The 121,896-nt window shown below is 35.8% G+C and overlaps 9 protein-coding genes and 1 long non-coding RNA gene across 18 annotated transcripts; 5 read left to right on the forward strand and 5 right to left on the reverse strand.

Annotated features, from left to right (window-relative positions):
• Positions 1-24,296: 24,296 nt before the first annotated feature.
• nac (GDP-fucose transporter nac) lies at positions 24,297-27,087 on the reverse strand. Of its 2 annotated transcripts, none has more exons than XM_077440622.1 (5): positions 26,893-27,087; positions 26,574-26,775; positions 26,287-26,512; positions 25,922-26,214; positions 24,297-25,784 (listed from the first exon to the last, which is right to left on the reverse strand). In XM_077440622.1, the coding sequence occupies exons 1-5, from the start codon at positions 26,955-26,957 to the stop codon at positions 25,563-25,565; spliced, it is 1,008 nt and encodes a 335-aa protein (XP_077296748.1). In that variant the 5' UTR covers positions 26,958-27,087; the 3' UTR covers positions 24,297-25,562. The 2 variants fall into 2 exon arrangements, with proteins under 2 accessions (XP_077296748.1, XP_077296749.1); XM_077440623.1 differs by having other exon boundaries at positions 24,303-25,784; positions 26,027-26,214; positions 26,893-27,062.
• Positions 27,088-28,086: 999 nt separating this feature from the next.
• Positions 28,087-28,499, forward strand: LOC143919379 (uncharacterized). Its single transcript, XR_013261226.1, has 2 exons — positions 28,087-28,290; positions 28,370-28,499. It is a non-coding gene; the product is annotated as an uncharacterized LOC143919379 (long non-coding RNA).
• Positions 28,500-34,409: 5,910 nt separating this feature from the next.
• TTLL12 (Tubulin tyrosine ligase-like 12) lies at positions 34,410-37,510 on the forward strand. Its single transcript, XM_077440724.1, has one exon. It carries the CDS (start codon positions 35,541-35,543, stop codon positions 37,389-37,391), a length of 1,851 nt encoding a protein of 616 aa, XP_077296850.1. The 5' UTR covers positions 34,410-35,540; the 3' UTR covers positions 37,392-37,510.
• A 1,062-nt stretch (positions 37,511-38,572) lies between these two features.
• LOC143918697 (DDB1- and CUL4-associated factor 5) lies at positions 38,573-49,856 on the reverse strand. Its single transcript, XM_077440689.1, has 13 exons — positions 49,551-49,856; positions 49,282-49,462; positions 49,015-49,151; positions 43,270-43,399; positions 42,916-43,196; positions 42,725-42,843; positions 42,531-42,656; positions 42,177-42,459; positions 41,842-41,947; positions 41,487-41,712; positions 41,313-41,412; positions 40,407-40,493; positions 38,573-40,329 (listed from the first exon to the last, which is right to left on the reverse strand). The coding sequence occupies exons 1-13, from the start codon at positions 49,759-49,761 to the stop codon at positions 39,683-39,685; spliced, it is 2,634 nt and encodes an 877-aa protein (XP_077296815.1). The 5' UTR covers positions 49,762-49,856; the 3' UTR covers positions 38,573-39,682.
• Positions 49,857-51,300: 1,444 nt separating this feature from the next.
• Nup133 (nuclear pore complex protein Nup133) lies at positions 51,301-58,526 on the reverse strand. Its single transcript, XM_077441823.1, has 18 exons — positions 58,329-58,526; positions 57,630-57,757; positions 57,335-57,555; positions 57,064-57,259; positions 56,851-56,972; positions 56,529-56,706; positions 56,342-56,458; positions 56,090-56,269; positions 55,860-56,010; positions 55,470-55,778; positions 55,103-55,394; positions 53,308-53,514; positions 52,885-53,230; positions 52,675-52,808; positions 52,262-52,600; positions 51,989-52,192; positions 51,674-51,917; positions 51,301-51,591 (listed from the first exon to the last, which is right to left on the reverse strand). Exons 1-18 carry the CDS (start codon positions 58,394-58,396, stop codon positions 51,425-51,427), a joined length of 3,603 nt encoding a protein of 1,200 aa, XP_077297949.1. The 5' UTR covers positions 58,397-58,526; the 3' UTR covers positions 51,301-51,424.
• A 1,126-nt stretch (positions 58,527-59,652) lies between these two features.
• Positions 59,653-62,266, forward strand: LOC143918708 (JNK1/MAPK8-associated membrane protein). Of its 3 annotated transcripts, none has more exons than XM_077440717.1 (6): positions 59,653-59,823; positions 59,979-60,227; positions 60,301-60,513; positions 61,309-61,484; positions 61,564-61,866; positions 61,947-62,266. In XM_077440717.1, exons 2-5 carry the CDS (start codon positions 59,998-60,000, stop codon positions 61,854-61,856), a joined length of 912 nt encoding a protein of 303 aa, XP_077296843.1. In that variant the 5' UTR covers positions 59,653-59,823; positions 59,979-59,997; the 3' UTR covers positions 61,857-61,866; positions 61,947-62,266. The 3 variants fall into 3 exon arrangements, with proteins under 3 accessions (XP_077296843.1, XP_077296844.1, XP_077296845.1); XM_077440719.1 differs by having other exon boundaries at positions 59,690-59,823; positions 60,307-60,513; positions 61,947-62,148; XM_077440718.1 differs by having other exon boundaries at positions 59,683-59,823; positions 60,307-60,513; positions 61,564-62,148.
• A 284-nt stretch (positions 62,267-62,550) lies between these two features.
• Positions 62,551-66,056, reverse strand: LOC143918710 (uncharacterized). The gene is made up of 4 exons (XM_077440721.1): positions 65,790-66,056; positions 64,041-64,205; positions 63,841-63,972; positions 62,551-63,763 (listed from the first exon to the last, which is right to left on the reverse strand). The coding sequence occupies exons 1-4, from the start codon at positions 65,808-65,810 to the stop codon at positions 63,629-63,631; spliced, it is 453 nt and encodes a 150-aa protein (XP_077296847.1). The 5' UTR covers positions 65,811-66,056; the 3' UTR covers positions 62,551-63,628.
• A 7,297-nt stretch (positions 66,057-73,353) lies between these two features.
• kay (transcription factor kayak) lies at positions 73,354-114,886 on the reverse strand. 6 transcript variants are annotated; one of them, XM_077440696.1, is made up of 5 exons: positions 114,538-114,886; positions 75,377-75,548; positions 74,677-75,271; positions 74,294-74,585; positions 73,354-74,020 (listed from the first exon to the last, which is right to left on the reverse strand). In XM_077440696.1, the coding sequence occupies exons 1-5, from the start codon at positions 114,676-114,678 to the stop codon at positions 74,003-74,005; spliced, it is 1,218 nt and encodes a 405-aa protein (XP_077296822.1). In that variant the 5' UTR covers positions 114,679-114,886; the 3' UTR covers positions 73,354-74,002. The 6 variants fall into 6 exon arrangements, with proteins under 6 accessions (XP_077296822.1, XP_077296824.1, XP_077296826.1 ...); XM_077440698.1 differs by lacking the exon at positions 114,538-114,886 and adding an exon at positions 106,496-106,750; XM_077440700.1 differs by lacking the exon at positions 114,538-114,886 and adding an exon at positions 77,343-77,562.
• LOC143918723 (uncharacterized) lies at positions 79,639-84,455 on the forward strand. Its single transcript, XM_077440741.1, has 4 exons — positions 79,639-79,921; positions 81,768-82,009; positions 82,081-82,486; positions 82,598-84,455. The coding sequence occupies exons 2-3, from the start codon at positions 82,001-82,003 to the stop codon at positions 82,483-82,485; spliced, it is 414 nt and encodes a 137-aa protein (XP_077296867.1). The 5' UTR covers positions 79,639-79,921; positions 81,768-82,000; the 3' UTR covers position 82,486; positions 82,598-84,455.
• A 3,782-nt stretch (positions 114,887-118,668) lies between the features above and the next one.
• On the forward strand, positions 118,669-121,009 carry LOC143919012 (uncharacterized). Its single transcript, XM_077441168.1, has 3 exons — positions 118,669-118,834; positions 119,512-119,765; positions 119,840-121,009. Exons 2-3 carry the CDS (start codon positions 119,529-119,531, stop codon positions 120,800-120,802), a joined length of 1,200 nt encoding a protein of 399 aa, XP_077297294.1. The 5' UTR covers positions 118,669-118,834; positions 119,512-119,528; the 3' UTR covers positions 120,803-121,009.
• The last annotated feature ends 887 nt before the right edge of the window (positions 121,010-121,896 follow it).

Here is a 121,896-nt window from a genome sequence, read left to right on the forward strand (position 1 = left end):
ACCATCAGCGAAATCAAAGAATTTGACATTGCCAAAATATCCAAAAAGCGAGCTTACCTCACAAAACCTAACCCAACCTAACCTAAGCATCACCGAAATCAAAGAATTTGTCATTGCAAAAATATACACAAAACGTGCTAACTTCACGAAACCTAACCCAACCTAGCCTAACCATCACCGAAATCAATTAATTCGACATTGCAAAAATATACACAAAACGTGCAAACCTCACTCAACCTAACCCAACTTAACCTAAGCATCACCGAAATCAAAGAATTGGACATTGCAAAAATATACACAAAACGTGCTAACTTCACGAAACCTAACCCAACCTAGCCTAACCATCACCGAAATCAATTAATTCGACATTGCAAAAATATACACGAAACGTGCTAACTTCCTGAAACCTAACCGAACCTAGCCTATCCATCACCGAAATTAAAGAATTCGACATTGCCAAAATATCCACAAAACGTGCTAACCACACCAAACCTAACCGAACCTAACCTAACCATCATCGAAATCAAAGAATTTGACAATGCGAAAATATCCCCAAAACTTGCTTACCTCACCAAAACTAACCAAAACTAACCTAACCATCAACATAATCAAAGAATTCGACATTGCTAAAATATCCAAAAAACGTGCTAACTTTACAAAACCTAACCCAATCTAACCTTAGCATCACCGAAATCAAAGAATTAGACATTGCAGAAATTTACACAAAACGTGCAAACTTCACGAAACCTAACGCAACCTCACCTAACCATCACCGAAATCGAAGAATTCGACATTGCAAAAATATCCACAAAACTTGCTTACCTCACCAAACTCAACCTAACTTAACCTAACCATCACCGAAATCAAACAATTGGACATTGCAAAAATATACATAAATCGTGCTTACTTCACGAAACCTAACCGAACCTAACATAACCATCACCGAAATCAATGAATTCGACATTGCAAAAATATACACAAAACGTGCAAACCTCACTAAACCTAACCCAACTTAACATAATCATCACCGAAATTAAAGAATTCGACATTGCCAAAAAATACACAAAACGTGCTAACCTCACAAAATCTAACCCAACCTAACCTAAGCTTCGCCGAAATCAAAGAATTGGACATTGCAAAAATATACACAAAACGTGCAAACCTCACTAAACCTAACCCAACTTAACATAATCATCACCGAAATTAAAGAATTCGACATTGCCAAAATATACACAAAACGTGATAACCTCACAAAACCTAACCCAACCTAACCTAAGCTTCGCCGAAATCAATTATTTCGACATTGCAAAAATATACACAAAACGTGCTCACTTCACGAAACCTAACCCAACCTATTCTAACCATCACCGAAATTAATTAATTCGACATTGCAAAAATTTACACAAAACGTGCAAACCTCACTAAACCTAACCCAACTTAACCTAACCATCACTGAAATTAAAGAATTCGACATTGCAAAAATATACACAAATCGTGCTAACTTCACGAAACCTAACCGAACCTAACAAAACCATCACCGAAATCAATGAATTCGACATTGCAAAAATATACACAAAACGTGCAAACCTCACTAGACCTAACCCAACTCAACCTAACGATCACTGAAATTAAAGAATTCGACATTGCAAAAATTTCCACAAAACGTGTTTACCTCACCAAACCAAACCCAACCTAACCTAAGCATCACCGAAATCAAAGAATTTGACAATGCAAAATTATCCACAAAACTTGCTTACCTCACAAAAACTAACCCAAACTAACCTTACCATCAACGAAATCAAAAAATTCAACATTGGCAAAATATCCAAAAAACGTGCTTACCTCACAAAACCTAACCCAACCTAACCTAAGCATCACCGATATCAAAGAATTTGTCATTGCAAAAATATACACAAAACGTGCTAACTTCACGAAACCTAACCCAACCTTGCCTAACCATCACCGAAATCAAATAATTCGACATTGCAAAAATATACACGAAACGTGCAAACCTCACGAAATCTAACCCAACTTAACATAATCATTACCGAAATTAAAGAATTCGACATTGCCAAATTATCCACAAAACGTGCTAACCTCACAAAACCTTACCCAACCTAACCTAAGCATCACCGAAATCAAGGAATTGGACATTGCAAAAATATACACAAAACGTGCTAACTTCACGAAACCTAACCCAACCTAGCCTAACCATCACCGAAATCAATTAATTCGACATTAAACCTAACCCAACTTAACCTAATCATCACCGAAATTAAAGAATTCGACATTGCCAAAATATCCACAAAACGTGCTAACCTCACCAAACCTAACCCAACCTAACCTAACCATCACCGAAATCAAAGAATTTGACAATGCAAAATTATCCACAAAACTTGCTTACCTCACAAAAACTAACCCAAACTAACCTTACCATCAACGAAATCAAAAAATTCAACATTGGCAAAATATCCAAAAAACGTGCTTACCTCACAAAACCTAATCCAACCTAACCTAAGCATCACCGATATCAAAGAATTTGTCATTGCAAAAATATACACAAAACGTGCTAACTTCACGAAACCTAACCCAACCTTGCCTAACCATCACCGAAATCAAATAATTCGACATTGCAAAAATATACACGAAACGTGCAAACCTCACGAAATCTAACCCAACTTAACATAATCATTACCGAAATTAAAGAATTCGACATTGCCAAATTATCCACAAAACGTGCTAACCTCACAAAACCTTACCCAACCTAACCTAAGCATCACCGAAATCAAGGAATTGGACATTGCAAAAATATACACAAAACGTGCTAACTTCACGAAACCTAACCCAACCTAGCCTAACCATCACCGAAATCAATTAATTCGACATTGCAAAAATATACACAAAACGTGCAAACCTCACTCAACCTAAGCATCACCGAAATCAAAGAATTGGACATTGCAAAAATATACACAAAACGTGCTTACTTCACGAAACCTAACCGAACCTAACATAACCATCTTCGAAATCAATGAATTTGACATTGCAAAAATATACACAAAACGTGCAAACCTCACTAAACCTAACCAAACTTAACATCACCATCACCAAAATTAAAGAATTCGACATTGCCAAAATATCCGCAAAACGTGCTAGCCTCACAAAACCTAACCCAACCTAACCTAAGCTTCACTGAAATCAAAGAATTTGACATCGCAAAAATATACACAAAACGTGCTAACTTCACGAAACCTAACCAAACCTAGCCTAACCATCACCTAAATCAATTAATTCGACATTGCAAAAATATACACAAAATGTGCTAACTTCACGAAACCTAACCCAACCTAGCCTAACCATCACCGAAATCAATTAATTCGACATTGCAAAAATATACACAAAACGTGCAAACCTCACTCAACCTAAGCATCACCGAAATCAAAGAATTGGACATTGCAAAAATATACACAAAACGTGCTTACTTCACGAAACCTAACCGAACCTAACATAACCATCTTCGAAATCAATGAATTTGACATTGCAAAAATATACACAAAACGTGCAAACCTCACTAAACCTAACCAAACTTAACATCACCATCACCAAAATTAAAGAATTCGACATTGCCAAAATATCCACAAAACGTGCTAACCGCACAAAACCTAACCAAACCTAAACTAAGCATCACCGAAATCAAAGAATCGGACAATGCAAAAATATACACAAAACGTGCTTACTTTACGAAACCTAACCCAACTTAACTTAACCATCACCGAAATTAAAGAATTCGACATTGCCAAAAAATCTACAAAACGTGCTAACCTCACCAAACCTAACCCAACCTTACCTAACCATCACCGAAATCAAAGAATTTGACAATGCAAAAATATCCACAAAACTTGCTTACCTCACCAAAACTAACCCAACCTAGCAAAACCATTGCCGAAATCAATTAATTCGATATAGCAAAAATATACACAAAACGTGCTAACTTCACGAAACCTAACCCAACCTAGCCTAACCATCACCGAAATCAATTAATTCGAAATTGCAAAAATATACACGAAACGTGCTTACTTCCCGAAACCTAACCGAACCTAGCCTATCCATCACCGAAATTAAAGAATTCGACATTGCCAAAATATCCACAAAACGTGCTAACCACACCAAACCTAACCGAACCTAACCTAACCATCATCGAAATCAAAGAATTTGACAATGCGAAAATATCCCCAAAACTTGCTTACCTCACCAAAACTAACCCAAACTAACCTAACCATCAACAAAATCAAAGAATTCGACATTGCCAAAATATCCAAAAAACGTGCTAACTTCTCAAAACCTAACCCAATCTAACCTAAGCATCACCGAAATCAAAGAATTAGACATTGCAGAAATTTACACAAAACGTGCAAACTTCACGAAACCTAACGCAACCTCACCTATCCATCACCGAAATCGAAGAATTCGACATTGCAAAAATATCCACAAAACTTGCTTACCTCACCAAACTCAACCTAATTTAACCTAACCATCACCGAAATCAAAGAATTGGACATTGCAAAAATATACACAAAACGTGCTTACTTCCCGAAACCTAACCGAACCTAGCCTATCCATCACCGAAATTAAAGAATTCGACATTGCCAAAATATCCACAAAACGTGCTAACCACACCAAACCTAACCGAACCTAACCTAACCATCATCGAAATCAAAGAATTTGACAATGCGAAAATATCCCCAAAACTTGCTTACCTCACCAAACCTAACCCAACCTAGCCTAACCATCACCGAAATCAATTAATTAGACATTGCAAAAATATACACAAAACGTGCAAACCTCACTAAACCTAACCCAACTTAACCTAACCATCACCAAAATTAAAGAATTCGACATTGCCAAAATATCCACAAAACGTGCTAACTTCACGAAACCTAACCCAACCTAGCCTAACCATCACCGAAATCAATTATTTCGACATTGCCAAAATATCCACAAAACGTGCTAACCTCACCAAACCTAACCTAACCTAACCTAACCATCACCGAAATCAAAGAATTTGACAATGAAAAAATATCCACAAAACTTGCCTACCTCACAAAAACTAATCCAAACTAACCTTACCATCAGCGAAATCAAAGAATTTGACATTGCCAAAATATCCAAAAAACGAGCTTACCTCACAAAACCTAACCCAACCTAACCTAAGCATCACCGAAATCAAAGAATTTGTCATTGCAAAAATATACACAAAACGTGCTAACTTCACGAAACCTAACCCAACCTAGCCTAACCATCACCGAAATCAATTAATTCGACATTGCAAAAATATACACAAAACGTGCAAACCTCACTCAACCTAACCCAACTTAACCTAAGCATCACCGAAATCAAAGAATTGGACATTGCAAAAATATACACAAAACGTGCTAACTTCACGAAACCTAACCCAACCTAGCCTAACCATCACCGAAATCAATTAATTCGACATTGCAAAAATATACACGAAACGTGCTAACTTCCTGAAACCTAACCGAACCTAGCCTATCCATCACCGAAATTAAAGAATTCGACATTGCCAAAATATCCACAAAACGTGCTAACCACACCAAACCTAACCGAACCTAACCTAACCATCATCGAAATCAAAGAATTTGACAATGCGAAAATATCCCCAAAACTTGCTTACCTCACCAAAACTAACCAAAACTAACCTAACCATCAACATAATCAAAGAATTCGACATTGCTAAAATATCCAAAAAACGTGCTAACTTTACAAAACCTAACCCAATCTAACCTTAGCATCACCGAAATCAAAGAATTAGACATTGCAGAAATTTACACAAAACGTGCAAACTTCACGAAACCTAACGCAACCTCACCTAACCATCACCGAAATCGAAGAATTCGACATTGCAAAAATATCTTCAAAACTTGCTTACCTCACCAAACTCAACCTAACTTAACCTAACCATCACCGAAATCAAACAATTGGACATTGCAAAAATATACATAAATCGTGCTTACTTCACGAAACCTAACCGAACCTAACATAACCATCACCGAAATCAATGAATTCGACATTGCAAAAATATACACAAAACGTGCAAACCTCACTAAACCTAACCCAACTTAACATAATCATCACCGAAATTAAAGAATTCGACATTGCCAAAAAATACACAAAACGTGCTAACCTCACAAAATCTAACCCAACCTAACCTAAGCTTCGCCGAAATCAAAGAATTGGACATTGCAAAAATATACACAAAACGTGCAAACCTCACTAAACCTAACCCAACTTAACATAATCATCACCGAAATTAAAGAATTCGACATTGCCAAAATATACACAAAACGTGATAACCTCACAAAACCTAACCCAACCTAACCTAAGCTTCGCCGAAATCAATTATTTCGACATTGCAAAAATATACACAAAACGTGCTCACTTCACGAAACCTAACCCAACCTATTCTAACCATCACCGAAATTAATTAATTCGACATTGCAAAAATTTACACAAAACGTGCAAACCTCACTAAACCTAACCCAACTTAACCTAACCATCACTGAAATTAAAGAATTCGACATTGCAAAAATATACACAAATCGTGCTAACTTCACGAAACCTAACCGAACCTAACAAAACCATCACCGAAATCAATGAATTCGACATTGCAAAAATATACACAAAACGTGCAAACCTCACTAGACCTAACCCAACTCAACCTAACGATCACTGAAATTAAAGAATTCGACATTGCAAAAATTTCCACAAAACGTGTTTACCTCACCAAACCAAACCCAACCTAACCTAAGCATCACCGAAATCAAAGAATTTGACAATGCAAAATTATCCACAAAACTTGCTTACCTCACAAAAACTAACCCAAACTAACCTTACCATCAACGAAATCAAAAAATTCAACATTGGCAAAATATCCAAAAAACGTGCTTACCTCACAAAACCTAACCCAACCTAACCTAAGCATCACCGATATCAAAGAATTTGTCATTGCAAAAATATACACAAAACGTGCTAACTTCACGAAACCTAACCCAACCTTGCCTAACCATCACCGAAATCAAATAATTCGACATTGCAAAAATATACACGAAACGTGCAAACCTCACGAAATCTAACCCAACTTAACATAATCATTACCGAAATTAAAGAATTCGACATTGCCAAATTATCCACAAAACGTGCTAACCTCACAAAACCTTACCCAACCTAACCTAAGCATCACCGAAATCAAGGAATTGGACATTGCAAAAATATACACAAAACGTGCTAACTTCACGAAACCTAACCCAACCTAGCCTAACCATCACCGAAATCAATTAATTCGACATTAAACCTAACCCAACTTAACCTAATCATCACCGAAATTAAAGAATTCGACATTGCCAAAATATCCACAAAACGTGCTAACCTCACCAAACCTAACCCAACCTAACCTAACCATCACCGAAATCAAAGAATTTGACAATGCAAAATTATCCACAAAACTTGCTTACCTCACAAAAACTAACCCAAACTAACCTTACCATCAACGAAATCAAAAAATTCAACATTGGCAAAATATCCAAAAAACGTGCTTACCTCACAAAACCTAACCCAACCTAACCTAAGCATCACCGATATCAAAGAATTTGTCATTGCAAAAATATACACAAAACGTGCTAACTTCACGAAACCTAACCCAACCTTGCCTAACCATCACCGAAATCAAATAATTCGACATTGCAAAAATATACACGAAACGTGCAAACCTCACGAAATCTAACCCAACTTAACATAATCATTACCGAAATTAAAGAATTCGACATTGCCAAATTATCCACAAAACGTGCTAACCTCACAAAACCTTACCCAACCTAACCTAAGCATCACCGAAATCAAGGAATTGGACATTGCAAAAATATACACAAAACGTGCTAACTTCACGAAACCTAACCCAACCTAGCCTAACCATCACCGAAATCAATTAATTCGACATTGCAAAAATATACACAAAACGTGCAAACCTCACTCAACCTAAGCATCACCGAAATCAAAGAATTGGACATTGCAAAAATATACACAAAACGTGCTTACTTCACGAAACCTAACCGAACCTAACATAACCATCTTCGAAATCAATGAATTTGACATTGCAAAAATATACACAAAACGTGCAAACCTCACTAAACCTAACCAAACTTAACATCACCATCACCAAAATTAAAGAATTCGACATTGCCAAAATATCCGCAAAACGTGCTAGCCTCACAAAACCTAACCCAACCTAACCTAAGCTTCACTGAAATCAAAGAATTTGACATCGCAAAAATATACACAAAACGTGCTAACTTCACGAAACCTAACCAAACCTAGCCTAACCATCACCTAAATCAATTAATTCGACATTGCAAAAATATACACAAAACGTGCTAACTTCACGAAACCTAACCCAACCTAGCCTAACCATCACCGAAATCAATTAATTCGACATTGCAAAAATATACACAAAACGTGCAAACCTCACTCAACCTAAGCATCACCGAAATCAAAGAATTGGACATTGCAAAAATATACACAAAACGTGCTTACTTCACGAAACCTAACCGAACCTAACATAACCATCTTCGAAATCAATGAATTTGACATTGCAAAAATATACACAAAACGTGCAAACCTCACTAAACCTAACCAAACTTAACATCACCATCACCAAAATTAAAGAATTCGACATTGCCAAAATATCCACAAAACGTGCTAACCGCACAAAACCTAACCAAACCTAAACTAAGCATCACCGAAATCAAAGAATCGGACAATGCAAAAATATACACAAAACGTGCTTACTTTACGAAACCTAACCCAACTTAACTTAACCATCACCGAAATTAAAGAATTCGACATTGCCAAAAAATCTACAAAACGTGCTAACCTCACCAAACCTAACCCAACCTTACCTAACCATCACCGAAATCAAAGAATTTGACAATGCAAAAATATCCACAAAACTTGCTTACCTCACCAAAACTAACCCAACCTAGCAAAACCATTGCCGAAATCAATTAATTCGATATAGCAAAAATATACACAAAACGTGCTAACTTCACGAAACCTAACCCAACCTAGCCTAACCATCACCGATATCATTTAATTCGACATTGCAAAAATATACACAAAACGTGCAAACCTCACTAAACCTAACCTAACTTAACCTAACTATCACCGAAATTAAAGAATTCGACATTGCCAAAATATCCACAAAACGTGCTAACCTCACCAAACCTAACCCAACCTATCCTTACCATCACCGAAATCAAAGAATTTGACAATGCAAAAATATCCACAAAACTTGCTTGCCTCACAAAAACTAACCCAAACTAACCAAACCATCAACGAAATCAAAGAATTCGACATTGCCAAAATATCCAAATAACGTGCAACCCTCACAAAACCTAACCCAACCTAACCTAAGCATCACCGAAATCAAAGAATTTGTCATTGCAAAAATATACACAAAACGTGCTAACTTCACGAAACCTAACCCAACCTAGCCTAACCGTCACCTAAATCAATTAATTCGACATGGCAAAAATATAGACAAAGCGTGCAAACCTCACTCAACCTAACCCAACTTAACCTAAGCATCACCGAAATCAATTAATTCGACATTGTAAAAATATACACAAAACGTGCTTACCTCACCAAACCTAACCCAACCTAACCTAACCATCACTGAAATCAAAGAATTAGACATTGCAGAAATTTACACAAAACGTGCAAACTTAACGAAACCTAACGCAACCTCACCTAACCATCACCGAAATCGAAGAATTCGACATTGCAAAAATATCCACTTAGCTTGCTTACCTCACCAAAACTTACCCAACCTAGCTTAACCATCACCGAAATCAATTAATTCGACATTGCAAAAATATACACAAAACGTGCTTACTTCCCGAAACCTAACCGAACCTAGCCTATCCATCACCGAAATCAATGAATTCGACATTGCCAAAATATCCACAAAACGTGCTAACCGCACAAAACCTAACCCAATCTAACCTAAGCATCACCGAAATCAAAGAAATGGACATTGCAAAAATATACACAAAACGTGCTAACTTCACGAAACCTAACCCAACCTAGCCTAACCATCACAGAAATCAATTAATTTGACATTGTAAAAATATACACAAAACGTGCTTACCTCACCAAACCTAACCCAACCTAACCTAACCATCACCGAAATTAAAGAATTCGACATTGCCAAAATATCTACAAAACGTGCTAACCTCACCAAACCTAACCCAACCTAACCTAACCATCACCGAAATCAAAGAATTTGACAATGCAAAAATATCCACAAAACTTGCTTACCTCACCAAAACTAACCCAACCTAACAAAACCATTGCCGAAATCAATTAATTCGATATAGCAAAAATATACACAAAACGTACTTACCAGACCAAACCTAACCCAACGTAACCTAACCATCACCGAAATCAAAGAATTAGACATTGCAAAAATATACACAAAACGTGCTTACTTCACGAAACCTAAAGCAACCTCACCTAACCATCACCGAAATCAAAGAATTTGACAATGCAAAAATGTCCTCAAAACTTGCAAAAATATACACAAAACGAGCTAACTTCACGAAACCTAACCCAACCTAGCCTAACCATCACCTTAATCAATTAATTCGACATTGCAAAAATATACACAAAACGTGCTAACTTCCCGAAATCTAACCGAACCTAGCCTATCCATCACCGAAATCAATGAATTCGACATTGCCAAAATATCCACAAAACGTGCTAACCGCACAAAACCTAACCAAACCTAACCTAAGCATCACCGAAATCAAAGAATTGGACAATGCAAAAATATACACAAAACGTGCTAACTTTACGAAACCTTACCCAACTTAACCTAACCATCTCCGAAATTAAAGAATTCGACATTGCCAAAATATCCACAAAACGTGCTAACCTCACCAAACCTAACCCAACCTAACCTAACCATCATCGAAATCAAAGAATTTGACAATGCAAAAATATCCACAAAACTTGCTTTCCTCACCAAAACTAACCCAAGCTAGCCTAACCTTCACCGAAATCAATGAATTTTACATTGCCAAAATATCCACAAAACGTGCTTACCTCACAAAACCTAACCCAACCCAACGTAAGCATCACCGAAATCAAAGAATTGGACATTGCAAAAATATACACAAAACGTGCTAACTTCACGAAACCTAACCCAACCTAGCCTAACCATCACCGAAATCAATTAATTCGACATTGCAAAAATATACACGAAACGTGCTAACTTCCTGAAACCTAACCGAACCTAGCCTATCCATCACCGAAATTAAAGAATTCGACATTGCCAAAATATCCACAAAACGTGCTAACCACACCAAACCTAACCGAACCTAACCTAACCATCATCGAAATCAAAGAATTTGACAATGCGAAAATATCCCCAAAACTTGCTTACCTCACCAAAACTAACCAAAACTAACCTAACCATCAACATAATCAAAGAATTCGACATTGCCAAAATATCCAAAAAACGTGCTAACTTTACAAAACCTAACCCAATCTAACCTTAGCATCACCGAAATCAAAGAATTAGACATTGCAGAAATTTACACAAAACGTGCAAACTTCACGAAACCTAACGCAACCTCACCTAACCATCACCGAAATCGAAGAATTCGACATTGCAAAAATATCCACAAAACTTGCTTACCTCACCAAACTCAACCTAACTTAACCTAACCATCACCGAAATCAAACAATTGGACATTGCAAAAATATACATAAATCGTGCTTACTTCACGAAACCTAACCGAACCTAACATAACCATCACCGAAATCAATGAATTCGACATTGCAAAAATATACACAAAACGTGCAAACCTCACTAAACCTAACCCAACTTAACATAATCATCACCGAAATTAAAGAATTCGACATTGCCAAAAAATACACAAAACGTGCTAACCTCACAAAATCTAACCCAACCTAACCTAAGCTTCGCCGAAATCAAAGAATTGGACATTGCAAAAATATACACAAAACGTGCAAACCTCACTAAACCTAACCCAACTTAACATAATCATCACCGAAATTAAAGAATTCGACATTGCCAAAATATACACAAAACGTGATAACCTCACAAAACCTAACCCAACCTAACCTAAGCTTCGCCGAAATCAAAGAATTGGACATTGCAAAAATATACACAAAACGTGCTCACTTCACGAAACCTAACCCAACCTATTCTAACCATCACCGAAATTAATTAATTCGACATTGCAAAAATTTACACAAAACGTGCAAACCTCACTTAACCTAACCCAACTTAACCTAACCATCACTGAAATTAAAGAATTCGACATTGCAAAAATATACACAAATCGTGCTAACTTCACGAAACCTAACCGAACCTAACAAAACCATCACCGAAATCAATGAATTCGACATTGCAAAAATATACACAAAACGTGCAAACCTCACTAGACCTAACCCAACTCAACCTAACGATCACTGAAATTAAAGAATTCGACATTGCAAAAATTTCCACAAAACGTGTTTACCTCACCAAACCAAACCCAACCTAACCTAAGCATCACCGAAATCAAAGAATTGGACATTGCAAAAATATACACAAAACGTGCTAACTTCACGAAACCTAACCCAACCTAGCCTAACCATCACCGAAATCAATTAATTCGACATTAAACCTAACCCAACTTAACCTAACCATCACCGAAATTAAAGAATTCGACATTGATAAAATATCCACAAAACGTGCTAACCTCACCAAACCTAACCCAACCTAACCTAACCATCACCGAAATCAAAGAATTTGACAATGCAAAATTATCCACAAAACTTGCTTACCTCACAAAAACTAACCCAAACTAACCTAACCATCAACGAAATCAAAAAATTCAACATTGGCAAAATATCCAAAAAACGTGCTTACCTCACAAAACCTAACCCAACCTAACCTAAGCATCACCGATATCAAAGAATTTGTCATTGCAAAAATATACACAAAACGTGCTAACTTCACGAAACCTAACCCAACCTTGCCTAACCATCACCGAAATCAAATAATTCGACATTGCAAAAATATACACGAAACGTGCAAACCTCACGAAATCTAACCCAACTTAACATAATCATTACCGAAATTAAAGAATTCGACATTGCCAAATTATCCACAAAACGTGCTAACCTCACAAAACCTTACCCAACCTAACCTAAGCATCACCGAAATCAAGGAATTGGACATTGCAAAAATATACACAAAACGTGCTCACTTCACGAAACCTAACCCAACCTAGCCTAACCATCACCGAAATCAATTAATTCGACATTGCAAAAATATACACAAAACGTGCAAACCTCACTCAACCTAAGCATCACCGAAATCAAAGAATTGGACATTGCAAAAATATACACAAAACGTGCTTACTTCACGAAACCTAACCGAACCTAACATAACCATCTTCGAAATCAATGAATTTGACATTGCAAAAATATACACAAAACGTGCTAACTTCACGAAACCTAACCCAACCTAGCCTAACCATCACAGAAATCAATTAATTTGACATTGTAAAAATATACACAAAACGTGCTTACCTCACCAAACCTAACCCAACCTAACCTAACCATCACCGAAATTAAAGAATTCGACATTGCCAAAATATCTACAAAACGTGCTAACCTCACCAAACCTAACCCAACCTAACCTAACCATCACCGAAATCAAAGAATTTGACAATGCAAAAATATCCACAAAACTTGCTTACCTCACCAAAACTAACCCAACCTAGCAAAACCATTGCCGAAATCAATTAATTCGATATAGCAAAAATATACACAAAACGTACTTACCAGACCAAACCTAACCCAACGTAACCTAACCATCACCGAAATCAAAGAATTAGACATTGCAAAAATATACACAAAACGTGCTTACTTCACGAAACCTAAAGCAACCTCACCTAACCATCACCGAAATCAAAGAATTTGACAATGCAAAAATGTCCTCAAAACTTGCAAAAATATACACAAAACGAGCTAACTTCACGAAACCTAACCCAACCTAGCCTAACCATCACCTTAATCAATTAATTCGACATTGCAAAAATATACACAAAACGTGCTAACTTCCCGAAATCTAACCGAACCTAGCCTATCCATCACCGAAATCAATGAATTCGACATTGCCAAAATATCCACAAAACGTGCTTACCGCACAAAACCTAACCAAACCTAACCTAAGCATCACCGAAATCAAAGAATTGGACAATGCAAAAATATACACAAAACGTGCTAACTTTACGAAACCTTACCCAACTTAACCTAACCATCTCCGAAATTAAAGAATTCGACATTGCCAAAATATCCACAAAACGTGCTAACCTCACCAAACCTAACCCAACCTAACCTAACCATCATCGAAATCAAAGAATTTGACAATGCAAAAATATCCACAAAACTTGCTTTCCTCACCAAAACTAACCCAAGCTAGCCTAACCTTCACCGAAATCAATGAATTTTACATTGCCAAAATATCCACAAAACGTGCTTACCTCACAAAACCTAACCCAACCCAACGTTAGCATCACCGAAATCAAAGAATTGGACATTGCAAAAATATACACAAAACGTGCTAACTTCACGAAACCTAACCCAACCTAGCCTAACCAACACCGAAATCAATGAATTCGACATTGCAAAAATATACACAAAACGTGCAAACCTCACTAAACCTAACCCAACTTAACCTAACCATCATCGACATTAGAGAATTCGACATTGCCAAAATATCCACAAAACGTGCTTACCTCACCAAAACTAGCCCAACCTAGCCTAACCATAACCGAAATCAATTAATTCGACATTGCAAAAATATACACAAAACGTGCTTACCTCACCAAACCTAACCCAACTTAACCTAACCATCACCGAAATCAAAGAATTAGACATTGCAAAAATATACAAAAAACGTGCTTACTTCACAAAACCTAACCCAATCTAACCTAACCAACACCGAAATCAAATAATTCCAGATTGTATGACTTTCACAAAACTCGCTTACCTCACCAATCCTAACCCAACCTAACCTAACCATCACCGAAATCAAAGAATTAGACATTGCAAAAAAATACACAAAACGTGCTTACTTCACGAAACCTGACCCAACCTAACCTAACCATCACCGAAATCAAAGAATTTGACAATGCAAAAATATCCACAAAACTTGCTAACTTCACCAAACATAACCCAAACTAACCTAAACATCACCGAAATTGAAGAATTCGACATTTCAAAAATATCCACAAAACGTGCTTACCTCACCAAACCTAACCCAACCTAACCTAACCATCACCGAAATCAAAGAATTTGACAATGCAAAAATATACACAAAACGTGCTCACTTCACGAAACCTAACCCAACCTAGCCTAACCATCACCGAAATCAATTAATTCGACATTAAACCTAACCCAACTTAACCTAACCATCACCGAAATTAAAGAATTCGACATTGATAAAATATCCACAAAACGTGCTAACCTCACCAAACCTAACCCAACCTAACCTAACCATCACCGAAATCAAAGAATTTGACAATGCAAAATTATCCACAAAACTTGCTTACCTCACAAAAACTAACCCAAACTAACCTAACCATCAACGAAATCAAAAAATTCAACATTGGCAAAATATCCAAAAAACGTGCTTACCTCACAAAACCTAACCCAACCTAACCTAAGCATCACCGATATCAAAGAATTTGTCATTGCAAAAATATACACAAAACGTGCTAACTTCACGAAACCTAACCCAACCTTGCCTAACCATCACCGAAATCAAATAATTCGACATTGCAAAAATATACACGAAACGTGCAAACCTCACGAAATCTAACCCAACTTAACATAATCATTACCGAAATTAAAGAATTCGACATTGCCAAATTATCCACAAAACGTGCTAACCTCACAAAACCTTACCCAACCTAACCTAAGCATCACCGAAATCAAGGAATTGGACATTGCAAAAATATACACAAAACGTGCTAACTTCACGAAACCTAACCCAACCTAGCCTAACCATCACCGAAATCAATTAATTCGACATTGCAAAAATATACACAAAACGTGCAAACCTCACTCAACCTAAGCATCACCGAAATCAAAGAATTGGACATTGCAAAAATATACACAAAACGTGCTTACTTCACGAAACCTAACCGAACCTAACATAACCATCTTCGAAATCAATGAATTTGACATTGCAAAAATATACACAAAACGTGCTAACTTCACGAAACCTAACCCAACCTAGCCTAACCATCACAGAAATCAATTAATTTGACATTGTAAAAATATACACAAAACGTGCTTACCTCACCAAACCTAACCCAACCTAACCTAACCATCACCGAAATTAAAGAATTCGACATTGCCAAAATATCTACAAAACGTGCTAACCTCACCAAACCTAACCCAACCTAACCTAACCATCACCGAAATCAAAGAATTTGACAATGCAAAAATATCCACAAAACTTGCTTACCTCACCAAAACTAACCCAACCTAGCAAAACCATTGCCGAAATCAATTAATTCGATATAGCAAAAATATACACAAAACGTACTTACCAGACCAAACCTAACCCAACGTAACCTAACCATCACCGAAATCAAAGAATTAGACATTGCAAAAATATACACAAAACGTGCTTACTTCACGAAACCTAAAGCAACCTCACCTAACCATCACCGAAATCAAAGAATTTGACAATGCAAAAATGTCCTCAAAACTTGCAAAAATATACACAAAACGAGCTTACTTCACGAAACCTAACCCAACCTAGCCTAACCATCACCTTAATCAATTAATTCGACATTGCAAAAATATACACAAAACGTGCTAACTTCCCGAAATCTAACCGAACCTAGCCTATCCATCACCGAAATCAATGAATTCGACATTGCCAAAATATCCACAAAACGTGCTAACCGCACAAAACCTAACCAAACCTAACCTAAGCATCACCGAAATCAAAGAATTGGACAATGCAAAAATATACACAAAACGTGCTAACTTTACGAAACCTTACCCAACTTAACCTAACCATCTCCGAAATTAAAGAATTCGACATTGCCAAAATATCCACAAAACGTGCTAACCTCACCAAACCTAACCCAACCTAACCTAACCATCATCGAAATCAAAGAATTTGACAATGCAAAAATATCCACAAAACTTGCTTTCCTCACCAAAACTAACCCAAGCTAGCCTAACCTTCACCGAAATCAATGAATTTTACATTGCCAAAATATCCACAAAACGTGCTTACCTCACAAAACCTAACCCAACCCAACGTAAGCATCACCGAAATCAAAGAATTGGACATTGCAAAAATATACACAAAACGTGCTAACTTCACGAAACCTAACCCAACCTAGCCTAACCAACACCGAAATCAATGAATTCGACATTGCAAAAATATACACAAAACGTGCAAACCTCACTAAACCTAACCCAACTTAACCTAACCATCATCGACATTAGAGAATTCGACATTGCCAAAATATCCACAAAACGTGCTTACCTCACCAAAACTAGCCCAACCTAGCCTAACCATAACCGAAATCAATTAATTCGACATTGCAAAAATATACACAAAACGTGCTTACCTCACCAAACCAAACCCAACTTAACCTAACCATCACCGAAATCAAAGAATTAGACATTGCAAAAATATACAAAAAACGTGCTTACTTCACAAAACCTAACCCAATCTAACCTAACCAACACCGAAATCAAATAATTCCAGATTGTATGACTTTCACAAAACTCGCTTACCTCACCAATCCTAACCCAACCTAACCTAACCATCACCGAAATCAAAGAATTAGACATTGCAAAAAAATACACAAAACGTGCTTACTTCACGAAACCTGACCCAACCTAACCTAACCATCACCGAAATCAAAGAATTTGACAATGCAAAAATATCCACAAAACTTGCTAACTTCACCAAACATAACCCAAACTAACCTAAACATCACCGAAATTGAAGAATTCGACATTTCAAAAATATCCACAAAACGTGCTTACCTCACCAAACCTAACCCAACCTAACCTAACCATCACCGAAATCAAAGAATTTGACAATGCAAAAATATACACAAAACGTGCTAACTTCACGAAACCTAACCCAACCTAGCCTAACCATCACCGAAATCAATTAATTCGACATTAAACCTAACCCAACTTAACCTAACCATCACCGAAATTAAAGAATTCGACATTGATAAAATATCCACAAAACGTGCTAACCTCACCAAACCTAACCCAACCTAACCTAACCATCACCGAAATCAAAGAATTTGACAATGCAAAATTATCCACAAAACTTGCTTACCTCACAAAAACTAACCCAAACTAACCTAACCATCAACGAAATCAAAAAATTCAACATTGGCAAAATATCCAAAAAACGTGCTTACCTCACAAAACCTAACCCAACCTAACCTAAGCATCACCGATATCAAAGAATTTGTCATTGCAAAAATATACACAAAACGTGCTAACTTCACGAAACCTAACCCAACCTTGCCTAACCATCACCGAAATCAAATAATTCGACATTGCAAAAATATACACGAAACGTGCAAACCTCACGAAATCTAACCCAACTTAACATAATCATTACCGAAATTAAAGAATTCGACATTGCCAAATTATCCACAAAACGTGCTAACCTCACAAAACCTTACCCAACCTAACCTAAGCATCACCGAAATCAAGGAATTGGACATTGCAAAAATATACACAAAACGTGCTAACTTCACGAAACCTAACCCAACCTAGCCTAACCATCACCGAAATCAATTAATTCGACATTGCAAAAATATACACAAAACGTGCAAACCTCACTCAACCTAAGCATCACCGAAATCAAAGAATTGGACATTGCAAAAATATACACAAAACGTGCTTACTTCACGAAACCTAACCGAACCTAACATAACCATCTTCGAAATCAATGAATTTGACATTGCAAAAATATACACAAAACGTGCTAACTTCACGAAACCTAACCCAACCTAGCCTAACCATCACAGAAATCAATTAATTTGACATTGTAAAAATATACACAAAACGTGCTTACCTCACCAAACCTAACCCAACCTAACCTAACCATCACCGAAATTAAAGAATTCGACATTGCCAAAATATCTACAAAACGTGCTAACCTCACCAAACCTAACCCAACCTAACCTAACCATCACCGAAATCAAAGAATTTGACAATGCAAAAATATCCACAAAACTTGCTTACCTCACCAAAACTAACCCAACCTAGCAAAACCATTGCCGAAATCAATTAATTCGATATAGCAAAAATATACACAAAACGTACTTACCAGACCAAACCTAACCCAACGTAACCTAACCATCACCGAAATCAAAGAATTAGACATTGCAAAAATATACACAAAACGTGCTTACTTCACGAAACCTAAAGCAACCTCACCTAACCATCACCGAAATCAAAGAATTTGACAATGCAAAAATGTCCTCAAAACTTGCAAAAATATACACAAAACGAGCTAACTTCACGAAACCTAACCCAACCTAGCCTAACCATCACCTTAATCAATTAATTCGACATTGCAAAAATATACACAAAACGTGCTAACTTCCCGAAATCTAACCGAACCTAGCCTATCCATCACCGAAATCAATGAATTCGACATTGCCAAAATATCCACAAAACGTGCTAACCGCACAAAACCTAACCAAACCTAACCTAAGCATCACCGAAATCAAAGAATTGGACAATGCAAAAATATACACAAAACGTGCTAACTTTACGAAACCTTACCCAACTTAACCTAACCATCTCCGAAATTAAAGAATTCGACATTGCCAAAATATCCACAAAACGTGCTAACCTCACCAAACCTAACCCAACCTAACCTAACCATCATCGAAATCAAAGAATTTGACAATGCAAAAATATCCACAAAACTTGCTTTCCTCACCAAAACTAACCCAAGCTAGCCTAACCTTCACCGAAATCAATGAATTTTACATTGCCAAAATATCCACAAAACGTGCTTACCTCACAAAACCTAACCCAACCCAACGTAAGCATCACCGAAATCAAAGAATTGGACATTGCAAAAATATACACAAAACGTGCTAACTTCACGAAACCTAACCCAACCTAGCCTAACCAACACCGAAATCAATGAATTCGACATTGCAAAAATATACACAAAACGTGCAAACCTCACTAAACCTAACCCAACTTAACCTAACCATCATCGACATTAGAGAATTCGACATTGCCAAAATATCCACAAAACGTGCTTACCTCACCAAAACTAGCCCAACCTAGCCTAACCATAACCGAAATCAATTAATTCGACATTGCAAAAATATACACAAAACGTGCTTACCTCACCAAACCTAACCCAACTTAACCTAACCATCACCGAAATCAAAGAATTAGACATTGCAAAAATATACAAAAAACGTGCTTACTTCACAAAACCTAACCCAATCTAACCTAACCAACACCGAAATCAAATAATTCCAGATTGTATGACTTTCACAAAACTCGCTTACCTCACCAATCCTAACCCAACCTAACCTAACCATCACCGAAATCAAAGAATTAGACATTGCAAAAAAATACACAAAACGTGCTTACTTCACGAAACCTGACCCAACCTAACCTAACCATCACCGAAATCAAAGAATTTGACAATGCAAAAATATCCACAAAACTTGCTAACTTCACCAAACATAACCCAAACTAACCTAAACATCACCGAAATTGAAGAATTCGACATTTCAAAAATATCCACAAAACGTGCTTACCTCACCAAACCTAACCCAACCTAACCTAACCATCACCGAAATCAAAGAATTTGACAATGCAAAAATATCCACAAAATGTGCTTACCTCACCAAACCTAACTTAGACATTGCAAAAATAGAAAACCTAGAATTAGACATTGCAAAAATATACCCAAAACGTGCTAACTTTACGAAACCTAACCCAACCTAACCTTACCATCACCGAAATCAAAGAATTAGACATTGCAAAAATATACAAAAAACGTGCTTACCTCACCAAACCTAACCCAACCTTACCTTACCCAGCAGCGATTATTTTATTAGTTACCCAAAAGTTACATACATAAGAAATTAACGTAGCATTCATAGGTCCGTAGTATCTCATTAATCATTAAATTCATAATATTTTCTAAATTCACACTATTCCTTAGTTTCGAGGGGCTACTGTCCCCCTATGGCCCCTCCAAATTACGTCCCTGAAAAAAATGCATAATATTTTCAATTAATGTTAATCGAAAATCGGGATTTTGGGGAGGGGGCCCCTATCCTATATATCTATTTACATGGATGTGTCTAAATTAGGAATAGATTCACCAATCAATAGATTAACCATCACCGAAATCAAAGAATTTGACAATTCAAAAATATCCACAAAACGTGCTAACCTCACAAAACCTAACCCAATCTAACCTAACCAACACCGAAATCAAATAATTCCAGATTGTATGACTTTCCCAAAACTCGCTTACCTTACCAAACTTTACCCAACCTAAGCTAATGATCACCGAAATAAAAGAATTCGACATTGCCAAAATATCCACAAAACTTGCTAACCTCACAAAACCTAAACCAACCTAACCTAACCCTAACCGAAATCAATGAATTCGACATTGCAAAAATATACACAAAATGTGCTAACCTCACCAAACCTAACCTTTTCTAGCCTAACCATCACCGAAATCAAAGAATTTGACATTGCAAAAATATCCACAAAACGTGCTAACCTCACCAAACCTAACCCAACCTAACCTAACCATCACCGAAATCAAAGAATTCAACATTGCCAAAATATCCACAAAATGTGCTAACCTCACTAAAACCTAACCCAACCTAACCTAACCATCACCGAAATCAAAGAATTTGACAATGCAAAAATATCCACAAAACTCGCTTACCTTACCAAACCTTACCAACCTAAACTTACCATCACCGAAATAAAAGAATTCGACATTGCAAAAATATCCACAAAACGTGCTAACCTCACCAAACCTAACCCAACCTAAACTTACCATCACCGATATCAAAGAATTAGACAATGCAAACATATACACAAAACTTGCTCACCTCACCAAACCTTACCCAAACTAACCTTAACATCACCGAAATCGAAGAATTCGACATTGCAAAAATATCCACAAAACGTGCTTACCTCGCCAAACCTAACGCAACCTAACCTTACCCAGCAGCGATTATTTTATTAGTTACCCAAAAGTTACATACATAAGAAATAAACGTAGCATTCATAGATTCGTAGTATCTCATTTGTCATTAAATTCATAATATTTTCTAAATTCACACTATTCCTCAGTTTAGAGGGGCGAGTGCATCCCTATGGCCCCCCCAAATTACGTCCCTGAAAAAAATGCATAATATTTTCAATTAATGTTAATCGAAAATCGGGATTTTGGGGAGGGGGCCCCTATCCTATATATCTATTTACATGGATGTGTCTAAATTAGGAATAGATTTTATATTCGGAAACTGTTTAAAATTGTGTATTTTAATCTTACTATATCATCGAAGTATAATCAAATGTTATTTTGAAAGTATGAAGTAAATTTAAATCGCTGGTTGATGATGAATCGTCCTATCAAAATTGTTTTAAGCAATTATGTTTATATTTTTCATGAAAATTTGTTTATTCCCATTTTTATTTCAGTAGTTAGTTGTTACATAGGTATTGGTATATACATAATATTGACGTTGGAAATGGGCCCGGCAAAAGGGCCCACGCAAATGTTGAAACTTACATTTCGAGCCTAATAAAAAAATTTAACCGATCCTTGGGCTGTTAAAGCAGGTATTAGTTGTTTGTGTATATCGTAAGAAATTTGTTTTGTTGAAATACCCAAACTTTAAGTCCCAAAGTTGCAATATTCTATAAATAGTTAAAAAGTTATTTAATTTTACTGAGGGCCCATATTTTCTAACAGATAGTGGGGCCCACATGCCATCGGGCATGTTCGCTTGTATGGCCAGTCCGCCACTGGATACATACATACAATTATATGTATATCGTATAAAGTGCATCACATTATTAGAGTGCGATTTCACAAATTTAACGAAAGAATCAGAAAATAATTTTTAATGTTTATTTATTATCTTAATTCTCAACTATAATAATATATATTCTATCGCTATTCTGTCTGGGTTTGTATCTGCGATAACACTCGCCTTACTATGTATATTAGTCGTTTCGATTCGACATACATATGGATTTACGTCACTGCTAAAACACTGCCAACAAAATGTAAAACATAATAACGAAAAAAAAAATTCTATATTTTATTTTTATTGTTACAATCAATATACACTCGTCATTACAGATCGCTCCAATGCGACGGGTGTACGATAACGAAATACAGAATACATAAACAATCAGAAATAATAATCATAGATACATCTATGGATTATTTTTAGATTTTTGTGTACAATTTTTATACATATAATAAATACAAAATTATAGAGATGTCTATAGAGATATCTATAGATTTCAGATTACTGTGCATAATTTTTACAAATTATACACACAGATTTGGTGACAACAGGAAATGATCTAATACCAATTTTTCAGGAACCGTTTCAGCAATGATCACATAAAATTGGCAAACTCTGATATAGAAACGATCGATTTGGAGAAACCCCCAAACCTAACCAGCAGTTTGATGATTCGAAACTTCGGTCTCAGTGGTGCTAATTATATACGCTACCATTAAGCCAAACTGCTGGCCAAACTATTTGCTACCAATATTTCCTCTAGGCAAGTCTCTGAGCATTTAGCGCCATCTATTGAATATTAATTTAATTAATTATTTTTTCTATCGGTGTTTTATATTGTTTATATGTAGTTAGATAGGTAAGTTTTACAATATTTTTTTTCACTATCAAACAATTAAATATAAATATTAAATTAAGTATATTTAAAAGGTATTTGAAAAAAATTCGACACATTTTTTTAAATATAATAACTCCAGTATTAACAATACAACACTAGTATTATAATAAAATTCTTCAGATAGTTCTCATTCAATGTCGACGTTTTGTAATTACATAAATATAACTGTTGAAAATATAATAAAGAACACACCACATCGGCCAAATATTTTATTAGTATAATTTATTTACATTAACAACATGCTTATAATATATACGTTAAACAGAAATAAAAATACAACTAAAGCATAAGTATGTATTTATGTACATATATTTTTAAAAAATTGTGAACCTTTCTAAATTGATAATGTTCTTTGGTCGTACAAAGGGCAAATATTTATGCGATTTTTATTTCACAATCTTTGTTAACAAAATAAAAGTAGGTAAATTATAACATCAATTCAAAACAAATGATATTTTTTAAATCATACATAATTTTATGATTTAAATCAAAGATACATATCTCAATGAAAGTTAGGCAGGTCAGATTGTAGACAGAATATATGTATACATTGAGTCCACTGTTTCAATCCTAGACTGAAGACATTTTAAAAATTACCAGTACTCATTCAGTATCATTAATCCACCTTTAAATTAGTCCTGCCTAACTGTCGAAGCGACGGCCTTCCGAATCCATATATCAGTCAAAATATAACTACTATTTGTCATTGAGTAGTTAATAAATGCACTCAATTCAACATAAACCAATATATATTTTACACACTAAAACAACACTGTATGTAAGGTTTACTAAAAATCAGGACAACAGGGATGGGCCGAGATCGTTGATAGAATAACATCAACAGCTAAAGTAAGCCTCCCAGAGTTTTCAGTTTAGAAAACATTTAATAAATTGAATTCAAGCCTCAAATACAGCTGAAAATTGTGAATGTACTGCGATTATAGTGCACATTAAAGCAGTCGCAAGTCACGCACAGATAATCGCACGTGAATTTACGACACCAAACGTTGTTAATTCGAGTCAGAGCCAATCTTCTTCATCAGAAACAAACATATGACAAGGGCGAAATCCTCCAGCTGATTACATATTACACCTATTTACGTTGAGGATTATGTTAAGCGACTACTCACAGAATGTATGATCATTTGTAGCAAATCAGCTGTTAAATTTCTGCCCCGTTGTACAATTTTCTCTTGTTATGAACAATACAATCAATTTACCATATGTTTTCTTCAATGTAGAGTTGAGCCTGCTAGTGGATATGAACTTTTTAATAGGAATTATGTATAAAGAAAAATCTGTACATGTTTTAATTCATACAAATAGTAAACAAGTTTTTAGAAAATATTTAATAATAATTTATAATACTGTTTTCGGAACTTTGTGTTCGAATTTATATTCCGTTGAAGTTTTAGGCTTATACATAGTATGTAGGCGATATGGCGAATCCATTGTTATAGCTACACGAGATTTGCTTTCTCCTCTTTGTCGACATTGATCTGAGCGGCCTTCTCCATTTCGAGCTGTTTGAACCGAGCATATAGTGCACTTGCTCCGACCACAACGAAATTAGATAACCACCATAAGAACGTTTTACTGTCATTATACCAATGGGTAGCTATTACAGTCTGAGCGCAAGCTTTAGCTGTGCCAGAAATGTTATGCGTCAGAGGAGATGTAACCTGTTAATAAAGAATCAAAATAAATATATATATTTGCATAGTGAGTCACTTCCAATTTCATTTCATTTTAACCCAAATAAAGTACTTGTGTTAGTGGGAGATTAAATCAAAAAGCAACAAATATTATTAAAATTCACCTTAATTTGTAGTGAAGTAACATAGCCGATTGCAAATCCACAAACACCCCCACCAATCATTTGAATCCAAAAAACATAATTATGAATATTTTTAAAGTGCAACACCTCGTGCAATTCTCCGCTGATCAGTATCAACGGTAAGAAAAGTATCATTGAATAAGCGTTGTTGTAATATGACAGCAAGATTACTTCTTGATTGACATGGGGCAGTATTCTCTTCGTGTAAATTGAATATAAAGACAGCATCAATGATCCAAGCACGCCGAAAATCGTTCCGTAGAGTGAGAACGAATCTGAAAAACGATCCAATTAGATTAAAACCGAATTGCGCAATGACAAAATTTGCAAACCAAGAAAATATTAACCGATGACTCTCTCTTGATCGACGCCGAGCCAAAATCCTAACACGATAAACCCACAACACGCTATACATTGCTTGGATGTCGACTGACCGAGAAGAATCGTTCCTAAAGCAACGTTGAAAACCGTTGTCAATGAACGACTAATATAATAGAATGCAACACCGACGTATTGTAAACAGATGTTATTAGCTGCCACCATCCCCGTGAACATTATAGATAAAGGTATAACCTAAAAAAGACAAAATATATAGTAAAAAACTCTTGAATGTATTAAATAGTTAATGCTGTACCTTTTTCATTGTATCTATGTGCCATGGAGTACCTTCAGGAAATTTATACATTCCTGGAATGCCTTTGGTCGTACTGAAGGTCCAACATATCAAAAAAGATACTACACATTGAAACCAAGTAATAAATAGTGGAGCGCTCAGCCCTCCCGATTGACTGCTTAGTAATGTTTTGTTGACAAAGACTGTTGTCATCGACACAATCCTGAAAGTGCATTGATAAAAATGTGATGGTTAAATTTTCATACAAGTTTATGGGCGCGTTTTCAGTGTACGTGTCTTTTTTTTTTTGTTTATGATTAGTTTTGAAAGAAAAATATACCAATAAATAGCGACCACGAAAAATATGTTGATGTATCTTTTACACAAATCATTTTCAGACTTCATGATTACGTCAGTGTTGAAAAGCGGGTAAAAATTGGCAGTTTATTGCAAGGAGACACGTAGCCATCTGATAAGTGTCAACGGGCCGGCTTATCACTTTTGACACATACTTGTTTACGTGATCGAAACATCTATTTAGACAACCTATACCTTGAATACGTTTTTGAATTTTGATTATATTTTTGGGTTTAATTTCAGGTCCAAGGTCCAGACAGTGGAAAATAAATTTCTCAGGAGACTAAATTTTTCAATTTTGTCACACTGAAATTTGAAAGTCCATAAACATTGATTAATTAATTTCATAATATTGTAACGTGGGAACACGGGAGAGAGTATTCGCTGACTAAGTGCATTCGGGGTGAAAATTTCGGTACAGAAAACTGCCCAAATATTGCTCAACAAATACTTTTTTATACGAGATTTAGGCAGTTTTCTATACGGCAATTTTCCTGTGCGACAAATTTTGTGTGACAGGAGATCCGCGCGAGCGATTTTCATGGTAATTAGATTATTAGTCACATTGCGGTGGTGACAACGACAATTTTTGCCATTAAAATCGCGAATACGCAATATTTGGTACTCAAGTTCTCGTTAGTATGATAGTTATGGTTCGGTGATTATTAGTCAAATGTGAATTGGTCACAGGACAACCGGTCGCTCTAGATCTGTCACACGTGATCACCCGTTACGAGAAAACTGGTCACAACCTAAAACTGGTCACGATAAAACTGGTTGCACCCTAAAATCGATCAACCAGTTTTCTTGTGACCGATTTTAGGGTGTGGCCAGTTTTAGGATGTGACCAGTTTTAGTGTGACGGGTGATCACGTGTGACCGATCTAGAGCGACCGGTTGTCCTGTGACTGGTTCACATATGACTAGTAGTCCGTTTACCGATAGTTATCGTTAGTATGATGGACTTTTCGGCTGCCAGATGTTCCGCTATAGAGATTTTAGTGACTTTGTGACCAGTGCTTTGTGACCAGTAATCACTGAACCGATTTTCATAGCGGCGGTTATTTAGTATTCCTGGTAGGGATTCACATTTGGGATGTAATCACCGACTCATATTTATTTCTCGAAGTTGAGTATTTTTAGATGTGGCAGCACTATATGTCAAATGAGGGATTGAGGTTAGAGAAGCAGTTGTCAAAAGTTGAATTCGGTTTGATTGAAATGGGTGAGCCTGCCAGTGCGAGTGTTAGGTTGCAACTTGGCAATAAAACATTAGTTGAGATGAAGGTCGGGAGTGGACGTGAACAGTTACAGAACTTGCAAAAAGACATCAATCAATTCCTCACTGAACTCATCGTTCAGCAATCGGGTGACCAGCCTGGTATCATTTCAATCAGATACATAGTAGTAAAATACTAATAACCGTTAAACAACATTAAAACCATTTCTGTTGCTTTTAGGCGAACAAGGAAAAGATGAAATAATGGACGAAGATTCAGATTCTGAAACGGATGATAACAATCCTGATATAAAAAAAATGAAAATGGCCTGATAGTTTTTATGCAAATCACACAATATTCATTGGAATTTGTTCATTTTATGCATATAATATAAAATTTATACTATCCATGTTAACATATATGTAATTTATTTTTTTAAAAATACAGTATTTTTATTGAATATTTTAAGTTTTCATATTTGAATTCTACCTATACTATACTTAACTGTGACACTTATATAATATACAATCATTTTAAAATTTTTAGTATTGATTTAATTTACATATCTAATCTATAATTTGGAAAGAGACTTTGTATGTATGTAAATATCCTTGGTCTTCGTCGTTTTCGTCGTCGTCGTCGTCGTCGTCCGTAGATCGGTGACGTCATCGAACACGTGATTCGATTTGAATATTCATATTTGTCATATTTGAATATTCAGTGGGTCAAACTTAGTAAAAATTGATTTATCTCAGCTCCGGTAATTGTTTTGTTGCTCAGTATAATTTGAGTTGCATGATATATCTACAACATCTTTGTAATTTTCACTTAAACATTGACATCAATAAATCATTTTAGTTTGACTTGTTTTAGATCAATCTTTGACTAATCAACAAGCGAACGGAAACGTCTTCGATTCTTATAACGTTAAAAATTCTTGCGAAACCTCAACATATGTATTGTATTTCACACCATTTTTCTTAACTTGACTCCTTGTGCTTGATTTCAAGCACACTTACATTAAGGTGACCATTTGTACTGATTTTACCCGTACAGTACTGCCTGGTAAGTCGTGAGATAAAATCAGTACACTGTTTTACTAGCCTCTTCTTACTTCGCTTTCTTATGTAATAGAATTTTTAATCTAATAAATTGATAAATATACAAATTTTTCGGCGAAAGTGATGTCTCCTAACAAATGCACCAGCCGAAGGATTTTTTACTTTGATGAACAATATATATGTAGTCTAGTAATAAAACGAAATTGAATATTGAAATCTTAAAATGTTTGCTAATCCCTTTTTTTTAACCAGTCTTGTGTAGAATTATATAAGAGTAATCAAGAAAATGAATTCATTTTTTCATAAATGTGCGTCCATGATTCTTTAATCTTCGTTTTAAATAATCGAAGTATTTAGAAATATGTTTTTGGAAAAACCTTTCTTATTCATCTTAACCCTTTGACCGCTGACGTCTTTTCTGTTGAAAATCCGTCATGCTGAAAATTTCGCCAACATTTCCAATGTAGGCGGGGTACGATGTGTTGACCGTATCCCGGCCTAACGAAACACTGTTGTGTGGTTCAAAGATGGGGTCACCAATGTAGGCGGGGTAGCGATGTGTTGACAGCGCTGTTGGATGATCAGAAGGTTGCGTAGATCACGTCGGATTAGTACCAATGTAGGCGGGTTACATGTGTGTTCCGACCAAGTCTTCATGGTCAGCTTTCGTGGCGTTACGACCAAAGGAGCCGTTTTGGAGGGAGATCGGCGCCGAGCGCGCGTACCCGCCCCCTATTCGTTTTCCGCTTCGGTCGAGTGAACATCTCTGTTCGCTACCGAGTTTGTTCCCACCACCGAGTCCCGATCAGCTCAGCCTGGATCGGCAGACGATACTGTAAGTACAGCTTCAGTATACGTCCGGTGAGAAGTGAGGAAATCCTGGTCTTTCTTCGTCGAAGTCAGATCACGTAGTCACGTGAGGAGTGAGGTTATCATAACCTCTCGAACACGTGCGCGCTAATTTCACGACGGACTCCCCCCCCCCCCCCTCTGCTTGATCTCTGTATATACATATATATATATAAAATACAGTCACCATACAATCAGAATTATAACCTGTTTTCATTACTATTCAATTTCCCGCCTTTGTCCCGTATCACCCTCACTTACGCACACTGTACGAGAGAGAGAGAGATATACATCGAGCCGAGCCGACATCAGCAGAGACCAGACCACCGACGACGAAGGAAGGCACCTTGAGGAAACCAGCCCCGCCCACGCTTACCACGAGCTTCTACAAAACCGACTTCCGGGGTGCTCTCGAGTTGAACATCCCTGGAGTCTGTACATTTGGTCCTTCGATTCCGTATGTCTTCAGAGCTGGTCTTCCAACGTCGTCGAATCCAGGTTGGTCGTAATTAGCATTTTTCTGTTGTTGTTGCTATTTTTTTTGGTCGTCAACGTCCATTTTGTTTTTTCCCGCGTCCATTTTTTCCTTTGTTTGATTTCGTCGCATTTCAATAATGGCGTCTTTGAGTACGCTTAAAAATACGCGGAAAAGAATTCGCGCTCGGTTAACGAGAAACGCGAATCAATTGGGGGACGATCTGAGCATCCTCGAGCTCAGAATCAGGCTCGAAACAATCAGACCATTACTGTCTGAATTCGAAGCGATCCAAGCTCAGATAAACGAGCTGGACCAAGAAGAGGCGCAGGCCTCCGAATCCGTCGTGGACCTATTTGATAGGGAGCATATGGCCGCCTTCGTGCGATGCACCGAAGCAATCAATTTGCGTGAGCCGCAATTGAGCGCTTCACCGTTAGATGGCGCTAACCTCACAATGTCACCTGTACCGCAATCAAATTCGGCAATAAAATTGCCCCGTTTGGAGTTGCCCACCTTCGAAGGCAACGTCCAAAATTGGCCGCTTTTTTCACAACGCTTCTTGGCCGCTATGGCCGGCGAGAGTTCGCAAATCGCCCGGTTCCAATACTTACTAGGAAGCCTAAAAGGAGAGCCCCAACGTTTAGTTGACGGCTTGGAATTAGCTTCAGATTCATTTACGAGCGCGTGGTCCATTTTGGATCAACGCTATAACAACAAAAAAATTGTTGTTCAGTATCACCTTCAGGCATTGCTTGAAGCCGAGCCAGTCGTGAGCAACAATCACGTCAGTCTGCGTCGTCTCATAGATGATGCCAACATGCATGTACGTGCGCTCGTTAACTTGGGCGTCCGGGTCGAGACCTGGAACGAGATTCTGGTGATGTTTATCACCAGAAAACTCGACCGGAGTACACTTCTGCAATGGGAGCTTCAGACTCCCAAGTATGAAGACTGCACGTTTAGCAAAATAATGCATTTTCTAACGTGCCAGTGCCAATCGATGGCAAATGCCGACTTCGTCTTAAAAGGCGAGTCGAATCCTCGACCAAGAACCATTACGAATCCGAAGGCAGCAGTTCTGCATGTGAGGAGGGAACGCCCCTCCTGCATGAGTTGCAGCGGAAGTCATTCTCTGCTAGCCTGTCCATCATTCCGCCAAATGAGCGGTGATGAGCGTAGGTCGAACGCCATAAAACGTCGACTATGTCTCAACTGCTTGAGGCCAGGGCACATAGTTCACGCGTGCCAAACAAAGCAGAGATGCTTCAAATGCGGTCATGCCCATCACACCATGTTACATGACTCAACTCCATACCAAACTTCGCCTTCAAATAAGGCCAAACATTATCGGAGCCCCAAGAAATCAGACCACGCCAAACCCGTAAAATCATCGTTGGTTTTACACTCGGTGAGACGCGTATCGTCTTCTCACACCCGAACTGTCCTGTTATCCACCGTGGAAGTACAAGTTCGCGGCGGAGATGGGCGTTCGCACAAGGTTCGAGCATTGTTAGATAACGGCTCCGAACTCAACCTCATCTCTGAAGACTTAAGAAGGCGACTCGCCTTAAAGTCGAAAAGGATGGACGTCAACCTGGTAGGAATAGGTTCAAATAGGACGTCCATTACTAGTGGCGCGGTAATTCGAATTCTACCGCGCATCCCCAATCAGGGCTCCAGTGTTGATCTCGATTGCGCAATCATGCCCGAGATCGCGAATCAACTTCCATCGCGCAACGTGTCCGAGATTCGGAGCCATTTGCCGCTTCATCTCCCCCTTGCCGATCCGTCATTCGATATTCCCGGTACAGTGGATATGGTGATAGGCAGCGACGCCTATCATGCGATGTTACGCAATGGCAAACGTACCATTTTAGTTCCCTCCAAGTCACGCGGTGACAGAGGAGGACGCATCGCGATGATGAATACAGCTTTCGGCTGGATATTGGGCGGCTCTCTAGAAGCGCCCACAGTTTCAAGCGATTCTCGGAATTGCCATCACACAACGGGTCGTGATCCGTTATCTTGTTTTGGCGCGAGACGTCCAGTCAAGACAGTTACGCGTCCCCTGGACGAATCGCGTATTTCCGCGGTACGAAGATTCCGCTTGCCGAAGCGCAATGTACCCGCGCCCTTTAACCCTCACATCTTTCGACCTTCCCAACCCAGCTCCCATAACTCCTGGCCAGTTCCTAGTTGGCGCACCACTAGTTGCGCAACAGCAGGAGGATCTGGTCGATCAACCCGGAGCGAGGGTGCTACCGCACCAGCACATGCAGCAGCGGCCCCTGGCAGACAGGGGCACAGGAGTAGGTCCTACTACTCCTCCATCAGCAACACCAAGCGAGCAGTCCGGCGAGTAGCTCGACTGCCAGTCGAGCAGCACTCAGTGAATTTGTGCAACGGAGTGGCGAGCGTTCATAACGTCCCACATTAAAGTTGGCGCGTTATTTGTATCTGTGTTGTGGATTCAGTTTATGTGTTTTAACTTAAGTTTTTGAGTTGCTTTTCTTTTATGCTTCTCTTGTTGGTTTGATTGGTGCTTTGTAATGGAGCTATCAGGATAGATTGGGACATATAACGGTTGAACAATATTGTTACCTAGCATTGGTGTTGGTTATTTGTTGGTGTTTTGGTTGTTTGTTTGTCTATTTTTTGTTTGTTTCTTGCCGGCTTAGTCAGCTGCTTATGTAGGATGGGAAACTGACGGTGGACTAATGTTATTTTGTTTGCTGACTGGGTTATTTTGTTGTGTTGTTTTTTATTTTGTTGTTATTTTTTTGCTTACTTGCTTGGTTTTTGTGTATTTCATTAGTCGCTTGTGCACCATTAATTCTTGTTTGTTTTGGAATTCGATCCTCTGACTTCCAACGGGGGGAGTATGTTCCGACCAAGTCTTCATGGTCAGCTTTCGTGGCGTTACGACCAAAGGAGCCGTTTTGGAGGGAGATCGGCGCCGAGCGCGCGTACCCGCCCCCTATTCGTTTTCCGCTTCGGTCGAGTGAACATCTCTGTTCGCTACCGAGTTTGTTCCCACCACCGAGTCCCGATCAGCTCAGCCTGGATCGGCAGACGATACTGTAAGTACAGCTTCAGTATACGTCCGGTGAGAAGTGAGGAAATCCTGGTCTTTCTTCGTCGAAGTCAGATCACGTAGTCACGTGAGGAGTGAGGTTATCATAACCTCTCGAACACGTGCGCGCTAATTTCACGACGGACTCCCCCCCCCCCCCCTCTGCTTGATCTCTGTATATACATATATATATATAAAATACAGTCACCATACAATCAGAATTATAACCTGTTTTCATTACTATTCAATTTCCCGCCTTTGTCCCGTATCACCCTCACTTACGCACACTGTACGAGAGAGAGAGAGATATACATCGAGCCGAGCCGACATCAGCAGAGACCAGACCACCGACGACGAAGGAAGGCACCTTGAGGAAACCAGCCCCGCCCACGCTTACCACGAGCTTCTACAAAACCGACTTCCGGGGTGCTCTCGAGTTGAACATCCCTGGAGTCTGTACAATGTGTGTTGACCGTATCCCGGCCTAACGAAACACTGTTGTGCTAGTTTTATAAAGTTTTATTGTTTGCCTATGGTTGTACAAAGGTATGGTATTTGTGGGCAAAAGTATGTCGTTCAGCGGTCTCTGGATATGGTAGAGTGTCGCTGGCTCAGCATTCAGCTATGTACGGAAGGTCTCTGGATACGGCAGTGTGTTGCTGGCTCGTCCGGCTGGTTGATCTTCCAAGTCCGCGTAGTGTAGTGGTGGCTGGTCAGGAGCTGTATGTTGACTGGTCTGCTGCTGTGTGTCGACGCTTGCTGCTGTGGGTCGACTGGTCTGGTGCTGTGTGTCGACGCTTGCTGTTGTGGGTCGACTGGCGTTGTTTGCGTTGTACCTCCTTTTATATGGTTTCTGGAATGCTTGGTGGAAGTGGTTATTGACGCGTACGAAAGGAATTTTGTTTTCGTCGAGGCGTCGAATTTTCTGGAATGCTTGATGGAAGTGGTTATTGACGCGTACGAGAGGAATTTTGTTTTCGTCGAGGCGTCGAATTTTCTGGAATGCTTGGCGCCTTTCCGCTCGATGTATTTTAATGGTGGCGGCGTGTTTCGACCGTTTTGGTTCCACTCGACTGGTAGGGGCGTTCCGCTTGAGTTTAATATAACGACTGCAGGTGCATGTCGTCTGGGTTTCGGGAATGTAGTTTGTTGTTGCGGAATATTCTCGAATGTTTCGATGACGATGACGACGACGAGATTCCTACACCAACTAGAATTATTTAGAAATCCAATAGAAAACAAGTATAAAAATCCTAAATCACTACCCTAGATAACTATCGCCGAGGATTTTGAGTTTTATAAAGGTGTGCTTAAACTCTAATATATCTTGCAACAATATAAAATAAACAAAAGAAGTCTATTAATGAATGTATTTTTCCAAAACTAGTTCAATCTTCTTCATTGTTGTTAAAATGTAATGCTCACAATCTAAATGCCAAGCCACAATCTAAAATACTCAGCAGTTAGGGATTTCCATTGAGAAATTCTGCTATGGTTATAAATTCAGAAATTCTAGTGTAAACCAGTCTTAATAAACGTTTACAAATGAATGACATGGATTACACGACCCATGTTCAATGTAGTTTTTTTTTCAATGTTACCTGGAAAAGCTTAGCGGGTAGTATTCTTGTTTATTTTTTACATACTCAAAATACAACGCCTATCGGCGTATTTCAGGCTCATGGACTTGTTGATAAAACGCCGATCAGCTTTGTTCAGCATTCAAAGGGTTAATTTACATTCAATATATTTTCTTATAATGCATACAATGTTATCATTAGCGTATTCGAGAACCCAAAAAGAGGCTGGTTATCAAAAGAGTAGACGGATATTAATAACATTTTTGTGAATTCAATTAAGATTTGGTCGGCAATATTAGGTTTTTAGACTCCCACAGATTGACATTTACCGGTTCCATAACCTCAAAAGGCTGAACGTGAACGGTGAGCGATGGACGGAATTGGGAAAGAAGTGCCTTTCATTGCCGCTCACCGGCCACAACTCCAACTTTCGGGAGTCCCAGAGCACTTCTGGCCTCTGCTCTGCAAGAAACTATCAGACCAGATCTTCGACGCTGGCGATGCCTTCTCCCTCCTGCTGATAGACTACGAAGACTCGCCCAAGCAATATCACGACCCCACTTGGACCGTCCAAACCACTCGGAATATGAACGCTTCAGACTCCACTCAAATATTCCTAATCGACCATGCTTGGACCTTCCGTACTCACCTGGCCAGACAACAACTCCGCCAAGTTCCAGCCTTGGTCCAAAGATTGTCCAACCTCATAGGACTGCCCGACGATCCAGACGTCAACGAAGAGGAACTGATTCAAAAAATCTTCGACAACATCTGGAAATATGCCCAAACCTACTCATTAAACACCGAAAATATATCAACGGAAGACAGCATTCCAATCTGGTATATAATGGACGAATTAGGCTCTGGAATACAACATTCAGACGAGCCAAATTTCCGCTGTGTTCCTTTCATTCACTTACCAGAAGGAGTCACATACAGTCTACTCTTCCCAGTTAGGAATGTAAAAGCCGGTGACATTGTAACACGAAACTATATTGAAAACTTAGCCGAGAACGAAGAGCATCGTCGAGCTATGTTACTGCCGTGGCAAGAGTACGAAGAGAGCGACGATTACACTCAAAACGAACCTGATAAGGATTACTTTTTAAGCGGACACATCGAAGAAAGCCTACCGGATACGAGCCGAGCACGAGCGGCGAGAAATCCTGACCAAATATTAAAAGTCTTTTCCGAGTACCCGCGGATCAACGAGAACTTGACCCATCCTAGATTTGAAATAGTCGACAACGAACAGTCGGCAGATATTCTCTGGTTTACCGGACATTTCAAAATGTACAAAGAACTGAGCGAGATCTCGCCTGATAAATTCGTCAACCAATTCCCGTTTGAGAATGTGTTAACGATCAAAGATTTACTGTGCGTCATCGCCAGACGATCAACCAAAGATTGCAACAGTATCAAAGACTCTCCGGCTTGGTTGCCGAAGACCTTCAATTTAAAATCCGAATTAGACAAGTTCATATCTTACTACCGCAAAAGAGAATCACTCGGCCTAGACAATCATTGGATATGTAAGCCGTTCAATTTGGCTCGAGGTTTAGACACTCATATAACGGACAATATAAACTTCATCGTAAGATTGCCGTTGACCGGTCCGAAGATTGCCCAAAAATACATTGAAAATCCGGTACTATTCTACAGACCGGATTGTGAAAGTAAAGTTAAATTTGACGTACGTTACGTTATCCTATTAAAGAGTGTGCATCCGTTGCGTTTGTACGTTTATAAAAACTTCTTCCTAAGGTTTTCTAATAAGGCATTCGCTCTGAACAATTTCGACGAGTATGAACAACACTTCACTGTGATGAATTACGGAGATACTAACTTGTTCAGGATGATGTGCGCCGACTTTGTAACCGAGTGGCACAATCAGTACGACGGATACAATTGGACCGAAGTCGAGAACAACATCTACAAAATGCTACGCGAACTATTCGAACGTGCTACGATGAAACCGGCACCGTGTGGCATTGCCGAAAGTCCCCAATCCAGGGCATTGTATGCAGCCGATATAATGCTGGCTTGGGATAAGAACGACAAGGGCGAAACTATAATTCAACCCAAATTGCTAGAAGTCAATTGGATGCCCGATTGCAATAGAGCATGTCAATACTATCCCCAATTTTATAACGATATATTCTCAATGCTCTTCTTAGACGAAGAGCCTGAAACGTGCAAAGATATATCGACAATCAATTGAGGTTGTGATTTATTAAAATGATATACATATGTTAAATTGAAATCCTTCCCGTTCCTATTGTGTCACAAATTTTATACGAAATCATGTATAGAGATTGTTTTGTATGTTTAAATAAAATCTATTTAAAAAGGGCGTGTATTTAATTGATCAGTAATTTATTCAGCTTTTGATCAACAAAAATAACTAAATTGTCAGTAAATATTTCGAAATGATCAGTCGTCATATACTCAATTATTAAACTAAATAATCAATTGTTAAACCAAAATCATCAGATAATAAAATGAAACGGTCGATGATTATTATAAGATATCATTTAAAAATGATTTTTTCGTTTTGAGAGTCAGAAAATCGTCAGTGTTGCATTATGGCTCTTAGTATAAAAAATCCTGATGAATTTTGCCACTTGGCGACATTCTTTTAATAATCTCTCCCTTCTCCGTTTTCAACCCCCTCGCTCCAGGTTCAGTTCAGTCTCACTGTCATGAATAAATACCGACCCTGTATGAAAGGTGAATAGGGACAACCCCAACCTAATCTTAACCGTTTGCCTCCAGCCGTCTTCTATGGAAGCTTTTCGTGACAAGTCTGTAGCGCAGCTGTCTTCCATAGAATTTCTGAACTTTGCACGGGGTTTTGAGCATTATATGCGCCTATTTCAACTGTTTTGAGGTACAAAATTGTTTGAATATATTACTGAGAGTTGAATGCCATCTATTCAATTTGCTTAAAATGAATATATACCAGTCAAAATTAGTTTTTTGTGGAACCATACTGAAACCTCGTTTATGTGACGTCACGTCTGTTGAACAATGGCGACGATACGTCTCAATTGTATGAAGAATGATTATTTGACAATTAAGCTAAAACTACGAGATATATTATGTATTTTATTGTTTAAAATAATACTTTATGTGTTAATTAACATATCTGGTTACTTGAGTAAATATTAAAATCTGTATTTAAGGTCGAAAACTCGATTGCCAAATTCGAGAAAAAGGTGCCACGTACAGGGCTTGTTCGCTATATTTATTGCCGCGGGCAAAGGGTTAAATGAATAGGGTCAACCCTAACTTAACCTGAGCCTTAATTTTTCATTATTTTACTGACCACTTTTGGAATTATAAACTAACCAAATGATTTGTTGCCTTTAAAAGTGTACGGATTTTATAAAAACAATTAGTAATATGTATATAAAATTTTATTTAGAAACGTATCATCTTATACAAATTCACATTTTTCACACCGTTCGTTTGTCAATCTTTAAAAAAGACATTCAAAATCGACCCGTTTTTTTGCACACTCCATAACAATGAACCGAATAGTGATCGGCAGCTCACCAACGAAAATTAGAACTCAAAGCACTTCACAGTGTGAAACTCCGAGCCCTGTACATACATATTTATCTTAAATGACTAACAAGGAAATGAATACACACACCTACGGATACTTTCAAGACGCTACATGTCATACATATGTGTGAGAAACATATAATGTCGGTCTCGTCTGTGAGGAATGCATTTTACATTAATATAAATACATATATATATATCTTGAGAAACCGTATGGGGTTCAATAACTTTCACTAAACTCGCACAGACATATTACAGTACGAACGTGAGAAAAAGTGTGGTAAATCTATAAGCGTACATATTTATCGATATCATTTCGATACGATATAATTAGATATATTTATATATAATATTTTCAAATATTAATACATACAACTTGACGAAAGAACATTGACCTTTGCAACACTCAAACATTCATAGGTTTTGATTATAATATATTAAAAGAATATATAATTTATTTCTCAACTCCAAAAACACCTTCAGAATTAAATAAAATATCATTTTTAACACCTACATAAGATAGGTAATACATATACGATTTTGATTTTGAAAATATATAAATAAATGTATAATAATATAATTCCACAAATTTTTCCAATAGTAAATTGTACATGACAATATTTTAATGAGATTACTCTGTATACATACATATATTATAAATAATACGGCAATGTTCAATAACAAAGAAGCAGTTGCCATCATCAAATAATATTTTTTGGCCAATACCCGGTAACTGTTTCTGCATATATCATTATATGATATAATATGCTGGGTTTAAAAAAAAAAGGTATATGTTGGCTCAGGTATAACACTGGATCTATATGTTATTCGAGTAACTTATTTTAATCCCAGCGATATATTAGTGGATTCATCATTATTCCGGGTCGGTACTGAAACATAATATAGCAACCAAATTGCATATGTACTAAAATAAAATAACATTTAAGTCGAGTCAGAGTCTCCGACGTGATTTCTATAGTTTCTACGAGCTCTTTTTACCCTCTGTCTATGCTTAGTGGCGACCCATTCCGGTTCGTCAGAGCATTCGACGTTTTCTTTACTCTTCGAATTGGACGTCGTCGCACGACTGCCGGAGCTGGTGCACGGCCCGGAATGTATTCCGCTTTCGGGAGTGGTCAAATTTGCGCTAATCAACTGCTTGTTGGGCGTACAGATATCGTCGGCCGTACTCCTAGTGCTGCAGCTGCTTTCGACTTCGCTCTCGTTCGTCTCGTTCCTCAGCCGGGTCAAAGTCGGAGTGTAGCCAGTGACCATGTTGCTGCGAGGCCTGTCCCAGCTTTGCAGGTCTAACTGGAGCGACTCGTTCGAGTTTCTAAAGTCGTTTTCTAAGAGCCTATCATAATTTAATAACCTATCCGAGGAGTTGTTCTCCCATGAAATTAGCTGGTGAGTGTCGACTGTTTCGTGAGATCCATTTATCGGAGTGGGTAAAATATTAACTAACGGGAGATTCGGATTTTCTGTAGGCGTCGTCACGGGAGATTTGGGACAACTTCCAGCTGATTGATCGTCATCCGAATCGGCTTCGGTAATTCTAAACAAAGCGGCATTGTGATGACCTCTAATTCCTATACAATTATTAAGTATGAGTTGAAACGGAATGTTAAATGATATTTATCATACATGCATTATAAATGTAACAAACCTGTACTTGTACTTGGAATGGCAAGATTATTATCATCACTGTATCCACTTTCGTGCAAATGACTTCCATTTGATTTAACACCATTATCTATCACATGTACATAAATTATCATCAATACAATAATACGTACATATATATGTACATGAAATACATAGTACAACGAATTTTGAAATTTGAAAACAGCTCTAGTTGGAAAAGATGTTCTGTATCATGTGAAATCTGTAAAAAATATTATAAAAATTCTAATAAAATTATTTGCATCCATTCATGTTTGGGAAAATCGTAAATTTTAACCAATTTTTTTCTATTCAGTATTTTTTTTAATTTTAACTCATACAGATGGAATAATTTTACATTAAAAAACTTTTATCATATTTCGTAAATAAATAGTAGACATCAGAAAAAATGTTAAAGGATATCGATAATGAACTATAGACGCGCTTCTATTTGGCGTTTAAGGTATGCAAATGTGAAGAAACATCTCATGTGAGGTATTTATATTGTAAAATTATTAAATTTATGACAAGGTAAATTAAAAAAAACATAAACTACTAAAACAGAGCCTAAATTTTCATAAAACCTTCGAAAATCGGTAAAATTTACAATTTTTATATTATTTTATTAGATTATTATGTGCATCATTAATATATATTATATCGCTATTCTGTATGTATCTGAGAAAACGCTCGCCGTACTATAATAGTCGTTTCGATACGAATTTTTTTATTTAATAATTTAATATGCCAACACCCATGCGATGATATTTCATCGGGTATAATACAAGTAAGATAATCTTCATTTTATTTTTTACAGATTCCCCATGATAAATAACGTCTTTCCCAACTCCAGCTCTTTCCAAATTCCAAAATTCGATGTCCGATGTAAATTACAAAACCACAATCAAACCATATCTAGAGTCAGCTCCTTTAACTCGATAGCTGCTAGATTTATTTTTTCTTTTAAAACCCCGGGGCATGTTCATTCTTCTTCGGTTCGGTCGAGTCATCTACAAATAAAATCAACCGTCATTAAAAAGTGAAATCAACATGCCTAACAGCGACGAAAAAAACTTGCGTTTACTTTGCTCATATGCCTATGGAGTGAACGTGGAGACGGCGTGTCCGAATCCAGATCGCTGTCCGAAGCCGGAGAGTCGATAGACGTGTTGGCCAAGGTAGTGGGCAAAATAAGCGGCGGAGAAGGTCCACCTCGTCTTATTCCACGTCTGGCACGCAAAGGTCTCGGAGCGCGAGTCCTTTTACTGACGCAAGACACCGAAGACGATCCCTGTTGCGTTTTACTACACCTAGAAATAAATTCAACAATGTGAATATTCGCATCGACGGACAAAGGAAGAGAGAGCGAATGCATTAATTTGAAGTGAAAACGAGTCATTTGCTATGAAAATTTATTAGCACAGCACATATTTTATCACCTCGGAGCAATGCGTTTTTGTGCAAGTCTCAAGAGTTTTGATTGTCTCGTAGCAATCAGCCTTGCTATTCTGTTTTGGCATCGCTGAGTTCTAACACCATTAGAAACTGGAAAGGCGGAAAAGTAAAACGTAAGCCTATCTGATTCACGTTTAATCGTACTCAAATGCCGACGAGAAAAAAGAAACAATTTTCAATAGTTGCGATTTACGAATTACAAACGGTCTGCACAAAAATCAGTTCTTTTTCTCTCTCCTATTATAACATATCACTTTTGATCATATAAAAATTCCTCTGCTTTAAGAATATCAAATCAATAATATTATATTGCACAAACCTCGTTTTGGTAAAAAGTGTATCAACATTTGATCACTGTCGGAGGAATCGGAATCTTTCTGAAACGTATTATGCGTAGGGAGGGGCGGAGGCGGTGCCGCTCGTCGAGAGCGATTAGCGGGTCTGACATTGCCAACACCGAACATTAAACCATCATCGCCACTTTGTGAATCCGTTTCCTCGGTCGACCATCCTTCAAACTCCCGCTGTACCAACGAGTCGAAGAAGGCCATCATCCGTGGATCTTCACTAGTCGACTGATCTGTATAATTGTGAGATATATACTGAAAAACGAAGATATTACGTTAAATTAAAATATAAACTTCAATGTAATGACAAAATATAAAATACAAACTTGTCCACTGTGATGCACTAATGATACATAGTCCTCGTGAGAGAAAACATCTCTAGGATTATCAGGACCTGATTGCTCTTCTAATAAAGATCCCTTCGAGCCTGGTATTTGGATCGGAGACCACAACTAAATATAAATTTAAATAAATTATTAAATTTAATACAATAAATGAATAATCAAATCTTGAATATTACCTTGATAACTTTTTCAACTCCGGACGAAGCAATAACGCTATATTCCGAATTATATCTCACTTGGTTTACTATGGATCTATGTCCATATAATATGAGGTGCGTTTCATCTACCCATGTTTCTAAAATGCATATATATTTTGAAAAAATGCCATTGCATAATCTTTATTTTTGACAAATACACTCGGGCATACTTTCTGGAGTATCGGGAACTTTCCACATGTAAAGGTTGAAATCGTCAGAGCCAGATAGCACAAATTGATCTCGGTCCCCAGCGAAGCAACAGCTCTTCATCGTACAAGAATTGTAATAGTCTGGATGGTAAAAAAATGCTCGTGGTTCGGAAGAATGAGTCGAATACAAAACTGGTGGTAAACGACGACGCAGAGCGAGAATATGATCACCGGATTTATCGAATCTAACACTCATACAGTTCTGAGATATGCTGCTTCCACTTCCGTATTTTATAATGGCACTAGAAAATAGAAATACATTACAATGATGAATCCAAAATGATAATCAATATGAATTGTGAAGTTTTATCATACTGTTTCGGCTTTCGCAAGTCCCATAATGCGGCTCCGTTTCGAGCATTGGCTGCAACTATGATACCCGCTTGTACGGGATGGAAAGCAACAGCATGGAAGGCTTTTCTACTCCTCGATACTATGAGCGATTCTGAAAATATTTTATTTTAAAATAAATCAAATATTTGAATCAGAATGGGTTGGATCTATATTTATTCCAATTCACAAGAAGGGATCAACGAAAAAATATGGAAATTACAGAACACTCCCACTCATTTCTCATCCAAGTCAAGTATAGCTCTACCTTGACTGGCTAATTTCCGGAAGAAGGAACTGGATTTACTAAAGGCTGAGGCACACGAGAACTAATAATACTCATTCATAATTTATACACATAGAATGCAGCAACAGTAAGAGGAAAATAGTTTCTTTCAGAAACATATTGAAGCGTGGAAGAGGGGTTTCTGAGATGAAAGACGTAGAGTACTGGTAGAGGTAGCTTATTGTTCTTGATCCGTCAACAAACTATCTCCGAATGAAGCACGAAACAAAACTGCCTATTATTTATACACAGCGTGTACTCTCAGCACAGTTATGTAGGTTATTATATATATTATAGTCGTGTTCTTATCGTGTTCGTGTACAGACGTTGATTGCGTGTGTGGCGATTTGTGCAACTAAATTATAAAATTGTGACAATTAAAAAATAAAAACAAAAAAAAAACTTTTATTTGTAATATATCATTATGTTTATGTTTTAAGTAAAGTGTATAACAATGGCTTCAGAACGTATAAATAAAGCAATTACGATTGAAAAAAAAATTATGGAAATTTTAACATTAAAAAGTAACAGTATATCGAATGATAATAAGACATTTTTAATTAATTCAGTAAAACAATTAGTTAAATATATATGCGAAAAAGAAAATAGTGATAAGGAACAATTTATGGATGTAAGTGATTTAAGAAGTGAATTTAAAAATTTGAAAAAAAATATAGAAAAAGACATCAATCTATTAAAAAGCAACGACAATAAAAAATTAAATTACGCTGAGGCAGCGAAAAAAGAAGTTACATTAATAATACCAAAAGAAGTTCAACAAAAAAATAAAACTAAAGAAGAATGTAAAAAATTAATTAAACCGGATACACTAAAATAGGAATACAGGGTGTTAAAAAAATTAGTAATGGTGGAAGTGCAATAACATGGAATAATAAAGCGGATAAAGTAAAAATAATGGAAGATATACAGGAAAAAATGGGAGATAAATATGAAATTAAAGGAAAAAAATAAAAAAGGAAGAGTGAGAATTATAGGGATGTCAGAAAAATTGGAAGAGGAAGAATTGATTAAATTCATATCTACACAAAACCAGATAATAGAAATAAACAAAAATTTTGAGGTTAAAAAAATATGGAAAAATAAATTTGACAAATATAACGGGATTGTGGAGGTGGATAATGAAACCTTCAAAAATTTCATGGAAATGGGTAGAATTAATTTAAATTGGGACAGGTGCAAAGTGGTTGAAGATTTAAATATTTTCAGATGCTTTTAATGCTATGGATACAACCACAAAGCAGATGTATGCAACAACAACAAAAGTTGCTTTAAATGTGGATCCGAGGATCATTTAAGCAATGATTGCAACAGTACAATAGTAAAGTGCCTTAAGAGGGCTGGACAGCAGCGCCTTGTCCATACAAACGTACTATACTTCTCCCTTCCTCAATTATGGCACTAGAGAAATTATTTTTTAATATGCTATGGATATCCACCATTGGGGTGAATCTATCGTTTTATTTTTTTGATTAATTATTTTTTGTAGGAGCTAGGAGCCGCCAAACATCTATAAAATCGCCTCTTTTTTACACCCACGAAACGAGTCCAGCGTGCTTATTTAACCGTCGATTTAAAAAAAAAATACGCCGATAGATGCACAGAAAGTATCTTTCTCATACCGATGATGAAATTTTTTTAAAAATTGGTCCAGTTTTGGAGGAGAAAATAGGAGAATACGAAACCTCGATTTTGTCAATTTAAAATACGTTTTATCTGGTCGAAGCGCAACTGTTGCATTCATATATATTGTCGCATTCACTCAATATATACATACACTCAATATATATATCGAAGAAAGGAACGGTAACAAAATTAAGGTTTCGGGTGTAAAGCCCTCTTAACTGTATTAAGGCTAATAAAAGACTTGATTTAAAGCTAAAAATAGACCATAGCCCGATGGACATAAATTGTGAAACTTATAAAAGACAAGTGAAGTTATATAAAAATAAAATTGACTATAAGTAGCAATTAAAAATAGATAATAATAGTAATAATTTAATATATAATATAAATGTGCAGGGATTTATAGCCCACAGAGATGACATTATCTACCTTATTCAAATTAAGAGACCATTAATGTTAGGTTTAACCGAAACACATGTGACTAATGACATTTTAGATTACGAAATATATATTGATAATTATAGTTTTATAGTGACTCCAAACATACTGGCGGTGTACTATTATTTATTAGAAATAATATTGTTTATAATAAAATTAATGTGTATAAGATTGAACGGGAATTTTGGACGATTAGCGTGAATGTGACAATAAATCGAGTAAGTATGTTTCTTTTTTTAATTTATCGATCTCCAAATGGAAGTTCTGCAAGATTTTTAAAAATTTTGTATGATTATAGTGAAAGTAGTATGGATATAGGTAAAAATATTTTAATGTTTGGGGATTGGAATTTTAATTGGGAAAATTTGAATGAATTTTATGTTAAGAAATTATATAACTGCGATAAATAAATTTAATACATTTGAGCTGATAAATAATAAGGAGTTGTATGATATTTTGAATGGCACGAAATCAGTAAGAAGTATGGATGATTTAACTGTGGAAATATTAAAACAAACATGGACTAATATAGGTTCATGTTTGTTAAAAATTATTAATGTATCATTACAAACAGGTATTGTTCCAGATGCTTGGAAAGTGGCCACGGTTGTGCCAGTGTCAAAGGTACCGGGTACCTTTAAGGCCAATGAAATGAGACCCATTAATATGTTACCTGTTGTTGAAAAATTATTAGAACAAGTAGTTATAAATCAATTAAAAAAATTTGTTGTTATGAATGATTGTTTCACTGAGGAACAATCGGGTTTTAGAGAACGTCATTCAACTGAAATGGCCATTCAATTGATCATTTCTAGTTGGATGGGAGTGATAGATGATTCTAATAAAGTGGTTGCAGCTGTATTCTTGGACTTCGTTCGAAACCATAGATAGGGGAAGATTGATAGAGAAATTAAGTAAGTTAGGATTGGGTGGGAAAGTATTAAGTGAATGTTATCTGAATAATAGAAGACAGAACGTAAAAATTAATGAAAGAGTTTCTAAAAGTTTGATTGTTCCATTTGGAGTACCACAGGGTTCTAAATTAGGACCTCTGTTGTTTATTCTATATATTAATGATTTGGTGAAAGTATTTGATATATGTAAAGTTCATATGTTTGCGGATGATACGTTAGTTTATATTGTAGGTGATGATGTGCAAGTTATGAGTGATATTTTATCTAGGGAATCACGGTATTTAAGTGATTGGTTATGTGAGAATAAACTGAAAGTGAACTTAAGTAAGACTAAGATGATGTAGATGAATAATAAAAAAGTTGTGAGTGATGTAATTATGGATGGGAGAGTGGTAGAAGTAGTAGATAACATTAAGTATTTGGGCATTTATTTGGATTGTAAATTAAGTTTTAAGGTGCACGCAGATTATATTATTAAAAAAATGGAAAAAAATGTTGGTGTACTTTGTAGGTTAAGAAATTTATTAAGTATAAAAAGTAAAATATTGATATATAATTGTATTGTACGGCCTCATACTGTATACTGCGCTACAGTCCTCAATCTATTTAGTGGTTTGTGTATTGATAAACTGCAGAAAGTGCAGAATAGAGCAATGCGTGCAATTTTGAATGTGAGGAAACGTAAGAATGTAAGAAGTATGTTAGATGAATTGAAATGGTTGGACATTAGAAATAATAATAAATAAGCTAGATAAGAATCTATTACCCAAATATTTTAATAATCATATAGTTACGAATAGAGATATACATAATTATAAAACGAGAAATAGGAATAAATTAATTATAGGTAGAGTTAAGAAAGTTAAAACTGCAGGAGGTGTTTTTCACAGAGGTGTTCAAATGTATAATGCCCTTCCTGAAGGCATTAGAAGTTCTAATAACATTGCTGCTTTCTTGAAGGGTGTTAATTGATACCTTTGTGGAAGATGGTTTATAATTTTTTGTTGTTATTTTGTTATTGTATGTATTAGCAGTTTTGCTATTTGAATAAATAAATAATAATAAATATTAGTTGATGGGTCGCGAGACCTTGTTGGCTATTGTATACAACTTTGGTTGACGAGCACAAATCACCTAAACTCCGTGTGTTACAATATCAAGAGCAAAAAGGCTCCTGATCTTTTAAATATATATACATGGGGAATACATAATTAAAATAGTACTGGACGGGTGAAAAGGTGGCGTAACAATAGGCAGTAGAAAGATTTCTAATATAAGATTCACTGACGACACAGCATTAATGGCCAGCAATGAGGATAAAATGGCTGAACTATTTTGTAGAATAGAAATAGAGAATAAACACCTGGGTGGGTACCCTGAGAAACATCAATTGTCGTTAAATGAACTCTCCGTTTCTATACTTGTCTCATCAGCTTGGTACTAGGATCATCATAGTAATTCCAGAAACATTTTCCAATATCTCTATTATGTTACGACTTTTTATTTTAAATAAAATTATTATCCTAGAATTTTCAATTTAAAAGCTTTTAGTTTCATTACATACATACATATGCATGTAGCTGTAATAAGCATAAAATTATTAATCTTATATATAAACTACTAGTGGTTTTACCCGGCTTCGCTCGGTATTTGTAATATAATTTGTAATATAAACCGCTTAAACATGGCTAATGTAATAGTAAACATTCGTTTGTTTTTTTATTATTAAATTTATTTGATATCGAAATCGTTGTCATTGAAACATTGATTTGTTTTTGATGCTCCTACCCAAACCTTACATAGTTACAAAGTCTCTTTCGAAATTATATATGTATTTGATATTACTTTAAAAGACTACAAAGAAGTCAAAGATTTTATTTAACCAATGTCAATCAGAAATCTGGATAAGAATAGGAATGACAAAAACGGGGATGAGCAGTCTGACAAAGATATGGAAAAACCGTTTTATAATGAGAAAAACGAGAATCTGTCTGGCTAGATTTCCAGTAATCCCCATTGAATTGTATGGAGTCGAGATATGGATACTAAAAAAGAGAAAGGATATGCTAATATATAAATATCCTTCGAAATGTGATGCTAGAGGCGGATGCTGGACATTCCATGGACCGCAAAACGCGCGAACATCTCCATTCTCAAAGAGCTGGCGGTTTCAGAGAGACTCCACAGCATGTAGGAAAAGGATTATTTCCTACTTTGACCATATTGAAGAATGTGGAGAAGCTGATAGTCACTGGAACACTAGAGGGAAAGCGAGCGAAAGAACAGTCTCCCATAAGATGGTTAGTCTTTCAACTTGGCACAGGACTAGGAGAAGTGGAGGCAGATCGTCCACCGGATTCCAGATGATAGAAATGACCACGACGCTCAGCATTGAGCAAACGAGAAAGAAGACAAAGCATGATCCATAGAAATTGTTTGTATTATTACCGTCCACAGATTGCCTCGTGTCAAATACTAGAAGTCTGCCATCGTTCCCGGCTGTAGCTAGTACACGAGAATCGAAAGGATCTATGGCTATTCCGCATACGGCTTTCTGATGTGGCAATACTTCAACTAGTCGCTTTCTGGAAATAGAATAAAAATAAAGTAAATATGTAAAACTCGTTTTTTTACGCATCATTTTTAAATGGATATTACTTTTTCTACCCACTACTTATCCGACGTACATACTGCATAAAAATTACACAAACTCACGTTGGAGTATCGTGAACTATGACCTGGTCGTCGTTTCCCCCGGAGAATATTCGCAAATTATCATTGGTGATGGCCAGACAAAATATGTTGGAGAAATGTTGAGTCAGCATCGGTTCAGGTTGGCTTCGCTCCATCAGCGTTTTGTCGAAGTTCCACAGCATCACCCGCCTGTCGTCTCCACCTGTTGGAACAACACGATAAGGTGATGAGGTGTTCGGGGTGAAGGTAAGGTGATAAGGTGTTCGGAGGAGACGAGGGCGAAGACAAACCTGAGAGGAGGAGGTGTCCCTGGGCCGAGAACTCGATGGCGTTGACGCAGCCATAGTGGCAGAGCAAGTCGCGCCTGTAAAGACTGCGAGCTGCCAGCAGACGAGAGTCGAGGAGGCGCCGCCCCGAAGGCACGCACCCGCCCGCCCTCCACACTTCCAACGAGACTCCGCTGACGGGGTGCTGCGCCCCTCGGACGCGCCCCCACACCATTCTTCGCCTCGGAAGAAGATCACCTCACACCACCAACAACACACTTACACCGCTACCGCTAGTTACTTACCTTGTTCACCCCTAACAACTAGAATAACGACCTATGCTTCGAACATACAAATTTCATAAATGCACCCTATTTTTTTTAAACTGTTTACAATATTTTCAATTTGGGATAAATTTTCAATATCTGTATAACTATATACTTGTAGCCTAATATTATCACATTTTTCATGATACATCAGTGGCGCGAAATTTGAATGAAAATTATGTACATATCTAGTTAGTCATAATGACCTATATAGGTTTTTGAGCTCTTTTTCCTATTATGCTGTAGATTAACATTAGAATAATATAATACTATGATTACTAACCAAATTAAATTAAATTGTAAAATAGAAAATGATCAGTAGATCAGTAGCTATTGAAATAGATATAAGATGTATTGTATATATTGTATAACATAATTTCGTAATAATAAAAAGCATTTAAAAATCAAAAAAAAAAAATAATGACCTACATATATATATTTTTTTCAAATGTAAAAAAATAATCTAAATGAAAAATCTTCTGAAGCAGGTGCTTTAGACTAAAATTAATTAAAGCGAATGCACATGAAAACATTTTTTTTTTGGGATTGAAGTGAAATAAAGGAATAAAGATATTAGACTTTTAAAAAAGTGACTAAATATATGTTTTGACTGATTTAAATTATGCAACACGTGCAGTTGAAAATAGTAGAGGCTGAAAATATCTGATGATGTTTGCAATTGTTTTGTCAAGACAAGTAAAAACAATATACAAGTTTCATTGTATGCCAAACTTAGAAAAAACACATTTTACAAGGACAGTCATGTATAATGCTATCACTTAAGTATCAACAATTAATATGTGAAATTTCAGTAATAAAAACACATTATTATATATTTTGGGTTCTGAATTTTTCAATAAGCTCGTTAGAAATCGACCTTTCAAACGTAGACAAAACTTATCTATAATAAGATCCAAAAGTAAGAGTAAGGTTGGTTTCAAAATCTCGGTTAGGTATACTAAATACGTTGTACTCTATTCACTTATTCCTTTCAAAACCAATTCCCTAAAATATTCCTATATACAGCGTGTTTATCGTATGTTTAACAGTGAGCTGAATGACGTTGATCTATTCGGTATTTCCTTGCATTAATTCAGGACTGCCATCAGGAGAGTCTTGATTGATTGATCCATTTCTATTACATATGTAGTTGTGCACTGTTCTATTTAGTCATGTTTTAGTTTTTATTCTTTTATTTTTCATTTGTTTTTCTCTATGTACCATTTTATGTAATTTGTAAAAATCTATAATTGGGCTCAGATGCTATTTTGTTACATTTATTCTTTATTTTTATGCATTTCTACATTTGTTGTCTGCTGATTTTTCAATAAATAAATAAAATAAAAATAATTTTGCCAAAAGTTATATCAACTCTCGAATCTTTAATTTTAATCCATTGAACATCAATCGCAAGTCATTTAGTTCACGGTGAAGTAAACTTCAGTTGTGATGTTCAAAGAATTTTTATTTAGATTTCGTACTTTCAAAGGAACAAACTTAGTATTACCATTGCATAAAAAATTAAACAATGTATGTATTTATAAAAAACAATTTATTTTAATTTAAAAAAAATTAAACACTTTCAGTGTATGACATAACATTTACATCGTGCGATTCATGCACATGTTCATATCCAAGTTTTATTAAATATTGAAATCCTTTATCGGCAACCAATTCACTTAGCTCTGGTGAACGTAATATCGTCTCCAAAGACACCAAATACTCATCTAAGTTAGAATCTAGATAAAAAATAAACAGCAAATAAGAATAGATACAGTCGGCAATAATTTAAAATATATTATTAAAAAAAATTGACATTACATAGCAGATGTACGGCACTGATGACTTTAAAAAACATCATATTTTCGATTGTGTTCAATGGGGCGTCCATGTCATATTTATTCCAAGAATCGACAAGTATCGTTGAACACCAAATGCGACGTCTCAATTCCATAATATCTCTTTGGGTGATTTCTTGATCAGCATTGCTTACGAGATCGCACAGACCCAGCGCACGACTATAATCATACTCGGTCAAACCATTACCCGACGACATAATAAACATCTAGAACAATAAAACTGTTATAACATACAAAATTGAATATGCAAATGCTATTTAACTCAATTGAACAATACATCAATAATATCACGCGGCTCCATGACACGTAAATTATCAGCTTCCAATCCATGTGCAGCTAACAATGGAGCTGGTAAATTGTGGTGTTCGGCTAAAACAAGCCTGCAATTAGCACTCTCGACCAAATTTTCATATGTGCCTTTTCGATTTTCTCTTTCATCTTCTGCTGCGAATGCGCAAAGTTTTGCTAAAGATGCTTGGATCTATAAAATCGTTTATAATATTAGAATTATGATACATTTTAATATAATTTAAGTAAAGTTTCACTGTACCGTCATTCTGTTCACTGATTCGGTTTCATTTTCAGAAAGTTGGATCAAAGTATTCGCAGCTTGCAACCATCTATCAGCCCTTAGCTCGTGAAGCCAAAGCAATTCTGTTCCATCGGTCGCCAATGCGACCGTACTATCGGCTACTTTACTTACAGGTGCATCCATTTCAGAATCCAAATCATCGTCGATGAAATGATCCATTTCTTCTTGATTTTCTACTCCCTGTTCAGTCAACCATTGTGAAAGTGCAATACTATGGTGTGGAAATGCTTTCAACAATGCAGCTTGACCGCCGCGTCCTCGATTCATAAACCATTTAAAAGCACACTGACGAAAGCCCTGGAAAGAAAATGTGTATAAAATCGACAGTGAATTTAAGCACTTCTATTCTAACAAACATAAAATATTCATACCATATTTTCGAATTTATCCATATAGTGATATAATTTTTCCCTGTTACTTGAAGTTTCACAGATCGATACTAAGATATCAAAATCGTGGAATTTTTCCGCTAGATTAGAAGCATGCTCAAAGTCACCATCATCGACTACAAATATATTTCAAAATTATAATAAATCAAAGTTAAATAAAATATTTGTCGAAAATAAATAAATTATATATACCCAGAGGAAGTATCATATCCGATCGAATCTGTGCAAACTCTTTCACGACTATTTCTTTTCTTTTACTTTCACCGACGAACGCGTCAACTCTTTCTTTGGCAAATTCTAGCGCAGCAGCTGCCAAAGATGCTGCCTGAGTTTTTAGCTCACCGCGCAACTCGACAGGAGCACGACGAGCTCGTCGAGCAGATAACGATTGTTGAGTACGCAGAGCGCTCTGCAGATTGCCGGCTTTCAGACACGACGTCCAGGTTACGTATTCCAAATGAAGTTTACCAGCCGATGGAGTGAGAGCATAAAATTCAACATGTTGATGTCTGTATTTCAACACCTCCTGAAGGACAGACTGAAAACAAAAATAAAATAATACAATTATTATTTGTATATATGTAAATATTTATTTTTTATACAAGACTAACTTACAATAATCACGCTGTTAACTTTAGCTATGAGTTGAGAAAGCGCTGGTGGTGCACAACCGGATGCATCCTGTTCGCTGCACCAATCAGTGGCGTGAATGATAGCACGTTCAATTCTGGAGACTTGCTTGTAAAATAAGTCCGACGGTGACAATGCTGCGCTCTTATTAATTGTTTCTTCTTCGTCATCTTCTGCGCTTTTAGCCATAACCTTAAAAATACAATTCGGATGTGATCAACCCATGACTTTATCTATGTATTTGAGGAATATATGAAGATCACAAAACAAAATTCGATAATTAAACATACATACACATTCACACATACCGGTTATGAGAGCATTTTCGGTGCAAATTGAGCGCAAATGTAAGGAAAATTACACAGACCAAAGTTCTATTTCCGGTTGTCGGGTTTTGTTCAAAATTTTTTTATTACTTAAAACCACTATAATACATATTAAATATCAAGAAAATAAAAATAATCTAAAAGGTCAAAATAAAATAATGAAATATTGTTTTAAAAAAAATACTATTTCTGGTTTACGAATTCTGACCAAAACCTTATCAGCTTTAAGTTAGTACATAAAGAATACAAATATAAATTTTCAGCTTGATACGTTCAAGGGTGTAGAAAGAATCGTAGTGACAACATTTTTGACTTTTCTAAGAGGAAAAAATCCCACTTCCGGTTTATTAAATTTAGTGACTTTTTTTTATTTTCATCACATTGATACAAGAATTATACTTGAATTTTTTCGTGAAGAACACACATGTTTAAGGGGTCGAAAAAAATATTGGAAGAAAAATCGAACAGAGTAAACTGCCACTTCTGGTTGACGGATGCTTACCAAATTTTATAAATAACTTGGTATTAAGCTTTAACTTCTAGATATGAGATTTCAGTTCAATAAACCAAAAGGTTTCTGAGAAAAACATAAAAAACCTTGATTTTCTAGAGTAAAAGTACTAGAGAATCCAGTTCAGTTAAAATATTCAAAAAATATATTGGGGAATAAAATTTATAATTTCTATTACATGTAAAAAAATTTCAGTCTGATTCGGTTGGCGGTTCGGGAGATAATTCAAAATTGAATTAATTGAATTCAAAAACTTAAAAAAAGAAAAACCTATAAGGGAAGGTACTGTAGCATATGCTAAAAGAAGCCACCGTTATAATTGGTTTTCGAGGATTATCTCCAGGTTTAAGTGCAATCGGCATTAACAGGCGGCTTAAGTGGTTTCGAGGGCAACAATGGAGACCCTCGGATTAGGCCGAGTAGCATCCCTGCTAGAGTTCTCAGAACCGACAGCACGAGACCGTGGGACAGCATATCTGGTACGTGACTATAACAATAGGTAAACAAACGTGTCGAGGAAGATGCACTGAGCGACCTGCCCTTTATAAGCAGGTACTTAGGCCATACCAAGACATTCTGGACGGAGCACTGGCAATGCGTGGACTTTGCCCTTTCATTTGGATCCTCCACCCACCCCTACGCAACAGTACCATTCCAGTCAACTTAAGGTTTTGAAAAAAAATTACATCATATCTATAAGAATTTCAGTAACCGATACTAAGTTTCAGTTCGGTAGGACTAACGGTGTTCAAAAAATCCCCAAAATACACAAACATTTTTTCTAGATCATGAAAACGTGATTAGAGATCGATTCTAAGTTTGAATGAGTCAAAATCTCGAGTTCAAATTTTCGCATGATCACAAAGCTTCTATCTATTGTTACTATGTACATACATAGTTAAAGCAAAAAATTTAAATTTAAAAAATTAATACCCAAGTATACCTGTTGGATAGCAGTATCGATTGCATGTTGGTGTTGATGTTGTTGCTGAAGAGTCCGAAGAGCAATAGCTGCTGTAAGCTTTTCAGCTAACCCTCTCAATAATAATACAGTCGGAGCAGGCACATTGTCAGTAGGCGTTGCACCACCTAAACGGGCCCAAAGCCCAGTCGAACGCAAAAATTCCAATAGTAGAGTAAAAGCTCGACGCTTATCCTGCAGCTGAAGGCCAATCTGCATAGAACTAGAGCTACCTAGAGCGGCACCTCCACTACTAACATTAGCCTGATTCCATCTATTAACAAAACAAATAAGAATGAATACAATTAAATATTAAACAGCACACTATTTCCAAGATGTATGATAATACCTAGGATCGCTGGCAGGTACATCGTTAACTAAATCGGTAGCGACAGCTAAAACGGTACGATCTAATGGTGAATCTATATCAGACGTTTCCTCTCCAGGTGGAAACAGTTCGTTTAAAAGAGTTCTGCTTGCCGTGTGTTCACGTCTCATATGATGCAAGAAGGCAGCTTTGAGCAATTCTGCAGTTGATCCTTGACCGGCTGTTTCACTCGCCTCGACCACAGCTCGTGGATCTATTTCATACAACGAAAGATGACCATCGAATGCGTCTGTGGGACGAGGAGACGCCACAGGACTTTCGCAAATAGTTCTGAAAAGAAAAAAAATAACCCAATGTAACATTGATTGATAGTATTTAGTAGTAATATCAATATTATTAATTTCATATTACAAATCTTGTAATTTTTCATTAGACGTGACAGATATTACACCATGTAGCTTCGAAAAGAACAGCGGCACACCAAAACAGAGTCCAACGCCAAGCAATTGATCTCCGTTCGAATTAAGCTCTATAATATCCGGTTTATCATTGGGAGTTATGCCTGAAATAACCAAAAACGTCACATAAATATTAAACAGTAGATAAAACATGAAAGAAATAAAAAGTTCAAAGAAAATTACAAGATACTACGATGACTCTTGAACGATCGTAAAGGAAAGCCGTTGTCGAAGTTGCTATTAAATGCGGTCCATTGTGAGAATTGTCCGATCCGAGTCTATTACTGCTTCCGATGGTCGCTTGAAGAGGAACTAAGCTCAATAACTGACCTGCCCCACCTTCCTCATCGGTGCACATATGAGCTAAACACACATACGTATTATTAGCATGAAAGTATTAATCATTGTTTGAAGAGATGAAATCTAGACTTGTACCTAGAGCGTAACGCATCTGGGGTGATCTCACAGTGTTCACGGCTGCTGTGAGTAGTAACAGTCCTCCATTCCAAGACTGTATGTCGAGTATGTGGACGTCCAAAGATGCCGGATCGCCTTTATACAACATATACAATGTCTTTATACATACAATATGAACAATTTATAATAAATTTATTTTATTAACCTGGAGGGAACATTGAAGCGTGCAGAAATGCGTCACGCAGAGTTCTTTGCAAATCTATTTCAGCTACGAGCCGTTCAGGTGAGGCCAAATGCCAAAGTTGGGCGCATAGTCCAGCAACAACGCACACTCGAGCTGCACCGTCTGATGATTCACTCAATGCTACAGCCCTAATCAATTTCTACAAAGCAATAAGAAAATGTATTAGTAGTTTAATATAAAATACTAAGGTGATAGAAAAGTTAGAAAGTCTTTCATCCAACAGTGAATGTGTGAAAGGCTGAAGACGGTGATGTTCGAGTAACAGTACATATGGATGTATTACCGTTTCAACAGATTGTGAGGAAGGCATAGCGGAGAAAAATAGAGAAGAGACTCGTCGACCAAGTCCACCAAGCCATCCGCCAGATCCTTGGAGTGTTCGAATGTTAATATTGTGACGACCGCCTAATATGAACGTTTCAGAAAAAAATTAAATATAAATTGGAACTTCACTCATCTTAATATAAACTTATATTGTAATCATATATGTATATGCCTGTGATATTCGATTGTATTAGTACAACTGTGCAAGTAGTGGTAGCCAAAACACAACCGACGGGATTTGCATCCACCAAAGAATCACATTCTTGACCATGAAGATCTGCTGTCTTTTCAACGTATCCACCATCGTGGGAAATAGAATGCCAATATCTGACAACACCCTCGGGAGATATTCCAGTGCATGATGGGACCTTTAAAAATTAATAATAAATAATACGACGCACCGTCAAACAATTAATTCCACGTGTGAAATATAAAATATGTACCTGATTTCCATCCGTAGTATAGACGCACACTAACTCGGCTTTATGGGCCAAGTCTGTCTGCGGTAAAGTGAGCTCATAACATGTCACTGGTAGACTAGACGATGGGGTCGAAGGTGCACCTCGTTGTCTCTTGTCACGATACTGCCAAATCAGTAAACGTCTTCCGCATACAACCCAACCCCAGCCTTCAGGTGATAGTCTTGCTGATATATGCAAACTGGCTGAAAGTTGAAAAAGTTATGTATTTTAGTTTGTATATTAACATTATGATGTGTAATAAATTTTAAATATTCACCATCAGCAAATGTAAGCGTTTCTGTGACAAGTACTGGAAGTGGCAGTCCAAAACTTTCAACTGTATTTAGTAAACTTTTGTATATTACTTGGGCGGCTTGATTTATTCGATTCGGTGTACCAAATTTGCTGAAATTACACATATTTAAAATAAATTATAAACTGTTTCTGAATAATATATTATTAAAAAACCATGTATTTATCATTATTTTTCAATCAAATATAGTGATACACTTAAAAACAAAAATTGATAATATCTAAGATTATCCTAATCCATGATTAAGGGCATGTCTTCTACTTGAATATTATTTTTGTTAAATTAAATACATTGGAAAGTGGAACGTGACATATATTCGTAACAATATTTATATCTATGAGATGTGTATTATGTATACTTTACGTTATAAAATTGCACAACATACATATGTATGTATGTATGTGTTTCGTTAATTTTATATCACCTTACTAGTAACAGTAATTCCAATACAGTTGATTCCAATACTGTTTGTACTCTTGGAATTCGGCAGATATGTTAATAATTAAAGTACATATATCACACATATAATCAGGTGACGAAATTGAAAAAGAATTAAGTTTGACCAGTAAAGGGTTCATTGTCATGATAATGAATAATGAAATACAATATGTATTAGATATTGTAGGCGGCATGATATTTGAAGTGTGAGTGAGGTTATATTACGTGTGAGGACGATATTGTCCGAGTAGGGAACGGCGACGAGCTCCTCGGGGCGTAGCAGGAGACTCCATGGGGCCGGAACACTTTTTACGGCCCGGGGACTCTCAATATTGATTCTGCGAAGAAAATGAAGAAACACAAACAAAGTGACAGCCGCTGTTTCAACCGGCGCGGCACGAACCTACCAACGTAACAATACTTATTCAATTATGACAGCCAAATTATTTATTGTATTGTATTAAGTATTTATACGTGTAGGGAAGTATAAACTTAAAAAATCACATTCTGTAGAACTTAACTGAAATTATTGATGATTTTTTGTAACCTCGATAGTTCTCTTAATCATTAATAAAGGTCTGACCGCACTATGCAACGCGACGCGACATGTACATACGAGAACCTAAGTATTGTACATATGTACGTGTAAAATAATACTATAACTAAGATGAACATAGAAGTAGAATGCATAGAATGGTCATTGTTAACAAAAGAATCGTCTAAAAGCGAGTCATCGAAGAGAGAGACGGAAAGTCAGAAGAGAGACAAAAGAGAGAGAGACGAAGTTTAGCAAACAATGAACAAACTCTGCCGCGCAGAGTTTTTGTAGCAACATTTTTGGAGGCTGAGAGCGATTCTATGTATTCTACTTCTATGCATATGAATGAATAAAATAAAATGATTTCAGATTGGTATATCGAGGATTGGTGTACATACTTGATCTTTGCAAAAAGGATTCAGGATTGTTTCTAGGGAAGGGGGGGGGGGCGATAAAAAATATAGAGCAATTAATATTTATTCATGATGCAATTAAAATCCACTGATCGCACAATTAATATAGGTAACAAAAAAAACATTTTGTACGCCGCAAAAAAAATATTTTAAATTAATATTTAATTTTTAAACGGTAATGAAATTTAGGGGGGGGGGCATTGCTGTCATCGCACTCCCCCCCCCCCTTCTCTGGATCCGTCCTTGTGGCAAACCCAGTGCGTATGGCCCCTTTCTCAGAAAGCGATATATTATTTTATCGTCAATTATTGACCAATGGCTATATAGATTGGCTGATAATATTTGTAATGTTTTCTATAAAAGTAAATCAAAAATTTAATTGTAATTGGATTATTAGTCACATTGCGATGGTCACAAAGACAATTTTTGCTATGAAAACCGCGAATGCGGAATATTTGGCACTCGAGTTTTCGTTAGTATGATAGTTATCGTTAGTATGATGGACTTTTCGGTTGCCAGATGTTCCGTTATAGAGATTTTAATGACTTTTGGGGGAGCGCTTTGTGACCAATAATCACCGAAACATTTTAATAGTGTCAGTTTATGGTAGAAAAAATTTAAGTATTATGACTTCTGTCATAACAATTTTTTTATAGAAGCATCCCAAGCTGAAGATAATGTTTAACATAATTAAAAGATCTTTTCGTTGAAATGTTACGCTATCTTATGTGACTTTTGAATTTACCTGCATTGAATCTCGGCAGCACAGGTTAGTAAATGCAATCTGATTAAAATACAGTATCAATCACAGCTATTTTTATATACATAATAGCCTTCGTTTTATTATAACATAAGACTGTAAATTACTATTATGAATAAATCAAGATTTCACATCCTATCTACGTATGTAACTGTAATTTTTAGGAGCCGACAGCACTCTAAAATGATCGCACCAACATGTCCCGGTCTTTATTGTGGCCGAATGCAAACGACAGATGACAATTGGGGTTCTTGCGGTGCCTGTCCCAGAGGATTCCGCACTAATCTCACAAGCCACTGTGTACCATGCGATCACGACCCATTGCTGTACGACTGGATGTATCTCGGATTCATGGCCCTTCTTGTTCTAGTACTTCATTGGTTTTTCATCGATATGGTTTCTAAGAGAGCAAAGTATACATTTGAAATATTGCATTTAATTTTACACAACTTTGTCTTTTTTATATTGAATTTTTTTGTATTATAGTTTCAGCCGAGACATTGTAGCAATGCACATGTGCGCCCTAATGGAAGTAGTCACGGCATGTTTGGTAACATTGTTTCTCTCCGAACCCGTCGGATCCCTAGCGTTCAAATCGTGTCGTGTCTCCGGACTATCAGATTGGTATACACTGCTTCACAACCCGACACCCAACTACGAAACTACATTACATTGCACGCAGGAAGCTGTATATCCATTGTAAGCATTATAGATATTTTACATTTATAGGGTCTTCCAATAGGGACTTCCGAACTTTGACAGTTGATAGCGGTCATATTGTTGAAGCGACATCTGTCAAATTGGCTGTCATTTATTCAGTCTGTTTTACCAAATCACCATGGACAGATATAGCGTTCAACAACACGTGCAAATGATTAAATTGTTTTATCAAAATGGGTGTTCTGTTCGGGCAACGTTCCGTGCGCTTCGCCCATTTTACGGTCGAGGCTTATTTCTGGATGAATGGGTACGTCAACAAACAAAATTGTCGAATTTGGGACGATACCAATTCACATGAGAGCCAAGAACGTCCAATTCATCCCGAAAAAGTCACTGTTTGGTGTGGATTTTGGACTGGCGGTGTCATCGGTCCATATTTCTTTGAGAACGACGTTGGCCAGGCCATCACCGTCAACGGCGAGCGCTATAGGTTTCAACAGGGTCATGGAAAATTGGACATTTCGGATGCGCGCCACCCAGAGAAGCCTCGGCGGACATTTGAACGATGCTATATTCCATACATAATGGTATCGATAGGCCTTTCAAACGAATAAAAAAAATCGATGATATCTCACACACTTTTTTTATTTAAATTTAAAGATAGGAAGCGCTTAATGAAAGACCCTGCTTGTTGGTGTCATCCGATTTCCTCAACATTGCGTTTCCAGTAAAAATTTCTTCCAATGTACACATTATAATAACATCTAAATATCTCTAGCTATGTGATGTTACATTGTAGTTGATTAATCTCTGTACAAATTTTTATATTTTCAGGTATACTTTAGTGTTGATTATGTACGGTCTTTGCGTCGTTTTACTTATGGTGATACGCTGTTTTATATGTTCTGTCTTTTTCAAAGTACCAAACTATTTTACATTGGCCGTCTACCACGCCCTTTACTTTCTTCCGATCCTCGTATTCATACATGCGGTAGCTGCCGGTTTGATTTGTAAGTATTATATTCCAAATAACGTATCACATTACAGTTGTTATATACGAGTAAGTAAAGTTGTCGTGTTATATTACAGATTACTCATATCCATACATTATAATCATTTTATCAATGATGTCATCGGCGGCCCATTTCTCGACTAAGCCGACGCAAACTACCGAAGGATTATTATACTCATCAGTGTGTGATTTGAGGAACGCCGTCATATTGATCGGTCACTGGCTTCTTCACGCATATGGTATTATATCGGTGACTGGTTTCAAAGATCCCGTCTTTCATGGACCACTATTAGCTTTAGTACCGGCACCTGCGGCATTCTACATAATAACAGCTCCGTTTACAGATCCATCAAAATTTCATAATGATTGAAAGTTTTAAGGTGTTGATAAATAAAATAAAAATCAAACGTTTTTTTACTGTATTCTTTATTAATTTTTTTTTCATATTTGACCCTTATAGGTTTTTTTTTAGTGAACGTGATATCAAAATTAAATGAATCTGAATTAAATAACAGTTGCATTCAGAATTCTTGTTTCCTAGATATAATTTCGTTTCAAACTCTATCTTTCATGTATTAAATTACAAATATTTAATCCAAAATACATTGTGTATATTATAATGTTTTGTTAAACTATCCATATTACGAATGTGAAGAAAATTCAAAAATATAAACAAAATATGATAAAAATAAAAATCTATACACAACAAATTTTAATTTTATCATTATTTTTAACTACAAAGAATAAAACTTTTTCATCATTTCATGATACAACCCTCACTTTTAAAGCTTGTTTAACTATAATAAAAATGTATTACCCCTTATATCCTTTAGTCAAAAGTCAAGTACAAAAACAGTATTTTTTATATTGTATGTTACCAGTGGCGTTTAAAAAGTCGTCAGTTATTTATTTTTTCATTATAAACTCGACATCGCTGATTTTTGGTAAACCAATAAAAAAAAACACAATCAGTGCATTTGGACTATCACAGTTAGCTTATTTCAGTCAAAAGTCAATAAATGACGAGCTAACATGATCATAAAATTACAAATATGGCTATTTTTACAAGGTTTTTATATATAATATAAACATATATTTTATACACACATATGTACATGTTTAACAAAACTATGAATTGGATATGAAACCAATTCGACACCACAAATACAGTAAGATGACGGTATACAGCAATAAGTAGAGTAACGTAACAAAAATGCATTACATTACAGTACATACATACAACAATAAACATAGACAAATACAAACATGGAAGTTAAAAGATCGTATATTTACGTACACGTCTGCAAAATTATTAAGAGTTCCATATATGATAAAATATGACTAACATCGACAACAATTACTCATATGACTGATCAATACAACACAAATTAAACAGCTATATTGATTGATATCTTAAAACATCCATGCATACATATAAATATTTTTTTTTTTTTGGTAGCTGTCCGAACCGGTACATTTAATTGAAAGAAGTTACGGCGGTAATCTATTCTAGATACGTAAATCTGTTAAGCAGTTGAAGTTAAGAACTTTGCCGACATTTAGAACGGCATAAACTATGTGATAAAATTGTATATATGTATTTAATGTTTATGTTTAAAATTAAAAATGACTTAAAACTTATTTTAGAACTGTTGATTTCTAAAAAGTATCGATAGTATATTATTACATTATATATTATCAGCAATATATGTAAAATATATTTTGTCAAATTCAATCATAATATATACCTTATTGCAAAAAAAAATGCATCATTGTTTCATTATACTTAATTCATAAAATTAATTCTAAAACAGTTCAATGAATTTCTTGTAATTTCTGTAAAATAAGCAGCTATGCAAAAGTATTCAAATGACGTAATACATGCATACTATTTAAGTATGATAAACAATAGTTTAATTCTAAACAAATATGTATGTAAATACATAATTTTTTGTAGATTTGAGACCATTAAATATACGAATATGTTGATAAAAATTGCATAAGGGGAGAAAAATATACATATGTTTTTCTACTAATATTCATCTTAAAACATATTTTGGTTACCGTATTTGTGTATAGTTGGCAAATCTTTAATAAAAGTTACATGTAATGGCTATCTAATTAATTATCTAATTGAAAAATTTAATTGTCTCGTTTCTGTTTATAATTCCGCCTCTGTTCCTGTCTGAATGCTCTTCTTTCTGAAGGTTTAGCCCCGTGGGGTATGAAAAGAACATCACTGCTCTTACCAGCTGCCGGATTGTATGGCGTGGCATTCTGCAGATTACAATTGAAATATTTAATACAAATATGAATATATATTAATAATATTGATAAAACAAAACTATTCTTACCAAATCCCACGTCTCGCCGACAAATTCGATGTCGTGCTCTAGAACGTCGGCTCCGACTACGCCTGATTGTTCGCCTACGGCATATTTATGCCGATCAAAAGCAATTCTGGCGGGGCAATTCTTCACATGGTTCTGAAATTGAACAAAATCACGGTCAATACCACTAAATATTAAGTCTGGTCGAGTTGAAGTGGACTCACGTCTAAGGCATTTTCTTCCATCTTGTGTGTGGCGTCAAAAGGACACGTTGCCATTTTTTTAGTGGAGGTGTTTTTGCATCTCGCTACGTGGAAAGCCATCCGACTCGGCTCGATTAAGTGAGACTCATTATACGGACATTGTTGCAAGTTAAAGGCGATATCCTCCTAAAACGGAAAAACATTAAATTAACTACATTCTCAATAAACATAAACCTGTTTTAAGTTTTATACAATTTGTATAACATTCATAAAAATTGCATGTTATACAAACATTTTATTTTTCATCCGATTGAAATCGACCTATTTCATTTGTGTACATTTTATGTTGTTTCAGTTTTAAGCTCGACTTAATACTTATTAGCAACATTAGTAGTAGAAACGCAATTGTACAAATAGACGATTCATTGCTGTGTTAAAAGTAAGTATTGGAATCAAAAATCAGATGTTTTTTTCTGTTGATTGGGGTTTCTTATGAATTTAAAATGGGTTTAATTGACTCGAATGTGTATAGACAATTTGTTATGAACATAAAATTTAATCATTAAAAAAAATCACAACATCGTTATAAATAAATAATAATAATGATTTTATATAATTCACAATTTTTTTTTTTTACATAATATAATTGTTACATGCTAATTAAGTAGAAATTTAGATTATTCATAGGAAAAACAAGATAAATTACAACAATAACTTTCATTTCGCAGTATATTTAGAATAATATCATTAATAAAAATGCAAACCAAATATATTATTATTAAGATAAGGACTGTTTACAGAAACCGGCAAATTCCACAATCAATTCAATATGGTTTCATTTCAAACAAGAGTCTCGAGTCAGCATTGCACAACAAAGAATATATGTAATATGAGTGAATATATGCAATATAAAATAAAACTCACACGTTTGTCCGACTATTTTATCGACATTTGACACTATCATAAACTTTTTATCGAGCAAATACCAGAGAATTGTTGTCATTTCAATGGAAATCGTTCTCTTATCAAATACCCTACATTATGAAAAAATGTTATCATATTCTAGTGGAATCAAACCGATTACTTAAATGTAACTTAACTCTATCCATTACTTACAAATTAGGCGGATTTAAAACTAAAAAAAAAAGCTCGTAGACCGATGAAAATCAATATTTGAAAATTGCGTATGGAAGAATAAATAATGTTTTACATATTTCATGTGAATTGTATGTATTTAGCCTGATTTGTTTGAAATTATTGCAGTGGCGTGCGCTGAAATTCTCTCTTTGTCGTACAGCTTTACTTAATGTGCACGGACAGGATACAAGAGGAACAGCCTGTTCCTCTTGTATCCTGCTCGTGCACATTAAGTAAGGCTGTACGACAAAAAGACAGAGAATTGCAGCGCACGCCACTGAATTATTGATTATATTTGAATTGGTGTAATATAACATGTGTGTGTTAGCACAAAGAAAGTGCTCGATCGGAGGAAATAAGTGCAAGACAAGCACATTCTGAGGGCCGGGCCGCATCGTGCGACTTGCGAGAGACCAGACCAATGCATGCAGGTAGATGGGACATGCCACACCCGTCAACTTGTTTGTCGCACACATTTCCATACATTTTATCGTGTCGCGCAACTAGTCGGCCGACTAAGTTGCACGGTGCGGGCCGGCCCTAACCGCTCTAACGGCTAAGGAATATGATCTGATGGGTGTGTGAGGAGTGAGGAGTGAGGAGTGAGGAGTGAGAAGAGACGTAGATACGTACGGGGGTGTCATACAGCGACATGATATGAAGGTCAAGCGAATGGAACTCTTGGAGATGCAGACACGTGCAGGCGCACCCGAATCGCGAACCAATCTGACCGACCAGTAGTCGCGTGTCGCGTTCCCCCACTTCCCAATGCCGATTCCCCCACTCTTAATGCTCACGCCATACCGGCCGTCGCAACGTTCACAAAGGCTCATGTGTGAACGCTCTCGTTTGTGCACACTGTCGCAATAATAGCCAGGTGATCCGCGTTCCACTGTAGACAAGCCGTTGCTGTCGTGGCCCCTGGATTTTTAACAGGGCTGTAGTCGTTCGAAACGAAAGCGCGACTCCGACTCCGACATTTTCCGCAATACGACTCCGCAATCTGACTTCGATTGAATCGAATCTCAAATTAAATTCTTCTTCCTATACAATATATGAGAACATTTCCAGATATACAGTCAGTCCCACGACATAAAATTAGGCACCCGATTGAATCGCGTTCGCGCCGATTTGTGACGGTCATAAATAGAGGTAGGATAGTCACAGTGCTATCAATTGTTCGGCAAACCTTTAACAATGCATTTACAACCTTTGAACAATACACGGCCCCCTCAGGCTCCGGTGACTAGTCATAAATATGTAACTAACAATAAGATCTTTTGGGCTAGTTTTTTTTGTTGTAAGCTCATCCTTATTTGTTACTCTATTCACCAACAAAAAATAATGCAACATTATCCTTCAAAATGTCTTCAAAAATAAAAATGAAATGATAGAAATGAGGGTGCTACTTTGGTAGCACCCCCATTTTTATTTTATCAATATTTTCACAAAAAAAACATATCTTAGCAGCCAACAACTATTTATTTAGGAGTCAGGATAGGTTAGGTTAAGTTAAGGTTGGGCCTATTCATTTAAGATTTGGTTAAGAGATATGTATCTGCTGACGATATTTTGATAGAATTGCTTCGACAAAATTATTATTATTTATTACAAATAAAGAACAAACAATCGACTGCGATTCAAAGGTAGATTGCATGCTAAGGTAGACCGCATACTAAAGTAGCACCGAAATGAGTTTGCTTATGTTCAGCGTAGACGAGCGTTTCTGCGAAGATTTTTTATTATTTCGTTAATAATTGGAACCGTTTCAATGAAAATCAGATAAATTGGTAAACTCTGGTAGCAAAGGATCGACCTGGAGTCACAAATCTGAATTTGAATCTGAAAAAGGTCTGGCCAGCAGAAACCAGTGGGATTTGAATCCCCGTGACCACTATGTTCGAAAGCATATACGCTAACCACGAGCCCACGCTGCTGGTTTATCCAGCCACTCCACCAGAAGCAGAGCAACTACTTCCTTCTCGAGTACACTGTACAAAATAATCTCGTATATAAACTGAACATGAACAAAGAACCTCTTCAAAACACAACTGTGTTTTCATCAGCCGGGATACGGCCAACACACCTTCCCTGCCCATAATACTATACTATTTGAAAATAAAACTCACCCTCAAATCAATGGCGTAGATACTAGCTAGGAATTGTGGAAATGGCCATTGAAGTTGGGCAATGATAAATCATATGGAGCATGCTCATAGAAATTTGGGCCCACAGGCCACATTGCTTCGTATGAGGGGTTCGGTGATTACTAAAGCCCGGACCCAAAGGGTGCCGCGTATTGTTCAAATGTTGTAAAGACATTGTTAAAGGTTTGCCGAACCTTTTTTACAAAGGATTTACAACAATGGAACAATGAGCGGCACCTTGGCTATCCTACTTCTAGTGATTACTAAAGAGCGGACCCAGAGCGCGCTGTTCATTGTTCACATGTTGTAAATGCAATGTTAAAGGTTTGCCGAACCTTTTTTACAAAGGATTTACTACAATGGAACAATAGACGGCGCGCTTCCGGTCCTACCTCTAGTGATTACTAGTCAAATGTAAACCGGTCACAGGACAACCGGTCGCTCTAGATCGGTCACACGTGATCACCCGTCACACCCTAAAATCGATCAACCAGTTTTCTCGTGACCGATTTTAGGGTGTGACCAGTTTTCTCATGACCAGTTTTAGTGTGACGGGTGATCACGTGTGACCGATCTAGAGCGACCGGTTGTCCTGTGACTGGTTCACATATGACTAGAGTCCGTTTACCGTATGAGGTAACTACGCCACTGCCTGAAATTGCCGCCATTTTCAACGTCAACATGGCGAGTTCATTCGAATGTATTTTCCATCACTTTTATTAGGATTTCAAGTCTTATCACTTGTTGGTATCTTCTCTAATGTCAGATAAAAACATTAGGGAGGATACATATGTAGAAACACTGCATCTCAGATATACATGCCTTGCATATATCTGGACGTATACATACATATATGTCGTATATCGAAGACGGGGTCACTTGATTATTTAGTGACTCCGGCTCAACAGCCCTGATTTAGAGCAAAATGTATAAATAGATAAGGTTCCAGGGACGGTAATGGTATTGATTGACTTGCATAACGTAGACATAAATCAATACCTGTAGACAGCACATGATCGATCGGTCGGCTGGAATCAGGATAGCCAATCGTTTTGTTTCAAATATTAATGGGTAATGACGCATTTTCGATGCTTTCACATCTTGGCAAATATCTTCGAAGAATTCCAAAAGATGCAGCATTGATTATTGCTACTTCGACAACCACTTGCGACCAACATACAAATGTAATTAACAAATAAAAGTAAAAGCTATAATGAAAATAGCATCGAAACTCAAAGTATGTGAAACACATGGAAAATACGTGTTTGAATACTTTTTTTTTATTTTGGAAAAATTTGATCAAAGATAACGTAGATTGTAACACCTTGAACAAACGTTTTTTGAACAAAACTTTTTGATATTTTTGGGAACATCTTTAATTTTTCTCGCTCCCCGACCTAATAATGAATTACATTTGTAATTTTCATGTATTATGTTATGCTTATGATTTTCACTTCGCTAAAGATATACCAGTAAATTTCAGCGCGACTCTTTTTTATTAAATGTAAAATTATTATCTTCATCTAATATATAATTTGGAAAGAAACTTTGTATATATCATGGTTGGTTAGTCGTTGGTCGTTGGTCGTTAGGAACGGTAATTGGACTATTCGTCACATTGGGGTGGTCACAAAGACAATTTTTGCCATGAAAATCGTGAATACACAATATTTGGCACTCAAGTTCTCGTTACTATGATAGTTATCGTTAGTATGATTGACTTTTCGGCTGCCAGATGTTCCGTTATAGAGATTTTAGTGACTTTGTGACGAGTAATTTGTGACCAGTAATCACCGAACCGTTAGGAACAACACGTTCGATTTTTTTTTCGATTCATAGGCGCCTATTCGATTTATTTTTAAAAGGGCAAAGGCTCAGGGGGCCGCCGAGGGCGAAGCCCAAAAAGGTAAAGGCTCAGGGGACGTCGAGGGCGAAGCCCTAAACGGCAATTGATCAGGGGGGTGAAGCCCTAGACAGCGATTGCTAAGGGGGGCGCAGAGGGGCAAAGCCCTAAACGGAAATTTATCAGGGGGGCGAAGCCCTAGACGGTAAGGACTCAGGGAGCGCCATGGGCGAAGCCCTAGAAGAAAAATAAATAAAAAAAAACATTTTTTTTTTTAATAAAATGATTACTTTTAGATTAGTCATGTTTAAGCGGTTTGTATTATAAATATCGAGCGAAGCCGGGTAATCCAGCTAGTACATTATATTTTTAAAATATAATGTGGTAAGTCCCACGCTGCCAGCAGTTACAGAAAGAAACGTGTGTAGATATGTACATATATGGGCGCGCATTTTCCAAGTCCATAAAACATTATTCATTAAAACATAACATAATAAAACATTATTCAAACATACAGCCGTATTTTAACCATTTAGACACAGACGAACCTGTCTAAAACACATGGTGACTGGTTGTGAAGAACACCTTCACGACTAAACCAGTCCCCATACGTTAATTAATATTATATTAATATCTACTTCGTCTGACAACATTTTCTTACCCTATTCAGAAGAGTTTGCTTTGAAAGATTGAGCTTATATATACATGTAGCTATAAATCTATACTCAGTTGTGAACCTCAATATTAATTATATAAAACATGATGATGAAGGTGCAAATTCTATCTGATAACGCTATAGATAACCACAAATTTACTTGTTGTATATCCCCTTTTCATAAATTTTAAACTTATCGCATTTTATTAATAGTATACACGTGGATGGATTGATTTATATATTCTAAGACATATTTTTACAAATTTTCAGTAATCAGTTACCTTTGTCTGCACAGGTAAAAGCTTGCTTTTGTAATGTTCGTACATTAATTTGTATGTTTTAAAGAAATAAAGGAGGTATGTGAAAATATGTTTTATTCTCAATACTAAAATTAAAGATACATACTGGAAACTCTTACTATTTTTTTATTCGTTATCATTGACTGAAATTCCAATTTTTATGGTAGCGGGCATTACGATAAAAATTATCAGTTTTATCAAGTTCTTGCGGTTTTTTATACTGTTTGTGCAACTAGAAATTCTTTGTAGATATACGATTAGTATGTGGGAATATTCTAGATGAAACCAAGGTGGAGGAATCGTGGGAAAAATTCCCACTCCAAATATTATTTTTTTGTGGCTAAAAATATGAATATAAAAATTTTTACACAAACAAGCTTTTTTCTAAAAATCAGATTGGAAAATGGGATCTCATTCTAAAAATGATTTTTCTTTCTTATTTTATATAGTGCAGTGGTTGGGGATGTCTACGCTGACCATACGTCCTTTATTTAAGAGGGCAGTCCTTTATTTCCCTACTCTGTCCTTTAGATTTATTTATTTTCTAAAATGGCCCTTTTTTCTTTATTATTTGAAGTCAACCTGCGATGGCAAACACTCAAAAATTGGTTCTGTTTATGTTAGAAAAATGTTGAAAATCAAGAACCAAGTAGCCATAAAGTGATAGGTGGTAATTGTGGTCTTAAATTTTACCAGAAATAAATTTATTATCACTTATCATTACCATTTAAACCATTCAATTTTAAATACATCCTCTTCTATTAAGAATCTTGGTGTAATACTTAATAATAAACTCGATTACTTTGAACATATGTACATATTTCCTTCATTACTAATAAAGCACATAAATATCTTGGATTCTTACTCCGTTAAACTAAATCCTTTAATGATCCTCATGTACTTAAATTACTTTATTTTTCCCTTGTAAGGTCTCACCTTGAATTTGCTTCAATTATCTGGTCACCTTTTTATATACCCCATATTAATTGTATCGAAAAAGTACAATTAATATGGGGTTTCGATACAATTATATACCCCATATTAATTGTATCGAAAAACTAAAATTTATCAAATCCTTACGCTACCGTTTTCCTATCTACGCCCATCTATTGACGTTGATCTATTCGGTATTTCCTTGCATCAATTCAGGACTGCCATCAGGAGACTCTTGATTGATTGGTCCGTTTCTATTTCTATTATATAATCTTTATCCAATATTATATCACTTTATGTTTAGTTATGCACTGTTCTATTTAGTCATGTTTTAGTTTTATTCTTTTCTTTTTCATTCGTTTGTCTCTATGTACCATTTTATGTAATTTGTAAAAATCTATAATTGGGCTCATTCGTTATTTTGTTACATTTATTCTTTATTTTAATGCATTTCTACATCTGTTCTGTTGATTTTTTAATAAATAAATATGTTACATGATTTGAAGTATTTCTGCAGTACTGAAAGTCACAGTTGGATATTTGTGACTTCAAGTCGATCGTTTAAAGGTCTTATAGAGTTAGGCAATCTATCGGATTAAATTGTTGAAACAGAACTTATTTGTCTGATTGAATATCACCTCGAATTTGTATATGATGTATAAATTGAGGTAAAAGACTGAATTCTCGACAGGACGGAGACCACTAGGTCAGAAAGGAGGCTCGGTCGACCCGTTCCTTCCTGTGATTGGCTACTTTTTGCAATGCCAATAGTATTGCCGTGCCCTGAATCAACTCGACTTTTACCTAATGAAATACTCTGACATAAACTGACAGGTTCGCATATAATTTCGGACGGTTGGGAAGCGTAAGGAAGCGTAAGCTTCTTTCCGACCTAGCGGTCTCCGTCCTGTCGAGAATTCAGACTTTTAGCTAAATTGATATTATAGTACATATGTTAAATGTTAGCCATAAGTGTCGATTAGAGGCAACTTGTCATGGCACCTATGGTAAAAATGGAAAAATAGACATATCAACTCATATTGTGCAGTGATTAGTACAGAATTAGTAAGGAACAAAACAAAGGATAAGTAGGAAAAAAAAAGAATAATTAAAGTTTTAAAATATGAATATATTTCATATACATTCTTTAATTTACACATGTCAACCATGATGCGTACACACAAAATCGTTACATACTGTATAAAAGATACGGTGACCTCTGGTACAAATTATATTATATTTATATATACATACATATATAAATAATTAATAAATTTCGTTATTACTTGGTAATAAATTTTAATATAAATTAATTTAAATTCTAAATTGCAAAAACATCCACTGCTTATTAATGACATCGACTTGTGGTTTTCTTATCTATCTTATTAACATGTAGTACAATTGTATGTATGTACATAGCACATCAATAAACAGCAGAAATAGTATACAATATATTATCATTTGTTTAAGGTTAAATTGAAATAAAACATATTGTCTTACTTTAAAGAGATCACTACAAGTAAATAAAGCACACTCACTCAAAACTCGGATGCAAAAAGATCAAGATAAATAAAAATTTGAATAATATTATACTAAGATTCTTCTAAAAGAACGAATTTAGCAAGATATAATATAAATATAATAAAATCAGAATTAAAAAACAAATATTAAACAGTCACAATAATCAATTTAATTGCAAGCACTCAATCATACTCATAAAATTCTCTTAAATATAATATTGCTGAATAATGAAAATTATTATACGATAGTATTTGGTTTGAATACAAACTAATTATTATATTTAAAAAAAGTCACACTTTTTATTCCTATTATGAAGTTTGTCTTGCAAAATGGAATTACGCTAACTTCTGGTCATAAATAATTTTATAAAAAAATTACCAAAATGCACGGGGTATATAATTATACATAGAGGATGGATTTCACTTTAAATATTCTAAATACTTTTGCTATTTTACGTCAATAAATCGAAGCTAATATATGTATATACCTCATTATATCTAAATTAAAATATTTGATGTTGTAAAAACATGGCCAAAATTTATCACATTTTCAATTGCATTTTTTCAAATCCACTGTTAAAATAAAATTAATTTGTATATAATTTATGCTTATTATATATTACAATAATATAAAGGCCTCTTTTTGTGAAAAGTGCACAACTCGAATCTCAATTGTATTATATTATATATATATAAAAAGAAAATAGACTATGCACATATCATTTCGGCGTTGAAAATATTGTTATAAATGATTGTATGTTTATATTTCATATTTTGAGCATATAATAAATTTAAATTTTGAATACAAGAATAACTCTCCTTAAGTAAATATGTACATATATAATTTGCACCATATAAAAATAAAGTAATATTTATCACTCGCGTAATTATTAAATTGAAAAATAACAATAAGAAAAAATACCACGGTACAAACATAATCACGAATTTTTCTAAAATTTATAGGAATATGTAAGTTGCAAATGAGCAAAAATACTTTGAAATATATTCTATAAAATTTAAAATATGCAATCTTCAATTATAATACGTATTCGAAAGATATCTTCTGTTACATCAAAAATATAATCATTTAATACTCATTACTTAGAACGAAAAATTGACACCATTTAAAAAACCTTAAGACGCGTTTATCATTATAAAAAACTGAAAATTTCATAAAAATTCTTCATTATTCAGCTTGGTAGTTATAGAGTTTAATATTAAACATGTGGAATTCTAATTTATAGGTATATTTAAATTATTGTTCAGCAATTTTTACGCTACTTTATCAAATAAATTTTAACTAAGTTCTTTTTTTCGTTTAATTATAAATACATAAAAAAATTACCACATATATTGAATACTACATAAACACATTCATAGAATGATAACTTTATAGTAGCTTCATTATCGTGTAATGTTTCGTAAACAGTGCGTACGGACACCTTTCGCTTATTTAATGCGATGTTCCTGTAAATTGAAAAAGTTAAATGAAAATTATTTCTCTGGTATGTAATAGAAATATGATCATTAATTCAAAAGCTTTGCAAGCAAGTTTAAAAATATATATATAAATACAACATTATATATTATATATTTCGACTTTAAAATATTAAATTTACCGTAAGAATGATTTTATTTACGGTAAAAAAATGCATTAAAAATTTTTTAAAATAAAATTCTATTATATTAATTACATAGAAAAAGTATTCAAAGGCTAACAAGTTTTGATGAGTTCATTACGTCTGGAGATCCTATTTCAGGTTGAGATTTCTGTTGTTGTGTAGCACATGGTTGTACTGGAGTAAGCCCTGTGCCACCTTCCATAAGACTTTCGAAGTTGAACGGGATTCCGTTTGATGGTGTCGTTATGGCAATTCCAGCGACTTCACTTAGGTTGCTATTGTTTTTAAGGCCGTGAGATTGCGACGGTGTTAAACTAAGTGGCACGTTGAGGAAGTTTGGTCTGTTGGGCTTGGGCATATTTTGAGATGGCACAGCAACTACTTGAGGATTAGCAGACGATAGCATAATCCTGAAAATAATTAAAGAAAAATTGTTAATATTTTTTCTACAATAATTGAAATTATAATAACGAATGTATGCATGTATTAAATGACAATTACCTTTTATTTGTTTGAGGAGAAGTGAAAACATCATTGTCTAAGCTGACAGGAGTTTCAAGTACTTCTTCTTTGACCCTAACATCGTTTCCGTTCACAGGATACATTATCAAATCATTCCTTTTTTCAGAGGCGATTATGGTTTGAAAATTTGGTTTTATATCTGGCGGACTATTGGTTCGTCTTGTAGCTTGCATTCGGCAACAAGCTCTATGCGTCTCGAGGATAAATTCAAGTTCCTCTCTGTTTTGTGTGAGTTGTCGAATCTCTTCTTGTAGTGTTTGCTTTTTCTTTTCCAAATCCTTTGTCTCGTCTTCTAATTCATTTGTATGGTCGAGTCTTCTTTTGCGGCAACGGGCGGCTGCCATTTTGTTTCTCTCGCGACGAACACTGCGTCGCTCCTCCTCCTCGGGAGAGACGTATATCGGAGCGTTGGCTGGTCGTCGACCACCCATTCCGCGACGACGTACGGGAGCCGGAGCGGATGGAGAAGGTGTGGGAGACGCCGATGGTCCGCTGTCTATACTTCCGCTGCTACTCGACGGCCCCGGAGACACTCTCAAAGAACCTCCAGCGAATCCGATAGTTTGTGACACACCTAAAACACAAACAATCACGTAAATAATCATACTCGGAATAAAAGGGAATCAAAAGAGTGACACATAGATATGAATCATAGCATTTGTATGCGAAAAATTAATACCTAAAGAGTTAGGCGCAACCGACGGGGGTACGAAGCCTGCTTGGTTAGAGTGTTGTTCAGCTTGACGGTGAAAATCTACAAACGTCTGCTCGATGCTCCTCAGGGTCGTTGGCGTTAGGGTAGCCGTGGTGCGAGTTGGGACTCCTGAATTGAGTCCGTCGTAGCTGGTCAACTGTAACAAAACAAACAGATCATAAGTAACATGTATGTAACTAGACTTTAAATATGCAAATTCAGAACATTGAGAAACACACAAAAGGGGTTGAAATTGAACAGAATCAATCAAATATATAACTATGCACTAACAAATTTGATTTATTTAATTGTGAATATTCTTTTATTTTTATACACGGGATACCGGTATTTATTTATTTATTTTTAATCTATACCAGGAAGGCCTAACAATTAACCCCAATGCGCCTTCCGGCCCAGAAACATTGTACATTTGATACAAGTATTATACAAAGTAAATCACACAGAGACATCTATGATTAAATTTGTAAATTTGCAGCATTTTGTACAATTCAGCGAAATTCGATATTGCTGAAAACTCGAAATTCGCGAGAAAATGGGTAAGGTTGCCAATTTGTTGGAACCGTTTCAATGAAAATCAGATAAATTGGTAAACTCTGATAAGAAAGTATCGACCTCGAGTCACAAATCCAAGGTCTGGCCAGCAGAAACCAGTGTGATTTGGACCCGTGACCACTCTGTTCAAATCATTATATGCTAACCACTAGTATATTATCGAATGTAATAACAAAAGAACAAACTTCTATATGTACTATTTGCTACCACTGTTTCCTCTATGGCGCTTAGTCTCCGGGCATTTACCGCCATCTATCGAAAAAAAAATTTTTTTTTCTATTGGAGTTTTATATTGTTTATAGGTAGGTAGGTAGCTTTTACCATTTTTTCATATTAAACAATTAAATTAAATATATTTGAAAAAAATTCGAGTGCAGATCGAACACAGAACCGACACATTTCATTTATTTATTTTTATTTAATAACTTAATATGCCAACACCCATTTGATGATACTTCATCGAGTACAACACTAGTCTTTATAATAATAAGGTCATAAATAAACAATTATATTACTTAGCGATGAAATTATCATAATAACTTGTATTGATTTCTTTATATATTGTACACTGGTGGTTTTACCCGGCTTCGCTCGGTATTTGTAATATAAGCCGCTTAAACATGGCCAATCTAATAGTAAAAATTTTATTAAATTTATTTGAATATTCATTTGTTTTATTTATTAAATTTAACGTCACAGATTCTACGAACCAAAACACATACATATATACAAAGTTTTTTTCAAAATTATATATTAGAAGATATGCATTTCAAATTGAGCATTTATATTGTGAATTATGCATTTATATACTGTATTCCATACAACAGTTTTCGCGCTTATTTTGAGCCTACTTAAAAATAATCTGTTTAGTTTAACCCTCAACTTTAAATTACAACCAATGACGCATCATCTCGTCCAACTTCAGATTAGAATGATTTCATCTTCTATACATTTTTTTTTTTGCAACATACACACAGTAGGTGTAGTTCGCTGATAAACATATACGTGGTTCTAATTAAAGCGATGAACACTTTAGGAAGCATAATTGAAACTTTCTGGAAATTTCATTGGACCGTTCAAATGCGGGGGCGCCAGTAGCGTCACCGCGCAATATTTCCCATGGCGAAACATAATTTATTATTTGCCTATTTAAGCCTGAAATGTGCATTGATGGATCGAAAATGGCGCGCTGAAGGAACGTCGCACGCGCCGATTAAATATAGGGTTTTGCGCGCACGCCAAAATATTTATACACGCGCGTCCGGTGTTGCCATGCCGAATTGCGCAGTTGAATAACGCACACCTCAATTAAATAATTAAAAGCAACAGGGGAGGGTAGGGGGGGATGTATCGCGTTGCATTTGGGTGAAAAAAATACCTGATGAAACAAGAGTTCCTTGGCAAGGATGTTGGCGATCTCGCACGCGTCCATGTCGATAATGTTTCGTAGGGTTTTGTTAATTAGTTATATTTAAAACAATATAATTTATTTCGAGTTTTTGACAATAAAATTGTTCGTGTGTTTCGCGCCGCGGCACGTTCGTTCGTTCGTAGCGGCTCACAGCCGCTGTGTGTCCGGTTATGGGCGGCAGCCGCCTGCCGCCCGCCGCCCACGCGCCTCAGCCCCGGCGAGCTGCACGCCGCTGGCGGATTGCCAACACCAGGTGCGAACACACAGGTGCCCACACTATATCTGATCTTAATTGGGGCGGGTGCCATCATTCCACAAATCCCATATTCCGCCATACATTTACTATGGGGGTGTTCACACCTGGAAGTTCCCCCTTCTCTTTTTTCCCAATATTTAAATATTCATTTGCCTGAAACCCAACTGTTATTAGAATACTGGACATGAAAGGGGCGAACTGGGACACAGCCAGATGGGCCTTCGTCTAAAAGGGGAGAATATATTACGTCTACCATTGTGGACTACGAAGTCACATATTTCACCAAATTAACCATTTGAGAGCTGACATATTTTCTGTTGAAAGAAAATTTCGCCAACATTTCCAACTAGAATTATTTAGAAATCCAAGAGAAAGCAGGTATAAAAATTGTAGTTAATCTAAACAAACCCTAGATAACTACTGCCGAGGATTTCGAGATTTGTAAAGGTGTGTTTAGACTCTCTAATATATCTTGCAATAATATAAAATAAACAAAAGAAGTCTATTAATGAATGTATTTTTCCAAAACTATTACAGTTCCATCTTCTTCATTGATGTTAAAATGTAATGCTCACAATCTAAATTCCAAGTCACGATCTAACAGTTAGGGATTTCCATCGGGTAATTATGCTATGGTTATAAATTCAGAAATTCCGGTGTAAGCGAGTCTTTATAAACGTTGACAAATGAATGACGCGGATTACACGATCCATGTTCAATGCATTTTTTTCAATGCTACCTTTAAAGGCTTAGCAGGTAGTATTCTTGTTTACTTTCTACATGCAAAATTTACAACGTCTATCGGCGTTTTGCAGGCGTATGAACTTGTCAGCAAAACGGCGATGGTTGGTCAGCGTTCAAAGGGTTAAATAAATTCCCAATCAATATAGAAAATAATGGAGAGTACTTTTTAGAATGAAACAAATATTTTTTTTTGGTTCTATTTACCAGTAGTGTTAAATTTGGCAACTCGCAAAATGAATCTACAAAAAAATATTGAGGTAATTCGTTTGGACTGTAAATACATAATGATTTGCAAAAAGAATACAACGTACATAATATTATGACATCGGCTTTTTTAAAATATTTTTTTTTGTAGAAAAAAAAAACAAAAGCAAATCCATACAATTTGATGATTGTATAGTAAACTGTTGCTGCTGTTGCATAATGAAGATTAATGAAGTTGAAAATGTTAAGTTTTCTTCGCGTATCCAAATATCGATTTTTTTGGTGTTGCCACATGAAATTTTCACTGTAGAAGTTTAAACAATTAAAATCTGACAAAACGAGAGGTTGGCGAAAAGTCAAACATATAAGATTACTGACCGCTAAACGTCAAGATGACCAAAATGTTTGCATTTTTAAACTTCACAATTACGATTATTTTTCACCATCGAACTATCAGAATCGATTTAAATTACCAAACCGCGCAAAATGGCAAAGTTTCAAAACGATCGGAAGACTCTAGGAATAAATACTGAATCGTTAGAAACATAGAAAACTCTAGTAATAAATTACGGACACGTATAAACAGACCTTCAACGCCGAACATCTACATAGCCGTCAATAAACCGGACATAAAAACAACCGCATTTTTGCATTCACGTGTTTAAAGTATCGCAAAAGGTATAAAGTAACAAGTATGAGATCATACAAACAAACAAACCCTACAGATTGAGAACGCGCGAAAAAAAAAACAAAACAAACGAGTCGTAAATTAGATTAAATTCTCAAACTTCAAAGTCGATTCTTTTATTACCGACAAATCGAATGGAAAAAAACCGATACGAGTTTCCCGCAAAGGAAAAACGCTATACTCGAACATAAATGAAAATACCGCATTGTCTTGTCCACGTACGTACGTACGTACATATTAATCCAGAGCACGTACGAACGTATCGAATTCAACAAATAAAATAATAAATAGATATCAAATGAGATTCGCCACTGGTGGAACTGTCAGTTCTTGCACCAGACGGATTAAATTTGGCATTTGACCAGCTCCGCGGAACAACCAGATAGACAGTGAGTCGCAGATCAGCTGCCCTTCAACACTGCCTCATCGGACTCGCAAGACCAAAAACACTAATGTGGAATTCGCATAAATTCGAAACGATACCAAACAACAAAGAAGTGAACACTTAAAAGGTCATCGTAGCAGTAATAAAGTCAACGCGAGATCTAAAAGGTCCTTAACGAGACTGGTGAAGTACAAACGGTTTCCGTAAATGCTATAATCATACAAGGTGAACACCACTCACTACTGATTAGAACCAGGACGATTTTAGTCGTATGTATTATTTACTTATACTTTGAGAATGGCGGCATATATGACAGAACCAATTTTATATATGTAGTTCTAGCGTTACAATCATTGATGTATAATACACTAGTTCCGCCCTTACGCTTTATACTGGTCTCCCTTTTGGCGCATGCAAAATACATGGCGCATGCACAGTTTCTCTCAGTAGGTAGGTAGGTACCGCTGCGTCGTAGGGAAAAAAACCTTTTTTCCCAACTTCCCCGCTAGTTAAACCCCCCGCACCCCTCAGTTAGTGAAGACAAGATCTCCGACCAAAATCACACGTCAGGGCCCATCTAGTGTATTATATATCTATGGTTACAATGCTACAATAACGCATGCAATTCCCATTCCCGTTTATCGAAAATATATATATATATATATATATATATATATATATATATATATATATATATATATATATATATATATATATATATATAGTTAGATTAAGTACAGTTTCTAAGACAATTGATTATATGTAAAAAAAATGCTTTCCAGTTAAGAACTGCTTTGAATAAGTCCGAAGTGTTGGAGTAGTTCTGGATCAAAGCGTTTCAACGCTTAATTTCTGGGTACTATACCGGTTCAAACGAATTCAATTTAACCGTCTGGCGACAATAGTCTTGGAAAAGTGTCTGGTCTCAACTACACAGCTAAAGTATAAAGTTTTAGTCAATATTTAGGCATTTCCGCTGAGCAAGCCGACGCCGTCTGGTCGAGACGCCGAAGAGGCGTCTTGCCCCAAAAGTGGCGCCGACGCCTACAACACGCGACCGCAACATAATATATACATATGTACTTGGACAAGTATTAAAATGTATAAAATCGATACAGTTACCATAATCGGCAACATTATGAGCACAAACGTGACCTTGAAAATGTTGCGAATCTGCGTGAGAAAAACAACCTGGTTCCCATCATCTGTCAAACCAAAATGCTGCTTAGGTTCCCATACACATATTGTACCAGACGAAGTTGCACAAATCATATTGAATTGTATGTCAACTAGTTAACTGGCTTTGTACTAATACGACGAACTAATTTAATCTTTGCTTCAGGATAATTTAATGTGGGACAATTATAAGCACATCCTCTCTTTGATTATATATAGGAAGATTTAATTTTTGCTTACAAAATCAACACCACTCAATTAAAGGTCTATTTATACCATCCAGCAGTTCACGGCTACAGCACAGTACAGCAGCTCACATCAACGAAAGTATATATTCATGCTATATACAGCAACACACATTTGGGCACGTTCAGACAAGTTTTGCGCCTCAATTTTAATGTGCGCATGCGTACTTTCGTCAGTGCGCGTGCACTCGCTACTGTGAATATTTCCACAGTGACAAAGAACACCGATTTTGCTTATTACGCTACGGTGACATTTACTGCTGTATCGTATGAATAGATTTTGTCGGCTACTGCTGTTACGTCTACGCCACGTTAGACATGAATGTGTCCATATAAAATGTACCAAAGAATACTCGTCGTACTGAGCTGTGCTAGTATGAATTATGTAGACATGTGGAAGATTCTGGACAGTGAGTATCGTACTAAAATATCCACAAATTGGTATCAACAGTAGTCTGATACAATTTCATTTTCATTATTATTTATTTTTACTCAATCAAACACGCACACTCGTCTTAACAGAATACTCCAATGCAACGAGTGTGCATACAGATTAAGAATTATTATCGATTCTGTATAAGGTACAAAGTTATTATTTAATTATATTTTTACATCAAACATGACATCTATGGTCAAACATTGTACAGTGTTGTAAGTATTGTACAAGGCAAATACAAACGATTTACATCCACAGAGACATCTATGGACAAATTAGCAGCATTTATTCAAAGCAGCGAATATCGAGAAGCTGGATGACTCGATTTTTTGCGAGAGATTGTCAATTTGTTGGAACTGTTTCAATTAAATCAGATAAATTGTCAAACTCTGATAGGAAACGATCGACTTTGGAGTCACGTATCCAAGGTCTGGCCAGCAGCACACATCAGGGATAGAACCCTTAGACCACACAATCGAAACCATTGATCTATGCTGCTGGTATGTATGTATATATGTATGATTCGTGAAATTGCTAATGTCAATTCAGTTTTGGTTAAAATAATTTTTAGCGAAGATTCAGCAGTTGGTGTCAGAAGCAGGATGCGATACCGACCGCACGTCAACAGAATACCAATACGAAGCTGAGGATAGTATCTAACACTAGTATGAAAGTAGTGACGTCGTCCATACATAATCACACGTCAGATGACAAGACACCTACATATAATAACGGATCGCCAAAACATTCGCAGTGGACTTTTTACCTGTGGAACGACCTTGAAGCTGACACTAAAGACAAAACGCCTCGACAAGTCGATGTCAAAAGCGTCCAAATTCGGTCAGAGAAACGCCATCAATTTCTAATTTACATACGCACCGATAAATGTCGTTATTGTTGTAGGCAGAAAGACAATGAACACGAAGGCTTGGCAGGAGCTTGTAAAACACTTGGAACAAATACACCACGACAATGATGTGCGTGTTTATAATATAAATACATATAATACACTTTAAACGGTGATTATCTATGGAGGCACTTCACATTGTGCAAGGTTTTTTTTTTTTTTTTGGTGCCATATTTGGCAGATCCAACGACAATACTCGGATGTGGAAGAGGTGGAGGTATGTTGGCGTCTGTCTGCTGCCCGAGAGGAATGCCCGGCATTTCCGAGATAACTCGGCCAGCGTAAGCATTTCCGACAAAGTTTTGTTACACTCAATTTCACAACTCGAGAAAAAAATCCTGTCACATTCGAACGGAGCACATGGCGATTGCTAATTAAACTGCTGCTACATATGTATGTACGTGTCTTTCCGAGAAGTCTTCGGATTACTCAGTTTGATAATATATGTAGTATAGTAAAATTAGTAATTGTTAAGATGTGGAGCGACGCAACGTGTACCGCATGTGTCAATAAAGGTGACTCACAAGACGATGAGTAAAATTAAATATGAAAAAAATTTGCGAAAAACAGAACGGTGAAGTGATTCATTCTCATTGTCCGCGTTTTGCATTCCTGAGGTGAGAATTGAGTGAGTTATTGGGGGGTTGGGTGTTGGTTTTACTACGCGACCCTACCTGTGCATTCTGCGGTGAAAGCGACTTCAATAAAAATGCAAAGTAACGGCATTGCAAGCATAAGCTACTGAATAATTTAAAAAAATCTGAAATCAAAAACGAAATAAAGGTGTCGGATTCGAACACCGTTTTTATTATTATTGCAATGAAATTGAAACACATCACTACAATCGCATCTAGAGAATCATTACCGCTGGTAGTGGTTTTTGTAAAACAAGCATTTTTTAGATATAGCCAGTAGTATAGCTCAGTATTTGCATTATTGCTAACTACAGAGAGGTTCTCGGGTTCAAGTCCTGGGTAGAACTCGATTGAAGTGAATTTACTTGTAGTATTTTTACACTGCTGCTGGTCAGACTTGGATATTTGTGACTCTAAATTGATTGTTTCCTACCAGAGTTTGCCAATTTATCTGATTTCATTGTTGAAACGATTCCTCATCAAATTGGCAAAACCATTCTACACATTTGTCAACACTATTTGAGAATGATTTCAAATTTATAATCTATAAATTTATATAGGTGTCGCTCATGGGTTAAGCCCGTAATTGCATCGTAGTAAAAAATTTTATATACGTATATACCAGGAACGCCGAATAGGTAAACCCCACTGCGCCTTCCTGGCCAATTACAAACAATGCAGCATTTTTTTTTATCACAGAAGACGCTGAATTACGAGACACCGAAAAAATTCGAAATTAACGGGACATCTGTGAATTTTAACTTGTACATTTATCATACTCAAATAGTGGTGACATAGTAGGTAGGAAGGTTTTTAACCAATTTAATCAAGGAACCGTTTCAACAATGAACTTAGAAAAATTGGCAAACTCTGGTAGGAAACGATCGACTTGGAGCCACAAATAACCAAGTCTGACCAGAAGCAATACAGATAATACTCGGAATAAATTATTTTCAATCGAGGTCAACCCACGGGATCGAACCAGGCAACCTCTCAGTCGTTAGCATTAACGCAACCACCAAGCTATGCTACTGGGTAAAAGTAATTTAAACGTATCGAAAGTAGGTTAAAAATAGCATTTTATGTGCTAGTTACTCGTATATGTTTATGTACTTTTCTCGTATTGTATGTAGCATATTTTCATAATAATAGTTTTTTGAGCTCCTTTCCTATTATGCTGTAGATTAACATTAGAATAATATAATACTATGATGACTAGCAAAATTAAATTAAAATTGTAAAATATCAAATGATGAGTAGATCGGTAGCTATTAAAATAGTTATAAGATGTATTGTGAACATGATTTAGTAATAATAATGAAAAGCAATTAAAAAAAATACATTTAATATCTGAATACACATAAATAATTGTCAGCCAAGGGCAGATGAAATATACAATGTGCATAAAATCTGAGTTTGAATTTAATTTTTTGAGGAGAAAATCAAGGTAAGGAAATTCCCAATATAAACATGTTTTGAACCATTTTTGCATCATATCTCGATAATTTTCCCAGAAGTTTGATATAAAAATATTCAAACAGTGATAAGAGGAGACATCGCCACCACCTCCGGAACTGATTCATCACGAGCACGTGCCATGTACTAAGCCGGTTTCAAAGGCGGCAAAAACACATTACTCACATCTTCGGAATCGCGGTTTTGTCGCTAATCGTTTACATAATAACACCACTTGAACAGAGGGTTAAAAATTCCAGGGGGGACTTAAAAAATAAAGATTCGAAGCGAACGTGGGTTCATCGAAAGAAAGCATCGCCCGTACGGATATATTAGACACGTGTACAAGTGACGATAATTATCGTAAAAATACACACTATGATATTATATACGAAAGATAAGTGCGAATCGTTTAATATTTTATTGTACTACGTTTTAGGCAAATGTTGTGTGTACATATCGGCGCGGATGTGTGAAAAGATTATCTTATCTCGGTCGCAAGGATCGGTAAAGTTATCAACGGCGACGAATGACAGCGGACACGGCCATATATAATATAATATCGCGAATGCAAAAAATTAAATAGAAATAGGAAAAAATTACGATATGCTTTAATGGAAAAAACAAACATCGATGGGAGGGGGCCGCCCCCGTGAACGGTGCCGCCCGGGGCAAGGTGTTCTCGTCCTCGATAACGGTACTGTGACATACATAACGTTCGTTTTCACGGACAATACCGATTTTGCGCACATATTGACAATTTTCTTCTGACGTTATTCGAATTTGGTGGTAATAATGTTTTTCAACAGTTGATGATTGTACTACAGACAAACTACACTCGAAAATGAAAAATATACATATGTAGTGCTGGGACTTTTTGACTAAATTAGTACATTACTGCGAATACATGTTGCTAATAAAAATGAGCAGTATTAGCAATAGGGGACAAATGTTTTTATACCTTGCGCAATTATTGCGTTTCTCTTTAAGCTGGTGATAGACTTGATTATAGTATTAAGAAATTTTACGATACATGTAAGAATAAGTTAAGTAAATAAAACCTTGCAAAAACACTAAGACTATTTGAATATAAAAATATGTTATATGTACATACACATGGTGTTGCTTCGGTATGTTTTAGTTTAAAAAATATACCTAAATTCATATAAAACTTTATTATGTAAGTTTGTATATTGGCGCGCAGGATAGCGCGCGGGATATTGGCATGCAGAATAGCAAGCGGGATATTAGCGCGCAGTACAACCCCGACTTAAGTAGCGCGCAAAATTGTTTTTTTTTTTTTTGTATTTTTGACTGCTCATTTAAATAAATGTAAATACCCAAGATAACTTTTCTGCCAAAACTACACCTGATTTGAAATAAATTGGTACTTTTACAAACGTATCCATAAAATTTTAATTTTCGTTTAAAATTTTGGATATCGATAGAAAGTAAATTTGACACGATAATAATAAGATAAGATAAAGAAATTTCAACATGTGAAATTTTCAAATTTCGGACAGGTATATACTAAACCGGTCATTTAAAACCAGACACCTTCGATTATACATTTAAGTATTACTGTTAGAAATAGAGCTTTTGGGTAATAGTCTTTCTTATTTATTTTATGGTTAAATTTTCATATATGTTTCAATTTTTTAGAATAAATGTTTTGAATTTTTTAATTATTAATAATAAAAAATAATAATTTGCGCGCTAAAGTCGGAGCGCTTAAATCAATGCACCCAGAAGTTTCTACAGATCTAGTATTTGTTTGATAATTACAAGAAATGTTTCTTAGTAAGATAATATGAAAATTTTATCCTTGGGTGTTCCAATACGAGACATTAAAAAAGGTTTAATCAATTAATGAAATGCTTACATACAATTTTTGTTTATAAGAACTTGATTTGGCAAGTCGAAGCGCGAATTATCTTGTATACATGTACACAAGATATCTTGTATGTGCATATTTTTCCAATCGATTAATTAATATATACATATATTATCTATTATACATCACTTTAAAATTTATGAATTTATATGCCGATAAAAAGAAAACGTTTCATTTATTCAATTTGATAATCAAGTCCATATAATATAATCATATCGATTCACTACACAATTGACACACACTGTAAAATAAAAATAATAAATCAAACTCATTGTATGTCAAAATATTAAGTTTTTGTTATTGAACTTAAAAAAAGTGAACGATGATGAGTCATAAAATAATCTGACAAAGAACACTATCAAAAGTTCATGAACAAAATTTAGAATAAAATTCCTTGTGACAATCGTTACTTGAAAGCATTTATTCATCGCACTTTAAAAGACAACGATTAAAAACCTATAACAAACCCGAGCATTTGTGGAAAAGAAAACGATCGAACATTCAAACAAACAAACAAAAAAGGGTCAACTTTCAATTTCAATCTTCACCACACACGAGAAAGAGCCTTTGTCACGCAAAGGGTTAAAAGCAAGTGCCCATTATCGACAATTTCACAACAAACAAACACAGGTAAATAAAATACGATAAGCAAACACAATAGGGTTTGAATGGGTACCTGTAAAAGTTTCTAAAAGGCAATTAAGCAACCGAACACTTTCAGTGCGTACCAGAAACTGTTTATCGACCAACAAGCAGATTAATTTATAAACCGACACGAGATTACGGGAAAAACCCAAAAATTGACACTCGATACGCTATCAGCATGTAAATATAGCGGAAGAAAAGATTAAATCGAACAAAACTCGCAGAATAATTATTAAAACCTCTACACGAATGGTCGCCGATAAATACACAATATTTATTCACCGATATATGTATTTATTGAGCGAAGATAAGAGACGGCGCAATTTTATAATAATAAAATTATCGATACACTAATAATGAAAAACACGTAGGGATTTGAAGATTAAAAGTGCCGGCTTATCCGTAAAATTGAAGGTTGCATTTAGTTTAAGGTCTCATTAGAGCCTGTCGTTGTAAAGGTCGTCAGCGATAATGATAAAACTGAGTAATTACACCATTTCTGTAGAAGTGTCCTAAAAGACTATACACGAGCCACAAAACTTGCTAATTCCATTACTTGGTCTAAATCAACAACAATTTATAACAAAAGACAAAAAAGCAAAATGTATTTCAGATTGAAGATGAACCTAACCTACCAGTTTATATTTATTTTAGGTTATGAATAGACATCGGAAAGGGATTAGAGCAATATCAAAAAATGAGCCATAAAACAATTAATGATTTTGTGGAAGGTGTACATTTTGATCATGCTACAAATTAGGATTCGATTGAAGTGTACATAATTACTAGGGATTGCAATCTACCGTCAAATTTAGTTTACCGGTAAACGGCGAATAGTTTCTTCCATTATCGGATTACCAGTTTTACCGGCAAATAAAAAAAAAAACATGGATTTAGATAACTGTATGTGGTTAATTTTACTAAAAACGTTAACGTAGATTGAACCGCAAAAAATAATCAAATAGTGAATAATGTCATATAAATATGTACATAAAATCCACTCTTAATAATTAATAATCATAATTGAAACAATCGTCTGATCGCATTTATTACGACTGGGTTTGTCTGTGTTGCCACTCTTAACCACTTCATCGACACTTCAAGCGCACCGGTGCGCGCTCCTTCGTTTATAAGGCTTTGACTCGAAATTAATTTTGGTTTCTTCACAGTGACATCTAAAAATATCCTGTTATAGTAATGAAATAGTTTGTGATATTGATATATTCAAGAGGTAGTGTCAAGGGTTGGCATTAGACACATACATATAATAAAATAATCGAATCGGTTTCTACACATGAGTGGCGATTAAGTGGTTAAGCATGCATCAGTGTATTCATTCCATCGTAATTTTGGACATTAAATACGAATACAAATCGATTTGTATCAGTATTAAATGTTGAATCAATTCTGAATAGATTTTTGATGCAATATTATACCTGTATATGAACTTGATTCGCGATTAAAATAATTTTCGGTAAATTTTTCAATTTACCGATGGCGAAATGTTGACGATTTACCGGTAAATCCGTAAACCGGTAATGCATCTTAATTGTTACGACAATTATGAATGTGGCATTGTTTATTTCGATACAAATAGGCACTTCCCAAACAAAACATTCGATATGACGTATTTTTGATCCATATTGCGTGATTGATATCAATCGGCGACATCTCTCCACGAAACAATTACTATTGTCAAAATTGATTTAATCTTTAAACTTTGTACAAAAGTCTAGATTTCAATCTGTGAGAAATATCAATTCAAATTTATGCCGATTCGAGATAAAATTTTAAATATATTCCGCCCATTGTACATTTATTTAGACAGTATAGGGGCTAATACAATTAAATATGTAATCAGTTGGATCAAAATGCTCGGTGAGATTTCAGGGAATGCGGCAAGGCAATGAATTGGTTGCGAATTTTTCGTCGAAATTCAGCTTGATCGTGGTGCAATACTATGGATGAGTCATCGAGGCAGTTATGTACATATTGTATGCATACCGTGGAAATTCCTAGAATTTAAATTTCAGAGATAAAATACGTGACAGATAATGTGAAACTTCAACGCTTTCGTTAAATGGGAACGTTTCAAAGCACGCTTAAAAAAAACAAACATTGAAAACACGTGTTGGCTAATTCACAACAGAAGACGAAATGAATACATTCTTTCTCAAGCACAAAATTTTTATCATATAAACAAAATACAGATTTATAAGCGGGGATTGTAAGGGCATATACACATATAGAGGCACGCAGCGCGTGTTTTTTTTCTAGATGTAAAAAACGCTAGCACGCATTATCTATGCTATGGCAGCAGGGTTTTATTTATTAATCCTTGTATTAATATAGGTTCTGATAACGGTGATTATCATATTTGAAGAAATGTAGGAGAAACTTGTCGAAACTTGTTGGAAAAAAGAGCCCCTGCAGATTTTTCACCACGGGAATCCAAGAACGTTCCCGTGCCGCTCGATTCAGTGTTTTCCCCCTAAAAGTCGCACTTTTGATTCGAATGAATTGAAGATCGTCATAGTCTAATCATTAAATCCTTACGCATGTATGCCTTCATGTGCACATACGATATTGTTTATTTTGTATCAGTGGTTAGAAATGGTTCTTATGTGTGGTTGTTCTGGTGCAATATTGTCTCGTTCTCCGAGGACAGGGTATTCGTTGGGGGGGGGGGGGGGTGGAGGCCTCATATCGAGGGGTTTATGGGTCGAATTCTTTGACCTTTAAAGTAGGTTTAGGATAGTCTAAAGAAAATAACAAGTCAAAATTCAATAACAAAAAGGTTTTGGATTTGTTCTGTCACTTGAGTTAGAACTGTCAAATATAGTAAAGGATAATATTTTTGGCACGGCTGTAAAATAAATAACACGATAAATGCCAAAACGACATTTAATAACAAAAATAAAATTTGACTTTTCAGTGAAATCATAGCCAACAATTATTTATTTAAGGGTTAGGTTCGGTTAGGTTAAGTTAGGGTTGGCCCTATTCATTTAAGATTACTTTGCTTTTAGGGTCGGTATTTATTGTTGTCAAAATTTATTTTTGTTACTGGTAACCCATTTGACGTTTGATTTTCCGGGCCGAAACCGAATCTGTCGTGCGAGCAATTTTAGACGGGGGCATTATTTTTATTTGCCGGGACGATAAATGGTACCCTATAGTAAATACACTCAACTAACCAAAACTGTCATAGCGATTGCCTTTACTTGGCACGAAATGCGATGTGATTTATCAACCCTTATCATATTAATTCGGAGAAACCCTTATCACCGCAGACAGATAGCAAGTTGCAACGCGACTTCTGACGGTCGCACGACACAAAAAAAAAAACCACGGAATAAAATTAACACACTATTGAGAAACGTCTCGCGCGCGAAAAGGTTACGTTAGCGAAATAAACACACAAACAAATAATAAACGTCCACGTACATACGTACACACAGTTCAACGTCCGTGAATTCGCATTTCGAAGATCGCCACAACGAGTCGAAAATAATAACAATAACGAAAATTGCACTCGAATACAAAACACCTGAGCGCAGCGTGACGCACTGGGGATTTCCAGGGCCGCGCCGACCAAACGAAATCAGGCTCCACTTACTTCGGGGTGCGGTTTCGCACTAAGGACGACTTGCGCTTTCACAATCGATCGGTGGGGGATTCCCCCAAGGCGGCCGGTTTTCCACGTGTTTCACAACAACTTGGCACACAACACTGGCGAGATCGGACACTCCAGGACACGTGCAGTTCCCGAATCACTCGGTGGGATGACGTGCGTGCCAGACGAGACTCGGCGAGGATGTGAGGATGCGCAGACGCAGGTCCGTGGACGGTAAACGAGTGTAAACAAAGCGACGCGTGTTTCGACAGGTCGAGTGGCGAGTAGTTGGCGTATTGCTCGCTCGACGTTCGCCGTCACAATGGAAAACGCGACGGCGGGTTTTCCGGTCGCCGCCTGATAAGGCCGAGGCGAGGGGAGGAGCTGTGGGGGAGGGGAGGGGAGGGGCGGAGCCCCCCGGTCTAGACGAGGGGGCTGACGCCCTCGTCCACGCGAATTTCGATTCGTCCTTTTATTGGTGTCCGTTTGAGGGTCTTGAACTCTTCAGTTTAGAGTGTGAGCTTCTTTTACGATTGCGACAAGTGATCATTTCCAGCTTATGGTATGGGCTAGCGATCAATCCGCTTCAGGGTCTATTCATACTGACACAGCACGTGAAGGCAACTGCACGTAACCAGCAGTACGAAAAGTATTCGTCGACACATTCGGAGTCTAGGCTTCAATGGGGGGAGCGCTCGATAATTTTCAAAATATGCTTTTGATTTTTTTATTGGCACTCAGCGTGCATTTTCCAGGAAAGAGGGTTCGTTAAAAGAATATTTCGAGAGCTAGAGCAAAAAATAAATAAACAATAGAACCCATTTAGCACGTAGAGCGCCGACTGTAGTAATAAGTAGAGGTAGAACCGGAAGCTTGCCGTCTATTGATCCATTATTGTAAATGCTCAACATGTGAACAATGAACAGCGCGCTCTGGGTCCGTTCTTTAGTAATAAGTAAGGGCCGGACCCAGAAGGTGCCGCGTATTGTTAAAATGTTGTAAATGCATTGTTAAAGGTTTGCCGAACCTTTTTTACAAAGGATTTACAACAATGGAACAATGAGCGGCACCTTGGCTATCCTACCTCTAGTAATAAGTCTAAAGAGCGCCCAGAGCGCGCCGTTCATTGTTCACATGTTGTAAATGCATTGTTAAAGGTTTGCCGAACCTTTTATACAAAGCATTTACAATAATTGAACAATAGACGGCGCGCTCTGGGTCCGCGCTTTAGTAATGGCTAGTGGTGCTACCCGGCTTTGCTCGGTTCCACTTTTCACGATCTCTTTCGTTCTAGCACGGATATAATAGAAGTAACTTGAAATGGAAATTCAGTCTACATAGTAGTGAGAATATCGTCGAACCATGAAAAACTTCTTGATTTGTTTTTTTTTTGTAAATTTATTTGAATCGAAAAAAATTAATATTATATAACGACCGACCAATCACAAACGACTTTGACCAATCCAGCCAAACAGAAAATACTTCGATGACAGCCAATCAGAAACAAATTACAAACGCCGTTTCGGTTTTATATATGTATTCTTATTATTATTATTATTATTATATGTACAAATATACAAATAAGAGCCGGGACATAAGTATACTATTTATTAAGGAAAAAACTAAGATATTAAATATATAATATTTATTCTTAATTTCATTAGAGGGTGTAGATGATTTGTATTTTAAAAACATTGTATAACATTTTGACATTAAATTATCAGAAATAAAATATTGTTGTCATTCAATATGATCAATTAAAAAAAGTAAGCGCCGCAGACGAAAAATTTTAGCGGATGTTGAAGAAGCCTTTGTGTAGAATATGAGCACAATGGGTCACTGTTCGAAGAAGAGTATCTTCAAAATACTACATCATTGTATTGTGACAATATTGGCTCGACGATACGACGCAAACAATATTGCACCATATGGTCGCACTCTGTAATGCATATGTAAGCCGATTTTGCTTTGCACTCGGCCAAAACTTGTCTGAACGTGCAGAAAGGTCCGTTGCTATATAGCATGAATATAAACCGTCTTTTATGTGAGCTGCTGCGCTGTGCTGTAGCCGTGAACTACTGGATAGTATGAATAGACATTTAAAGGTAAAAAAATATGTTTTCGATTTGAAAAAAAAAGTTCAGTGCAAAGTGCAAAAGGTGGAGATAAAAGTAAACATTTTAAATACTTTGAAATGCGCCGCTCGCAATTTTTTATTTATTCAAATTAGAATATACACAAAAGTGTCTAGTTTTATGTCTAGAGCTACCAAATTTGCTATATATACATACTATAATATTTCATACTCCAACTTAAACATTGTAGACGGTTTTTTGAAAGGTCGGATCAAAAGAAAAGATTTCGAATTAAGTTTTCTACATTTTCATTAACCTTATCTAACTGAATTCAATATTTATAATTTTCTATGTTTTAATAATTGCCTTCATTTATTTATATACTATGGCATACATACATATGTAGATCAACGTGGACTTTGTGTTTGTGATTATCTCTTAACGAACTGAACGATTAGATTTACTTCAGTAAGTAATGGAATCGATATCTCAATTTTCTCAAAGTCTAATTCTAGTGGTATTGCGCCGGAAAAGTCTAGCCATTATTTTATAAATTGAGCTGTACTATAAAATTATTCATTATTTTACCGATAAACTCATAAACATGTGAAGTTAATTACTTTGTAGTGTGCTTATCCTACTATATACTACATGACATAAATCTGACAATATTGTTTTACCTACATTGTAATATTTAAAAGCTTGGACTACTAGAGTGAGTCCATGAGCCCGAATAACATTTATCTTCTACGCACGACTCACGACGAAGGCTTTTTAACGCAACTGGTACATACATACACAGATAAGTTTGTTAAAATTTTAATGGAGGCCAGGAGTTAGGCATTTCTCGAGAATTTTGCTTATCTTCGACAAATCCGAAGAGTGTTTTAAAACGACTCGAATGCATTTCTTGCACATGTAGTAGCGATAGTGGCGACGAACTGTCCGCGCCGAACAATGGAGAATCAACGACCTCGCGCATATACGCCATTACAATTATCGAATCGCTCAATACAAAATCGCAAAACGAGTTGAATTCAATCCAAATAATTTCAGCGCTGCGAAGAATTTTAAGTTGATCTGGCGGCTTAAGATAAGTTTTACGCTATTAACGACCCGATACCGATAAAACTCGCGCATCAATCCCTCCGCCACAGAACAAAGGTGAATAAGTTCGTAGATTTTTCGGGGTTAACGCTTGCGAAAGTTACGTGCGATTGATGAAATTACAATAACGAAGTGCTTCAATGCTGCCAAAAGTGCTAAAACCGTTAAACAATGAAATCCGACGAGCGTTTTGCATCTTTGGCGCGCAAAACAATAGAGGAGTTTTGTGCGCGAAAGGTTAACGAATCCTGCGCGCACGTGATTCCTTTTTTTCGCATTTTTATTATGAACGTATAAAAATACATGCACACGAGCGTTGGCCGCCTTTGACACAATGGTTGCCTCGACGACGCGACGGTGCATTTTGTGCATCAAAATTGCAACCCAAAAACGATTATGCAAATGAGGCCCGAGGTTTCGTAGAAATCTCGCAAAGGGACTCGCGGTAAATAATAAATGTGGCGGTTCTCGGAAAAGCGCAAATAAAACGTACATTCAATACCTTGAGTTTAATTTACAATCGCCAACATAAGTTTCCAAGTACTTTACGATGTGAAGTACTTGCGGTGACCTCGAATTGAAACCACCGAAGAGCGATATCCAAACGTAAGCCGGAAGTTTTATTAAATTCAAACACAAACACGCAAAATGCAATCCAATTCGATCCTTGGGTCGCACTGCAAATCGCATCTGGTATGCAAATAAGCAATTCGTTAATCTGCTTCGCAGAGTGAAGCAATCGGGCAGAGAGTGGGTCGCTCAGATCCAATTTGCCCGATTCGCAGAATGCGTCTCGCGAGATGTGCGCACTTCTCGGAAAGGAAGAAAATGCCGAAAAACATCGCACTTTTGAGAAGAGGAGGAGAAGTGTCCAATTCGGAACGACCTTTTGCGGTTTCGCAAGTCCAACCTCGATGAAAACGGATGAGGTTTATGGAATGTGGCAAACCACTGCCGACTTGCGGACGAACAGTATTTTGCGCACAAAGAAAAACTACTTTAGTGCACGTTTCCTTGTTACAAAGATCACGTTAAAACAGGTAAACGTTACTTATCTCAATAAACAACTACGGAGACAAGTAAGCCGACCGAACATTGATCTCCTTCGAGCACCCACAAAAAAAGCAGATAAGAAACACAGGTATTCGAACAAAGTATTCTGTCTTTATTGTGTCAATGAAAAAAAAAACAATACACGAGTGTTTTGACCTGTAATTTTCCTCAACAAATAAAAAGAAGCAACAGCAATACCGCATCGTATTGGGTTCAATTTCCACAACAGTTACAAAAGATTCTGACCATAATGCGAAATAAAATCCTTTCTCACCATTATTTATCAATATTATCTTACTCTATCTTTGACATCATTGTTCTCTCCTTAATCAATTATTACGTTTCGGTTTCAGCTAAAAGGAAATGAGAAATTATCTTCCTCTTTTTCGTTTCTTCTTTATATTGTAACATCTTCAAAAAATGCTGCATATCTTAAAAATCTTCTTATGGTGCATTAAATACAAAAATTATAATTATTATATTAAAATTAAATATTGAAAGTTAAAAGAGAACATACACAATTTAAATAAATTTCCGAGATTGAGCTAAAATTAGATCATCAAAAATCATATACAGATAGACCGAAAATTATTTTTTAAAAGCCGCTCTTTAAATTTGATTTCTAATTGATTCAATTTTAATACAATAATTATAGTTTAAATTTTGATATTTAATTTAATTTTTATTTCGATATTTGGTACGCTACTATCACAACTTAGTGTGCCTTTGTTGGATTAATTTGTACGCACCATCAAAGAAACCACTGTAATGGATTATCTTCTTATTTTTAAGTATCTACAGTTTATTTTCTTAATTTATTTGTACTATCTTTTCATATCCTTATATTTTGTAAACTTTTGACCTTCCACCTTATTTAATTGCTGCCAATAAGGCAATTAACTGACAACTATAGAAAGTAGAACTACCTTGATTGTGTTTAGAAGATTTTTGCCCTACATTATGCATATGTAAAAAGGACAAACATTTATCACAGTAAAGCGACAAAACGTTGTAGCGTTTTGAATTCGAGTGTCAATAAAATATGTATTTACGAGGGGAAGTAAATTTTTAAATTGAAATATAGTTTACCCGCATTGCTGGATTCTGGGTATCACTTGTGGGATCGATTAATCAAATGTGAAAAGCTCCAAAAACGACAGCACAAACTCTCCCCCTGTTTGGAAGGAGCGCGTAGGAGGAGCGTTTGGTCGAATACCCGACCGCTATAACGAGCTCGCCGTATGCGTTTTCTTGTTTCCCTTTTTGTCGCTGAAACGACGGAGTTCAGCTCGAGCACAGCGTTCGCTTTGTTGTTAACCATTCGCACAAAAACGCTTTTATTCTCGGCCAACGCGACGCAGGGTCAATCAAAACAAAGGAGCTGCGACTGCCACCAACCAGGACCAAAATAAAATTGAAACCGACAGAACGTGCAAGCTGAAACAATATCGAGACAAGCCTGTTGCCTGCAGAAATGAAACGACGCAGAACAAATAATGGCGAGATTACGCAGGAAAGCAACACCTCAGGTAGAGGTGCAAGTACATAGAACCAATGGCGAGATTGCGATAAAATTTTCACCATGAATACTCCAGCCCATTGTTCCAAACGGTTGGAACTTTGCACCTGGGCTAGTTTTCCGATCTGTCGAGACAATGTACGCGGTCTTTCAAAGCCTTTGAGTCTCCTTATTTGGGTAACGGTTCTACGAGTTTTTCTTTTCAATTAGTCACCTGGCAGCGCCGTGCGGTACAAAGAACGTTTCTTCCTCATGTGACATACTGGCCATTATTATTATTGTCAAGGTAAATTATGCGTATTTGCGCAAAAATGTGCGCGTTCTGAACCTGGAAAATGTCACATCGGATTAAGTGTGACACGACGAACTTGAAACGATCCCAGCTACGGACTGTAATAACAAGAGGTATTTCATATGTCACGAGAGAAATCTGGTTATCCTCCGAGAGAAACATGGGCTTCTAACATCATAAGATAAACAAAGCAGTTACGAACTAAACGATACAACGTGTGTAATTTTCTTTTTTTCTAAAACTAATGGACTCAACAAAAGCAACCCATTAACAGCTCTACTATTTATCCAAGTATATGTAGAAGAGATTATTGACCATTTAAAAAAACGACAACCAGAACGAACAATAAAAAGTTTCTATGTTAGTCAAAAATACTTGAAACGAAGAGCACATATTCTCAAGACAACCATAAATACTTTTTTTTTTGATAGTTTTTCACATGTAAAAAAAAACCGATAGCACGCATAATATATGCTATGGCACCCAGACTTAATTCCTTGTATATATTGAAAAAGTGATCGATAATGGCGATTCCCACATTTCTATGTACGAAAAACTTGTCGAAAAAAAAGCCCAACGGATTTTTCACCACGGGATTCCTAGAACGTGCCTGTCCCATTCGATGCACTGTTTTCGCCTTAAGTTTTGGTAAGCTATGGAGTGTTTAAAAGTAGATTTGTAATCCTTGTAAGAAAAAGATGAGAGTTCCGCAGAGTTGCTTGAATGAATCTACATATTTATTTATTAATTGAAAAATCAACAGACAACAGATGTAGAAATGCATAAAAATGAAGTGATAACTGTAACAGAATATCATCCGAGCTTTTTAGAGATTTTTACAAATTAATAATGACATGAAGATACGCCTCTCACTGCTGGAGTCCACGTATACGTTCCGTGCCGCACTTTTGAGTGTATTCTTACCATTAGAACCGTATGATAATAAAAGTTTTTCAATTTGCTTTATATTAGGCGCATATCTTAGTCCAATTTGGCAAAATACTTGTCAAAAAGTCTGGAATACGCACTAATGAGTACACATAAGAACTACATGCGACTTCCATATACCAATATGGCATCTAAAAAATGCGAGCATTACAATAACGATCACTACTAGACTAAGCACTTACACACTACTAAAATAATCAGCAGTGAAGTATGTACTAAAAAATAGACGTAATACAATGAAATTTAAACTAAACAAACACATCGACACCTTATCGATACGAAAACAACGCAATCGCGTACAAAACAAATAATTGACAAAATCGAATACGTGCGTGTTCTAGCATTTCCAAAATCATTACAATAATTGGAATAAAGTCAGCAGATACTTACGTATATGGCCCGCGTTGTGTTTAAAGTGTTAGCAATTAGTACGACACGGCAGTCATCATCGTAAAAATACTACAATAGATTCATAAATGTGAACAAAGTCACGGAAATACCACAAAGACCATTACGTTACATCTACATATAATGATAGTTTGACCCTTTCCTAAAAAAAAAAAATCATTATATACTACTTTATTTGGAAAAGCGCTTTTCAATTTTCCGACGAAGAATACTATCGACGTCCTCTATTGGAATTGACGCGAAATAACATTGAACGTGTGTGTTTGTTACGTTGATGTGGCGATAACGACAAAAATGATAACCAGTCTTCAGGGATATTCAACATCGTCGGTGTTTATTATGTCAGGTGGCAGCCACAACAGATATCCGATGATTGGCTAAACTAGTGGGATATGGGGAAATCCGTGATCACATGAATGCACATATACAGGAAGCAATGGACTATTAAAAAAACTGTCGGTGTGGAAGCGTGGGCGAATTCGAATGCGATAATACTGCTCGAGTGCAAAGTTTGTAAAATTAATGGAATATCAAAACGAGAACAGTATCTGTTTTGACGCAGACGAAACGGCCTATCTACATAATTGGGAAGGATAGGATAATAAAAATAAATTCAAACTATTATAAAATCTGTAAAACTGCCATTAATAAGTTATACAAGTTGAGTCAATTCTGGTTTTTCCATCGTGGTTAGATAATAAAGGTCATACTATTACGAATGAAGATGGATTTAACAAATATCACCAAGTACTGGTTTTACCAGTGCTGCAATGGTCTTGTTAGTTGTTGAGGACTACACAATCAAAAATCAAAAGATCAGGTGCATCAATCCTTGATAAATCAGTCTTAAATCAATATAATTGATTCATCCTAGTTTAAGTCTTATTACAAGGTTTTTGTTAGTTTTATTGCATATCGGCTTTCGTATCATATCAATATTACTATCATAATATATAAAAAAAATACTTCATATAAAGAAAAAATAAACGAAAAAACTCAGCAATAATTCTCAATTTGCATTACTCATGCTGGCTGAGCAATTTTGTACTTAAGCATTATTCAAGAAAACATCGATCATCAAACAGTACAAGCATCATACAGACATCTATGGATGCTTTGAACTCAAGTTTTGCGAGAAATAGGACAGGATTACCAATTTGTTGGAACCGTTTCCAGTGAAATCAGATAAATTGTCAAACTCTAGAGTCACATATCCAAGCAACAAAGCCAAGATTAGAACCCGTGACCACACATTTAAAAGCATTACATATTAACCACTGATCTACATATGTTTAAGTTTAGAGAAAATGGTCACATTTAACCTTATTTAACGATTCTCTTCCATTCTTGGTAATCTTGTACAGCATAAAAGTTTTCTTTACCAATTCTATCCATACATAGCGCATCCCCACCCAACATCGCTTCAAAATTTTCAATATGTCTATCAATTTCAATTACTTTACTTTAGGTACACAACGCTACATTAGAATTATGCAAATCATCTTTCTTCTATAAAACTTCTCTACATATTAATTCCTTTTCTTGAATGTAAAATCTTTCCACTTCAAAAGTAAATTTCATCCTAATTTCATTACCCGTATTAACTGAACTTCTCAAGATCCTATCCCGAGATGAAAAATGGAGACGTGGAAAGTTTTGGGAAGAGACCTAGACCTTGACATCTCCAGGATCGTCTGCTCTGAGTTGTCTCAGGTGGTAGTTTGGAATATTTGATCTCTGCGTATCACGTGGTCGTAAAATTTCAATATAAGAATAAAATCCCATCATACGTAATCAGAAGTCGATGCTCGAGACTACCATTTTAGAACGTCCTAGTCCTAGTAACCAAGAAAAACCATGTAGATCAAATGCAATTGATGACCTCGAATTCTCGGTTGGGTTCTCCTGGTAATAGTCGGCAACCAAGAGCGCCGTGGCAGTCGTTCCACGAACAGCACAAATGACGTCACTCGCTGACGTCATGCTGTCGCGTCACGAAAAGTCGTGGAGGGGGTTAGAGCAACTTCTGAGAATCCCCCCCACCCACACTACAACTTTCTACGAGGCGTGCGTCACACGGAGTGGCTGTTCCACCGAAATCGACCAATACAAGCAATTGCTACTATGCATGTACTACATGTTGCAGAATTAGCGTGCTTCTGGGTCTCATCTCGGAGCTGTTGACCCACCGGGTTCAAATCAATTTCCTGCCCCCTCGGGGATAAATGCACGCCCACTGTTTGGAGGCAAGTGGTGCATCCGGCTAATTGACCCCACGCCTCGCCAGGACGAGGAGAGACAATTAACAGTGGTCACTTGACTCTTCAATTAGCAGCATCGTTGGGAGAAAGACGATACGGGATGGTGTTGCACAACGACGAATTAAACAATTGAATTCTGGACACACCTGCTTCTATATACTCGTACGATTCGTTGGAATCGTGTCCCAATCATTATTTACACGCACTTTGCGAGCATTTCTTCTCGGAATACGTTATGTCAATACAATTCATTCACAAGTGTCTTTTTCCTAGCAATGTTATGCAAGGTCTGATAAATGTCGGAGAGGTACGAATTTCGTCTCGGCGAGTTTTTTTTTTGCAAGCATCCGCTTCGAAAAGTCGAACAGGAACAAGGTCTTTCACCATTGCGGTGCAATGTGACGAAATGCTTTCATTTACATACAGATGAATGGAATTGTGTGCTGGAGGTTTATCGAAGGAAAACTTTCTGTACATATTAAAATCCAAAATATAGTAAAATTGATCATAGACTTCATTCGATGAAAAAGCCACACCATTTTACAGCACATATTAATATATACCATACATTTCCTATGTAGGAGTTCACATTTAAAACTTGCATACATTCATTGAATCTAATTTTAAAAACATAACGAGTTTAATTGGAAGAACAATTAAGACATTTTGCTCCACATGCATTTATCATCTTGGTTAATATTGAAACAAAAAAATATGAATATATTCAAAACTTAATATATTTTATAAATCGTAATATTCACAAGACTAATTAACATTAACAATTTAATAAAATCCTTTATTTCTATAATTATTCTATGCTAACATTATAATACCAATCCAAACTAATATTGAATCATTTACTAATCAATATATTCTTTCATATATTTACTATGAAGCTATTCACACTTGGAAATATTCTCATTTTCACTTAAAATATTACTCATATAATGAATTTTGCTATCGCTCACAATATGAGACCAGCAACGGTTAACATATAATGCTTTCAAATGAGGGTTCATGGGTTCAATCCCTGGCCCCTTGTTGCTGGCCAGATCTATGATATTTGTGACTCCAGATCGTTTTCTATAGGAGTTTGGCATTTAATCCGATTTTTTGATTGAAGTTTTTAACAACTCGAATTTGTTGATTATCATACATATGCGACTCACCTACATACTCTAAAAATGTATGTATTTCTCGCAAAATTTGCGAGAAATACATACATTTTTTCCGAACCGATTTTTTCCATAGATGACTCTAAATTTAATTGTATTATTAGTACACTTATGTACAAAAAAAAATGGGTTTACTTGTAATACAATAAAATATACTACTTTTTAAGTAATGTATGGACAAAATATACCAATTACACTGCTAATTGTACCGTTTGATAAACTGAACACGATTCAAACCAACAAAGATATGGTTCAAAGAATTTTGCAACCGCTTATCACACACTGAGATACCCAAACGACCATGAGTTAGCCAAAAAAACGAGTCCAACCGAACGAAAATCAAGATGATCCCAGCAATCTTAGTCCAGAAAAAAAATTCTTCATCCAAAACCGCTGGCTGTACACGAGTTCTAGGTATTAGCGTCTTTTCACTAATTTTGCTTGCACAGGTGAGCGAAGAGCGAGAGACGTCAATCGCGAAAAAAATGTGTCGCACTTGCGACTCTTTTTGTGACGATGACGCAATTCGAACGCATACACCTGTAATGGCGAACCGCATTTCGTATCTTTCTCGTAATTCGTTTTTTAGCGAACTTCATTATAAACTAGTACCCAGAACACTCTAATCTCTGGCACGCGAATACTAGACTTCCGTTTCCGGCGACCTTTCATCATCGATATCGAATCGGACAACATTCCGCGAACCGGTCGATCGAACGGTTCGAGACCACGTGGGCGTGTGCGAGATGATGATACCCCAGAGCTGAATGAATGAATCAATCGCGAATATTTTGGTCTGTATTTCCGTGACCAAATACGGAAATGTGCAAAATCAAACTTGCGTCGGTTTCTAAGATAAGGCACATACATTCGCAGTTGTGATTAGTTAACACCCACTGTGTGTTGAATGCAAGCGGTTTGATACGAGCAAATTATACAATGTGAACAATGAGAGAAATCTCAATTTTGCACAAGTCGATATTACAATTAAGGTATCCGTGGTGTATTTGCATTGAGTGAGCATTCCAACGATCCATTGTACAAATGTTAAGCGGTGTAAAACTATTCAAACTTAAATATTGGTCTGGGTTAGATAATGCTATTGTAATGTGAGAACAATAAATAGGAAAATTCATTCGAATTTCCTTCTGAATTGCGACAGTATATATTATTGTTTGTTTGATTTTTCGTGTAAAAAATAAAATATGGCGTCAATTGGTATTATTTTTAGAATATTTACAAATCGGTCTACAATCGGGGTAACGCATTAATGTATCCGCAAATTAGTCATCGCAGTATGAATGAAATGAAAGTGGAAAATTTAGTATTATGCAAGTTTTATGTTTATATATTTTTGCAACGATTTGTAGAAGGAAAATCATGAAATTATAACAGTATTTTGTTTAATGAAAACATTCTAATCAAATATAGTGAATTCGATCCGAATCCACACGTACATATGTATATATTTTCTCAAAATAAAAATCTAATTGTGATTGTAGAGCTATTCATCTTACTTCAACAATTTCGCTTACATTTATTAAAAGACATTGGTTCTACGGTCACAAATAAAAAAACCGAACGAAAAAAAAATGGGAAAAATGGGGGCGAACTAGGCAACTGCTTTATATTTTTCGCAAAGTTATTATGATTTATAAAATAAAAAAAAATATGTATTAATTTAAGAATACCAAGGGAAAGGCGATATCTTTGAATATTATTTGTTTCGATTAAAATAAAATTAATAAAAAATAAATTAATGTTTACTATTAGATTAGCCATTTTTAAGCTGTTTCTATTACAAATACCGAGCGAAGCCGAGAAAATACAAAATATAAAATGAAAGTACTACAAAAACCCATTTATTTGAAGAAAATCATCAAGTTTATTTTTAAAAAGGTTTGAAATTTTAAAATTCATTGGATAGACTAAAAAAGTAGGGAAAATTGTATTGGTTGTAATTATTAGTATCAAATCAATGGACATCTAATCTAATATTAGAGTTGAATATTTTATATGAAACTTCTCCCTCTGACTTATTTAAAAATACTCCTGTGTCAAAGCACTCGTTTAGGTTGATAGTGGAGGAACAGAATATTTTTTGTTGTATTTCCGCTAGCCTTTAGAATCTAAAGTTTAGATGTTATCAAATTTATAAAATGTGTTAGCAATACGACCAGTTGAAAGAGCCCCGCCCATAAAGGGCACTGATGATTGTGCACTTAGTTTTAATGTGAAATCGATAATATAAATACAAGTTTGATAATTTGCGCATATTAATAACATAATTAATAACACTTCTAAACGGTTGTATCATAGAAATGTAGTAAAAATATCGACGAGTGATGTAATTATATCACAAGGCTGATAAAGGTCAAAATATATCACTTAATGCTTACATCATGTACACAGCCTTTACTTTACATAAAAGTAAACACACAAGAGAGGTAGGCGGCACGTGTTTTTTTTTAAACAGTTTTGTACATATAAAAAACGTTGGTATGCCGATTGTGTATCGTCGCGTCTCTTCGCAAACCTCACCCCTTAGAGTGTTGTGACTTGTATTAGCAGTGATTGTAATATTTGAAGAAATGTAGGAGAAACTTCGAAAGACGAAATGTCGAAATAATAAGATCGTACGAATTAAGAATAGCATGAAGATACACCCATCACAGCTGGAGTCTACGAGCACGTGCCGTGCTGCACTTTTGAGTAAATTTTTAATAATATGTAGCCTAAATGTTAAAAATGCACTGCAGGTAAAATTTCTCACAAGGAACTTGCATTCTTTGTACATTTTACAATACGATATTATATAAAACACACATTGATTCAATTATAAGATCTACGTACGTAGTTAAAAAAAAATTTCTACCTGGTTATTAGTATTAGACAAAACAATCCTTATCAATTCATTCATTTGGTACTTAATGGTTGTAAATTAGAAATGCTGTGTTCTGTACGTGTAGATAGTGAAAAAATATAAACACAAAACGAGTTTTGCATTAAAAATTCATTTCGATAGAGCAAAACGATACACAAGGTCACATCAAACGAAAATATCGTAAACAGTACGCATTTTTGTGACTACGTATAATGAAATGTCAAAATTCAATTTGAATATGAACCCATTGACCGAATCGGAACAATCGAAGTCATTAAATTTATTTCCCGTTCATTTTTATCAAAAACAAAACGAACCTTTCCACAGACAGATTCTAAAATTAAAAACATGATTAAAAAAACCATGATTAGTATGTATTACCTAGTAGTAGTGGCATGCCGTGACGTGGTATACCAGCTTTGCTAAACGTACACGTTTATTTATAACGTGACTGATTCAATTTGCAATATTTACATACAAACATACGTACATAAAAAAAAAATAAAACCCAGTATGAAAATGTATACATTTTGAACACATGCTAAAAGTTTCAAATCGATAAACTCATAATAGGGGGAGTTAAATAAAAAAATAGGGTAAATTAACACGGGTCGTATGAAAAATGATACTATCACAATAAAGGGGAGGGCACACTAAGCGTGAACTTGAATTAACATCGAATAATTACCGAACAATATGCCGATCCAAAATGACACAAGCGCCACCGAAAAATCAACTCGACTTTTAATGTGTTTATAGACAATTAACGTAAATCAAAAAAATAGAAAGCCCCACCATTGTAGAAAAAAAAATACATATGGGTCTCAACTTTCAATACCCCACTTATAAGGTTACTAATCCAAGGTTACACATTTAAAAGAAGTCAAGCATTGAATACGAATGGATAAATACTTAAAATAATATCAATTGGGACATTTTGAAGACGAATGAAAGCAGTATAGGATATGCAAAATTTCAACATTTTAAAAAACTATGGCGCAAATTTTACTCCTAAATGCTAAATTCATACCCAGAACTTTTTACAATGTACATAATATGAGATGAAAAGTCACTCAACTTAAAAAAAATTTAAGCTTTTATATATAATTTGCTTTTATACATATTTTAAGCTTTTATATATAATTTGAACCAAACAAATGGATAACGAAAATTTTACGCTAAATTTCAACCAAACAAATTACTTACTGAAATTAAGGCTCGCTGAAGTTAATTTTACATATATTAATGAGCAATATAAGTCAGTGACATTGGCAGTCTAAAGTTTTTTCATACAAAAATTGGGGTACTGCAGTACCGCGTATGGATGGAGGAAACTTTTTTCAGCTTTGTATGTACAATGACAAAGTAAACTAAAAAAAAAGGGGACGCTTATAAGGGGAGGTACCATTTCTGGTCAAATTAAAAATTTGAAAAAAATTGACGTCGTGTGGATAAGAATTTCAGTAACCGATAGTAAGTTTAAGTTCGATAGGACTAACGGTGTAAACAGACACACATTTTTTCTAGATCATGAAAACGTGATCAGTGATCGATTCTGAGTTCGAATCAGTCAAAATCTCGAGTTCGAATTTTCGCATGATCACAAAACTTCATCTATTGTTACTACGTAAATAGATAGAAATAACAATAACTGACAATTTATCGTTAAATGCAGCAAAACTTTTCTACAATGAATACAGTATAAAAGAAAATTTATATAAATTTAGCTGAAGTACAAAATCAGTAGTAAATCAAAAAGTATATTTCTCAAATTATATTATAATGAAACGATTTATTATTTAAACAAGTCATTCATAGCGAAATTCGACTGTATAGTTCTGGACTGGTTCGGGCAAAAATGTATAAATAATATATAAAAAAAAGTGAAAATGTAAGAGGGTATTTTAAGAGGGTTGATTTGACTTATATGCGCCAATTGCTCAAAACTTTTCATAGCGTTTTATCAGAACCATATTTTCTTCTAGCAAAATCCTCTAGAGCAGTGTAATAATACCCATGACAAGTCCTACACCAACCTACAATTACACCCCGCAATCAATTCGCAAATTGGACAACAGCCAAAGATAGTGCAAGGAGACAACAATAACTCACGATTTTCTTGTCGTCCGCCTTCCAGTCGAACATGGTGGTGAAGATGAGTGCGTCGTCGAGCTCGATCGAGTCTTGGGTGTAGGGCACGAGCTGTGACATGACTCTCAATTGTACAGAAAGTACTGGCGCGTGTTGAGTGACTCACCACCCACGTTATCGGACGCGAAGTGACTCACACAAACAAATAAATAAAATTGGCCAAAACCAGTTTCAACGACCGTCCACGAAGAACGGGGAGCAGTTATCAACTGATCCGAGCTGTGGCGCCTCGGCTGGTTTTGTTGCCAACGAGTCAGCTTGGAGTGGGAGGGCCCCCTCCTCCCGTTTCACTACTAGCGATTACCGAGTACTACGGCTGGATTTCCGCGAAGTTTCCCAAAAAGCGCTCGAAGAGTCCATGGCGGTTGCCAAGACTACGGGTTTCATGCATAACTATCGACTTGTCCAAATTAGAGCTTGGGATGGCCCGATTTTTATGATCAAAACATGTCAATTCTTCGCATACTAATTGGTGACTAGCTAGCGGTGTTTTGGTTTCTGTTTGCCAAGTAATTCCGAGCGAGTGTTGAGAAATTCTTCTCGGATGAGAAATTCCGATCTCGTTGCCGCATTTCACTCTTTAGTAAATGTTAAAATTGCCTTCGAATTGACGATAAAAATATATATAAAAAAATGTTTTTTAAAAACCTCTTCTATATTTTGTTTATAAAATTAAGACAATATATAAAAAAAACCTATCAAGAAATCACCAACTTTGATCACGAGTATGGCTAAGTGCTCAATCTGCCATAACGAGAGGGGGGGGGGGGGGCGAAACGGGGAAAAAACGATCAGCACAGTGTGGACAAATGGGACACAAATAGACGTCACCGTGAAGGAAGATGCAGTATTTTCAAACGTACGATTATTTTTCACCATGGTAATGGCGGACGTCATTTCCACTTATATTGATGACCACTCCGAGCAAAATGGCAAAGTTTGAAAACGATCGGATAAGAACCCAAACTTCGTCACACGATCAAATCGTTTGCAAGCTAAGAAGAGGTGAGTAAAATTATTAAATAAGGGCGTGTCATGGCGAACAGTTTACGCCTTGTTAAACAACGCTTGTTAAACGTCAGGAAGATTTACTTTCACCGTTTTTAAAACGCGTTGTATAACATATTTTATCTCCATAGTAATGGCAGACGATACATTAACGTGAATTGATGACCAAAATGAGCAATATGACAAAGTATGAAAACGATCGGATAAGAGATAAAAATGACCAATAACAGTAGGTATGTAAAAACGTTTGCGTTCATTTACATACAAGCAGTGGTGTAGTGCTAAATAATAAAGTACCAGGGTGGCGTTTAATTTTTACGACCCCCCCCTCCCCCCCCCCCACTTTTTTCGTTACTTAAAAAATATGCATCCTAATATTGGTAGTACAAATATTTATAAAAATAATCAAATGCTAATTAACTTGAAAAATCGATCGAAAAGGTACGAGTAAGTTATTATTTTTTGCAATATAACAGTTCTGATGATTCGATTTCGGCATCATTCAAAGTGTCTATAATTTTTTCAATGGGTTGTTTTTAAAAAGATTCTGCTTTCAAATGGGCATTTGAGTGAGGATACGGTTGTAGTCTCCAAACGTTAAAACGAGAGTCTGCTCACAATATTTGGTATACGAAATTTTATATGAAATATAAGCAAAAATATTTTTTAATTGTAATCAAAATACCATGGCGGCGACCTGGCCAGACTACAACACTACTTCTATGTTTGCCTTCGCTCGTTCGTCTGACAACATTTAGATTTGATATCCTACATTCTTCCGATTGAAGAGAACGAATACTTTATTATGTTATCGACTCCTATATGGCATGACGAAGAAAGACAGGAAGCGGAATACATTGGTGAGAAGTATGTCTTCATCCAGCAGTGAGATGGTGAGCGGCTGTAGATGATGATATGGTTTTATTATAATCGTGATTTTGACCTCGCTATTTAAAAAAAATTTACACGTGGATTTGATTGTTTCTAAAAAATTACATATATATGTATGTACGTACAAAAAAAAAGCAAATAGATAGGTCAAAATCTCGGGACTGATGAAATTATTTCTTTGTACTGGATAGTCTACTAAGGGTTTCAATTCAAACATTCGACAAGTATTCACAAAAATTTTGTGTACACGAGGAAATTGTAAGTCAAATGAAAAAAAAAGTCACGCCTAGATAAAAACAGAACTAATGCATAGTTGCATGCTATTAAATTTGCAAATGGGAAATGTGATATAAACAAAGTTTCAATCTTAACTTGGTCTATTGTAAAGAATTTGTACGGGATTATTTCATTTATCTGTTATATGAATACGTTTTGTTATTCAATATTGTATTACATAGTTAATAGTATTAAGACTTTTGTCATATTTTTATCGAGGTATAAATGACAAAACTAAATGACTAAATACAATAAAATGAAACCAACATATAATATATTTTAGGAAAACATTTTGATATTTCGATAAAATAGTATTCGAATTATGAGAACTTTTTGATTAATTTAAATATATAATTTCCATTATCAATTGTTTTGAATACACAATTTCCATACAAAAAAATCAAACTTAGTCTGTACAGGATGCGGACAAGATAGAAAAACATCCTGCAAACCAACATTTGATAAACGACGATTGCAATATTTGAAAATTTTCCAACCAAGATTCGTATATATAAAATATCGTATATATAATATCGCTATTCCGTCTGTGTGTTTGTCTGTCTGAGATAACGCTCACCGTCACAGCTGGCCCACTATCAACAAAACGTATACGAATATAATAATAAAATAAAATATATATATATATATATATATATATATATATATATATATATATATACATATATATATATATATATATATATATATATATATATATATATATATATATATATATATATATATATATATATATATATATATATATATATATATACTGTTTGCTAGCAATTCTAGGTAAATAGGCGGCGCTCGTAATAAGTCTCGAATACTATCCGCACTTGCATGACACCTGCAGGATACGGGTCGTGCTGGATAGGTATGAACAGACCTTTAAATCGAAGTGACAATATTAAATTGATGTCGATGACATCAACGCTGTCGCCCTAAGAAATGGAACTTTAATAAACCGAACTCGATTAGCTTCTTCTTAGTACATAAAAGATGGGTCGGCGCGTTAAAGGTGCAAAGGTGCAAGTGTGCAAAATGATGATTTGAGACGTTGACCCACAAGCCAAAGAAAAAGAAAATACAAATTAAGATTGACAAGCCGACAATAATATAAGTGGGTAGGTAAGACAACGGATTGTGAAAATTGTTTGTGAGATTTTATTAGGCGTAATGCAGCCGTCAGCACGCACAATAAAGATTGGATAATTACATATTACAGCAAGATTGAAAAAATGGTCACTTCAGGGACAAAACTGGGCAATCGATTTATATGAATATTTTCAACGAACCACTAGGATCAAAATTCTTCCTCTGACCAATTGAAGAAATAGTGCATGTGCCAAGGACATGTTTAGGTTAATAGTGGAAGAAGAGAGGGTTATTTGTACATTTTCCGCTAGCCTTCAGATATGACTCAATTTATATAATGTGCTACCAATTTATATAATGTGTTGCCCATTGGCAACTTTCCCCGCCCCAAAAGGAAACTACCCCGGTCAAAATCTGATGTACAGTTATAAATTATAATACATACATACATACATATATGATCAAATAAATATTTTAAAATACGAATAAAATTAGAGTTTTTCAACTTAATAGTCCGAATAAAGATTCAACATAATGCACATACAAAATTGCGCAATCTTGCACTTCGCTCGGTCGTTTTCGTGGTCAAAGTTCCTACATTTGCATTTTTTTAAACTCATTTCTAATATATAATCAACTATGATGAATCTGTTATTCATTTATATACTACAGTAACGTGCAGAGAAATTGCATCACTTTCAATTGTTCGATGTTTTCGATTTTTTTTAATTACATGAAGCTATACACGAGTTTTTTTGGTTTTATTATTTGATTTCAACTATTTAACATGTTTTACGATTAAAAAAGATTATATATATTATTAAATTAAGGCGAGATACGAATTTGAAAAAAACATGCAAAATAGGGCATTTTTCTTATATGTATTTCAAATGTCTCTAGCTAAAATAGTATTACCATTGAAGTATAATACTTATATATAAAAATCAAAAACATCGAACAATTGAAAGTGATGCGATTTCTCTGCATGTTACTGTAGCATTCTTCTAGCCACGTGGCCCGCCCATTGCCACTTCAATCTCTTTACTCTATCCACTATATCTACTAACCTTATCATACTTCTCAGCCACGTATTCCGCTTATTCCGTTAAGCCAAGCATACAGCGTTCCATACTTCTTTGAGTGCATTGGACTTTGTGTAGCATCTAGGCATTCAATGTCCAAGTTTCACATCCATGCGTCATCACTGACAAAATGCATTGATCGAAGATCTTTTTCTTCAGGCAGTGGCATTTTTGATTAAAAAACAACATTCATTCGTCCAAATGCACTACATCCTAATTGCATACGTCTCTTTATTTCTTTCTTTTTACTACCAGACCTAAATATAAATAATTATTTACTACTTCTACCATTTTATCATCTAATGAAATGCTATCAGCTATGCAATAACTATTGAACATTAGTTTGGTCTTATCTACTCTAATGATTTCAGTTTGACAAAATCCTAAGCATTCTGAGTAGCATTTTGTGATTTTTTACGGATGCGGTGCATCCGCTCTAAAATCGCCAGACGAATTGAACGACAGATTAACGGACGGCTGCTTTAAATGCAATTCTCGTCGTCTCGAATGATAGATTGCACATCAGATGACAGGTAGCCTTTCGATGTGCACAGATGCAATTATTAAAATGGTAATTATTAAAATTGAGTTGGATTTTTCAGGCGAGTTTATTAAGGCAAGATTCAATAAGTTCCGAATCTTGCCTTATTTAACTCGCCAGAAAGATCCAACTCAATTTTAATAATTGCATCTGTGCACATCGAAAGGTTACTCGTCATCTGATGTGCAATCCATCATTCGAGAAAACGAGAATTACGTTTAAAGCTGCCGTTCTGTTAATCTGGCGATTTGACCAAACCCATTTTTTACACATGTGCTCAATTTTCACATGATTAAGTCGTGAACGAGAATATTCAAGCAAAAGCAGCATATGTACACAACATCCAGAGCACTCATCATCGCAAGTACAACCAATAGTACCTTAACCAGTTTAGAACAGGGAAAATCTTTCACGACGAAACTTTTCCTCCATCGTATAACAGTTCAAGCATTAATAAATAAAAAAAAAATGTGAACTACCAAGACTGCATTGCATACAGTTTTGCTGAAGAAAAACCACCGTGCGGAACGTTCCAAATAATAAACGTGGGCAGTGTTGGAACATGACGTCACCCCACAACCAGCCAGAGCCAGTCCATCGACCGCTTCTCGGTACTCGTTATGTATTATTATTTTTATTTTGTTCACAAGTTATGTATTTTTCGTGTCTTTCCCATAGCTCCATTTCACAGTTTCTGGAAAAGAGCAGGCGCAGAGCCAAGCCATTTCTCGGAGAAGAGGAAGGAAGGAAGCCAAAATTGCGCAAAGCCAAGGCCGGATTCTCGGTAAGAAAAAAACTATGAAAACATGCGACCGGAATATCGATTTCCACGCCTCCCCATCATCAACAACAATAAAGCGTGACTCATCCGAGATTTAACAGCAAAACATAATGACCCAGTGGTTGTGGCACTGTTGTGACAGAGCTATTACTATCAGCCTCTCCTGAGCCTCGAACAAGTGCGTAGGCACTTAACTTAATTCGACGCCAACCAAATCAACCTAGGGATTTCCATGGACCAAAATTGAAAAGTGACACATGGTAAAGTTCATGACAAAGATAGCTCAGTTACGCTCTAAACAAACCCGGTCGATAAGATCCAAATATTTTGGCTAAATTTCCGGCTGTGTGAAGAAGATTAATATGTAAAAAATAAAACTGAATTACGATATAAATAAATGGGTTTAATCATCGGAATTGTAAAATTGCGTTTAATAAAACGCAACGATAATAAATTATAAGAATGTAAAAAATTGAATTGGCATATGAAAAGTTATCAAACGAGGATGTGGTGTGAAATATTCTCGATACTAAAACGGTAAAATGCGAAATTTCATTGACCTTTGTATAACAAATCTAAAGTAAAACAAATGTATTCTTCGATAGGGGATCGTTTAGTGATTTCTAAAAAGCGAATCGTCATTGATGGATTTAACAGTTAAATTTAATAAACACAATTGAAAAATCGTTCAGATAAGATTAAAAAAGTGGCGAACACACATCTCAAAGATAAGAAATGTATAAGTGGGTAGGTACACAGTGCAAATTACATTGTTTGATAATAATAATATCAAAAGAAACTTTTTTTTTTATTTTTGGAATTTATATCGCAGATATCTTATATAATAAAAAGTGTATGGACTGATGTAATTTATAAACAATATAGAAATGGTTTGTGTTACAAACAATTTACACAAACACCTTTGGAAGTAATAAATAAATCAAATATATAATTTCGAAAGAGACTTTGTATGTAAGGTTTGGGTGAGAGAATATGTGACGTTAAATTTAATAAAAAAATAAATGAATATTCAAATAAAATAAAACTATTCAAATATATTAAATTAAATGTTTACTATTAGATTAGCCATGTTTGAGCGGTTTATATAAAAATAACCGAGTAAAACCACTAGTTTATAATAATTTCAATGAATAATATTAGTACATGTGTACATACAAATACACTATATTCAGTGCAGTATAATGAAAATTAAAAAAATTGAGCTTTCTTTGTAATAAAAGAACATTCTAGAATGCTGATGGCATTATACAGAATATGTGGAGTATACACAAATGTAAATAAGTATATTTTAATAATAAAACTTTTAATAATAATTGAAGATTTACCTTATTAAAGATAAATAGTTCAGTAGTTGACAATCAACATATACGAATAGTTATATCAATGTTGTGTTTTTTGTAAAACCCACTGAAATACAATCATAGCAACAAAAACTATGAACAACATACAAATTGTACTGTTGATTATTATGTATTTATATTGCACAAAATGATTTATGGAGTTTTTATACCTGCCAAAAGTTAATTATGTTGATTGATCCCAGGTAAAGTTATGTTGAAAATACTTTTATGTAGTTTTATATAAGATCAGAACAGCATTTATAGATCAAAACAGTGAAACAAGCAAAAAATTTAAAATTTAACAATACGGCTATCGGATAGATACAATCTGATGAAATGATTAATACATATTATACATATGTATTTGTAAGCATTGAGAATTGTCTAAAAATTCAATAACAATAAATTAACATTAGTATGAAAATCAAACACACTTTTTTAAATGTAGAACTAAACTTTTTGTAAAATGTAAAAAAGAAAGCAAACAAAAGTTAAAAATATTATATTGTTTGTAAATAATAGTATGCATATAAAATTGCTTTCAAATCATACAAAAATGATGTAAAGACTTTCAGAAGTTGAAAAATGACTAATGTGAGTTACATAGTCCCATTGTGCAAAACATCTCAATCTGACGAAAAGTATCTAACAATCAACAATTAAATAAAAAAAACTTCTATATAAAGAAACATCAACGATAAATATATAATTAAAGCACATCGCATGGCCGTAATTAGCGTCGCACTAATACCAAAACAACTGTCAAATCTGACAGCTATCAAAACGAAACCGTATAGGTTATGTTGATTACGACAACCGAATGTTGGCAAATTGGCAAGGACGACGACATATTCCATCATCATCATCATCATTTAATCGAACTAGGAATACCGCAATGGAGAAAAGGAAAGTGTCGTAATAGTAGAGTAGTAGAGTAGAGTAGTGTAGAGTAGTGTAGTAGTTACCATGTTGGGCGAGACCCTGATGTGAGGCAGAGAGCCCAAGAAGTCGGTGGCCGAGGAGACGGAGGCTTCCGAGGAGTGGCTGGAGTCGTCCGACGAGGAAGCGTCATTGGAGTGGCTCGATTCGTTCGCGTCGAACTTCATGGTGGTGCGGGGGCTTCGGGGGCGCAGTCTCGGCTTGGAGGGGTCGGGGGCGCAGGCTCCGGGGGCGCGCGCAGGGCTCTCTCGGCGACGAGCGGGTCTGGCTGTGGCGATGACGACAGCAGTGATGACTCACCGCCTAGGATTGGGGATTGGGGATGCCCTCTCGTCAACTCACCACCACCACTACGGTAACTCTCTACTGCGGCCCGCGCACGCTCGATGTTTGCTGCTGTGCAATTCTCCTATTGCGTCATGCTCAAATGTGAGTGTAAACGCGCTGTGTATTTTTGTAAGGAACGGTGTATGCTTGGTGACTGGCGACTGGTTACTGAAAGTTTCATAAACAAAGAACGTAAAAATTCCTATGAAATCTTAATATAAAATTTCGAAAGAGACGTTGTTAGTTTGAAGCCGGCGATCACTCGGTGCTTAGTATCAATCCAACTTCCGAGCCATGCTGCTGGTTATATACATACATATGTATATGTACAAAGGTATTATAAAAATATGTCTATGGTGTTATATCAAATGCGCTTTTTACATACCTCTTATACAGTTCACATGGTTTTCGTGTAAGTGGTAATTTTTTTATATCTCTTATGGTCATTATACTAAGAATTAATTTATTTCAGTTACATTCCGTCAATATGTTTCTAAACGGTCTCCGTCACGGACTCGAATGTGAAACGCCCGAAAACGCAAATATCGGAAGGCAAAGATCGAAAATCGAAAGATCTAAAGTCAAAAGATAAAAAAAGGGTGCATGGTAAACGGTACATACTCATTTAATTTGCGCGAGCAGGATACAACAGGAACAAGAGGAACAGTCTTTTCTTCCCGTATTAATGTGCGCGTGAAGAATACGGGAGGAAAAGCCTGTTCCTCTTGTTCCTGTTGTATCCTGATCGCGCAAATTAAGTGAGTATGTATCGTTTACCATGCACCCTTTTTTTATATCGACTTTTTTATATCTATGATGACAATTCAATTGGGTGAATATTATATTTTTTTCGATTCAAATACATTTAATAAAAAAATAAATTAATAATTACTATTAGATTCGCCAGGTTTCCGCTGTTTATATTACAAATACTGAGTGAAGCCGGGTAAAGCAACTAGTAACTAATAAGTACCAAAATACATTCTATATTCTTGGATAGAGGCCATTGTGAGATGTATCGGTTCGTCTTGTATCATTATGTATTGTTGCGTAGGGGTGGGTGGAGGATCCAAGTAAAAGGCCAACAGTCGTTTCACAGCGTTTATTGATGATTAAGGAGATACACGCACTGTCAGTGCTCAGTCCAGAATGACCTGATATCGCCTACGTACCGCCTTATAAAGGGTAGATCTCTCAGGACGTCTTATCTGTTTACCTGTTGTATAGTCACGTATTCGGATATGTATTTCCACGACATTGGGTCTCCCCGCACCGATTCTGAGAAAGGACTAATAACGGTCATTGCTTAGCCTAAATTCACTTAGAGTCCAGATATAATCCTGGAAGTAAGTGCAAGCACTTAGTTAATCCGATAACAGATATCCGTTGGTCTAAGTGCAAGCACTTAGTTAATCCGTTAACAGATAACCCTTGAACGGTCACATAGTCTCTGGGACTCTATTCGCTTAATCCGCGGCGTACGTAACAGTATTAATAATTTTACGCTAAATATTTAGAAATAATTACCTGGTTACTCCAAACTGAATACTCATAGCACAACCGAATGTAGCTATAGTGACTCCGATTGGAATCAAATAGACGAATGGACCTAAAGCTTTTACAGCCGGCGAAGAGAGCATTTCTGCTATGCTCAACACTGTCAAGTAAGCTACATTCCCGTAATTAATGGGACGGCTATCGACACGCTTCTTGGAAACATTGGAATGTCTATTAGATTCGCGATGTTTTCGCTGTTCATATTACAAATACTGAGCGAAGCCAGGTAAAACGACTAGTCATCTATATATATAAATCAATGTTTGTCCGTTTGTCTCTTTGTCTGTCTGTCACGTATGCGTTCCTATACCATTCAACCGATTGCGATGAAACTTACAGGAGTTATTGTGTGTATATCCGCGATGGTTTCTGTAAAAAAATCGCCCAAAAAGGGGAACGGGTAAAATGGGAATGAGTGGCATTGCAACGCAATAATTTCAAATGTTTTCGCGTCGCCACCTGGGTTGTTAGGGTAAAATAAACAAAAAATTGAATAATTTCAAATGTGTTCGCAGCCAGCGTTTTTCCGACAAATGGGAACAAAAACGGGAACGGGAATTGTATGCGTTATCGTGGCATTGCAACGCATGCCGGGTTCAGCTAGTATACATATAATATTTTTTTTATACATAAGTGTACTAACAATCATATGTATAATATCGCTTTTCTGTGTGTCTGTCCGTCTGTGTGTTTCGATTCGACATACATATGTACGTCATAGTTAAAACACTACAAACAAAATGTACGGTCATAATAACGAAAGAAAAAAAATCTTTATATACTGTTTGCTGCCAATGTTTTCTCTAGGCAAGTCTCTGAGCATTCTTACTTACGTGTGCGAGAGCACGATACAAGGGGACTAGGTGACGTCATACCAAGTCCTCTTGTACCCTGATTGCGCACACGTAAGTAAAGCTGTGCGTTAAAATAAAATCCACGACACGCCACTGATATGTACTATTATTTTTATTCTAGAAGCAACTTTCTAGTTACCTTTGGTTGAAAAACCCTGTTCCGAGTCACTAACTTACAGCTGTTTAAATGTTTCCTGTTATGGATTTGTTCAATTTATCAATATTCGATTTTACAGATAACTAGTTGTTTTACCCGGCTTCGCTCAGTATTTGTAATATAAACAGCTTAAACGTGGCGAATCTAATGGTAAATATTCATTTGTTTTTTTATTAAATTTATTTAAATCGAAAAAAATATAATATTCAACCAATTGAATTGTCGTCATAGAAACTTTGTTTTGCTTACGAAGTTCCCAACCAAAGAAGCTTACATATATACATACTTACATACAAAGTCTCTTTCAAAATTATATATTAGATTACCAATACTCTTGGCTATTAAGAGGGCTGTACACCCAAAATCTTAATTTTGTTACCGTTCCTTTCTTAGATATATATATTGAGTGTATGTATATATTGAGTGAATGCGACAATATATATCAATATATATACATATATTGATTGAATGCGACAGTTGCGCTTCGACCAGAAAAAACGTATTTTAAATTGACAAAATCGAGGTTTCGTATGCTCCTATTTTCTCCTCCAAAACTGGACCAATTTTTAAAAAAATTTCATCATCGGTATGAGAAAGATACTTTCTGTGCATCTATCGGCGTATTTTTTTTTTAATCGACCGTTAAATAAGCACGCTGGACTCGTTTCGTGGGTGTAGAAAAGAGGCGATTTTATAGATGTTTGGCGGCTCCTAGCTCCTATAAAAAATAATTAATCAAAAAAATAAAACGACAGATGCACTCCAATGATGGATATCCATAGCATATTAAAAAATAATTTCTCTAGTGCCATAATTGAGGAAGGGAGAAGTATAGTACGTTTGTATGGACAAGGCGTTGCTGTCCAGCCCTCTTAAATCCATTCGAGCTTGCTCATCTCATGCTAAAATTTGCCAATTAATCTTATCCTTAAAAAGTCGGCATTCTCTCTCCCTCAATCGCGAATTCGGCTAGTCTGAATTTGCTGATTGTCGCAAACATGATTGCGGTTTGTTATAAAAATACTTGTATACCTACGTACATTATAATGTGTCTCACTGGTGTGAAATTATTACACACTATGTAGTAATGTCAGAAATATAAAATGTGGTATGATTTGTTTATTTAATTTAATCAGTAAATACTTATTGTGCACTTATAGATATGCGATTCAGCGTAATTTCTTGGAATACGTACTGAACGAGTTCAAATGAAAATAAGGTAGTGTATGGAGTGCAGAAGTTGCGTTACGCTCGCGCAGAGTGAGGTCAGCTCTATTTGAGTGCGATGACGTCATTACAGGCGCCTGCTTTACCGACACCTATTGACATCGCTCGCCGCCGCATACTGTGATCGCCCACTTATGTGATCGCACCGCCGCTTATTGTAATCAACGTGAAACGAGGCGCTCCGCCCTCGGTGGGGCTCCGGTGAGCACCTGGCACCCTCCCCTTCACCTCCCGCTCCCCCCGCTTAGCTTTACGCCCCTCGTCCTCCCCCCGCTGTCTTATCATCTTATCGCGTTCCTAAACAACAATGGCCGCCACTCTCATTTTCTAAATATTTATTCAATTATGTAGAAGCAAAATACAATGCATATCTGACTGTTTGAAGAATTTAGTGGAAATTTTATAAATTGTGACGCCTTGTGTTTCCGTTGGATATTATTTAAAGTCTTCTTTTGGTTAATTTTTTTACTATTATACACAGATAAATGTTATAGTAATTCATTTCTCTGATTATACATATGTGTACAAACTCAATTCTTTAAATACAATTTTAATCATTTAGTCTACTAATTTTTGATTTAGCATAGTTGAATGAATATTAAAAAAAAATGCACATTACATTTCAAGAAAATCTTCAAGAACATTGAAAATTAATGAATTGCATTTATTAAGTTTGAAGAAGAAAATGGAGGATTTGAGAAGAAAAATTTTGATAAAATCTATAGACTTTTTGTTTTATTTTGATTGATAAAAATAATTGAATTCTTTTCAATAAAAAAAAAGATATACCTTAGATATAATAAAAGATATTTTATCATCAATTTGCACATTTTAAGTTTTTGATCATCCGAACCAATAGCATTTTCAATTATTTTCAGTGCATGTGTAAGACGGAATGTCAGCCTCGTGGGTCAATTCTACCGACATGCATCAGCAAAGACTGTTCTCGCTGCAACCAAAGCAAATACAGACCGCCGATCAAATCGGAAGAAATTTCCAAGACGGTGATATGATCGGCGCAGCGCAAATTTGGAAGAAACATATTGAAGAAGATCTGGAACGGTCACATCAGCGGAAAGACCCTACGGTCAACACACTCGATGTCGCCGCTGAATCAAAAATAAAACTATCTGTAAGATTTGATTAAAATACACCATTAATAGTGATCAAAAATAGTATAAAAAATGTTTTTTTCTATGTTTTCAGATGCCCAATAAGCAGACACCGGGAAATATCACCACGCCTAGACGTAATGATTTGACAATATATGAAAAAATAGTGTTATTGAAGCAATATGACGCACTTCCTAAATGTAGTCAACGAAAAGCCGCTTCCGAACTGCACATATCACAACCTCTTCTTTGTAAATTATTAAAAAATAGGGATAAATTGCTCAATACGTCTCAGGCGGACTGTGATTTCGCTCGGAAGCGGAGAAGAGACGGCAAGGATACAGAAATCGAAGAAGCTCTATTTAAATGGTACGTACGGGCGAGACAAGCTGAAGTACCAATCAGCAGACAGATCCTAACGAAGAAAGCTAAAGATCTTGCCGAACAGTTCGGAAATACCAAATTTAAAGCAACAGACGGATGGTTATCTAGGTGGAAACAAAGAAATAATATAGTCTTTAGAAGGGCTCAATATAAAAACGATGCTCCTCAGAATACTTCGACGCTGGTTACGCAAGAGCCTGTAGAACAGTGCGATCCACAAGCTGCTGTAAATTCAACTGTTAGCCGTAAAGAGAACATACCAGTATTTGATAACGGCAGTGGTGATGGTTTGAATGATGGTATGCGGAAAAAAATTGATGCTTTGTATGAGCAATTTTCTCCTAGTTCTCGCAAACGGAAAGAAGACGAAGCTGAAAATTTCCCCAATGATACTGCTCGAGCTGAAGACACGGTATTAGATTTTTCAATTGAAACGGCTGTGACCAAAGAAAAGAACGGCATGAATACGGTAAAATGCCATCCTAAACAAGAAGTGGAAGAAAATACTTTGCCGTCGTTTGATGAGGTTACGCATGCCGTTTGTGTGCTGCGTAAAGCTATAATGAGTTACAGTTGTTCAACATTAGATGACTATCAAAACATTTACAATATCGAAACGTTCATTAATAAAATGTACACGAAAGATGAAAAACCGGTGGTGGAAAACCGATGAGTACCTCATCTTTGGAATCGAAGATTATTTTAATACTTAATTTAAACCGTCGGTGATCGTATTCGGAGACATCTAATACGTTACGATCATCTGATTTTACTGTGATAGTATTAATAAGATAATAGAATATTAGTAAGATAATATTAATACTTATTTGAATATAACTTAAACTAATGTAAACAACTCGTATGAATAATTTTTTTGCACAATTACATCAATTTAAATATACATATGTATATGTATGTATGTACTATATACCATAAATTTAGGCAAATTATTTATATTTTGTACTGCAGAAATGTTTGTGATTTAATGTTAATTTCAAGCTCTTTTTTTTTTAGAGTGTCAGTCAAAAAAAATGCAACTACATATATGTAAAATGCCCACGACCTCGAATTCAATTATCGTAATAACAACCCACAAAGTGCCCAAACATGTACTTCATTGCAATTCTTTTGATGTATATTGAAATTTCTCTATCACACGCCTTTCATAGTGAATGTTAAGAGTTTAAATGTGGAAAAAACATTTTAATTATTCAATTGTTAATTACATATATTATAGTTAGACAATATTAGATATATTTATATTCCAAATATTAAGATATACAATTCGCTCATACATACATATGTACATATGTACATATGCAGCAGCGGTTTATCATACATAGGCCTTTATAAATAGGCCTTTGCTACCAAAATTTACAACTTACAAATTATTATCATTGTCCACAATACGTTCGTAAGCCAAGAATAAATGAAATTGATATCTATTTTACATAGTATTTTAAAATAGTATCTATTTTATTCCAAAAACTGTTAGTGTTTCAAGTATACATATATAGTAAATAAATAAAAAAAAATATGGTTTTGTAAAATCCTAATGAAAACCCATGTACTGAAAAGCATTGTAAAAAACGATGATAGCATTTTTTTACTGAAGTGGGGGCCTCAAATTTCAAATGCGCCAGGGACCCTCAATTTACTTGATCATGTCACTGTACATATGAATTTAGGCAGTGCCGGTTTTAGGGGGGGGGGGGGGGCTGGGTCGGGCAAATAAATTAGGGCGCCCCTCGATGCGCCAAATGCGCT

Source organism: Arctopsyche grandis, chromosome 11 (assembly GCF_051622035.1).
Source record: "Arctopsyche grandis isolate Sample6627 chromosome 11, ASM5162203v2, whole genome shotgun sequence".
Lineage (NCBI taxonomy): Eukaryota > Metazoa > Arthropoda > Insecta > Trichoptera > Hydropsychidae > Arctopsyche > Arctopsyche grandis.

Coding starts and splice junctions, on each gene's coding strand:
- nac (XM_077440622.1), bottom strand. CDS start 26,957: ATGAAGTCTGAAAATGATTTGTGTAAAAGATACATCAACATATTTTTC. Junction 26,776..26,892: donor TTCGTGGTCGCTATTTATTG/GTATATTTTTCT, acceptor ATGCACTTTCAG/GATTGTGTCGATGACAACAG. Junction 26,513..26,573: donor ACATAGATACAATGAAAAAG/GTACAGCATTAA, acceptor TGTCTTTTTTAG/GTTATACCTTTATCTATAAT.
- LOC143918708 (XM_077440717.1), top strand. CDS start 59,998: ATGATCGCACCAACATGTCCCGGTCTTTATTGTGGCCGAATGCAAACG. Junction 60,514..61,308: donor CAGGAAGCTGTATATCCATT/GTAAGCATTATA, acceptor TTATATTTTCAG/GTATACTTTAGTGTTGATTA. Junction 61,485..61,563: donor GGTAGCTGCCGGTTTGATTT/GTAAGTATTATA, acceptor GTTATATTACAG/ATTACTCATATCCATACATT.
- LOC143918710 (XM_077440721.1), bottom strand. CDS start 65,810: ATGTCGCTGTATGACACCCCC. Junction 63,973..64,040: donor TGGAAGAAAATGCCTTAGAC/GTGAGTCCACTT, acceptor GTTCAATTTCAG/AACCATGTGAAGAATTGCCC. Junction 63,764..63,840: donor TCGGCGAGACGTGGGATTTG/GTAAGAATAGTT, acceptor TGTAATCTGCAG/AATGCCACGCCATACAATCC.
- LOC143919012 (XM_077441168.1), top strand. CDS start 119,529: ATGTCAGCCTCGTGGGTCAATTCTACCGACATGCATCAGCAAAGACTG. Junction 119,766..119,839: donor AATCAAAAATAAAACTATCT/GTAAGATTTGAT, acceptor CTATGTTTTCAG/ATGCCCAATAAGCAGACACC.
- LOC143918697 (XM_077440689.1), bottom strand. CDS start 49,761: ATGGTGTGGGGGCGCGTCCGAGGGGCGCAGCACCCCGTCAGCGGAGTC. Junction 42,460..42,530: donor TAGTGCATCACAGTGGACAA/GTTTGTATTTTA, acceptor TTCGTTTTTCAG/TATATATCTCACAATTATAC. Junction 40,494..41,312: donor AGGAGCTGACTCTAGATATG/GTTTGATTGTGG, acceptor TACATGTGATAG/ATAATGGTGTTAAATCAAAT.
- TTLL12 (XM_077440724.1), top strand. CDS start 35,541: ATGGACGGAATTGGGAAAGAAGTGCCTTTCATTGCCGCTCACCGGCCA.
- Nup133 (XM_077441823.1), bottom strand. CDS start 58,396: ATGGAGTCTCCTGCTACGCCCCGAGGAGCTCGTCGCCGTTCCCTACTC. Junction 52,809..52,884: donor GGATATGATACTTCCTCTGG/GTATATATAATT, acceptor ATATATTTGTAG/TCGATGATGGTGACTTTGAG. Junction 51,592..51,673: donor CAGTGCCGTACATCTGCTAT/GTAATGTCAATT, acceptor TTTTTTATCTAG/ATTCTAACTTAGATGAGTAT.
- kay (XM_077440695.1), bottom strand. CDS start 114,678: ATGAAGTTCGACGCGAACGAATCGAGCCACTCCAATGACGCTTCCTCG. Junction 75,549..114,537: donor TCAGGGTCTCGCCCAACATG/GTAACTACTACA, acceptor GTTTTGTTACAG/TTGACCAGCTACGACGGACT. Junction 75,272..75,376: donor GGTTGCGCCTAACTCTTTAG/GTATTAATTTTT, acceptor TTTGTGTTTTAG/GTGTGTCACAAACTATCGGA.